This window comes from Podarcis bocagei (genome assembly GCF_964188305.1).
Source record: "Podarcis bocagei genome assembly, chromosome: 6".
Classification (NCBI taxonomy): Eukaryota; Metazoa; Chordata; class Lepidosauria; order Squamata; family Lacertidae; genus Podarcis; species Podarcis bocagei.
Genome location: NC_138130.1, coordinates 66,406,241 through 66,550,419, shown reverse-complemented (window position 1 = coordinate 66,550,419; position 144,179 = coordinate 66,406,241). Strand labels below are relative to the sequence as shown.

The 144,179-nt window shown below is 42.5% G+C and overlaps 2 protein-coding genes across 3 annotated transcripts; both read left to right on the top strand.

The window, feature by feature from the left end:
- The first annotated feature begins 29,195 nt into the window (after positions 1-29,195).
- Positions 29,196-106,365, top strand: PTGFRN (prostaglandin F2 receptor inhibitor). 2 transcript variants are annotated; one of them, XM_081199625.1, is made up of 9 exons: positions 29,196-29,512; positions 55,504-55,881; positions 56,494-56,913; positions 58,226-58,609; positions 62,802-63,227; positions 84,526-84,945; positions 96,255-96,362; positions 102,246-102,551; positions 103,320-106,365. In XM_081199625.1, the coding sequence occupies exons 1-9, from the start codon at positions 29,458-29,460 to the stop codon at positions 103,484-103,486; spliced, it is 2,664 nt and encodes an 887-aa protein (XP_081055751.1). In that variant the 5' UTR covers positions 29,196-29,457; the 3' UTR covers positions 103,487-106,365. The 2 variants fall into 2 exon arrangements, with proteins under 2 accessions (XP_081055751.1, XP_081055752.1); XM_081199626.1 differs by lacking the exon at positions 84,526-84,945.
- Positions 106,366-124,924: 18,559 nt separating this feature from the next.
- On the top strand, positions 124,925-143,110 carry CD101 (CD101 molecule). The gene is made up of 9 exons (XM_081199621.1): positions 124,925-125,090; positions 126,584-126,961; positions 127,742-128,158; positions 130,360-130,749; positions 133,270-133,650; positions 134,461-134,877; positions 137,705-138,118; positions 140,090-140,485; positions 141,787-143,110. The coding sequence occupies exons 1-9, from the start codon at positions 125,030-125,032 to the stop codon at positions 142,062-142,064; spliced, it is 3,132 nt and encodes a 1,043-aa protein (XP_081055747.1). The 5' UTR covers positions 124,925-125,029; the 3' UTR covers positions 142,065-143,110.
- The last annotated feature ends 1,069 nt before the right edge of the window (positions 143,111-144,179 follow it).

The window sequence follows — 144,179 nt, the reverse complement described above, 5'->3', positions numbered from 1 at the left end:
TGTCGAAGGGCTAGGTGTGGCCATCACCTATGCCTTCAATTTTTGGGTATTCCGTTAAAGGAATCTGGCGGTCATGTACTCTGTCCGATGCCTGCTTGGTGGGAGGCCATGTCATGACCCTCAGTGACATCAGGGGAGAGCCTATAGTTGGATTAGCATCAACAGGCTCCACCTACTGGTGAATAAACCCCCTTGTTTTAGACATCCAATGCCTAAGCCAATACCTTTTGACTGCTGTAATCAATAAAGTTGTGGCCTTTTCTTGCCCATTAACCTTATATCACGTGTCCTTGCGTATTCATTTCACATTGCGGGGGTCGGGTCCTCGAACCACAACAGAAATCCTTGCACTAATGAAGCTCCTTTGTTAGCAGCTCTGAGATTTGCATAGACTGTTTCCTTCAGAATCTGTGCAAACGTCACCAGGCCCCGGTGGATTCGGTTCATTCCACTGCTTGATGCATTCTCTTTGTAGACACGGGAGCAAAATCTATGTCGAGTGGCTCAGCTTTCTTTGCAACAGCTGCCATCTCTTCCTTTCTGAGTGGAATAGAAGGGTGTGCCTCTGGCCCTCACTTTTGAAATGTCTCTGCACCATCTGCCTTATCTCACAGGGGCATAGGAGGGGAAAATGCAGTCAAGGAGCTGCAAGAATATAAGAGGGGCCTTGTTATGTCTAATCTCAAGTCCACGTAGTCCAGCACCTGTTTCCCACAGTGGCCAACCAGATGTTCCTGGAAAGCTGACAAGCTCCTGCAAGTGGTATTCAGTGCCATAGTGCCCTATCACTTCCTTATGTAAAGATCAGCCTCATTGTCTGTTGTTTTCTTTTATACAGATGGAGGAAAGGGCAATTTAAGTCCAGATCACAAACAAGGACAAAGAGCAATGATTGCATCACTATACTGCTTGTTTCCTGCCAGTGGCAGCTTCACAGGCAGAAATTCAACAGGTGCAGCCTTTGCTCTTACCACATATCCCTGCTAGGGAGAAGCATCACCTGATGAATTTGTGCCTGTTGTGCATCCAGAAGCACTGAGCTTCTGGCACAGACAGCTCTAGTTGCTCTTGTCACCGTCCATTCGTGATGACGAATGTGGACAGGAACAGGCAGGGAAAGGGTCCTGGAAAGCCTGTTCTGTTAGCTGTAAATTTGCCCCCTGCTACTGTCTTTCTGTGATGATTCAAGTACCCCATTGCACTGGTATATTAGCTAACAACTGTGCTAAATTTTAAAACGTGGGAAACATTACTTGCTTGTACTTTAATAAGATTAACATTGCTGCAATTTTGGAACAGGATTTCTTTTTAAGGTAGATGTCCATGTGAATTGGATGAAATAGACCTTGTGTGTTATGTGTTGACATGTCTGCTATATTAAGCTTTGAAAGAAATGGCTTGATCTGCTAGTTAAATATTTAAATAGGTGGTCTGCAAAAGGTGGGGGGGGGGAAACTCCTCTGGTTATTAAGCCATGATTCATCCTTTGTAATAGACTGTGCTGGGATGTTTTATACGTTCAGCAAAAAATAGAGGACCCCATAGATGTAGTTGGCTTTTTATTTCTTTAACCTAACATTATACTGTGCAGGAATTCTTTAAAATTTTCTTTTAAAGTTCATTTTAATGCCTTTTTAATTTTGGCAAAAAACCAACAAAAACATGTATCAAGAGTTCCATTAAAAATGGTGTTCCACAAAACAAATGCACCAAAATTTATCATTGTGTTTAATGCTAATATAACATTGTGAGAGACATAACAACAATAACAAATAAACAAAAAGAGCAATAGACAAATTGGCAACTCATTTCCATCATTGATCAATATGGAAAGGAAGACGATGGAGACTGTGGCCCTAACATATGATCCTCACTAGCAAAGTTTAATTGACAGGTGAATTGTGTTGTGATACTGCATGTAAAGGAAACAACTGCACAGCAAAACTGACTATTGCCTCCTCTGGCTATTTCTAGTCAGGCAAATATCTGGTACACACCCAAGAGAACTTGTGGGGTGAGGAGTGGCTGAGTGGGAATGAGACGCCAGTCACCCAAATCCACCTTGCATAGCAAAAGTAATTCCACTAATTTACTGTTCTGGAATGCAAAGATCACAATGGGGAATGGGGAATAGGGAGACTTCCAGCTCCTGCTTGAGATATACAAGCAACAACTGCCTCATGTCTCCAGTGCTGAAATGCTGCCCTGGATTCTACAGTTGTAGAATTGACTTAACTAGATGCACTACAATGGATTTTGCTGCTTCTTGAATTGCCATGTGCAAGAAGCTTCTTTGGGGAGGCCCAAGGAGCAGAACACTAGCAGGTGCAAATGCATCTTCCTCCATTTAGCTGATAAGAACTCCGGCACTGATGCATGTGTATATACCCAAGGGTCTATTCTCCCTTCTTCGCCTGAGAGATTTATGCAAGCATCTTCCATTAACGCTAATGGGCATTGCTTATGTAAAGCTCCTGGGCACTGAGATGAGCTGTCTTGACTGAGGTTTTTGAGAGAAGCCCCTTAGGATAACTGGAGAGAGAGATTGCAAAAGCACAGTGTCTGGTTGGGAAAACAGCAGCATTTTGGAGACAAATTTGACTTGCAGAATGAAAGCAAAGAGTGCTGTAGCCTTTACACAAAGACACAGAGAGGAAGTAAACAACAACAACAACTCAAAGCTGATAGGTTCATTTTATATTATTGCTGAGTCCCATCCAGTAAGATTGCACCATCAGCCAGACCAAGAGGGAGGGATATATTTAACTGAGTTTCATGTACCTAGGTGTGATTTTTTCTTTTTCTTACCCTGAGCCAGAATCTGTTTTTAGTGTCAGGGCTCAGCCCTGGGACATGTGAGGCAATCCTGAAAGGTTTCCCTTGAGCACATGCAGAGGGCTTTCCTCTCAGTAATCAGTAAAAAGAAGAATGAGCTTCCACATATCTGGGTTAAGGTGTAAAGATGGCAAAGGCTTTCAGGCAGCCGTGAGAGCCAGCACCTAGAAGTAATGCACTATTCACTAGTGAAAGTGTGTCAAATGAAACCTAGATATGCAGATTTGCAAGGTGTCAGGGCTGGAGTCAGACGCAGGTCAATGAGCGAGTAGTGGTGTTTGACTGAGAAGATAACTTTTTATTCAAATAAATGGCATATGACTCAGCAACACTTCCCAGTAAGTCTTGCCCCTACAGAGCAGTTGTCAGGACTTCACCTTCTACCCCCTCTAAGGATCCTCCTCTGCCAGAAGTTTCCCAAGCAGTCTCAAACTCTACTCATTACTCTGCATGTCCCTGGAGACAAGGGGTGGGGGAAGAGGAGCTTGCCACAGGAGGAGAGGCAGGCTCCCTGCATTCTTCTACAGCCTCTTGCCCCTCCTGCTCTGCTTCAGCCACTGAGTCTGAACTGCTTCCAGTCACAGGCTCCCCCTCTTCACCAAATCCTGTTGCCCCCCTCAGCATCCAACACCTCCTCCCACTCTTCTCCCCCTGACCTCTCCTCTGTGTCCCTCCACCAATCCCTTAGCTCTGAGCCGTCCTCCTCTGGTGTTTCCCTTGGGGGTTCCCCAGCTGGTGCCTCCCATCCAGCCAGTCCCTGTCCATGCTCTAACGAACTGATTCAACGAATCCATGGAGGTCAAGGCTATCAAAGGCTTTGCCTCCACAATCGGAGGCTGCATGCTAGTTGAATACAAGTTGCTGGGAACTGCAGGAAGGGAGAGTGGTGTTGTCATTGGATCCTGATTCTGGTCATCTGGTTGGGCACTGGGAGGACAGAATCCTGGACCAGTTGAGGCACTGATGTGATCCAGCAGGCTCTTCTTGTGTACATGTTATGGCATACATTGGCGTTTCTGAATTTGCTTGTGCATAGAAGCCTGAACAGAGTGGCATTCTAACTTGTAGGAATGGATGTGTGGAGAGGAAGCTGGTTGTTTATGCTGGCACCTCTCTCCTTCCCCCATGTCCACATATTTGATGTTTCCTCAGCGCATGAGCCTGTGTGTGTAGACTTTGCAAGTATGATCAGTGTCCTCCATTTTGCAGGAAATGGTACTATCAGAGCCTATACACATTCTGCCTCTCAAATGAAGAAGAAGAAGTAGTTATAGCTCAAACTTTCAAGGTATCTTACAAACAGAAAACTCTTCCATGCATCAAGTTTTTGGATATTAGTCAGTCTTAGAGTCCACTAAGGTTGTGCATTCCCCCCCCCTCAATCTTGCCAAAAATGGAAGAAGTTAAAGGCAACTGTTGTTGTTCTTCATTCTAATCAATGGAGAAGTCATCTAAACTTTTGGAAAATGAACCAAAGCAAAGTTTTGATTCAAATGTTCACCAAAGTGTAAAATCAGTCCAAAACACCAAAATGAGAAGACCCACTATCCAAAACAACAAAGCAGGTTCCAAACCACAGCCTTCCCTGAAGAAGTACCGTATTTTTCGCCCTATAGGACACACTTTTTCCCCTCCAAAAATGAAGGGGAAATGTGTGTGCGTCCTATGCGGCGAATGCAGGCTTTCGCTGAAGCCTGGAGAGCGAGAGGCGTCAGTGCGCACCGACCCCTCTCGCTCTCCAGGCTTCAGGAAGCTATCCGCAAGACTTGTGTGCCCGGTGGGAGTTCCCACGGGCTCGCAAGGCTTGCGGGCAGCGGCCTGTTCTGGGGGCTGGGGTCGGGGGAAGCTTGGGCTTTCCCCACCCCAGCCCCGCGGCTGGGGGGGGGAAATATTTTTTTTTTATTCATTCCCCCCCCCCAAAAATGAGGTGCGTCCTATGGGCCAGTGTGCCCTATAGGGCGAAAAATACGGGACATGTATAGGCCACTTGCAAATGGCTCCTCAAGCAGTTTGTGTATGAATTGGGGGTGGCAGGGGCACATAAAGCTGTAATATGAGTCCTATGCTTAGGAATGGAATTTTATTATATAATTGTTTGACAAGGCAAAATGTACAACCATCTCTGTGCTGCTCTCCTTAATGATCCAGACCAGACCAAAGTTTTCTTCTTTGTTGGGAATCTCTTGAGTGTGTGACTCAATGGAAAATTTGACTGTCCTGGACACAGTTAGTTTAAGCACGCTGCAAGCATTCGATAAATCCTGATGGCTTCACATACAGTATAAACCAATTGATGTGCATGGTTATTAGTCATGGAGTTGAATAGTCAAGTATGTGTTGTAAGTGAGGGTATGGATATGGATATGTGTGTGTGTTGAAATCTCTATAGACCTAAACAAGCAATGAGTAACAAGAATGCTTAGATGCTTATCTTAGTATTTGAACAACACTTAATTAATGTCCTCTTACAAATTCTCCATGATGATTGCTAGCTCTCTTAATCTCAGCACCCACCAAAAGAGTATGTTTTCACCCTGAAGTGCCCCAGACATGTTTTAAAGCAGGCACGTCCAACAGGTAGATCGTGATCTACTGGTAGATCACTGGACACCTGTGGTAGATCACCAGCAGATCAGTAGCTCCCCCCAAAGAAGCCCAACTACTTTGGCTCCCCTAAAAAAAAGTTCAACCTGAACCCCCCAAAACAGGGTTCCCTTCCCAAAAAAGCTCAACAGCTTTCACCTGATCCCGCAGATCACTGTCAGTCTTTAACTGTGAGTAGATCGCAGTCTCTTGGGAGTTGGCTACCCCTGTTTTAAAGGATGTTCATCTAGCACAGAATTCGGATGTCTAAGGACAGTGTGGGATGAAATGCCTCGCCTCTTTTTAAAAATAAAAAAGAGAGTATATATAAAAATTTAATGGGCCCTGTTTTTCATTCTTCTGAGTAAAAGAGGACAGTTTTAATCTGCTGCCTGCAATGCCATGATTTGGAATCATTGTACCTCTAGTGAGAGTTTCTCATGTTTAGAAGGAACCCTAAGAAGTGTCTTGTCCTTCATGGACATGTTTCTCTCCATGCTCACTTTCCTTTTAATCTAGGAAGGAGGGCAAGCCATTTTCTGGGAGTTCCCTGCATCAGTTATCTGTCTGTCCCCAATAAACTTAAAACTGTGCCTTGCTGTAGTCTGAGCACATGATATGTTTTCCACTGAAGTGAACTCATTTTTAAGACTCTGAGAGGTCAGGTAGGTGTGAGTGAGTGTTTGAGTCCCTCCCTTCTTGCTCACTGTATTTTATGTCAGTGTCCTTTCCCTCTGAGTTGAATTTACTATTTCTCAAGAGTTGATGATGTGTGGATCTGAGGATGTTTCTTTCATCAATGTACCATCAATTGCATTGTGCTTTTCAGAGTAGAAGAGAGCAAGCCCTTGCCCTGAGAAGTTCGCGATCTAAAATTTCACACAGTTAAAAATGGTGGCGAAAGGAAGCAGGGGTCAACACATGTTGCAGTAGTCAACATGTGCTTAGGCTTGATTATAAGTCCGGCGGCAGGAGAGCCCAGATGCGGTACTTGTGGCCCTCCAGATATTATGGGACTCCCATATCCCATTAGTCCCAGCCTGCGTGGTCAATGGTCAAGAATTGGAATCCAACAAATCGTGTATATTGGGAGAAATTTGCACTAAAATGCAATGATGACAAACTGATGTGGAAATGTGAATTGAATTTAAGTGAAATAAGAAACAGAGGGAACCAAAACAGACAAATTGGCTCATCCCTATACACAGTATACACTATGAGGGACGTCCAAGCATTGCATCTCTATGCAATAGGTTTCTGGTTTCTGTGCTCTTTAGCTGAGCTTATTGAGAGCCGAGTGGGAAGCAGAATCCATTTTTCTCCTTGGCCATGCACCGTGTTTTCCAACTGACAGGGGCTCCTTTTTTCTTTTTAAAATCTTAACCTGTCCAGACACACTAATGAGGCATCTGTAGGATATGACATAGAGGGAGAAAAGCTAAGGGAGATGGAAGACAAAACGACATCACTTTGCAAGCATCAGAACTGGTAAAAAATTCATCTTAAAGATGTTTCTGTGCCAAAGAAATTTCACCAAACCACTTCTCTGAATCATGAAACAGATGGGTAATGTTTTCAAAAGTGTAAGCGGAATTCAAACTTTTGTTGGGCAATATCTAATCTAGAAGTACAAATATAAGGATGGATGATGTAGATGCTGCTGCTTTTAGAGGTACGTGTCTCATCTCACAGACTCCTCTCCCTGTTTTGCTCTGCACTGCACTGTGAAAGGGGCACACATCAGGGATCCCTGCCTCTTAAGAAGCTTCCCAGATGTGCTGCTATATTTCTGTTTTGGGTTTTTTGTTGTTTTATATTTAATTGTACTATAGGTTTGTTTTATATTGCATTGCATTGCATTGCATTGTATTATACTGCAGTTTCTCAGTTTTGTTGTTTGCCATATAGACAATATTGCATTTGTTGTATTGTAAACTACTTGGAGACTGTCTTAGTACCAACTAGTGTGTGTGCGTACAACATAATAGTTATAATGATGTCGAATGAGACCATGTTTCCAAGTTAGTGGCCTTTCTCAGAATGGTGCTGGGGTACTTCTCTGTTTTGCAACACTGGAAGTCCAGGAGCTCAAGAAAATGCACGGCTGAGCCTATCATTTTTGCAAAATTGACCAAAAAAAAATCCTGCTTGCATAGCAAACAGGAGCCACAGTTGGACCAGATAGTCTGCCCAATTCGAAGTCTGGTCTTGTTGGGGCAGAGACCTCCCACATAAAATCAACTATCACCAGCACAGAAAATCTTCAGATCTCACAACATTCCTTGGAATATGTGCACCTCCCTAGGGCTGCCATCTGTCCAGGATTTCCCAGACATATTTGGGATTTGGCCATTGGGGAAAAAAGGTCAGCAACTTTTGTGTCTGGATTTTCGTTTTTTGAAATATGGCACCCCTACACCTCCCAATCCTTCCATCACAACTGGATATTTCAAATGTTGGGTTTGCCTCTTCCATAAATATTTTCACTTCAACAAAAGTTCAGTTCCGAAGTTTATTCTTCTAACTAAAGGCCATGACAAACTTGTGGCAGTATTATTAATAAAATAATGCAGAACATACGTTCATAATATAAGCCAACATCCTTGATGTAAGAGAGAGAAGCTACCATAGACATCAGCAAACTCAAATCCTGCTTGATTTCAGATTAAACCCCCAAACTTTGACAAAATTGTGAAAGAGCAACTCCCAAATCTGTGTTGGATCAGAAACCGGTCATAGTGCTGGCCAATTTGAGTGCCATGGTCTCATGGCAGAAAATATTTCTTGAATTAATACTTGCAGAGAAATGAAAAGCTTTTGAGTGTACAAAAGGGGGAGCTGGGGCACTATTCATTTTGCCCATGAGTGTGCAGTGGATGGAAGAGAGTTAGAAATCATCCCTATTCTTTTTCACTTCATCTCCAGGAAGTATCCATAACCCATCATAGTTTCCTCTGTAGCATTGAAAGGAAACATATGGCAAAATAAAGAGGCTTAAGCTTCTGTAGGAGAGGAACATGCACCATGGGTGGGCTACATATCTATTGATCACGGGAACTACAATAACCAAACAAACAAACAAACAAACAAACAAACAAACAGGGCTAAGGAATGGCGGAGTTCAATATCACATAAGGCAGCATGGGCTGCTTTCACAACAGGCAGACTTCCTTTTTGGGGCATTATTTTCTGTTATGGTAGAATCATTCTCTACTTGTTATGAAATAATGTTAGCAGAGTCACAGAAACACACTGCTGGTTTATTTTCAGGGGCACACTAGGTAAAATCAACTTATATAGACTAGACCATGTGCTTCTGGATGTTTTGCTTTTTTAAAAAAAAGTTATTTGAGCACACTGTAACACAGGCTTCCTCAACCTCGGCCCTCCAGATGTTTTTGGCCTACAACTCCCATGATCCCTAGCTAGCAGGACCAGTGGTCAGGGATGATGGGAACTGTAGTCTCAAAACATCTGGGGGGCCGAGGTTGAGGGAAGCCTGCTGTAATATCTTGAAGGAAATCAGAGGAACACATTCAACCTGCTCAGGAGCTTGTAGAGGACTTGAGGCTTGTCTTTCTGGGTGTATGAATGTGGGAATGTCAAGCCACATGGCCTAGCTTGTGACAGGGCAGGGGCACAGAATCGGAATATGACATGGAGCAATCTGCATATGGGCCTGAGACTTGGGCATGAAAAGAAGAGAAGACAATGTGGAGACCTCACATGTGCCTTCAAATATCTGTAGATGATGGAGCAGACTTGTCCTCTCTTGCCACAGAGAGCAGGACTAGAACCAGTGGGTGGAAACGACAGGGAAGCAGATTTTGCTGGAACATTAGGAGAAGCTTCCTGACAGTAAGGGTTATTTGACACTGGAATAGATTTGCCTTGGGAGTGGGTGGGCTTTTCTTTGCTGGAGGTGTTGAATCAGAGGCTGGATGGCCGCCTGCCAGGGATGGTGTAGTTGCATCTTGATTTGCAGGTTTTTGCATTGAGCAGAGGGCTGGACTGGATGACCTCCTGAGATCTCTTTCAACTCTGCAACTCTGTCTTTTTCTTATTTATCAGTTCATGCAATTACAAGACCTTTATTTCCTAAGTTTTCGGAGCTATTCCCCTTAACTGCCAATCCAGCTGTTTTGAGAGAATGATTGCCATGGAAACGGAGATAATCTCTATTTCGTTACTTACACATTTATATGTGTAATTGCAGATGCGTCCTCCTCTTTGTTTTCAGCTTTGCAGCATCCAGTGGATCATTTCATGAACATGCCTTAGAGCAAATCTTCCAATGGAAAGCTGCCTCATGAAGCAGAATGCGTTTCAGCCTTCTCCCTATGAAATGAAAGAGGAGACCCCTCTACTTCCAGAGAGGGAGCTGCAATAACCTTGTAGCAACTTGGCTATAAGAGCTTTCCAATAAAGGAAGGGACAGTATCCTCTACAGCGGAGAAAGACCTGCCAATATCCTGAGGGTTTATATTACTCCATCTCAGATGCAAATGCCTCTCTATGAATTCCTGATCTTCCTTTCTGGCTCTGTAAAAGACCATTTTGCCAAAAATTCTCTCTAGGATGATGACATATTTAACCCCTTCAAACATTTTATTGAATGAGAGCACCATTCCTTGTCCACAGAATAGCCATATACTGTTTACGACAGAATGACATTTCCAAACCCATCTGATAGAAGTAAAAAAACCAAACCCAATCCTAGTTGTGGACAGCTCTAAGGTAGACCAGTGCAAAATATTCCATGGTCTCAGAAGAAATAATGGGCAATTAATCATTGTTATTTCCTTGCCGCCACCCCCCCCCCAACATCTGAGGAAACTCTGCTAGGATTCCTCACTTCATTACATTAGTTCACATGTAGTACTAATCTATGCTTTAGTGTTACATGCATGCGCTAGAATGTAGTTAGAAAAGTTTCACATCTGTAACGTGCACATTAATGAGAGTAATTTTTCTTCACATCTGTTGAATCTCCTTTTTCAGTAGTTTTGCTTTGCAGATATACTGTGTTTACATGCATTTGTTTCAATAAAATTTAATGCATTATCAAACATGTAGAATAGCACATGCCCCATAGTGTACCATTAGACCTTTTTTCCCTTCTAAATTTAAGTTAGGAAAATGATCACACTGCATGTCACTTACCACAGCTTTTCCACAGCTATTGTTACCTTCCCATTTCACTTTCATGTCATAAAAATTCCCATTCATGTCTTCACCACGAGTCCAATCTTACTTTACAGATTCCTCTCCCTAGGTAAGCTAGATACTTCCTTTCCTAGAGGGCCCTTTTGTTAATGAGACATCCCATATGCCCCATTATGACACAATTTAAATCAGGGGTTCCCAAGCTGTGGTGTGCGCACTTCATTCAGGAACTCTGTGGCTGGAGAGAAGAAGGAGAACATCCATTGCATTAAACATTCATACTGATTTTTAACTGTGTTTTTATTGCTTCATTTATTCCTTACATTGTATTTTATTGTATTACAATTTGAATTCCATGGAATTCAAATTGTGATAAAATACAATATATAAGAAATAAAAAAGCAATAAGAACACAATTAAAAAGTACACAACATCTAGCACAGAGCATTGCAGTTGCTACAAGCAGAAAAACCACTCAGTGCAATTTTCAGCAATTTTCAAGTGGTTCATCTGACATGACCTGAAGCAGCTTGGGCAGGGAATGCTTGGTCTGTAGGGAGGGCAGGGAGGTCGGTACCTCAATAGGAATCCTGCATTGCCCCTATTGCCCAGCTTCCAGAACATACATTCAGAAGGTTGGGTTTCCCTAATAGGACACCTGGTGAAAACTAGGACCTCTTTAAAAATCACTGCAAAACTAGGCTGTGGTGTGTAAGAGAAGCAGTGAACAAGCAGTGGCAAGAACAGGCCCAGCTATTGTGTCCAACCACGTCTCTGTTGCACATGCCAGGTCAATTCCTTCACCCATGATTATGTCATTGATGATACTGGTCTTCTTGGTCACTGAGCCGGCATTGCACAGCACCACTCTAAGGTCATATGGTCCATCTAGGAGAAGGAAAGCTCAGATCCTGCAGGATATCTTCAGGAGAAGAAAAGGCTAAGGAGTAAAGGTAAAGGTAAAGGGACCCCTGACCGTTAAGTCCAGTCGTGGACGACTCTGGGGTTGTGGCGCTCATCTCACTTTAGTGGCCGAGGGAGCTAGTGTTTGTCCGCAGACAGCTTCCAGGTCATGTGGCCAGCATGACTAAGCTGCTTCTGGCAAACCAGAGCAGAGCACGGAAACACCGTTTACCTTCCCGCCAGAGTGGTACCTATTTATCTACTTGCACTTTGACATGCTTTTGAACTGCTAGGTTGGCAGGAGCAGGGAGCTCACCCCGTTGTGGGGATTCGAACCGCTGACCTTCTGACCGGCAAGCCCTAGGCTCTGTGGTTTAGATCACAGCACCACCCGAGTGGAGTAAAGCCTCCACAAATATGGAGTGGAGTCCCTAAGATGGTAGGATGGCACCTTGTATGCCTCCTCCTAACAACTCCTGCAGCCAAGCTGGTGCCAAATGTATTGCTTTCCTTTCTTTTGGACCACATCATAGAGGTGAAGATGGGGATCTTGTCATCTGCGCAGCCCAGCACTTCTATACACACTGCCCAGGGGAGGCAAATGGATGGATTTGAGACAAATGAATGACAACCTGTATATAGCTAGTATCTAAACCAACTTAAAACCTTTTAATAAGCCAAAGAACGGTTCACACACCTCTGCATTTACTAATTTCTAAGTCTGTCAAAATATGGGCTTGTTTATTAACATTCAATTAATTCTTACCTTTCTTGAAATCAAGGACTTTAAAGATAACCTATATACAACACATGCCTTTCTGAAAACCATTAAAACAACATCAAGGCACACTTAGACACTGCCTCTTCCTGTTTTGCTTCTGCTGTTTTTCTTTTTTAGCTAGCACTTCTATATATATGTGGCCCCCAGGTGTGCTTGTATATGTGAATGTATGTGTGCAGGGGAGAGCAAGACACACACACACACACACACACACACAGAGAGAGAGAGAGAGAGAGAGAGAGAGAGAGAGAGAGAGAGAGCCCTTTTGTTGCAGTCACCATTTCACCCCTACAGCTGGGGGAGAAAAAAACGATCTTCTGAACTCTTTGAAACTGAGACTGGTCAACAAGCGCACTTTAAGATCTGCCAGCTGGCTTACTTGAGGGTCATTACCTGTTGTTAATGTGATAATTGCCAAGAATTAATGATTTACAAAGGCACCTGGTAGAATCAGATAGGCTCGCAGAATTCCCCAGCTGAAAGCAAATTTGGGCCTATGTATCAGTGGTGGTTTAAGTGAAAAATTGCCACACGAATGGTCTTCCTGCGAATTCATCAGGACAAACAGCAAAAGGTCCTGGAAAGATGCACCAAGCACAGAGATACTCAAAGGTTACAGGCCAACCAGTTGATCAGCAAGGCACCCTGCGGTGGCTTGTTATTACACGCCCATTGGCAATGTATACATGGAGACAATCTGACCCATTTTCCTGCCAGGCGGATAACTATCTAACTTGTCATCCCAAAAAGAGGGAGGGGGAATGACAATGCAGGACAAACTTCTTGGTTGAGATTCTGTCACTGTACTTAAGGGAACCGTCGGGGAGGGGGGGTGCAATAAGCTGTATTAGGGTGCCCCTCTTTTCGGATAATTGCGTATCAATGTCACAATCACCCCATAAAATTGCATGGTGAGACAGCTTGGAGCTGGTCCCTCAGTGCGGGAAACAAGTGACAGCTTGACACTCTCCCTGATTGGATCATACGGTGGTTCTATGGGGAACTCCTGCTGACACACTTTTCATATTACGTGGTAACTTCTCCTGCTTCTTCCCACAGTGCAAGCAGGTCCTTGAGTTGTTTCATATTTATAAATATAAATACATTTCAGCAGAGGTTGGCAGGCACCCTTCCTGCTAACTTTCAGTTGGCTTTTGATTATATGTTATCCTGACAGGCCTCTTCAAGTTGTTCCCATCTTTTTCAAGATGAGGCACTCATTTTTATGATCACTTTGTATTGTTCTTACGTAGCTTATGTTTTATGGTTTTGGCATATAGAGCTCTACACTGTCTTGTCTTGATGTTTTCTGTGAGTGGGTGGTAGATACATAATTTTTTAAAAATAAATTATTAAGTGTGTGTGTTTATACGTTAAGGGGAAATTGAGCAGTCAGTGTGTAGAACGATCAATCATTGCACACATTCCGCAGGCCTCATGGAGAATGTGCACATCATTTATCCATGAAGAGAGAAGTGTGCACATTTCCTGTCAATACCAAACAGGCCATGGAGAAGGTGCATTTCCCCTTGTGCTGCTCAGCTGACTGGGGAACAGCTAAGAGTTCTGAAAAGGAAGCAGGACTGCAGAAAGAAGTTTCCACCCTTTCTCCTGCTGATAAGTGGCAAGGTATGTTGTGGCCCCTGGAATATCACACTGTGGGGCAGAAGCAGCCCAGCTCTCTCTCTGTGTGTAAAGATTGCACAAATCTGAACTAGAGATGCCGAGGGAGGAAGGCATGTTTTTTGGAGACGGAATAATGGCCTGAAAATGTGACTATTACCAGAAGGATGTACAAAATACAGGTAAGAAATGGGCATTTCCCAAGACGTGATAAGAGATTCTGTACAATGGCTGGGGAACATATAAAATTCAAATGAGATATGCAAATATCCCAAGGTCTGTTGGAGATTATGCACAATGACCTGAGAATGTACATAATTCTCTCAATATATGCATGTTCTTGAAGGCTTGTTGGGAAAATGTGCAAACTTCCCCTTCATGGACAGATTATGTGCACATTATCCAGGAGGCCTGGGGAATGTGCACAATGGCTGGTTGTTATGTTCATTAACCACTGGACTTAAATTCAATAATATAATATAATATAATATAACATAATATAGCACCCAGTTCCTTCACCTTCATTGTGAAATTCAGGACCATTGCAATTACTAGCTCTTCTTACATGTCCTGAAATTTAAAAATTATGCTTCGTATGGATTAAAGTAAAGGGACCCCTAACCATTAGATCCAGTCGTGGATGACTCTGGGGTTGCAGCGCTCATCTCACATTATTGGCCGAGGGAGCTGGCATAAAAGCTTCCGGATCATATGGCCAGCATGACTAAGCTGCTTCTGGCAAACCAGAGTAGCGTGGTTAAAAGGCATTCCATTTGTTCCTTGAGCCTGATAAAGGTGCTTCTTTGGTCAGCTCAGACTGTGGTGGTATCTATTAATTCTTGTTTAATTCAAGTTAGCCCAATATTCTTGCACAAAGGCAAAGCTGCTTGTTGTGAAATAATACCCTGTCTGAGCAGGATAGCTCTTTTTATTAAACAACTGCTATTAGCACGCATGTGTGTGTGTGTGTGTGTGTGTGTGTGTGTATACACACAGAAATTTTGTGGGAGAGCACAGAAAAAATCCAGTTAGTGGCTAGTGCACATATTCCAGTTCTAGACTGCATTTCAGAAACTTGGCACCATGATATTCTAATCCTTAATAGCTCTTTAGTTCCTTATTCATTGTCCTGAATTTGTGAGGGTTTTTCTTCCCTCCTTGTGCATTTATATAACAGATTTATAGCCTACTTTTAGAATCATAGAATCATAGAATCATAGAGTTGGAAGAGACCACAAGGGCCATCGAGTCCAACCCCCTGCCAAGCAGGAAACACCATCAGAGCACTCCTGACATATGGTTGTCAAGCCTCTGCTTAAAGACCTCCAAAGTAGGAGACTCCACCACACTCCTTGGCAGCAAATTCCACTGTCGAACAGCTCTTACTGTCAGGAAGTTCTTCCTAATGTTTAGGTGGAATCTTCTTTCTTGTAGTTTGGCTCCATTGCTCCGTGTCCGCTTCTCTGAAGCAGCAGAAAGCAACCTTTCTCCCTCCTCTATGTGACATCCTTTTATATATTTGAACATGGCTATCATATCACCCCTTAACCTCCTCTTCTCCAGGCTAAACATGCCCAGCTCCCTTAGCCGTTCCTCATAAGGCATCGTTTCCAGGCCTTTGACCATTTTGGTTGCCCTCCTCTGGACACGTTCCAGTTTGTCAGTGTCCTTCTTGAATTGTGGTGCCCAGAACTGGACACAGTACTCCAGGTGAGGTCTGACCAGAGCAGAATACAGTGGCACTATTACTTCCCTTGATCTAGATGCTATACTCCTATTGATGAGGCCCAGAATTGCATTGGCTTTTTTAGCTGCCGCGTCACACTGTTGGCTCATGTCAAGTTTGTGGTCAACCAAGACTCCTAGATCCTTTTCACATGTACTGCTCTCAAGCCAGGTGTCACCCATCTTGTATTTGTGCCTCTCATTTTTTTTTGCCCAAGTGCAATACTTTACATTTCTCCCTGTTAAAATTCATCTTGTTTGTTTTGGCCCAGTTTTCTAATCTGTCAAGGTCGTTTTGAAGTGTGATCCTGTCCTCTGGGGTGTTAGCCACCCCTCCCAGTTTGGTGTCATCTGCAAATTTGATCAGGATGCCCTTGAGTCCATCATCCAAGTCGTTGATAAAGATGTTGAATAAGACCGGGCCCAAGACAGAACCCTGTGGCACCCCACTAGTCACTCTTCTCCAGGATGAAGAGGAACCATTGATGAGCACCCTTTGGGTTCGGTCAGTCAGCCAGTTACAAATCCACTGAGTGGTAGCATAGTCAAGACCGCATTTTACCAGCTTCTTTACAAGAATATCATGGGGCACCTTGTCAAATGCCTTACTGAAATCAAGGTAGGCTATATCCACTGAGTTCCCTTCATCTACCAGGCTTGTAATTCTGTCAAAAAACGAGATCAGGTTAGTCTGACATGACTTATTTTTCAGAAATCCATGCTGACTATTGGTGATCACAGCATTCCTTTCTAGGTGTTCACAGACTGTTTTCTTAATGATCTGCTCCAGAATCTTCCCTGGTATTGATGTCAGACTGACTGGGCGGTAATTATTTGGGTCCTCTCTTTCCCCCTTTTTGAAAATAGGGACAACATTTTAAAGAGAGAGTCTTTACAGTGTGGCTTGTGACATACACGACAAAATGCACCCTACATTACCAAATGCAGTTATGTGTATATACACACATACGTATACATCCTCACTGTGGGCATAAATCTGGTTTAGTAAATTACAGCTGTGAATGATAGGAGCTTCAGTCTCTGGCTAAACAATGTAACTGGCAATTTTCAATGGATATTTTCCTATAAATGTATTTTTATTCCATGATCTGGATACCTCTGGGAAAGTGTCTCAGTAATATACCACACATCATTTACTGGAGTCCATCTAATTGCATTTTTCTTTCACGTTAACTGGCCAAGCAAATTCTCGGCAAGAAAAACCACAGGAATCCCTCACTCTTTTCATCAAATGCCAAGATAGCCTTATCTTGGACAGTTCAGTAGAGATATGTTTGAATGCTCCATGTCTATAATGATGACAAGCTTAGCTATGATGATGGCAAGCTGTTAGTTCCTTGCATGGTCTCTACTGTGCCTCTTTCTGTCCAACTGGCCTCTTACCTAAACGAATCACTAAATTCTTCACAGAACTGGCAGTATAAAAACAATGAACAAATTCGGAGATGGGTTATAGCTCAGCAGTAGAGGCTCTGCTTTGCATGCAAAAGTCCTAGGTCTAATCTCCAGCATCTCTGGACATGGTTGGGAAAGACCCCTGGAGAAATATTGTCGGTAAATGGAGACACAATACTGAGCTAGGGGAACCAAGGCAGCTTCCTACGTTTCCCATTTAAAAAGGCATTGCAGTATAGCAGTACATTTCTGTATCAGGTATTGCTTGGCTAAATCACAACTGGGGAATGCAAAAATGGAATTAGAGTTGCCATATGTATGGTTGCATGCCACCTCAGTCTCCAAGCGGTATGAAATTCCATAGGTCCTAGCCACTTAACCAGGGAAATCAAACGCTGCCCTCAAGTGTTGCTCTCTCTCTCTCCAGATTGCTGCTTTGCTTCTAGCTCACATCACTGCAAACTCTACTCTAAACTCCGCTTTATCTGTTGAGGGAGGAGCCCCACCTGACACAGACGTATGCTCTCACACAGAGCATCTTCATAATCTTTGTTCTCCATAACGACCTGTCACCCAGGCGATCGGCTCAAAATTTGGAAGTAGCCTGGCTTATATTTCAATGCTTGCTGGATCCAGGGGTTAGAAGGATCTTTCATACAGCCTATTTCCACCCAAAAAAACCCACCTCATAACACTAGCTTTCTAGGAAGTAATTCACAATGAACTCAACATTGGTTGTTCCAGGTAGGCATATTTAGGATCAGCCTCAGAACTGAAGCAGTCTGAGAAAGAGAGAAATATACAGGTGCAAGATCTGGACTTGCATACATGAGTGTGGGTGCTAGATGAGTGTTGACAAGGCACACCGCAGTTGTCCAGCTCCCTAGATCAAGAGCTCTCTCTACACTTTTGTAGCTTCCTTACCAGGAATGATTGTATGGACAGCTCCAGCATGAAGAAAGTGGGTAGCTGTCGGACCCTAGCAAGACCCTGCTGAGTGGACTCTTCTTTGTTTGATGGTTGCCACAGAGACTTCCCAGAGCAAGAGGCCATTAGGGAGCCTAGTGCAGGGAATGACTGACCTGATATCACCCCACCCCAAACATTGGACAAAACAACCAGAGTTGATAAGAATGATAAACCCACTGGAGGTGGCATTCTGGAAGAATAATGTGGAACTCACTGCCCAAGATTGTTTCAATGCATATCATGATTCTCAGGAGGAAGGAGGACATTTGAGCAGGATTGAGTCCCAGAGAAATCTTTCCGTACAGACAGCTAAACAGGATGGGCCGCCGCTGGAGAGTGGGAACTTGCAAATTGTTTTACTTGGCAGCTCACCTGGCCTTTCTCTCTGAGGGGAGCTTCACACATTAATATGACAAATCTGTAAGTCACCTCAGTTTAAAATGTTTTGTTTTTGAAAGATATATGAAACTACATACACTTTTATAAACTTGTTTGAGATCTCACAGGCTGTGGACCAATGCCTGGCATTGGTCTTTCAAATGCAAATCTTTCGTCTCTGGCACGTTTGTGGAAATCCTCTCCTTGGGGATGTCCAAGGCATTTTGTTGTCTGAGGTGAAGGGCAAGATTTTTCCCTACCCCACCACCAATTTCATGTGCAGAAGCTGGCAGGATTGGTTGTGGAATTGTCCTTCAGCAGTGGAAGCGGGACAGAGTCATTGACCACAGCTGAGGGTGGTAGGCTAGGTTAGGGGCACAGAGCAAGTCACATGGCACCCACAGCTCTGTCTTCTGACACCTTGGCATTACTTCCCACCCTGCAGTGTCTGTTGCCTGAGGCAACTTTCTCACTCTGCTTAATGGCAGGGCTGGCCCTGCTTCTCCCAGATACTCTGATGATATCTGCAATATAAATGTGAACCTCATTTCTTTTTTCTCCTTATAGGAGCTTATCCCGTTTTGGGGAATGAAGGCCACAGGCATGAAAAATCAATTCCTTCCAGCTTTCCAACTCATGCTGGGGTGGCTGTCTACAGGAGGGCTTAGATTTTGCAAAGCTGGGGTCATTAACCTGGGAAAATGTCTGAGCAAACATCAGTTATAAAATGCAAAACAGCAGCAGGAGTCTAGAAGTAAATCTGATCTATACTTTAAAGCCATTTCAAGCGGAAAAGCGGAAAAGTTGGCCCAGTCAGTGTGGCAGATCTATATTGGTTTTAGCATCTGTCTTGCTTTCAGGGACGACAAAAAAATACCCATGACTTTTTAGTGTGAGAATGTAACTACTTGGACATAAATTAAAGGAGTGACAACCTAGCTGAAAGTATCTGCTTTGCTAGAGACAGTGCGCATAGAGTGTTCAGTGTTTATGTCCTCTTTTATTTTCTACAGCGAGGCTGAATCTTTAAATAAATATTTCGTTATTCCAAGTTCAACATCCATCCTCTTAAGAGGCCGTCTTTTCTCTTGATTTATGCTTCAAAGGAGCTTTAGGCTGGCTTTGCAAAGTCAGTGGGCTGTTCACAGATTCTAATAAACTTTGCCCACTCCTTTCCCCCAGGTCCCCAGGGCTGCCGGAGTATAAAGGAGAAGTTTTGTGATGGCAGCATAATAATCATCCAGACTTACCCTCTGTGCTGCGCTGGGCACTTTGCAACTTAGGAGCGCAGTTCTTGTGATGCATGGCGGCAGCTTCTTAATAATAACAATTCCCTACATGGAAATCAATCTGCACGTAAGAAATTATGGCAATGTGGTTATTGTTATTATTATTATTATTAAAAATTTCTTTTCTGCTCATCCTCTGGGAGGAATTGCAAACAACAAAATAGCAAAAAATAAAAATAAAAAAGAACATTTTTTAAAAAAACAAAAACCAGTCACGCACACCTACAGCCAATAACTTCAAGGTTGCCAGGGGCAGTATCATTCAACCATCAGATACCTGTGTGAACAGGAATGTTTTTAAATTCCTCTTGAATGTTAATAATGAGGGAGGCAGACACACTTCACCATAGAGGGCTTCTTCTGTAGATTTAGTGCATGAGATATTCAGTATTGGGGAAGCTTTTTATGTAGCTGGGCCCCAAGTCATTTAGAACTTTGTATACTAATACTAGCACCTTGGGACGCAGGTGGTGCTGTGGGTTAAACCACAGAGCCTAGGACTTGCTGATCAGAAGGTCGGCGGTTCGAATCCCTGTGACGGGGTAAGCTCCCGTTGCTCGGTCCCTGCTTCTGCCAACCTAGCAGTTCAAAAGCACATCAAGTGCAAGTAGGTTAATAGGTACCGCTCCAGTGGGGAGGTAAACGGCGTTTCTGTGTGCTGCTCTGGTTCGCTAGAAGCGGCTTAGTCATGCTGGCCACATGACCTGGAAGCTGTACACCGGCTCCCTCGGCCAACAAAGCAAGATGAGCACCACAACACCAAAGTTGGTCACGACTGGACCTAATGGTCAGGGGTCCCTTTACCTTTACTAGCACCTTGAATCGGGCCCAGTACTTGGCTGGCAGTCAGTGTAGCATTTTTAGGAATGGCAACAGATGCTTGCTTTGGGCTGCCCCATTCACCAACCTAGCAGCCATGTTATGCACTAAGTGCAGTTTCTAGGCAGTCTTCAAGGGCAGTGCCACGATCCAGTAGTCCAGGCAAGTATGCAGGGCTGCCTTTGAGAATAGGCTAGAAACATAGGGGATCCAAAACTGAGCATTAAGACTGCAGACTGGATGACTGAATAATTTCATTCCTTTGCTTAACCTACTGCACCGGTCTCCAATCCATTTATGATTTCAAGTCAAGATTTTAACTGTTAAATTTCTAAACAACTTGGGACCAGGATTCTTGAAGTACAGTGGTACCTCGGGTTAAGTACTTAATTCGTTCCGGAGGTCCATTCTTAACCTGAAACTGTTCTTAACCTGAAGCACTTTAGCTAATGGGGCCTCCTGCTGCTGCCGCACCACCGGAGCACGATTTCTGTTCTCATCCTGAAGCAAAGTTCTTAACCTGAAGCACTATTTCTGGGTTAGTGGCGTCTGTAACCTGAAGCGTATGTAACCTGAAGCATATGTAACCCGAGGTACCACTGTACCGTATTCAGATGCCTTGATTTGGGTGCCCCACCAAGTGAAGGGAGATGGCTGGCTTTTTGGGAAAAGGCCTTTTAACCAGTGACACCCTGTTTATGAAATGTCCTCCCCAGAGCAGCTTATCTGCTGTGTTCCTTATCACCATTCCCACACCAAGAAAGCCCTTTTATTCTCTCAGCCTTTGTTTAAGCCGTGATTTACCATTTTCAGCCAGTATTTATGTGCTGCCTCGTTTTTCAGTTATCTGGTTTTATTTTTCTTTCTGCTGCACATTTTTAGGTTGCAATTTTATGCCATTCTTGCTTTAACTGCATTTTAGCATTTTCTGTTTGTGATGTGCCCGAAGAGCAGTGTTATTGGGTGGCCTTATATAAATAAATATACTAAGGAAGTAAATATATAAAAATATATGAAGTGTGATAAAAGTGTTCTTCCTTTTGCAAGCACACAAGCTGGGAAGATGTTGCATGTACTCGATTAATTTCCATGGAGGTAATAGTAACACATGAAATTGTCTGGCTGTGATTTAAATATGGCTCATTCCTCCTTAGGTAGTTCAGCCAGATGGACACGTTCAGGAACCCTGCTATAATAATTGCACATAAATGCTAATAGGTTCTGAACTGACAGTGAATGACAAGGAAAGGGATCTTAGGATCAAGGTGAATGCTATGTTAGGGTTCATTAGGAGCAGGACTGAAAATAAAACTCTCAATTTCACAATGCTCTTATATAAATATATGATGCGCACACAATTCGAAGATCGTTTGAAGTTCTGGTTGTGGCCAAAATAAACACCGTAGAGCTGAATAACATCCAGAAGAAGGCAACCAAAACGATGGTGGGGCTGGAACAACTAACTCTCTTATAATATCTGGAGCTTTTTAATTTAGAACAATATGAAAAACAAGGCCATGACAGAGGTTTTTAAAAGTATGCACAGTGGTGGAGTATTGAATGTGATATGCCTCTGGACACAAGTTCATTCATTCATTTATTATTATATACAGCTATTCATAAAGAATATCAAAGTGGTTTACAAGGACAGTACATAAAGCCATACAATTAAATCCATATAAAAAGTTAAAAACAGGCATCAGCTATTGTGGAAACATACATTCTAAATTGCCTGCATAGTCCTGATGGAATAGAAAAGTTTCCAGCAGGAGCTTAAAAATTGAAACAGAAGGCGCCCACTGAATCTTTGTTGGCAAGGGTGTTCCACAATATTGGGCTGATGACATGAAAGGATCTATTTCTTGTTGCTACCAGGCAAGCCTTGCCAGCTTGGAGAATGACCAGTGATGCTCCTGCAGAAGATCTCAGGGACTGACTTGGGATATAAGGTTCAAGCTGTCCTTAAGGTACCCTGGACCTAAGTAGTTCAGGGCTTCGCAAATAAATACAAAGACCTTGAACCTTGCTCAGTAGAGGATGGGCAGCCAGTGGCATCTGCTTTAACAATTGTGTCACATGTTCTTGCCAGATGCCCCCATCAGCAGTCTGGCCCACTGCATTTTGCACCAGATGGAGCTTCCGAAGCAGGCCTAAGCGCAGCTGTGGGGAACGTGAGTGGGGCGAGGGCTATTGTGCTCATTTCCTGCTTGCAGGGTTCTGATAGGCATCTGTTCTGTAAAAGCAGAATGCTGGACTAGATAGGTCTTTGGTCTGATTCATCCGTGCTCCTTCACTACCTGGATACATGTCATAGATCTAAAGGGACAGGGCATCACATTTGGGTCACCTTAGAGTGATGGGAGGCCACCGCAGATAGGAGTTCAGCTTGGCTGCTGTTCCAAAGTGGCACTGCTGCCCACTACTGAAAAGCATCCAGAGGAAGGTGAATGATGAAGCCGCCAGGCTGGACCAGTATTGAGCCACTCCAAGCCCCTGGAGCCCTCAGTCAGTGCCCAACCTGGCTGAGAGCTGGGGCCAGGCCTGCATCCAAAGAAAACTTAGGGGTGTGGGTTAAATGTTTCTCTGGGAAGTGCTTTGTGGATCCTCTTTATATCTAAATTTCAGGGTCATAAACTGTGAGTGCACACACATATCCTTTCAGCTAATTCTTTATTCTGGACACTCTCCTGAGTTATGCCTGAAGTAACTCATTATCCCGGTGCAGAAAACGGGAGATTTCTTTGGGCCAGCAATTAACAGAGGTGCTCGTGGAAATGTAACTAAATAAATCTGCTGCAGCAGCAACAAAACAATAAAACAGTATCTAACTATCATACATGAAAGTCAAATTGGATACACCCCATTGAAACAAACCATTGATCACACATTTACTGTGAACCTCATAAATAAATATAGTGGGTTTTTTTTAATGGGAAAAGGTATTTGACTGCTTTATGGTTTTTTTTAGGAAGTCTTTGACTTAAATCTGACACCTCAGATGAAAGCTTAAATTGCTACAAAATGGAAATTGTGGGGAAAATGGCCTAAATCAATCGGTGTATCAGTCCATCAAAAATAAGGCAAGAATAAGCAACATGCAAATGGAGGACTTGAAGCATGCAAAAAGGAGCAAAACTGCAAAAGAAAACCCGTCTCTTCAATAGCTATATCTGCATGATCTGTGAAACAGCCTCTGATTTCAGCATCTTTCAAATAAAGTGAGAGAGAAAGAACACAATAGGCTTGATTTTTCACTGTTTAGTATCTGGAAAAGTAATTGACTTTTGTGTAAACTGAGTGCAGTGCCATTGTGTTGTAGCTATAAAGTACCTCTGTTTTACAGCTACATATCTATGAACTCTGAATATATCTAATAGTAGTTTAAATTACCTTCTGGAGCACCTTTTTCTGATGATGAAAAGTTCCGTGTGTTTTATGGATTTGAGGCTTATTTGTGGAAAGCGACAAATAATTTCTGCTGCTACTACAGAATCATAGAATTGTAGAGTTGGAAGGGACCCCAAGGGTAATCTAGTCCAACCCTCTGCAATGCAGGAATCTCAACTAAAGCATGCATGACAGATGGCCATCCAACTTAAAAACCTCCAATGACTGTTGAACAGCTCTTATTGTCAGACAGCTCTTCCTGAGGTTTAGTCGGAATCTCCTTTCTTGTAACTTGAAGCTATTGGATCAAGTCCTACCCTCCAGAGCAGGAGAAAACAAGTTTGCTCCATCTTCCATGTGACAACCCTTAAGATATTTGAAGGTGTCTATCGTATCTCCTCTCACTCTCCTCTTTTCCAGGTGAAACATACCTAGCTCCTTCAAGTATTCTTCATAAGGCTTGATTTTCTGACTTTTGATCATATTGGGTGGCTACAAATCCACCTAACAGTTACCTTGTCCAACCTGCATTTTACCAGCTTCCTCACAAGAATATCATGGGGGACTTTCTCAAAAGCCTTATGAAATCAAGATACACTATGCTCACAGCATTCCCCTGATCCACCAAGCTTGTAACTCTCTCTATATATATATAAAAGAGAGAGGTTTGTCTGGCATGACTTGTTTTTGAGAAATACATGTTGGGTCTTAGTAATCATAGTATCCTTTTCCAAGTGTTCACAGACATACCGAATTATCTGTTCTAGGACGTTTCTTGCTATCAGTGCCAAGCTCATCAGTTGGCAGTTACCCAAGTCCTCCCCCCCCTTTATTACTACTACTAGTAATAATAAAAAGATGTTGGTAGTGGTGGCTGGTCAGGAACTGATACAGCAATAGAGCAAAAGTTTTGTTTTCTGTGAAATTGGTGTTCTGCTGCAGGTAGAGAAGAATAGCTGTTCTGCGGAAGGAGTATGTGCTAGCCAGTTTGCAGAGAAGGGCACAGAGTTTTGATGAAAGAAACAGCATTTGCTTGGGCAGGAGTGGGAGGGCTGAGCAAGAACTACTACCATCCAGAAGAGTAGTGTGACAAAACTCTAACATTACTCAGGGATGATCAGGCAAAATATAGACTGCTGTTGAAGTTATGGCTAATTAACAAAGGGAGGTACATCCCTCTTGCTTAGGATTCAGCAGCCAGTGACACAGCATTGCTTGCTGTGCAATGAGAGCCAACCTTTGCGATGGAGGGAGCTGCTGAGCTGAGCACTAATGTGTAGAGAGCAGGAATAACTAATATGCCCTCCAGATGCTTTTGGACTCCAACTCCCATCAATCCCAACCGGCATGGCCAATGGTCATGGCTGATGGGAGTTGTTGTCCAGCAATATCTGTAGGGCTCCTCGTTGGCCACCCACCCTAGCATGGAAAGAAAGTTGAGACTGAGAATAAAGAGAGAGTTTCTGGTATGCTCACCAACTTTGTATTTTCAGGACAGCTGGGATTCCTTTTGAATTAAAATTAAAATTTAATATTGGACTGTCTTGACTTGACGCCCCCCCCCTCCAAATGACACTTCTGGGATTGGTGTGTGAGAGATAGTGATTTCCAATGTCCTAGGTTGTAATTGTAGTTCCATGAAGTCACATTGGAAGCGAATTCAAAGATTCCACCGCAGGCAGAACATCCAAGTGAAACCAGGAAAACAATTTAAATAGGAGCAACACAATTTCTCAAAGGGGATTGGCACATTCCTATATGGATGTAAATTCCATATGCTTTCCCGCCATATATCAAGATACCAGTACATTTAAGACATACCTTGGTTCTTGAACGTAATCCGTTCCAGAAGTCCGTTCGACTTCCGAAACGTTCGAAAACCAAAACACGGCTTCCATTTGGTGCAGGCGCCCTGGAAACAACAGCCAGCAGCCGCATCGGACATTCGGCTTCTGGAAAAGATTAAAAAAACGGTACAGTTACTTCTGGGTTTTCGGCTGAAATGTTTGAGTACCAAGGCGTTTGAGAACCAAGGTTTCACTGTATTAGAATTACATACCCAAACTCTCGCCCATGAAGTAGCCACATAAAGCAGCAGTCCTCACCAACCTGGTATTGTCCATAAGTTTTGGAAAATAGCTCGCATCAGCCAGCCCATTTGTTTTCCTAAACTGCCCGCAATTTTCAGGATCCCATCCCTGGATACCTTTTTAAAAATTGGACTTACATTGGCCACTTTTCTATTCTCAGGTATGGAGGCTAGTCTTAGGGACAAGGTTTTTTTTTATTGTTAGAAAACCAGCAGTTTTACATTTGAATTCTTTAAGAACTTTCAGGTGGATGCCATCTGCACCTGGTGATTTGTCTGTTTCTATTTTGTCACTGCGATCTAGAACTGCACCTCTTTTCACCAGTTTGTCTCAGTTCCTCAGACTTCGTTCCCGTGAAAGTTGTGTCAGGTTCAGGGAACTGTAATTTAAAAAGTTTTAGAACATCCTGCCCCCACAATAAATTCTTACCCTCAAAATAACCAGGTAGAGAAGCCTTCAATGGCCATGCTGGCTGGAGCTGTAGTTCAAAACATCTGGAGGGACCAGGATGGCAAAAATGAAATTAAGTTAGAAATGGCCCATCAATGCTTGCTACACACAGAGAGCTCTCACCTCCTTAATTATATGCATTGAGATCCATCTTCTGAATGTATGTGCCTCCATTTTTATCTTCCAAAGGCTAGCTCAGCTCACATGTAGGCAGTAGCATGCAGGCTTTGCCATATAAATGCCCTGGAAAACAGAAATATATTGAAATTGAATTCTTTTTTTGGGCTGTGGTTTGTATTTTTACAGCAGTTCAGGGAAACAAGGAAGCAGTAACAATTATTTTCCAGATGACCCCAGGTGGTGTTAAACCAGCATACCTTTCCTTCATCAAACCTGTGGATTAAAAATGAAACTCAAACAGCAAACAACCACCCACAGTAATTAAATCAACAGCATCAGTTGCCTGATCTGAAAAGCAAATAGCCTCGCCTAGAATTCAAGAATGTTTGAGGCTGTAGGCCAAAACCTACAACTCTCATTTATTGTGTGGTAAGAGGAGATCAATATCTAAACAGCTGAAGAGCATTGCATAAGGCAGTTATTATACCAATATATTTTATAACAAAGGAAAGCACAGTATCACACAATAGAGGACATACTCTTAACATATATTGGCTCTGGGTCTGTTTTCACAAATTCCTCATGAGGGTTCTTCATAGCCCACCTTCTCATTCAAATAGAAAGAGCAATGACTCTAGCTTTTAGATGTAAAAAGTACCTTATTGTGAATTATCATTCCCAGTGGTTGTTAATGTTTATGATACTGGAGGTGTTTTGGAAGGCCTGTGAAGATGTGGTGGTAATAGAATTGACTTTCCTTAAATGGAGTGACATTTTGTCCATTACATTGATAACGCTTGTAGATTAACACTCCGGTTTCATTTTTTAAAAAGACATAGAGAATGTCATGGAAGGCTTAGAGGCCACACTAGTAAAGAAACTAGACAATAACTTTATTGTCTCTGTCCAAACAAAGAACAGCATTGGGATCCTCCTGATTCCACCTTGGGTTAAGTACCTAATTCGTTCCGGAGGTCCGTTCTTAACCTGAAACTGTTCTTAACCTGAAGCACCACTTTAGCTAATGGGGCCTCCTGCTGCCGGAGCACGATTTCTGTTCTCATCCTGAAGCAAAGTTCTTAACCCGAGGTACCATTTCTGGGTTAGCGGAGTCTGTAACCTGAAGTGTATGTAACCCGAGGTACCACTGTATCAAAGTCTAGTGCCACCTACTGACTTCATTGTATAATTACACTATCCACACTTAACCAGCAACGAATGGTTGACATTGAATTCCAATGTAGGGATTAAACAGAAATGGGGACAAGACAGAACTTCTCAGCATTCCTGGTGGCTGGTGACCATGGGACAGAATTGCAGTAACCCAGCACCACCTAATAAGACGACCAGTCCCATCTTTCCAGATCATAACCCAGGAAGCCAGCCCAGAAGGATACTATAATAGATAACATAAAGCACCACTGAAATATTGCGAGGCATGTTTGTGATTTGAGGAAAGGATTTCCTTTAAAAATCGAAGATGTTTCTTGCATCCCGGGAGGCCACTTTGGTGCTACTAACGCAGCGGTTTGACTTCACCCCGGGGGCGCACTCCATTGTCTCTCGGGACTGAAGGATGCCAACACCTATGTGATCAAGCCCGCCCCCCCTTTTCCCTGATAGGTGTGTGTCTTGCTGTGAAGAAATCAGTTTTATTGTTTTCTGTCTTTCATCGCCAGGGGAAGGGATTTAAAGCCGTTAGAGCAAAAGGTGCGGAGGACGTTTCGCCGTTCTTGCTGCGACTGGGAAGCAGGTGGCGCCGAGAACCCACCCTTTCTCAAGTGGGAAGCGCTTCCCGTGGAGTCTGCCTCTCTGACCAGTAATCCCCAGCGTGTCCCATAATCCCATATTGCCCAAACACGTCCCCTGAAGCGGAGAAGCGGGAGGGGGGCACTCGTGCGCCCATCTCACTTCCTCGCCCCCTACATTTCAACTGAATTTACTTTGCAAACGAGCGTGCGTTAAGGCTGCAAACCTAACCCACGTTTCCTGGGAGCAAAACCCAGTCAGTCTGACTCCGGAGTCAACATGCTTTAGGATTGCGCTGCGAGCCATAAAGCCCTCCGCGCGACGCTGACAGGCGAGACAGGACCCTTCGCCTCTCTCACTTCCAACGTGTGGGACTATTTCGGGCTACTCGATTTTGAGCCTCTTTGCGCGCTTTATCCGCCTGAGCGGCGAACTTCCTTCCTTGCTTCCTCCCCGCCTTTTTTCTTCTTCCCGCCTGGTTTGAAGGGCTTCGCTTTCTAGTTGCCGGCACTTTGTTCCCCCTTTCGGGATCCCAGCGCCGAGACGGAGAGTGGAAGGGGCGGGATTTGGCGGCGAGCGCCGCGCACCGGCCGAGAGCGCGCGCCGGGTGCGGGGCGTGCCGAGCGAGGTGCGGAGCTTGCTTGCTTGTTAAATGCAATGGAACTAGTGGATGGCTTCCCTCGGCCGGGCTGAGGCGGCGCGGGGAATCCCTCGGCAGCGCCGTCGGAGGACAAGCCGCTGCTGCCGGCTGGCGGGGAGCGCAGCCGCTTCACCTCCTCCTCCTCCCCTTTAAGGGGGTGGGGGCCGGGCCGGCCTTCCCTCGGCACCTGTGGGAGGGGGAGCGGGGCGGGGGCAGGGAAAGTTTGTCCCTGTGGTTGGCTGCGCGGCCGGGCTGAGGAGGGGGACGGCGGCGACGGCGGAGACTGAGGCGGGCGGCTCCCTCGCTCCTGCCGGCTCCCAGGGCAAGCCAGCCAGCCAGCCAGCGGGGAAGAGGCGGGCGAGGGCTGCTCGCTGCTCTGTCTCGCGCTCGGGTTATTATTGCTTTGTGGCCCCAACCCCTGTTGGAGGCTCCGCTTTAGCTGAGGGGCTGCTGGCTCGCTGACCGACTTGGGGGGCTCCGGCTGGCTGGCTCTCGGCGCGCTTCTTGCCCGCCCCCAATTCTGGACGCAGAGGCATGGGGCACCGAGGGGAGGACGCGCCCCTGCTGCTGCTTCTCCTGTCGCTATTTGGTGAGTCCTTGGAACCTGGGTAGAGAGCGGGGTGGGTGGGAAAAAGAGGGGTGGGATGTGCGAGTGGGGGTGGGGGCGAGAGCAAGGGAGGGAGACACTAGACGACGTGAGGGCGATGTTAGCGCGACTCGGGTGGTGGGAATCCTGACCCGACCTAGCTCTGTTGCGGGATATGAGCAGTGCCTTGGGTTGTTTTTTTGGTCTTTGTCTTTTTTAAAATCAAATCATCAAGTGTTGAACTGTAGGGTTGTCTGCTCGAGAGCCATGTTGTGACCCTTTGTAGCCTGGAAAAATATACCCGCGCAAGTTGTTAGTGGAGGAAGGCACTCTGCCCATGCTTGCAGGTCTCTCACCCCCCACCCCCCTGTGCAGGATCCAGCTCTCCAGTGAAGTGACCCGGCACACTTTTAGAGTCCCAAGTGATTTATCTGACTGGAGGAGGCAGCCCTACTCCGTGACCAAAAATGAGACCCCCTCCTCCCCGGTGCCATATTCCTCTTATGTCCTCAAAAAACATTAATGCAGCTTTAATCTCCACTTTATAAGCGGGTGTTAAAAGACTGGAAACAGATCCACTCTTGTATTCTTCTTCATATCTCTGTCATAGCAGAGGTAACTAAACTCTGTGTCTAATTCCTTCCTTAATGTAGCGGGAGGTCTAGTTTTTTGTCTAGTCTTCTCATGAATAGAGAATGGTCACCTTTGGGGGGATAGGATGGCTGGCTTTAGCGGCTGCCCTTTAAGGTGTGAGTTCATTAAATCATTGTGAACTTCTCTGTCTAAAGCTTTGGTACTTTTAATGATTTGGGGGAAAGGCGTCTTCTTACATTGTTCATATACGGCGCTTAGATTAAACCTTTCACAGTTTCCTTCAGTATATTTTATTCACTTCTTTCATTTTGGAAGTTGCCATGCCAGTGCGTCCAGCAGTTGATTTCACTTCCTAGTTCTTTCTATGACACCTAGTTTAATGGAAACATGCTTCTGCTGAAATTTGCCCACATAGCTTTGCAGCATTAAAGAACTAGCATTAAAGAGTTTTGCATGCATTGGGTGCGTGTGAGAGAGAGTGTGTGTGTGTGTGCTCTGGTGTTCAGAGGTGTTCTGGTGTTCAGAAGTGCTCTGGCGCTAATTTTAGTGTTGTTAATTTGAGTTCTGAATATACCATACTAATTAATGCATGGCACATCTATAATTGCTAAAAGTTTGTAGACTCTCTGGAACAGCTGCCCTGGTGTGTTTTCCGGTGCTAGACTAGGAGTGTTCCATACTTGGCTTTTGGGCTCTAGTGTTTGGAGCACTTCAGAACAACACATTTTAAAATAAGAACCATGTGTGAGAGAGTGGAAAAACCTAGAAAATATAGAATGTAGAGGGATTTTTAAATGAGACTGCTAGTGCATCACAGCTTAAAGAAAAGATATTTCAGAGCTTCTGTAATTAACCTATAAGATATTGGTTATACAACGCAGTAAAGTTTTATAGAAAAGCTTTAGCGTTTAACATGTCAAGATTTACAATAATTTTATTGGCTTAAGCAGAGGGTAATGGGAATGCAGGCCTTGGGGTGCATAATGGAAGAACCATTTTTCTTAAGGATTATTCGTTATCTAAAATCATTTCTTCAGTACTTAGATCTTCATCAAATCTGAAGTTCTTGGAATTTTCATATGCAAAATATTGGATTTATTATAATCTGGACACACCATGTTTCATGTCTCCATCCTCCTCCTCTAAGATCAAATGAATGGTTTAAATAATTCCTTAACTTAAAATATTTAGTGGACCTGGTGTTCATGTCTGTTTAGTTCAAAGAAGACAGATCTGCCCTTCATGGCCTAGGGCTGTGTACATGTAGTAGTTTTGTGGCAGACCCAAGTTTGTCCAAATAAACTTGTTGACCCAAGTTTGTCCAAATAAAATAAAAAGTAATGGTGTTGGACCCAATGGTTTGTTGCCTTTTTAGAGAAAAGGGGACACGTGGATGCATATCTGAGTGCTAAACTTACTTCCTTGCAGTTTATTTCCCCCTCCCCATTTCACTCCCCCAGCTGGCCTCCAATAGTGGAAGTGAGAGGGGCTATGTGAGACTCACAAGGCGGAGGTGGTAGAGGGAAGAGACTACAGACAGGTAAATTGCAGTTATAGGAAGGTTCATTTTTCCTTAATCTGTGTGTCCCTCTTGATCTAATGATAAGACTAGTCCTGATGTGAACAGACCTGGGTGTCATCACATATAGTGTGATAATAAAAATGCTAGTTCCAACATTCAGTTGTGCATGTGGTACTGCCCAGTAGAGACGTAGGTGGCGCTGTGGTCTAAACCACTGATCCTCTTGGGCTTGCTGATCAGAAGGTCAGCGGTTCAAATCCACGCGACGGAGTGAGCTCCCAGCTTCTGCCAACCTAGCAGTTTGAAAGCACACCAGTGCAAGTAGATAAATAGGTATCACTGTGGCAGGAAGGTAAACAGCATTTCCGTGCACTATTGTTTCCATCACAGTGTTCCTTTTGCGCCAGAAGCAGTTTAGCCATGCTGGCCACATAACCCGGAAAGCTGTCTGTGGACAAATGCCTTCTCCCTCGGCCTGAAATTGAGATAAGCGCCGCAACCCCATGGTCACCTTTGACTGGACTTAACTGTCCAGGGGTCCTCTGCTCTTTTTTTTTTACCTTTTCACTGCCCACAATGCTGATGGAAGATCACTTGTTTTAAAGTGCCCTTGTATTAACGTTGGCTACAGAGAGAAGGCTGTAGACAAATATTTTTAAAATTATTTCTCTCATTTTTGCATGATTGTACAGTGGTAATGAGAGGCAAGTTTGTTGGGAGTTTGATTCTGTCTCCCTCATATAAGTGAATAGGGTACAGGCAACCTGCCATTTATGCGCGTTCAATTATGTGCACGACCATGCATGCATGCATTGCACCGAACCTGGAAGTGTTGCAAAAAGTCACCAAAATGTCACAAAAAGGGGGTAGGGCAGGGGTGTAACAGGGTGTTTGTAGGTTTTTCTTGCGGTGTTTCAAAAATACACAATTTCACTGATGCGTGCAGTGCCTCAGAACACGTGTAAATGGGAGGTTGCCTGTATCAGAAAATGTCAAGCATATTTAGTTAGGCCTTGTGTCTATGAAGGTTGAAGTTTAGGGAAATAATTTGCTGATATATTTGGAGAGGTTTGGTATGGCATGTATAGGGGACATGACCAAAGGTCTTTCCTGCTATCAGGGTAATTACCTACTGTAGTTATATATTTACCAAACCAAGTAAGTGTACAAGGAAACGCGTTGCTATTTCTGCCTTGAACAGAGCGTGTCTTCTAACTATGGTTTCATAGGGAAACAGCTGAGGTACATGTCTTGGGAAGGTGGCTGAACCTGCTGATGGCATGTGGCATTGCATTCTGAGCATGAGCGCTTCAGTCTTTAGTTTACCTTTTAACAGCATGAGAACTGCAAGAAAAAAATTAAATACCCACAAGTAGGTCTGTTTTGCCAAACCACGTGGAAAGCCACCTTGCAAGTTCTTATGCAAGTTGTGTGTATTTGATCTGTAACCTGAGCAAATGTCAGCCTTTCCAGTCCTAATTAAGATAACTGTTCCATTTAATTAAAAAACTGCATCTTTCTTTTGGTGGGAAAGGGCTTGAGGGAAAGCAGGTGACTCATGTTGTACCACAGCAAGAACATTCCCAATCAACATTCAAAATCCCCAGGTAATCAATATTTGTCTTCCATGCCTCAGAAGTTCTTGCATTGCTTTTTCTGTCTAATCTCCAGTTCCTGGCTAGCATTAGGGATCTTTCAGAGAGCTTCATTTCATGTCCATTGTTTGCAATGGCTTGCATTTCCAGCTGTTTGATTTCTTTGATGCTACAACAGTTAGTAATTTGAATCAAGGTTTAATTCAAAACCCTGCAGTTAAAGGCTTCCAGTAATTAGTTGCTTGTCTGCTTGTAATCATGAACCTCATGAAACAGTGTTCTTTGCAATGCAATTATAGTAAAAAGTCAAAGCAAGAGAGAGTGTAAAGGGCTTTGCCCATTAGATATGCTATTTCACTGATCAATACTAGAAATGAGTATGCACAGGAAAGATATGGGGAAGTCCTGATGCTTGAAAGGATTAAAGGGTGAAATTAATATGTGCTGAGTTACCTGTTCTTTTCCAACTGCCAGCAACCTGATATTACATTTTCCTCATTCCTCTGTGGTAAAGAATAAAAACAATTCTGCTCTGTCATCCAGCACTTTTAAGAGTAGGGTTTGCCCAACTTGGTATGAAAAGAGAGAGTTCCAGTGTGGCTTTGCTTCACTGAGATCAACCACTTTTTGCATGCTCTTGCTCTTCTCCTCTGTTCCTAAATTTCAGAAGAATTTAAGGCTCTGCAAAGTGATTGCATCCAGGTGGATGGTGCAGATATTTTTCACACTAATTATTTCCCATTATTGACCATTGCTGTTGTTGGCCTCCATCTGTCTCAAGAGGGAATGGAATATGCCTCCAGGGGCAGAGTCAAACCACTGTGTTAGCACACCGATGTGATCTCCCTGGGGTGCAAGCCTAGGCAGGGTGTATGGAGGTCCTGGGCTACCCAGACAACAATACCCCCTTTCTTGGCCACTCTGATGTGTGGAGAGCAGAGCAACATGTTTGGCACCAGCTTGGCTGCAGGGGTTGCCAGAAGGAGATGTACAAGGTGCTGTCCAACTACCTTAGGGACTCAGCTCGGGATTTGTGTAGCCTTTTCTTCTCCTGAAATATCTCGCAAGCCAGCAGAGGTTTAGGATAAGAGTTTTCCTTCTCCTGGATAGGCTGTCTTCCCAGGTTGATGAACCCCATCAGCCCCTCACTTCCCTCTATAGCACATGCAGAAACCGCCCTCTTGGCCATTGCACCCATTATTGCTCTTGTCTGCTCAGTCTGCTGGAGCTTGTCTTCACATGCAGGAGAAGTTTCTAACTCGCAGAGGGTTTGAAACCTATCAGCTGCCCATCAGTTAGCCAGCTGAAACCATTTCCTGGGGTGTGGCCACTGTTGCATGCTGACAGCTTCTAGGAGCCCCATCTGAGAGCTGAGCACAGTGTGGGGACCCAAAGTGAACAGACTACTTCAGAAGGAGCATGACATGTCCCCCACCAGAAGTACTACCCCTCCCCTAACTTCCCAAACACAGGTGAAATCCATACTTCAGATAAATTGATGTAGTCCCTTCTTGCTGCTTGTAACAACTATCTGAGCAGAATACACACGGGATTTCTGTTTTGATATTTAATATATATATATATTGAGGCTGCAAATTATAGAATTTATTTATGCACATGAAGCAGATAAAATAGTCCTATCTCATTTGAGCAACAAATACACTTTTGACTGTACAGTTCACAAGATGAGCTTGAATACTAAGAACGTAGAGAGAATTGTTGGTGGCTGACTGCTGTCTATGGTGCCACTTTTGGATACTGTTTACTATTCTGAAGCATTCAAGAAAAGAATGCCTACAAATTTGTAGAGTGATTAAAGTGTTTTAGACTCCTTTTTCTGGACTTTGTAGATGGTTGGACATGATGGAGGTTTACAAAATTGTGTTGGCAAGATGATGGATAGTGTTCTTCCTCTATTCTGTAATCTTGGGGTTGCCAGTTGAAGTTGAATTGAAACACTTGCCAAAAGTACTTCTACGAGTATTTAACAAAATACATTTTCTCCCATGAGATGCAGCAATGGCTACTAGTTTACATGGCTTTAGAAAATTAAACACATTTATGAAGGATTGGCCTCTTAATGGCTGTTAGCCTTGAGAGAGCCATTACTCTGAGAGGGTGTGTGCTTCTTTGAGTATTAGATGCTGGTGCAAGCAAGAGAAGACAATTATCTCCATTCCCTGTCTGTGAGTTTCTGGAGATATATAGCTCACCAGTATTGGAGGTACCGGTAGTGGAATTTTGGTCTCGAAGGAATTTTGGTCTCATCTAGTAAGACAGCTTCTTATGGAAAAGCATTCATTCATTCATTCATAAAATGTATACTGTTTGATTGTAAAAATCAACCACCACCACATCAAAGTGGTTTGCAAAAAGTACTTGGAACTCCCACAGAGGGAGTATATAATTTTCTGTATTTTCTATATCCTTGTTGATATCATCGTTTGTCTTAAACACTATCTTTGCTGAGCCCTTGTGGGTTCAGTTGATTATTGATTTAAATTAAATAAAATGCCAGTGTGACTCCATGCTAATATCTCCAAGGACACAGTGCCCTTAATAGTTTCATATTGCTATAGTGAAAGCAGCTGAGGCAGTTTGTTAAATAAGAAGTTGGGAAAATGCTAATGAATGAGAAATGATGGATATAGATGTGGAGAGCATCTCTCTTCTAAAACTATGTATTGGAACAAAGACTCATGCAAAACATAGACAAGTCTAAAGCTAATAAAATATTACTGTATTTAATTTCCCAAAATTCATGAAATATGAAAACCAAAGATATTAAACAACTTTTATGCACATCTGGCAAGTGAAGAACTGATCAAAAATGTGTTGCAGATATAGGATGCAAAGTGCTAATAATCAAGGAAAGCAGATACAGGGTATGTGTGTGAGAGGGGAAGATACTTGATGGAGAATGTACTAGGTTTAATTATAATCAATGGATTTACTTACACTATTGGTTCACCCAATACTAAGTTGAAACTGAATTTTGTCTTTGACCTTCTCACAGTGCCTATGCTGAAAACATCTGAAAATCTAAAGAGGATCACATTTCTCTGATAATACTTGGCTTGCTGCATGAAATTCAGCACCCTTGTGTCTGGGGGGAGAAATGCCACTGTGTATTGCCATCAATGTTGTGATCTGGGACTTGAACTAGTCTGACCATGTACTCTCACTTTTACTCTTCTTGATGCATGTTTTAATATTCATTGTGGACTTGTGGTGCAAAAGGAAATTAACCTGTGCGTTGTCCACCTGATCTGTGTATCGGGTTTCTTTTCTTGTGCTTGTTGCTCATTTGCACAATCTGCAACATTAACTGGCCCTGTACTGTTTCAGTAAAGTGGGAGGTTTTAATAATGTGTTTCTCCATGTAAGAATATTTGTAATTTGGAGAAAAAATGAAGAACACTATATAGGAAGGCAAGAGTAAAACTGCTCATGTTTCTGGGATGTCATAAGGTGGAGGCCACCAAATCTTAGGTGGGCTTTTTGGCACAAGTTATTGCATGAATATAGCTGTTCTTATGTTTTGACAGCAGATAAAGGGTAGATTTCCCAATACAAATGAACTTCAGGTTCTGTGAATCATTGAAGCTCAGGTTTGATTTACAGTTTACTGCAATGTTAGACACTTTTATAAAATGAAAATGGTATTGCGAGTGAGTCTAAAGAGATTGCATAGTTCTTTAGAGCTGAGAATGAGGAAATAATTGAGAGCTGCTTGTTTGAACAGGGAATTCTATCTTGGAGGTGTGAATCCGCGCTGAAATGCAGTAAATGGCCAGGATGGGCTGACGGTTCTAATTTTGGGGTTTGCACAGTCAGCTTTGTAGTAGGACTCTGTGATCACAACACAGTGCTGAGTTTCCACGAACAGAAAATTAATATTTTGTGGTGGTTTATCACATTTTAAAAATAAATGTACTGTAAAGGTAGATTTCTCTGAGGCAAAGTAAATGGGCTGCAATGTAGGGTAGAGTTTGAAAGATGACAAGCCAGGTTATTCAGCCACTATTGACACACTTGACAGGCATGTGACTCTAAACATGTCTGACTACTACTTAGTTGGTGCTCAAGGAATAAGTTCTTGTTGAAGCTGAGTATTTGTGGGGATGCTCAAATGGTGTGGTAGGAGAAACTCATCCTATTGCAATCTTGGTCCTGCTCTACCAGGTGGCAATTTGCCAGATACTGGTTATGATACAACACAAACCAAAACAAAGGAGTTAAACGTGTAACTGGGATTGTTATTACTGGGTAGAGGAGTGCCCTTGCAAGGTGCTTGGGGAGCAATGGATGCAAGTCAGCTTTACATGGGAGGTGGGGGGAAGATGCCACCAGAGGCTTTGGCATTAGTGATTTAGCCTTCATGAACAGGAGGAACAATGCCTCTGCTATCTTTCCTGAAACAGTTCTGGGGTAATATGTCTGTGTGCAATAGGATTCTGCTGCTGCCTCTGTCTTCTAAGCCTCCTTTAGGAGACAGGTTCAAGAGAAGGAGTAACTGATGGATATACGAATGTCTAAAATGCCACTTAACCCCTTTTACTTCCTGAAGGATTTGGGGGGAGCAAGTAGCATGGTCAGGTTTGGGGAAATAGGCTAGCCTCCTCACTTCTTTTCTCTTTGAGACAATGGGAGGTGAACAGTGTGAGGAAGAAGAAGCAGATAAATGGTAGAGAAGTATTATTTGCATGCCTGTCAAACTTGAGTTTTTGACTAGATCTTAATACTGAAGTATGCTCATAACTGGGAATGATAATTCTGTGCCATGGAAGGATTTATTGCTATGTGGCATTCTTTCCATCCTCCTTCACCTGCCCCTCTTCTGTTATTCTCTGCTTAGGCCACCTTTAGAAACTTTTGCTGCTGCAGTGAAGTCCAGTAGTGTATGTTCTTTGAGAGCGGTGCTTCAAAGGACCATCTCAATTAAACGCCCTTTTTATATATGTCAGCAGTCCCAACTTCTGACCCTTTATGTAAGCATAAACGTAGTGTGAGAGTTGACAGATCCAGGTGGAACAATTCCTGTTATCTCGGTAGGTGGAATTGCTGTTAACTGCGTATCCATAAGGACCCAGATGAACACTCTTCACATGAATACCTGCTGCGGATGGTTGAGACTGCTTGCGTAGAACAAAACTGTCATATGAACTGGTCCCAAAGGAGTGAACATTCTGTCTGAATTGCCATCATATGAGGCACTCACTTGCATATTTAAAATTGGTCTTTGTACTCTATTTATAACAGAAGTGCAAAACCTTTTGTTGTCACTGTCAAGGACTGCAATATGTCAGGGTGTGCATGCCAGACATGGGTGTGGCAAAAGCCAGTAGTGGTCAAGCCAATCTCTTCTCTTCTCTTTTATCTGCCCCCTTTCTGGACTGTATCATTCCTACTCTTATATCTGGGGACGCGGGTGGCGCTGTGGGTTAAACCACAGAGCCTAGGACTTGCTGATCAGAAGGTGAGCTCCCGTTGCTTGGTCCCTGCTCCTGCCAACCCAGCAGTTCCAAAGCACGCCAAAAAGTGCAAGTAGATAAATAGGTACTGCTCTGGCAGGAAGGTAAACGGCGTTTCTGTGCGCTGCTCTGGTTTGCCAGAAGCGGCTTAGTCATGCTGGCCACATGACCCAGAAGCTGTCTGCAGACAAATGCTGGCTCCCTCGGCCTATAGAGCAAGATGAGCACCACAACCCCAGAGTTGGTCACGACTGGACCTAATGGTCAGGTGTCCCTTTACCTTTACCTTACTCTTGCTAGAGTCCAGGGAGAGTGAGGGAGGTGGCCCTGCTTGCTGTAACTAATGTTCTGGGTAGAGAATGCAAAGCAGAAGAGGGTCTATGTGGTGAAGAGGAAGACAAGAACCCCAAAATGGTGCAAAACACAGAATTAACCACAAAACTATACCTGCAAGCTTACAGTCTAAATGGAAACACGAAAAAGGGGGTAGGGAAAGCTAATGGAGAAAGAAAAGAACTGTTTTTTTAAAACATTTAAACTATTAAGAGGGTCAACAAGTAGATGGTGCTGAGTTTCTGGAGTCTTATTTTGAATTTACAACCTCTGTTTCAAAATCTGAATTGCATTCAAATTTCAAGACTTGAATCTGTATAGAGTACCTAAAACAATTTTTCCTCAAATGCAACTTGAAAGGCGATATTACGTTTTGTATCCATGTAACAGTTAGAGGAAAGCTGGTATTCCAGTAATCTGACTTAATGGTAGATTGCAGCAAGTGTTGACAAATGTTGTGTGCTCTCACTTCAGTTTTGCTCATGATAGCTTGCTTTGTAAACTTCTGTAATGGCAGGGACGGGACGGGGCAAGTGCAGGCATATCTCACTTGGATACAGCAAAGTATTATGCACAGTGGCTGGCATAAGGCCCATTAAGCTCAGTGAGGTGTGAGCTGGCAGAGCAGCTTCTGATAGCACTCCAAGGGCAAAATGGGGAGAGAGCATCAGTGGGATACTGCTGTTGTGTGTGTGTCAAGGACACTGCACTTTTGGTACATGGTTCTAAAGCAGTTCAGCCAAGAAACACCTTGGTTATCGAATGGCAAACCCAGAAGTAAGTGTTCCAGTTTGTGAACGTTTTTCAGAAGCTGAACTTCTGACACTGCTTCCACTTGAGTGCAGGAAGTTCTTGCAGCCAATCGGAAGCTGTGCCTTGGTTTTTGAACGGTTTTAGGAGTTGAACAGACTCCCGGAATGGATTAAGTTCAAGAACCAAGGTACCACTGTATTATGGAAGAAGGGGTGTTTACAAAGATCCCTTCTTTACCTTACTCATTGTCTCCCCCATATTTCCTCCAACACCATTAGAATATTCAAAGAGCTAAGAGGGGCAGGATTACTACACACCTTTTTACCCCAAGACAAGCCCAGGTGGCAGATGTAGTACTATTCCCCAGATAACGTCAGTTGCTAACTAAGTAAATAACACTATTTTCTCCTCCACCACTTGAGTGGGAGGGAATAGGAAGGGGAAAGGAAGAAAATGGGTAGCTCTCAGATCAGCTATTTTTTTTTCTTTCCTGGGCAGTGGAAGACATCAGGAAAGGCAGGAAAGGTTGCACCTTGGTAATAACCAAGTGCACAGATGGGTGTGTGTACCTTCTTGCTACCCCAGGTCCTGGAAAGGCAACCTTCCTCTCTCTGTGTATTATGTCAATACATTTATTCAGCTAACCAACATCACAAAATGGGGCACAAGCTTTTGCATTCTCCAGAACTCTGCATAAGGCCAGATGGTTAATGGTCCAAGGGGAAGAGAAAAATTGGCTGGTGTCCAAGCTATCCGAGTCTTGTAAACGTCTTAAAGCGGAGTGTGGGAGGAGGTAGCAGACATTCAAATGAGGCTCTTTAGGTGCTGTGCAGGTTTCACCAAGGGCTTCTGGGAGGGACACATAATGGCAGATTCCCCATCTCTACTATTAACCATCCTGCATTGCGATGGTTAATTTTGCTCGGCATACCAGCAGTAACAACTATGGCTTGAGTCAAAACAGCTACTTCAGCTCTGGCAAGGAGTTTGGGCTAGTTTAATGGGATTTTTGACTTGAAACAGCTGACCTCAATTCTAACTGCAAGCTGCTTTTGAACCTCCTCTCAGTTTTAGAAGCAATTTGCCATGCATCATCAGGTGGTTGCAGAGGTTGTGGTTAGGCCATGACTCCAAAGAACCATGCGGGTGATCGGAGGGAATTACAGAACGCTAACTCTAGTGTTGCGTTATATGGGATCTTTTGTTTCATTTGGCTGATGGTGCAGTTTTGCTTCAGAAAACGGTTATGTGAATTAAATATATGGTTGAGTAAATAAAGGGTGGCTTACTGCAGGCATACAGCTCCTCTGTGTCTATATATAGTACTCTTAGAAAGGACTCTCATTTTTTAAGCTTCAGAAAGAAAGAAGTCTGTCATGGCTTTCAGTTGGAGCTCATGATAAACAATTGCATTTCCTGACTATGATTTGACTTGTAGTTTGACTTGCAGTTTGAACTCTGTCTGCCATTATTAACTAGAGCGCTTCCCTAGATAGTCTTGGCAGAACTGTGAAACAAGTGGCTTTTATCAGTTCGTTCTGAGTTTTAAAAGGGGGAGTGGGTTCCAGGGAATTGCAACTGACAGAAGCAGCAAAGGTGTGATGCTAATTTTAAATTGTGTGCTGGCTTCCCATAACACACATTTTCTAATGCAATTGGGTTCGAGTGATTAGGAACACTTAGATGACTCCTGGTCTGTGTCATATTTTCTTCCTTCAGTTGAAGTGTAAGCAGTGTTGAGTGTGGGGATCTTGAGTAGAGAAGAGGTGAGGCAGAGGAGGTGAACACCCTATCCATTGTTGGTCTGCTCCAAATCGATCTCTTCCATACAGCTTTAACTCCATGGAATTCAAAATCACCTTTGAAACGTGGGGTTAAAACTATGTGTGGCATTATGGGGGTGGACTTGGAGCAGATAAAAGGAAAGGGTTAAGAATCTCCATTGCCACTCAAAATCCCAATCTTCAAGGTTGCCTTTCTTTTTTATAACGTTTGCCCTTAATGTTTACCTTAATGGGCTAAAGCCCATTGGTCCCAGAGAAAACAGGATGCTCAATTCACCCCTTCCCCAATTTGCTTTTCTTTAAGAAAAGCACAGAAAGAAAAACAAGTTCCAGGGCTTTGCTGTGCATATTTGCTCATAAAATGTTTCCCCAAATCATTTGGAAAACAGTGATTTTGCATTTTTGATTGGAAATTGTGTTACTGTTGGAGTGGGGGTTGGCAATGAATCATTGGTACTAAGGTAGCTTCTGTTGGCATGATCCTGTATAAATTCAGTGTCTTTATTTCTCACACGGATGAAGTTTGCATTCAAAATGTTGCAGCTTATTCCAACAAAGGATGGCCCTTCCTTACGACAACACAGCAGATCTCCCTGCAAGCTGCATAATGAGAATGATACACACCTGGCAACTCTATATGGAAGCACAGGCTATATGGGGTGTAGTACAGAGGCTTTTGTTTGCAGGGTCAGGCCTACAGCTGCTTTCTTGCTCTTAGCTTAGAAGCACTGCTGTTTAGCTCAAGATGACTAGGTGTGTTCACACTGTATAACTGCCAAATGGAGGGGGGGGGAGGAATTATGCACCCCCTGTGTAAATAAATCTGCTGATTTCTATTAGCATTTTAATGTTCTTGTTTTGCTCTTCTGCTTTATTCTTTGTTCATTTTGTTCACTTTTGGTGCAGTTTAACGAGCACTGTAGCACCTCCTGGAAGAGATGGGAAAATGAATTAAGCCTGCAGTTTAGTGCTAATCTCTTGATTTGAGTTCTGTTGTTCCACCTAGACATGTAAATGCACTAAGATTTTCTTAGTGGAAAGTAGCATGGTGGGCTCAACTTGAGAGATGAGCTGTAAATGGACCCGGCTGTTGAGAAGTGCAGGCCATCTGTTCTCTGTGAAATAAAACTTGCGTAAAGTTTCAGAGATCAGGCACTTGAGGACTGAGTCAGAAGAAAGTAGTCCCTGTTCACAAAGTGTTTGAAATATTGCTTTGCTTGTATTGTGATAATGGTCTTATTTATTAGTTTTGGGGACATTTATTAGCATAAATGGAAGAGTAGCGATTTTCTGAGAACTATAATTTAGGGTTGGCATGTGTTACTATAGTTTGCTTAGTAGAGTCTCTTAAGTAAAAGAAGTTTAATTTGATCTCATCCCTCTGTTCCATTTTGTCGAAGACTTATTTGAATAGACTGCTTTATTTAAATGGATTGTAACACAATCTTACAAATGTCTACTCAGAGGTAGGCCTCGCTGAGTTGAATGGGGCTTATTCACAGGTGAATATAATGAATGGATCTCCTAGCATGTTTACACGTGTATGCCTGAACTCATCTTTTACGTGCGTGTTCACGGAAGCACTGTATTACTTTGGGGGATAATAATGTATTTATACCCTGCCCATCTGGCTGGGTTTCCCAGCCACTCTGGGCATCTCCCAAGAGAATATTAAAAACACGATAAAACATCAAACATTAAAAACTTCCCTATACAGGGTTGTCTTCAGATGTCTTCTAAAAGTCAGATAGTTGTTTATTTCCTTGACATCTGATGGGAAGGTGTTCCACAGAGTGGTGCAACTAGAGAGAAGGCCCTCTGCCTGGATGTTACTTGGAGGTGATTATGTACAGCATACAGTAATAGAAAAGGACTCAATTACTTTTAAAATACTAACGTTGTTTTGCTGGCTTGGTGGGAATTAGCAAATGCCAACAAATGCCAATACAAACATATATAGAATATATATTTACCCAAAATGGTGGACAGTTAATAAAATGGCTTTGTGGCTTGAAGTGTCAGTTCAGGGGGGGGGGGGGAATAGCAAGATGGTCCATTGCTACAAATTGCACAGGCAACCCAAACCCATTTGGCCTTGCCCATAAGCTTGAATGGTTTCTATCACAGAGACTGAGAGAGGTGGGGATATTGTCTTATATGAAATGAGGTAAGCACTAGAGAGCCAAGCAAATTGCAGCGGAAGATACCTAAGTGCGCTAGGAAGAAAAATCTTGAATACAAATGACTGCAGTTTGGGCTGGCATGAGGTTTCAGAGACGGCAAGATTAGGGCAATGAGAAAGAGATAGAAAGGAGATACTAATAATTGCTTGTCCTGATGAAGGGAAGCTGGTACCTTGTCATCCTCATCAGACGATGTCATCACACTCATCACTGCAAACAGATTTGTTGTAGTCTGCATGTGACATTATGTCTAGATAACTATCCCAGAAATTCTGACTATAGCCTGTTGTGAGTAGCTTATAAATTCTAGCTTAAATATTTGATAGGTCTTGTGGCAAGGATGACCTTTTAAATTCTTTATTCATAAGAATTAAAAATCCTTTCTGGGTGCTTTCACAACTTGAGCATAATGCAAAGCTAAACCTGATTAGTTTTGTAATATTGGGAAATTCCACAAGATCAGTATCTTACTGGGAAGATCACTACCACCCGAACTCAGTACTTATGTGTATTCCATCTTTCTTAAACATATTTATCCAGTTTTTGTTGTAGAATGCATTCAGGCCTGTTTGAGTGCTGATTCTGCCCCCCCCCCCCAAGTTGGAGTTAATTATCATTGATGTGACCATGTTTTAAGGTTTATTTGTTATCTGCCTTGAGTTCCCTTTGACAAAAAATTTATAGCACATAAATTTTAAAAATGAATAATGCTATCAATAGATGTAGCTTCAGAGCTTAAAATATAGGCCCTTAGACCCTGAAACAAGGTCTTTAAATTTGTGCAAGCACAAGTTCAAGACTCTGCATAAGAGAATGAAGGAAGGTTCTTGCCATAAATCAGCCTTGGAGATTAGAAAACCCATGGACAGCTCTGACTGACATCATCCCTGACCATTGACCATGCAGGCTGGGGCTGGTGGGAGCTGGAATCCAGTAATGTTAAGAGAGTCCTGTGATGACTGCCCCTGAACTAGAATATTGCTACCTTTAACAAGGAGATATATCAAATGCAGAATAAATGCTTGCAGAATTAGCAGCAAATATCCAGCAAGCAAAAAGATGGGGAGATGGTTGGGTGAAGAGACCTGTTGCTGGCTTACAGATGTGATTGAAGAACACAAGGCACAAACTTCATAAGGCGTATACTTTGTGCTGGTCACCTGGGCACAGTAGTTGGAAGAAGCACTGAATTCTGACTTCATGGTATTTCTTTTGCTTTTATGACAGCTCTTATTGAACACTCTCTTTCCATGACATCTAAGGAAACTAGGGAGGCAAACTGCTTCTTCTTCTACTCAGTGGATTGTTTTCCCCAGAGTAACTTTTTGCTGGCTTTTTATGAAGTGCCTTGCAATAAGCCAATTCGGGGAGTCTGTTTCAGGTCCTTCAGCACCAAGTGGCACTTTTAAAGCACATTTATCTCTAGACGTTGAGAGCAAGCTTGCTGTCCTTGGCAAGGAAGAATCATACACGTGGCATGATTAGAGAAGGGCTCGTCTCTTACTATTTTGCATGTTCGGTTTTGCAAACCAAAGAAGGAGCTAAACATAGTTAACAATAGTTATTAGGAAAGCACACTTTTCTAGAAGGGAACTAGGGAGGCAAACTACTACTGATTCTACACAGTGGATTCCCCCCCACCCAAGTAACTTTTTGCTGGCCCTGCAATGAGCCAATTTGCTATTAGGTCACAGGGAGTCTGTTTCAGGTCCTTCATCACCAAGTGGCACTTTTAAAGCACATTTATCTCTAGATGTTGAGAGCAAGCTTGTTACCCTTGGCAAGGAAGAATCATACACGTGGCATGATTAGAGAAGAGCTCTTCTTTCTCTTACTAGTTTTGCATGATCAGTTTTGGAAACCAAAGGAGGAGCTAAACATAGTTACAAGTTATTGGAAGAGCACACTAATTCTAGATATTCTGGTAAATGTTCATGCATATTAGCCAGTGATATAGCATCTGCAGTCCCATCAACTCACCATAGTATATTTTAGGGGTATGTAGGGGGGCATGGGGACGCGGGTGGCGCTGTGGTCTAAACCACAGAGCCTAGGGCTTGCCGATCAGAAGGCCTGCGGTTCGAATCCCTACGACGGGATGAGCTCCCGTTGCTCGGTCCCTGCTCCTGCCAACCTAGCAGTTTGAAAGCACATCAAAGTGCAAGTAGATAAATAGATACCGCTCCAGCGGGAAGGTAAACAGCATTTCCGTGCGCTGCTCTGGTTTGCCAGAAGCGGCTTAGTCATGCTGGCCACATGACCCGGAAGCTGTACACCGGCTCCCTCGGCCAGTAAAGTGAGATGAGCGCCGCAACCCCAGAGTTGGCCACGATTAGACCTAATGGTCAGGGGTCCCTTTACATTTACTAGGGGGATATGAGGGGAAAGTCACATTTGTGCAAGTGGGATGCCACAATCAAACATCACCCATTATGTATTCAAGCCATGCAACAGTCTAGTAAAGTCCCCTGGTAATTATCTCCATATTGCAAGGATGGATGCTGAGAAAAGCACACTCTTCGCAAGGGCTTTGAACATGTTTGAATAACCAAAACTTATCTTGGTGGTGGAACATGATTAGGGATGGGTAGAGTGGGGAATCTGTTTTTTCTTAATTGAAGTTGTACTTGGATTAGCAGAATCTAGCACTATTAGCATCTGATCACATTTCTGAGGCTTTGCTTAAGATGCAATATGCTTTATTTCAGCCTGATGGAGATAATAGGTTTTAAGCAATTATACCCAGGCTAATTCCTTTGATAAGCACTTTGCGTTATCCATTAAAAGAAAAGTCAGTCGACAAGGGACGAGCAATGCATGCGTATCTCAGATGGCTTCTCTTGTTCACCTTTCCCAAATACCATGGGATAGTAATTTTTTAGATCCTCTGGGACATAAAATCCTGCTTGAAGACTGCAGCAAACTATATTGTATGCAAGTGACGTTTGGAGCATGGCATTTAACCACTTCTAGGCTAATTATAGCTTAGCCATAAAGATTCCAGTTTGGGCTCTTCTAATGGAGCTTGTACTGCTTTTGCTGCACAGCGCCTAGTAAGATGGCAGATTTCTGTGCTGGACAAGGAAATCTGAACGCCATTGCAAGGAAAGAGTATGACCTTTTTTAAGGATAGACACTGTGCCACATGCTGTAATGGTCTGCCAAAAAGAAGGGATTAAAAATCTAAAGGTCAAAGTGGGAGGAATCTGTGGGGTTAGGGCAAGGCATACTTCCTTAAAGTAGGTTTATGCAATTGTATTTCAAATGGCTAGTAGAATTTTGACTCTCTGAAATTCTGTTCTGACTTCCAACCATTCTATATGCTTTTGTCCGACTGCAAGCACAGTATATAGTAAAGGTTGTTATTGGATAGATTCTCTTCATAAATGGTACCGTAGGGATAACCCCACTATATTCAGCAGTTTTATAACTCTAAATAGTAGTGTTCATAAGCTTTTTCTTCTTCTTTCGTTTGTGGGGAAGGTTGGTGGGAAATAATTGCTGAGGTCAGTTCTTAACAAGTTTAGAAACAGGATTGCAATGCCACAGAAGAGCTGATGAATTACATTTGAGTTTATCACATCGCTTTGCATGTGCTTTTGACACACCGGGGTCCACTGTTTCCTCTGTGTGCACAAGTTAGCACTATGCATACAAGTGCACATCTAAATTGTGTGTTTTTGGATATTCGTGGCAGTGCAATTTTTGATCGCAACTTACTGAAGAAGGAGCCACCTGCTCTGGTGTTATTAAGAAACGCGTTGTGACAGATAACAAAACAAGTAGTCTAAATAATCATCTAGGAATGATGCACAGAAGTATAGAGAAAACCGTGCATTGTGACATATCAGAAGGACATGGAAAGCAAATCTCTGGGGAGTATCTAAATGAAGTGCTGGGAATGGTTAGTGGGGTGAAGTTGAAAATTACTGAGAAAAGTAATTTAAGACTGCTATCCTATACTTAAGTGGGAGTAGGGTCAAATGAAACTTGCATTTGAATAAACATATATAGGATCCTACTGAGGGTATTTTTCATTTGGCCCCCAAAGAAGCCAGTTGTAGCCATAGTGCCTTTCATATAGAATCATAGAAACTCAGAGTTGGAAAGGATCCAAGGGTTATCTAGTCCAACCTTCAATGCAGGAATCTCAGCTAAAGCACCCATGGCAGATGGCCACACAAGCTCTGTTTAAAAACCTCCAAGGAAGGAGAGTCTACCACCTCTTGTGGAAGTCTGTTCCACTGCCAAACAGCTCTTCCTGTCAGAAAGTTTTTTCCGAATTTATTTTCACCATGATGGAAGAGCATAAGAGATTGGCTTTTATCATATTTGCAAATGACCTAAAGGATAGATAGCATAGCTAAAAAATTATGAGCACAAGAAAGCAATGTACTCTAGATAATTGGTACAGAGGAGGCTATTACGAAAACATGCTATAACAAAATGAAATGGAGGGTTGTAATTTAAATACAAAATGCATCGTGTTCAGATTCTTGGTTAGTAGCCATCGTTGTATCTTGGAAGCAGTGGGTGGCCAGGTGAGTGCATGCATTTTAAGGTGTATACAGATGTATATAACTTTAGCAGTGAGCCTGCTTTGGAACGATACTTGATGCATCTTGCTCATATATGCACCCTTCCCCCTCCACCCCCACATTGCAGACTGTTCTTGTTTTCAGAAGGAGCAGGATTTGCAAAGCACTGATTAGCCAACCCTTGGCATCAGTCATGGAGATGCCTCAAAGCAGTTTTTAATAAGAGTTAGGCTGAGTATTTGGCCTAGACTCTTTCAGAAAGTGTGTGTGTGTGTGTGTCTGTCTGAATGCCACTGCTGAATACTGGCATTATTGGGAGGTAGTTAGCCCATGGGGGCAACCATCATTTCCCCCCAACAATGCCCCTTTGATATAGCATTGTTCCTAATCAGACATTCTTGAGGGTAGAATGCTGTTGATTGCATTTCTGCCACTGCCTCTGCTTTTCATAAAAGGAGGGTGAACTTGAGGAGCTCCTGCACATCACCTTGTATCATTATAGTCAGCCTCGCCCCCCCCATACAGAATTTGCCTCCCATCTCACACAAGCGGCAGAAAACATCTCTCCCCTTTATAGGCCCTGGGTTTAAAAAAAGGTTAAAAGGGGGCTTAAAAAAACCCCAAAGCCCTGCTGAACGAACGCTTGAGCAGATGAACCTACAATGCATTTGGGGGGGGGGGGAACCACAAAAGAGGATAGTCCACTTGGCTCGGTGACGGGGGAGGTAGATAGGATAGTTTTTAATCTGAAGGCAGTGTGTGTGTGATTTTGAGGGAATACAATTGAGGGGAACAGAGCTCACTCAGCAACAGAAAAAGGAACACCCCGTAACCTGTATGGAGATTTTTATGCAAACCTTAGAATGTGCTGCTGCTTTAACATATCCAGAGTTGGGAAGGATAAAAATCACTAATGCAGGGGAAGGCAGTATGTGTGGCCCTCAGGCTTATTAAGTGGGTCATGGCAGGGGGGGGAAGAATCACTTTGTGTTTTATTTTTCATGTTATAGTATAATATGCTTTTAAAACATACTGGATGCTTATTTATAAAATTGTGTTTGTGCCAGTGTATGTACCACTATCACTTTAATTGAACCCTTATTCTGAAGAAGTAGCTTTTATAATTAATTTGTGTGCTTTACGTATTGGGGCATTGGTATTCAGGTTCAACAAATTTTGCAATAATGGTTCACATTTTCTTCTAGGGGTGTTTTTTTTTAAACGGGGGGGGGCATAGGTGACAGGAGGGAAAAGGAGGGGAAGATGTTGTCTTTGACTTAGTCAGACTCTGCAACATAGTATATTGGCTGTGTAATATACCTGAAGTTGTTTTGTTAGTACTGTGGATAAATCTGAGTTAAATCAGACAGAACCCTGAAGGTTTGAATCATTTATAGACAGCAGCTAATTCCTTTTCTTATGCCAGATTCAATTTTCTTAAAACCCTTCAGAAAATTCTTATAAGCAGTGTTCTTTTCCTCCTCTGTTCCTTTTGAAGGCAGAATAACCTTTTGCTTCCCCCTCCTCACCAAGTGCTTCAAGATTCAGTGCTTTAGTTGACATAGAAGAGAGCCTTACTGACCTTTGCAAGGATGGTAGGTTGAACAGAACCCGCTAATCCTTGTATAAATATGCAGGCCTTGTTAGAAATAATTCCTTTGATGTCTCCATTTTGGAATGTTGCTGTTTTTGGGGATGAGCAACTACAATCTGCAGCCCAAAGAAAAATGCAACTTCCTGTTTGTTAGAAATGTGAGCATCTTCTGTGAGAAGCACGGAACACTATGTTTTTCTGCAATAACTTGATTTTTTAAAAAAAACTATTGCCAACCCCAGAATATTTGGATTGTGCCTGGTTATCTGGTGGTGGTAGGGTGTATGTGTGAATCTTTCTCCTTAGCCTCAACATTGAACATCTCTGCACTAAATGTTGATTTGGTGGAAGCTGTCGGCAAGCAGCTAGATTCTTTACTAGTGAGAACACACTTGACTGAACAGGTTTTATGAGGACAGTGTCAGCTAAAGGATGGCTGATAGGTAAAATGTGGACTTTCCTGTCAGCTTCCCTATACAGTAGTTTTAATGCTATAGTTTAATGCTATAATTGTTTGAGATGCTTATGTGGCTCAAATTGGAGACTAAAATTATTGATGTGTGGTACTCGGCAAATCCTCCAAAAGCCTGTATCTCCCCTGCCTTATTTGTACCCCTTCTACTTTTTTCAAAGTTAAAATGTTCCCCTTTTAGCAGTTTGCATCATTAGATTTCTATTTAAGCACATGCAAAGTACTTGGGATTATTACATCACCAAGGTTAAAAATGTTATGGCATATGAACTGTGAAGTTATCTCTGGTTCCCACAGCATTAACCCTGCTGCATTATGCAGATGTACAGTAGAAATAAATGTCCTTGCAAAATGTATTTCTGTGTCTGGCTAGATATGCCCTGAGGAAAGTGCATTACAAGAAATGCTGTGGTGAAGGTGATGTAATAATCTGTTTTATTGGTTGGCTGGGCTGTTACAGAAAACTCTCATGGGTTGCGTGCCTGCTTTTAATATTGGCTAATGTTCCTGATGGCCTGCAGAATGGGATCCTGATCATATGTGACTTGAATCGTAGTTGTCAGAGGTAACACTGGAATAATCAGTTCAGTGAAACAGAGGCCATTATCGACAGGAATGGATTGTGTAGCATATGCTTCATAGAATGGAGAGAAATAATTATTGTCACTGTCAAATAATTATTGGCAGCAAGGGGCCATAGCTCACTGCTAAAAACATATGCTTTAATAATAACACGAGATGAACTCTGCTGGACCAGACAAAAGTCCTATCTAGTTCAGCAGTATGTTCCCACATTGGCCAACCAGATGCTTAAGGGAAACCCACAAGCAGCACATGAATACAATAGACCCCTACTACTCATTTCTCATAGCAGCTGGCTTTGCCTCTGATACTGGAGATGATATACAGCCATCATAACTACAGCCCATTGATAGTCTTGTTGCCCATGAATCTGTCTCCTCCCCTTTTAAAGCCATCCATGTTGATCACCATTGCTACATCTTGTGGAAGCAAATCCCATAATTCTAACTGTGTACTCTGTGGAGTATTTGTTTGGTCTGTCCTGAATCTCCCACCATTCAGTTTCACTGGATGGCACCACACCATTCGTAATTTTATATAGAGACCCTTTCTATGTAGAAGCTCCCAAGTTCAGTCTCTTGCATTTCAAACTATAAGGATAAAAGGGTAAAAAAAAGAACCTTGGTTCAGGGCCAGGGTTCAGCAGTCTGATGTGAGTTGGGCACTGGGAACCAGCATTCATGGGAAGGAAACAGGAGTCTGGGCTGAAGAGCAAACCAGGCCCAAAGGGAACAATGAAAATATATAGAAACATGCCAGAGCTTAGGAAGACCTTGGTGACTGAGCAGGGCTTAACTCATGGATAGGGAACCTGTTGTTCTCAGGTGTTCTTAGACTCCATGACCAATGGCCAGGGATGTGGTCCATAGACATCTGGAGGGCCATCCCATCTCTGGCCTAAGAAGTTCTCTTAGAGCGGGCATCCCCAACCTTCAGCCCTCCAGATGTTTTGGACTAGAATTCCCATCACCCCTGACCACTGGTCTTGTTAGCTAGGGATCATGGGAGTTGTAGGCCAAAACATCTGGAGGGCCGCAGGTTGGGGATGCCTGTCTTAGAGTCAGGGCCAGCCAAATACATTTCCCTACCTGAGGTAAATAAGGAAATGGCAGACTCCTGGGAATTGTAGGTTGTTTTTTTTAAGAATACAGGAAGTGGGACTGAACAGCGTGGGGGTGACTTCCTGTGGGGACCTCTCTCTCCTCCATTCTTTCATCTCTCCCTGCCCAACCTGGCCCATCTTGGGGATAAGGGGAAAGGAGTGAGGGGGAGGGAAGCCGGGCAGTAGCAGTGGTGGCAGCTCCTAAGGTCTGGCCCAAAATGGCCTGCTGCAGTTGTCTGAGAGGGAGGGGTGGGTAGGACAAGGCGAGAGAAAGAGAGGGTGCTGGAAAGGCCTGCTGGTCGGTGACAAGGCTACAAATGGCTAGAGTTGTTGACAGCTGCCGCTTGGCATGGCAGCATGTTGGGGGCAAACGAAAGATCACTGTCTGCTGCTGAGCTTGCTGTGAGACTGAGCTGGCAGGGCGGGGATAGGTAACTGCATAGTCAGATCTACTGTTGGAAGTACCAGGGAGTGGGCCAGAACCACGGCTGCTCAATGGAAGTGCTGAGGAGTCAGGAGCCGGTTTACGCTGCTGCCTCTCAGCTAACTGCCACCAATAAAACAGCCAAAGGAGCCACACGCTCAAAGAAAGCACAGACACGGAAACCACACACTCAGGGAGAAGGGGGGGGGGGGGGCAAAAGGGAAAGAAAAGGAAACAGGAGACAGGGAATAAAGGACTCATGTGCTCACCACAATATTGTGAAGTAATCAGGGAGAGTAAAGTTAATTCGGTCCAATCCAGGTGGTGACAGTATTGCTATCTTGTCCATTCATGTGCTGCCATGGGCCTTCCCAGACCCACCCTGCCTTCCTTGAAGGCTGCTGAAACGCTTCCTCCTCGGCTGCCAGCTTCCTGGGTGAAGAAAGCTGATGTAATACTGGCTTCCACACCTTTATCCTACGGCTTTCCCCAGCCCTAATTGTCTAGGGAAAGTGTGTCTATGTTTAAGGCTGTTGTGGTATTGAGAATTGCTGTTGAGCTGTTGCAGCATTTTGGGGTGCTACTGTGACAGTCCTGCAAGAACCCAAGCACGCACATGACAGTGTGGGATTAGACATCCTTAAAGTGATTTTGTTTGGAGGCTGAAATTGAAGCATCTCTGCAGCTGAAATGGTTATTCCTTTTATGGAAAGTCTTGAGCTGCAAATAAAAGCAGTGCTTGCTTAGCATTCTTAGGAAATGAGCGATCCTACCAAAGCCCATTTGTAGCTCTTGGAGATTTTTGGGCTTCAAAACAAGCCCACTGCAAGGCAGAAGAGGTTTTGGCTTTCCACATGGCTGACTGAAACACTTAGGACTTGTGAGGAGCAGCTAACGTATTTAATGAGGCTCAGTGTTCTTCTATGTAGGGTGAATTGATTCAGACCAAAGTGATTTAAATCAGCAAGATATAAGGCTAATTATCATTGATTTTAAATTGAATTTCCTGTTGATTCTCCTTCATATATTTCCTAAACTGGACTTTAGAACTGGTCACTACACAGTGTTAATTTACAACTAGAGAATTATTTACACTGTTTCATTCTTAGAACAGCACCTTAGCATTTTTCACACTGTACACATCTTGTATGTGAAAGATCATGACATGGCTGACATTATTAGGTCCAGCAATAGTGTTGCCTGAGTAGATATGTGGACATATCTGTGCTTGCTCCAGGGTCTGATCCCTATATTTGTGTCTATTGTAGCTGGTAAGCAGCTGTTTTAGGGTGGGGTGGGGGCTGTCTCTAAGAAAATGCTTCCCTACCACCAAAGGCCTGGGTGAAGAAGATATAATTACCCAGGATAAGCTGTTGATCATTGATACATTGGGGTGATTTAGATGGACAACAATGGCTCAGTCACTTTCTCTTCTAGGGCTGTCCTGTAATACAGTGGTACCTCTAGCTACGAACTTAATTTGTTCTGGAGGTCTGTTCTTACCCTGAAACTGTTCTTAACTAGAGGCATGCTTTCGCTAATGGGGCCTCTTGCTGCTTCTGCGCCGCCAGACACGATTTCCGTTCTCATCCTGGGGCAAAGTTCTCAACTCGAGGTAACTCTTCCAGGTTAGCGGAGTTTGTAACCTGAAGCATTTGTAACCCGAGGCGTTTGTAACTTGCGGTACCACTGTAGGTTGTTCCTGAGTTATCAGTCAGGTCTTCTTGTCCTGATGTAAATCCCTAACTTGTGAGTCTTTGTCAATCAGAAACAGATGCAGTTCTGCCATGGGGCATGGCTACAGACAATGGATTATGTAGGATATGCTTAGTGCCCTGTATGTCGTCTTGCTCCCTGTCTCTCCAGCAGCAGCTCTAGATGCTTGACACCAGTGAACACTGAGATGGGGAATAAGGGTTGCATTTCTTTTCCATTTGAAATATTTGAACCCCCAAAATGTGGGTATCATTCTTACAATGAAAGCTCAAGGGCTGTAGGGGGCAGAGATCTCTCCCACTCCATGCTGTTGTCTTTCATATATATTTACATGATCATGCATCAAAAACACAAGCATTGTGAAATCATTCAAATTGCAACACTGCTGAAGTTCGATAGATGATACTTTTGTGTCTATAGGATTCCAGGATGTTTTGTTTACTATGAATAAAAGAGAAGCAGGAGAAAACCTTTGATTGCTATTTATAGAAGAAAAGCACAAGGCATACTTCGTAATTTGATTCAAAGTTGCAGTTTTGAACTTCCTCTTCTGTTACCATTAAATAATCACTTAAGTCCATAACTTATCACAGCAATGAAAATGTTAATAGCATTAACTGATGAGAGATGTCTAAAACATGAAAATGCTGCAAAGGAAACAAACCCTTGGTGGCATGCCTCTTTAACCAAAATGATTAAAACCTTCAGAATATCCAGACACCAGAATATCACCAGAATTGGTGACTCTCTTTTCTGTCATGGCCAGGCAGCTCATTTCAAATTACTTCTGTTTCTGAAACAAGACACACCATTTCATCTGCAAACTAGATGAGGTGGTAATTGGACTCTTTTAAATTCTTGACTCAGTTTTGTTAACTCTTCTAAAGTGGGGCTGTACATAGTGCAGATGAAAGGGAGGATCAAGGAAATCATGTTTGTGGAAAGAACAAGAATTCTTAAATTGTGGCTGACAGTATTCACAATCCCAGATGGCATCCAATGACAAGTCGAATATGGATGTAGTGAAGAGGAGCAATGTCCCAAAGGCCACCCATTGCATTTCACAACTAAGCAAGGATTTGATCTTGCCTTCTGCCATTTCAACCCGCTGCGCACACTCCTAATTCACTGACAAACATCTTCATCTAAAACATTCCAATATACCATCAATTAAACGGCAAACCATAGTGTCCTTTTTACTTTCCTGCCTCCCCAAGGCTCCCTTTATGTATGTGTGTGTGTGTGTGTGTGTTTGTGTGTGTGTGTTACTCTCTCTCTCTCTCTCTTGCAATTTTAACTTACAATCCTTTGTCTCCCCCCCCCCCCAGCTTCCTGCCACGGGCGTATTGTGAAGGTGCCTGCAGGTCCTCTAGTGCGAGTTGAGAGCACAGAGGTGGTGATTCCATGCAACGTTAGTCAATATGAAGGACCCAGCGAGCAGAACTTTGACTGGGAGTTCTCTAGAATCTCTGCTCCGGACTCTAGATTTGTACAAGTAGTGAGTACTTGGGACCCTTGGTTCACGTCTCAGGAGTATAAAGATCGGGTTGACGGTAAAGAGATCACATTGAGGCGAAACAGCAACAACTCTGTGGAACTCGTGATTGGAAACATCCGCCCCACTGACCAAGGGATGTACCGATGCACAACGCCCAGCACAGATTCTGTCGTTCAGGGAAATTACAATGCTGTAGTCGAAGTCAAAGGTACTTCTAAAGGGTGAGGGGTATTTACAATTGGTATTGGGTCTTAGTGTAATTTTGCAAGCGATACGTGAAATGGCTGGAGTAGATGCAATGTAGCCAAATACACTTTTGTATAACCTGAAGGTAGACAGTGCCCCATGTCCCATTGGTGCCATAGAACTGTCCTGTGTTTGCTTAACTGAAGCAGTGGGTTGGTGACTATCTCAACAGGATCGCTTTAATTTATAAAACAAAGCAAATTGCTCAGAATAGCTCCTGTTATATTCCAGTCTCCCCCACCCTTCTTCGCTGACATTTGTTTCTAAACAAAGCATATTGGAAGGGGAAGTTTCTCTGCTAATAGATTTACTTGAAGAGGTAATTGTGGGTGGAGGTCTTTCTGAAGCTGAATAATTGATTGAGTTAAGGGAGAAAGTGTGGTGTATGAAAACACTTTTTTGCTCATGTTTTCCAATGTGAGTGATTTGTTTTGGCTCAGCGTACTCATTATGCTGCATAATTAGTCATCTCTTTCATGACAATCTACCACAGCTTGACTCTGTTTCATCGTTGCTTTATGTAAAGCCATTTATTATAACCCACACGCTTGATAACTTTCTTTTCTCCGAATAGTGATTGCGGATGGCTTAACTGTTGGTAGGTCAACAGCCCGCTCCACATCTACTTGGAACTTATCGGAAGGAGATGCGTTTCAGTTGCGCTGCTCAGCGTCCACCAATTCTTCAGAACACACACATCTGCATGTGTCTTGGGAATTCAGAAACGGGTTTGCCTGGCAAGAAATTCTCTCCTTGACGCATGAGGGCAAGTTCCAGCCTGGTTCAGAGTATAACGAGCGCTATATCAGTGGAGATGTGCGTTTAGATGCCATGGCCAATGACATTTACCGCTTGTCTGTGTCCCAAGCTCTTCCAACAGATGAAGGTGCCTATAGGTGTCGAGTGAGTGAATGGGTTAAAGGTGCAGATGCTTCATGGCAGAAGATCCAAGAGAAGGCTGTGGATATAGCAAATGTTGTGGTGCAGCCAACAGGTGAGCATGCGGTATTCATGAAATGATGTTGCTTGTATCAGCATCTATGTTGTAACACCATTGTGGCTGTGGGACAGAATGTGCAGGCCACCAACATTTGGTGTAAAGCCATAGTGGCTGCTCCCTTAAGTATCTCAGCACAGTATATAATATAGTAACAGTGTGTACTTTCCTCAGTACATGTGTTAGATACGTTGTGAAGGCACTGCAAATAAGAACTTAGATATTTGTATTTTCTTTGAATACCTACTGCATAGTTGTGTTTGGAATCTATTTAAAACCTAGGCTTCATAACAGAGGACTCTTTTCTTTTTCAGTAGTTTGTATAGGATATTTGTGTAAAAGGTCTTGTTACCTGGCTTTAGGGATTGCCTAGGGCTAAAGGAGAATTTAAATCTACAGTTGTTTTAAGTTCGCAACTTTCCCCCCAATAGCTTAGCTACTAGACAGTAGTCTTTAAATGACTGTTCCCCTTCCTTTGTTTAAATATACCTGTGTGCAATGCATGTGCTTTGATGGATCATGCCAGGCTGCAAAATGTGTACAATGGTAATTCTGGAGAAGGAAGAATAAGCAAGTTGGCCTCTTGGCAGCAAAATGAAATTATATGTTTTTGCAAGTATGCTCATACTGGACTTGCAATCCTTTAATCACCACACAGAGAATTTGAAAATGCCACAACAATCATTCAGATGTGGTTCAGTTCTTCATAGTAGTTAGCTTGTAAAATCTGATTTGTATTCCTTTGGGAGTGTGTCTTGGCTTTAGGTGTATTCATTATGAGAAACAACATCTCTGTGATGGTGAGAGACCCCCTTGATCTTCCCTGTGCTTGAAGTTATAATGCTTGTTATGTTGGAGTAGGTAGGCATGTGAGGTGTTTTTTTTCCCCTGGGAGGATTAATTGTACGTAGCAAAATGTAGAGCCATTTGGAACACCTTCTGTTGGAACGATGTCATAGCTAGACGTAAATTGTGTGAAGCTGGATTGACAGTGAATTTGATTAGAAAAATTTGTTGTGTCCTTGCAATATCCATGCACAAGGCAAAGCTAGCTGGTTTTTTATTCTAAGAAAACTGAAATTGCACAATGATTTGCTTCAAAACATAGAATTAAATAAGTAGTGAAACTTGGGGGGAAAAGTTCACTGCCTGTTTTTCTATAGTTCAACAATAATATATGTGAGCTTTGCCTGTAAATATGTAGGCCACTAATTAAAAAAGCAGGCAGTAGAAGCCAGCAGTTAGGCTACCTGCTGTATTAAAGAGTTGAAAATAACACTTTTTTGTCTTGCTTCCCTCCTGCCAAAAGCTTTAGGTGTGTTTATCACCAGAAGCAATGTATCTGTGACAGAGGGGGACTCCCTTGACCTTACCTGCAACTTCACAACAGACAGAAGTGGTATTTTCCAAGCAGAGGTCAGGTGGTACTTCAGTGAATCACCTGATAGCACCATGGCAGAAGCTCAGGTTTTGCTAAGTGCAGACCGTGATTCTGTTGTTAGTGATTCTACCCTCATCAGCCTCAGCCATGTGGATCGGAGTTCCTACCACCTATTGGTACGTGATGTGAGCACTGAAGATTCCGGTTACTACTACTGCCAAGCAACTCTCTGGGTGCCACAGCACAATGGTAGCTGGCACAAGGTAGCAGAGAGGACATCTGTGCCTGTCACTGTGGAGGTGTTGGCATTAGGTGAGTAGCTGGGTGGTGATGCTATAAAGTTGATGGATAATTTTTCTTGTGTAATGATAGGGAACCTGTGGCCCTCTAGAGGTGGTGTGCTTTGAACTTGCGTCAGTCCCTGCCAGTATGACCCAGTGGCAAAGTGATAATGGCAGTTGTAGTCCCAACAACCTCTGGAGGTCCACAAGTTTTCTATCCTGGGTTTATACCACAATATGGAAGTGAACAGAAAGTGGCATTCAATAGGAGTGATCCCTCCTGCCCTGGACTCCGTGTTGGAAGAAAATTATGTAGTTCTTAAAAATGCTAAACCCTTTAAGGCTTTCCAGTTCATGCTCATTGGTGGTGTGTCCAACATGGCCTCTTAACTATACCAGCCATCCTGAGCTTTTTTCATGACTAGTCATGGCTGCCTTTTTGTGTCTAATGTGTCAGTCCTGAGAAAACATTTTAAAATGAAACTTTTGTTCTGATCAAATGTGGCTCTTTGACTTGACTTAAAAGAACACAAAGATGGAATAGTCTTAATATTTAAAGTGATCCCTGTCTTGGAAGAGAGAGGGGACATTCAAAAGCTTTCAACAAGCCCAAAGGTGGTGTTGGTGGGATATATAAGCTGGAGATCCCCACAGGACCTGCCGTGACATAAAACAGACTTATGCAGTGCTGGTTGTTGTTAAGTTTCGGTCTTCTTTAGCAGCCTGTCTGAAAATACATGGGCTGCCATCCTCTGTAGCAATGTAATTTTTCCCATTAGTCACCCAAAGAGAAAATTCAAAATTGTTCAGTTTTTTTTAGCTGGGAATGATCCACACTGTTTAAGTTCTTCTTTAAAAACAAAACAAAATAAAATGTGTTCGCTCCAAAGACAAGAGACAGGAAGGGAAACAACTGATAAATAAAAAATATAGTCAAATGCACACTTGTTCTGAAGGCCACACCTGTAGTTTCTATCAGGAAGACTGTAGTCTGGCAAAGCTGCATAGTAGAATCTGGTCTCAGGTGGTCCAGCGACTCATCTAGACACCTTCTTGTGCTTTGATTTGTTGTTCTTGAGTGTGGCTTGGACGACTGGACTAATCCCACAGTCACTACTATAATGGTTCTTTCAGACCCATTGTCAGATCTGCCAGATTTCCTTGGGGAAATCCTAAGAATAATATAGATCACTTTCTGCTATTTAATGGACATTATATCATATGGAAAGATTAGGAGGTGAACCAGAAGTTTGTCTAGACAAAAACATTGTTTTTCACTTTTCCTTACCCCAATATTCTGCTTTGACTTTATGGAGAACTGTGTTTTCAGTAACTCTGTTTTCCTGGCTGAACTCTTAAGCTACTGAGATCTGCTTTTTATGCAGATGTTCTAGGAAATGAGCATCCAGGCAGGAGAGATATGGAAAACTGAAACCCTAGCACAAATTTCTAAAGAACCATGTTGTTCTGTAGAGTTTGCCTTGACGTGTCAGCATCTCTTAGAGGATAATTAAAAAAATCAAGTTTCTGGCTTTTGACTTTGCAATTAGGAGCCAGATGATTCTTGACAGCCTTTCAAGCAGTGGGAGCAAGCATTTCTACTTATACTCTGCTGAAATTCAAGCATTGTGCATATACATTTCTGAATGTTATCATAGCACAATCGGAGATCTGGTTGATAGTAACCCAGTCCTGACAGCCACAGCATCTCTTGTACTTCAGAGAGCTAAGACAGCTGAAAATCCACTTCTGCAGTATTTGTACAATCCAATTTTAAACATGTTTATCTGCAAGTAAATCTCTTTGGCTGCGTTACCGTTTAATAGCAAGCCCGGGAGTATAAGCTGATAAGAGATAATAGTGTAAGCCTGGCTAGTGATGTTGGTTTGTTTAGGCAATGCAAACCACAGCCTTGGATTTGGCTGAAACTAAGCCAGCTGCCTTTTTATTATTTGTTTCTCTGCTCTCAAGGACTAGAATAGTGAAACAGCCCTTGTGCACTACCTAGCATGGTTTATGAAACTTCAGTTAGTATTTAGCGCTATGTGAAAATACAGCCATTGAGTTCAATAGGCTAATAGGTTACAGTGGTACCTTGGGTTAAGTACTTAATTCGTTCTGGAGGTCCGTTCTTAACCTGAAACTGTTCTTAACCTGAAGCACCACTTTAGCCTCCTGCTGCCGCTGCGCCGCTGGAGCACGATTTCTGTTCTTATCCTGAAGCAAAGTTCTTAACCTGAAGCACTATTTCTGGGTTGGCTGAGTCTGTAACCTGAAGCGTATGTAACTTGAGGTACCACTGTAGTTTAGAATTATAGCCTTAGAGGAATGAGAATAAGCTGTGCAAGTTTTTAAAGGAAAGGAAATCTCAAGATGGCCTAATGATTTCCATCCTGCTTGCTGTAGGCCTAATTATGAGAGTGAGCTTGTCTCTCATTCTTCTCATCCATCAGACATCCCATCGAATGCAACTAAACAGAGAGGTGCCACTGATTCTGTACACTCAGTGTATTCTGTTACCAATATTATCTGGAAAGCATCCATAGCTTTAAAAGCTGCCTTGAATAGGGTGCCTCTTTTCTGTTGGTCAGTGGGAATTTCTTTGCCTTTGCATCCCAAATTAGTAATTATTTTGATCCCAGTTAAGGGGGAGGAGCAAAATGTTTTTCAAATGATCTTACATTGCCTGCGGGTGGGAAAAGCAGGAGAGGAATTCTCATCTGTAGTACATAAACTGCATCCAAAATTCAACAGCAGCCCCCTCCTACTTGATTGAAGTTTGAGAGCTTGGCAGGGTATTAAGTCGTTGAACTGTCAGCAAGGCTGTTCTTTGACAGCTGACAAGAGTGCAGGAATGAGGCTTATCCAGCAAGCCTTTTATTCCTTCCTGCTAAATCCTCTGTCTGAGAGTCAGTGTGAAGAGACTAGCTGGAGCACTCCTGTCAAAGCCAAAACTTGCCCCAGCCATCCTATTCCCTATAGGTCTTCCAAATGCTGGATATGATTAGCTGACATCCCATTTACCTTCAACTTTCTTCTATTTCCTAATGAGGACATAAAAATGTTGTTGGTGCTTCTGTTTGGAAGCAAGCTGCTCCAGTGAATTATGTGGGCTGGTTCAGATTATCATAGACCATTATGCTGAGCCAAGAACAAGCCTTTTGGCCGCACATGAGCAGCTCTTTTGCTCCTCCCTTCCCGCTAACAAACCAGGGAGACGTTGATTAACTATTTCTTCCTGTATCAGCCAAACCAGGGAATTAATTGTTGTGGAACAAGTAAAGGTATCAATCCAACTTCAAACTAAGTTTTCATATCCTGGCTTGTTCAGAAACTGTTAACCATAGTTTCCTTGTTTGGACAAAACAGTAAACTGTAGCAAAGTGGGGAGCAAGGGCACTGTGTGTGCATCCATAAGGCTCATTCAGATCTTGACTTATTAAGGTGAGGTGTGATTGGCCAACCCAACCCTTTTTGTGGCTCATTAACTACCTTTCCCTCCACGACCTTTATAAATATTGGTAGTGCATTGTATTCCTTCTTTTCTGGGATCCTAAATATGGTTGCTAAGAGCAGAGAGTAGGCCCTTCAGAGTTCTTTCAGGCTTGTGAGTATGAAACTGTCAGAAGTTGTATTTAAAAAAACCAGTAAAGTTAACTTGAAGGGTATATTCAGTTTCTAGCACTGGCATTCAACACCAGGAACAAGTAAATGTGGGATGCTCTCCAATATTGGCTTGCTCTAGTGCCAGCTTTCCTCTGCCAAGGTCGCTGAAGTGGGCAATAAAATGAATGGTAAAGCAGTGTACAGAAACCTGACACGCTCTTGGCATACCCTTCCAAAATGGGGAGCATGTTCATTAAAATGAAACATTTCCCTGAGAGGCAGACTTTGCAATTGCAATGCAGTGTTCTGTAACCAGAATGTTGTATTATGAAATTCCTACAGTATAGTGTGACTTACTAAATGTTGGCTTTAGAATCTGCCTTTTGTTTGACTTGGGGCTGCATGCCATGAAGATACTCCATTTCTGGGAATTACATGGTCCACTGTCACCAGCTAAGTAGTAAATGCCCCATCCTATGCCATGACTTGCAAGATGCCAAAAGAATGTTGCCGTTCTGAAATGATAAATGTGAAAATGTAGCCTGTATTATGAATTGGTCTTTATTTCATACTTTTGTTTCCTTGTCTGTCTCCCTGCTTTTCAAAATGCTCTGCAGAGCCAACTTACCATGTGTTTCTGAATGCGACTAAAACACCTAAGTATGCAGAAGATCCCACAGAATTGGAATGTAGGATCACAGAGGCGCAGAACACTGAAACAAATGTGCGTTTCACTGTCTCATGGTACTACCGATTACCTATGCGCAGTGATGAAGTAGTGAAAGATGAACTTCTTGCCACCATGGATGCAGACTGGACGCTGGTAGTTGGGGACAGAAGCAAACAACGGGCCCAGAATGGGGAAATTATTTTCTCTAAACCAACTGTGGACACCTTCCGCTTACGAATCCAGTGGACCTCTGAAGCAGACAGAGGAGATTATTATTGTGTAATTTCTTCATGGAGCAGGCAACGAAATAACAGCTGGATAAAGATCAAGGATGTGGCTTCTGTGCCTGTAAGCATTTTATGGTCTACACAAGGTAGGAATCTTGTACAGCCTGACTTTAAAAACTTGTGATGCAAATTGTTGGTGACTCAGTGGCTTGCCTTTAGAGACTCCGAGATGGAAAATTTCTAAAGGGTTTTGATAGATGTATATACATCTGCCATTGCCATCTTTGGATGGGAAAGTGGATGAAAGTGGCTAATGATGAGATCAAAGAGCACAGTACCATTTAGGAATGTTCAGCACAATACACAATAATTCCAGGCTAAGGTTGCTAAGAGCCCTGTGCTAGAAATATTTTAGGACAGCGTACACAGGGCTGGATTTAACTAATGTGTTTCACTTGGAGGAGTCTACATAAGGACTTCCACTAATGCATTGGGGCTTCCCCACTTTCCTGTCCCCCAGCTCCATCTCTCCCCCCCAATTGACTTGGAGGCATCAGGAGAACACCCAAAACAATGTGTGGAGGGAGAAGAGGGGAAATCATTCCATCCAGCAAGCACTCTGGCAATGCTGAATTCCTTCCACAGGGTGTTATTCAACTAAAAGTTCCTCAGAGTGGTCCCACTGAAATGAATGAACATGGCTAGGTTAGGTCAATTAATTTCAGCAAGTCTGCTTTTAGTAAAGCGTAATTGAATATCACCCACACCATCACAAACTCTTGTCCAAACTCCTTCTGGCAATGTACCAGGAAGCAGCTTGAAATGTATGTGAAGGTGGAGTCCTGAGGAAATAGCAGCCGCAGGGAATTGGTGCAAGGAGTTGTGCAAGAGATTGAAGGTATATTTGGAATTCTTAGAGTTCATCAGATGCAGACTACACAGTCAGGATATTTTTTCACACCTAGGCGACAAGAGAAAAATTTGGAAAATGATATTACGTTTGTTTTGTTTAGAACGATTTACAGACCATTTAATCACAACTCTCTACTCTTAAGTAGATGTGGGAGGTGGGGACATGGAAGATGGAGCACAATGCTGGTTGTCACGGTGGCCTTGGATATCCAGCCCCCTCGGCATCATGATTAGAATGAAGGAAATCAAGTAATTGACTTGGATCATTATCAGATTCCTGTTCTTTTAATACAGTAAACTAACAGCTGTTTTTGGTTAGAGCTTTTATCTGATGGAAAGTTGTGTCTAGACAGCAGCCAACAGTCCTGATTGGGCACTCCTGCACATAACTTAACTTGAGTGTGGGAAACATGCTTTAAAAAGGCAAACTGCCCTTTTCCTTGGAACACCTTGTGTTCATTGCCTGTAGAAAGCACAAGCAGAAACTTGCATTAGTTCCCGAAAGCCCTGTGATCTGGCCCTGTGATATTCAAGAACAGACCAAAGTAGCCTCTAAGTCTGGGCTGTAAAGGGTGGAAGAAACAGAAACAGCATTTCCAAATCCACATGCTTCAGAGCTGTCAACAGTCACCTTCATGAAGATTTTTCAGAATGTAATTATTTGTCGGCGGCAGCTACAATACTGTGTCATACTCTGCACTAAGGGCTGACTTGAAAGTTCATGTGATCAATGGCTTCAATTCTTGTTGAATGCCCGGGACAAGTTGCTACTTCTGAACCAGAGTTTTTCTGTCTCCATTTTTACATGCGGGGATCTGCCACAAGGTGTTTGTAAGAGTTGCTGTGTTCTTTTTCTGTCAACTTGCTTTGAGTATGTGTTTACTGAACCGGTCGAGAAGCAGTTTTGCCATGAGGCTAGATAGTGTACAGTATGCTGCACCAGGTATCCAATTAAAGCACTGAATCTGGGCTTGAAGTGTTCGATTGAAACAATTCATGCTATTATTCCTTCTTGAGTGATGGTCTCAGCAATACAAAGGCAAGGCTTCGGTGGTACTTTGGACAGTTCTGTGTGTGGCCCAGGCTGGAGGCTGTATTCATCCCCAGACTAGGTCTCAGAGCTGCAATTTATCAGAGTTGCTAGCTCTGTCTTTTGTGGGAGCAGTTCATTTAAACTCTGCTTGCTTTATTATTCACTGACTCTGGCAGAGCAGGCAAGGCTGTGGTTCTTCTAAGGCTTCTGAGCTGAAGTTCTCAGAGGAAGGCGGTGCAGCATCCAGCAGCTGGAGAGGTACTGACACAATGGGCTTCTTTTTCCCCAAGTGTAAATTTGAGGCTGACCATCTTCCACCCTAAGTTCCTGGTCTCATCCACCCTGGAGAAGGATGTCATGATCCCAGGGTCATGGCAGACAGGCTCATTGTCAAAGCCCTGCATTACAAGAAAGGCAAAAATAAATAAATAAATAAATAAATAAATAAATAAATAAATAAATCCCCCGTGTTTTCTATTAACAGTGCAAAAAAAGCACATTTTTTGTACAATTTCCCTTATTCTGCAAATTTCATTAGTTTACATAATTTTATTTTGGTTTCTTTTAATGATGTGGTGCAAAGAGGTATGCAGAGCACTGAAGCCCCACTGCCAACCAGGAGGTTTTTTTTTTACGGCATTTACAAGCCACTCTATAATAAACATTCTTGGCATTTACAGAATTAAAATATAATAAATAAAAACTTAAGCTTTGTGCTTAAATTAGTCATGCAATGAGTACTATAAAAGTATGGGAGGAGGTAAAAATCAAGACTTTAAAACAAAAGCTAAAAGAGCAAAGAATGAAACCGAAAATCTAAAACAGATTTAAAAGGCTGCAGCAACCTTAAAAGGCCTGGGGGAAAACTTAATCTGGCACCAGAAAATCTGAACTAGTTTCTGCTGTGCCGTTCATTGGTTGAGGCATGCTTTTCAAGATAGGTATCTTCCTTCTTCCTCTTGCTTGGTAACGAAAAGTTAACTAACTGATAAAGAAGGGACCAAGTCAGCAGGGAAATCCTGGCTTTGTGTCTAAGAGTGTCACATAGTGAATGGACAGCTTGCAGCTCAGTGCAAAAGGTTCAGTGCAAAAGGAATAAATTAGTGGATCAGGAGGAAAGATCTGTAGCTCACTTAATTTATGGGCATGCAGTGATTATTTTAGTAACTAGATGCTTATTGAAACATCCAAGCTTGGAGCTAAAGTTTCTGGCGCTAACACCACACTGGCAAACTTTTTGAGAGCAAGTGTGCACTTCAGCTGTGGGACGGGACTAGGAGAATGTTCCTTGGCCATGGGCTTCTATCTAATACAGTAATATCTTTCAAAGGATGAAGAACTAACTACACGTATGCATTGCACAACTCGCTATCGTCAGGCAGGAATGCTTAAATTAGCAGCCCAGACTTCCATCGCAAACACTAAAACTCATTCTCTTGGGATATCCTTCTGGGTCATAGAATTAAGTTTTGTTGTGTTTTAAAAGCAGCTTATTGGCTGCCTGATGACCGCCAAGCTGCTCTGCAATTTTTTGCTCCATTGGGCCAAGCAGGTATTGCCTATGGGCAAGCACTTGAGTGGCAAACAACACATTCACCCTGTGCTCTCCACGTACTTGCTGCTGCTCACCAGAGAGCTAGGTGAGCAGTGCTGGTCCACTGCAGCATCAGCTGCATACATGGAGCTATTAGCCCTTTGTGGCTAAAAAGGAGAGGAGAGTCATGCCTACAGCTGTCATGTTTAGCACTGGGCCATCACTGTTGCTGCCGTCAGGGGTAGAATTGGGGCAGAAGTCCTGGGCCCCTCTGGACAGGGGGTTCCCCTAGATGCAGCAGGACTGGCTTGCCACATTTCAAAGCAAGAATTAAAGAAGGGTCCCTGTAAGATTGTCTGGAATAATGTCCATTACCATCTAAAGAACCCCACCTCCACTTTTCATACCATTAGGTCTAGAGTCCAAAATTTATCTAATGGATTATAGTCTTGCAGATGCATTTGTGGTCTGTTCTCCAACCTTAAACTAATGTTTGTTTGTTGATTTGTTTTTTTTAAAATTATTATTATTTAAGCAATTTATATACTGCAAAGCTATAATTGTCTCCAAATGGTTTACAAGGCGGGGATGGTTGTGTGGCTGCTGCAGTACAGGAGGAAGGGGATCAGAAGGGAGGCAGCAGCAACAGTGCAGGCAAGCAGAGCAAGACTGAGAGATCAGTGCCTTTTATATGTGTCCAAATTCGAAAGCGTTGCGTGAAAAATAAGACCTTTGAAAAACAAAACGCCTTTTCTCATACATTTGATGCAGTGCAGTCTTTATCATATATATTGCTGTTCCAAGAGAGCTTGACCTTTTTAAAAATTCTGACCTTTTCTAGATTATGACTTGGGCGGCAAATTGCCAACAATATCTGTGATCTAGTCCTTCTGCTTGTGATCTATTCCTCCTTCCTCTTTTATTATAATGAGTGACCTGTTCCCATTTGCTTAGTGGCATTATCTATTTCCAGCATTTGTACCCTGCCTTCCTATAATAATCAAGATAGCTTACATTGGTCAATAGAAATACACAACAACCCATACGCATCAATAAATTAATATTAAAGTAACAAAAAGCATCACAGTATCAGATAGGATCTTGCTTTAAAGCAGCATCCAGAAAAACATTGTGAAACAGGGCAGTTTCTGCTGCCTGCTGGAAGCTGATCAGCTGTTTCTCAGGCGTTAGGCACCACAGCAGAGAAGGCCCTGTCTTTTATAGGCCCCTGCTATGTTCCTGTTGGCAGAAGAGCATGGAGCAGGGCCTCTGGCTTATCAAGGGTGCATTTGAGAGGCGACTTTGACCTAATATACCTGCAGTGGCTCAGATAATAGTTTTCCTTCCTTAGTACAATTTATTCTTAGCATATTTGGGACCCAGAATCCTGCGGGAAAATAAGAGATGGCTTCAGCAAAGGCAAAAGCCTCTCTATGTCTTCAGTTCATTGAGGGGAGCTAAGTGTATACCACATCCATACGAAATACCCAAATCTGATTTTAAAAACAGAACTCTGCAATTCCTATGTTTTGTAAAGTAAAATTTAAAAAGTAGTTTTGGTAGACTGCAAACCATGGTTTCAGGGCAATCTTAGTTAACTCAAGCCCTGATCTGACTAACATCTAAAGCAAAATATAGAACAGGCAGTGTGGGATTGGGGGGGGGGGAGCATGTGGGCTTGCTGTGCGGTATTGCACATGGTTTTCAGATGTGACCTGAAGTTAGTTTGTGTGAAACAAGTCTGCAGATTGGTTTATATACATGCACCAAATGTATGGATTCCTCTGGTGGCTGATAAAAATGTGACATTTTAAAATTTGTGTGACATACTTGGGCTAAGAATGTTTTTCTCCTCCTGGACTGAAATGGAAGCTTTTCTTTGTAAAGTACAGTATCCAAATTGCTTGTCACTCATACGAGGCTTTTTAGCTGCTGTGTCTCTTGAGAGAAATGTAGCATAAACAGTATAATAGCTGCTCAGACTTTAAAATGTAGCCTTGTTTGTGAAAGACAGGTTTATCCCATTTTTGTTAGACTGTGGAAATCTGTTTATACTCTTTTGGATGTGCTTTGAGTGATCTGAAATGTGGTGGCTGCATGTGTGGCATTCTCTCCCCCTGCTTTTTTATTTATTTTAAAGTAAACACAGTTTTCCTTGATATTTTAGCAAGTTCCATTTCTTGCCAGATGTGCAAAACAGTATTTTGACAGTTCATCTTTGTTTCTGATGTTGGTTTCTCCCCCCTCCCCCCTTGCTTTTCAAATCCCTTTTCTTCTTACCAAGTGATGAGTTTGGGTCTCATGTGCTTAACTTAATTTTGAGTTGCTCTGTGTAAACCAAATAACATTAAAACTAAACTATGTTAACTGAATTACATAGGTCTGTGCATATGTTTTTACTAGACTTTGCAGCTCCTTAAAGCACTTGACCTGAGGGTTGTTGATTATGATCTGCAGTGGAATGGCTCTCTGCAGGGACTGAACATTGGTGGTCCTAGCCTCAGGCAGATGATTTGGTCATAAAACCAGTCCGAATATGTGGCTTAGCTCCATATTTGTGATAGTCCTGACCTCCTGTTGACCCAGGTAGGTCATGTAGTATTTGAGGTCCTGTGTTCACAACTTCCTCACCATTGTCTGCCACCATCTCTGTAACACTATCTCTTGATTTAGCCTTCAGCATTGCATTCTAGAGTTTGTGGCAATCTGAACTTTGTTAAGATTACATGCCAGGAAATGATGGAAGTACCTCAGGCCCACTGCTGTTCATAGGCTGGAGGTTCTCTGTGTTGGATTTAAGTCTCTGTGGATTACACACAGCTCTTGTTTGTAGGATATCTATTTTTATTACTTATTTTAAATTTTGTTTTACGAGAAGCATTGAGACCTAGGAACGTTTTGCCTATTGTTTTTAACCACGAGTTGTGACTATAGGCAAAACTTTCCCAGGCAATGTGAATTGGCCCAATGGCTTGAAGAAGCAAAAATACTTGAACTAGAGATCTGTAGAGTTCACTCGGAACATTCCAGTTTTTGGAAATATTAAGGAAGCTATAGGACTCCCTTCACTATGTCTGCAAACCTGAATATCTGGGGAGGAAGATTGGGCAGTGGCATTACAGTGGTACCTTGAGTTAAGAATTTAATTCATTCTGGAGGTCCGTTCTTAACCTGAAACTGTTCTTAACCTGAATCACCACTTTAGCTAATGGGGCCTCCTGCTGCTGCCATGCCGCCGCCACACGATTTCTGTTCTCATCTTGAAGCAAAGTTCTTAACCTGAGGTACTAGTTCTGGGTTAGCGGAGTCTGTAACCTGAAGCGTCTGTAACCTGAAGCGTCTGTAACCCAAGGTACCACTGTAGTGACCTTAAGAAAAGGTCAATGTGCTACACTGGCCAGTCCTAAAATGCGAAAGATGGGCAGAATAAACAGGTAGGAGGCTAAGGGGAAAGGGAATATTCAGTCTGAAATACTCCATAACTATTCCACTAGACTCTTATTTTTAACAATATCCACTGACCTTCTCTCTCTCCCCCCACCTTACATTGTACCTGATGTCTGTTGTACTCCTGGATCCTTTAACATACTATTTTCTAAACTTGACTATTTTAATGGCGTTCTCTCAATATGTCATGCTGATACAACAATAATTATAGGTAACTTAATCTGAGTCTGTAATATCCCCTGCGCTTTCAAGGGATGCTTGTGGGGGATATTGAAGATACTGAGACAATGTACCTAGTGTTAAAAAAGACTTAACAGCCAGCTAGTTAAAATGCAAATCTTGACCAGACATTTTCCTTTTAATCTGAAGATTTGCATCTAGAATAGAAAACTAAATCTGGCATTTATCTGATTGTATGCTGCCAGAGCAGAATTATAACAAATCCATCCCTTTTCAAACATGCTTTCAGTAGTTGTAGGATGTTAAAACATTGCTTGAGAATAATTGCCTGCTGGTGAGGGTCCCTTACATGTTTTCCAATAAATAAATAGCGTGCTGGGTAAGCTTACATATTGCCAAAAAGAGGGCACAGATTTGCATAAATTTGCATGTGTTTATATAATATGCAAACTTAGTAATAGTGGGTGGAATTTGACGTCACACTGTTACAAATGTTTCATCAGCACAATCATATCAGCTCCCCTCTCCTTTCGCTACTGTTCTCCCAACCCACCCACCGCAAACCAATTTAGGGAGGCACAGGGGAGGGGAGCAGAGTCCTATTGTGAAGCCTTCTGCTGACAGGGTTTGTAAGGTGAATCTGACCCAATGACTGTAGTAGAAATAGAAGTGCAATACATCTCTCACTGTCAAGGGCAAGGCTGGCCCAGTTGACCTGTGTGCCTATTCAATCTGCCATCCAGGAGCTAACTGCTGATGGGCAGCCTCTGCTCTTCCTCCTTATAGTCCTTTCATTTGAAACTGGACTTGGACTGATCAGCCCTTCAACCAGAGGATGACTTCAAAGTAAAGCAAAGCAGGACATAATAGCTATCCTAAGTGAGCATCATATTTGGGACTGACCTATGGTACTTAAAAAACAACAATACCACACACACACACACACACACACACACACACACACACACAGTGTAAGTATGTATGTGGCCATGCCACAAAACTAGTAAGGCTCTCTCAGCCTTTAAAATTTTTCCTCTTTTCATTTCGCCACTATGCACTTGATAAGAGTGTAGGCACTTGGTGTTTTTGAAGGTTAACTCTACTGTATCTAGAGCACTGTGGGTTGCATTAAATGCAAAATACTGTACTCCACTGACAAGTCTAAGATAGATACTTAGTCCTTTTAAGATCGATCACAAACGGAAACTGAGAGCTAAGTGGCAAATCAAGGAGTACTTCTTAAGAACAGGCCTGCCTTTCTGAGACAAGAATCAGTAGCTTTTTACTGAGAAGCTTCTCCTATCTCTTATTCATATTTAATATCTCTTGATCATCAAAGGCAAGTTTTTAGAGGCAGAGGAGGAGGAATAGAAATTACGGCTGGGTTCGGAAGGAGTTCAATATACCAGTCAAGCCACTATAAACTACTTCCCTTGTTGCTAATCTGATTTTCTTTTTGAAGCTGAAATTTTATCCTGTAAAGGAGTAGGGAAACTGGTTTGATTTTCAGCTTAGAGCAGATAAAGGAAGATAGCAAATTATAGAGATCGGTGCCTGAAACTAAAATTTACAATACCATAAACTATTAAATTAAAGAAGCATTAAATTGGTTAAACATCAGTGAGCAAAATCAACATACATCCCCTGCCCACTTCACTTTTAAAATCGCATAGTCATAAATGGACAGTATAAACCAACACTGACACAGGATTCAAGCTTTATGAAAACAAATGTTTACCAAAGTCAATCAGTTTCTGTAAGTCCCCTTCTACTTCATCAGTTCATTTAAAACAGCAGTGAAGAAGCTGCAGACCACACACATAATTTGGTCCTCAAGACATCCCAGTTTGTCTCACTAGGTTATTTGACCAAGCCATGTCCATCTGCCCTAGGCCTGACATCATATATGACACATGGAATCTTCAGGGAGCTCCGTGGATCTCTAATTTAAACTTCTTCCTGCCATTGGCCCAATTTACACATCACATTAAAAATAAACTATTCATATATGATGCCAGGTGCGGGTCAGATAAAGATGTATCTGAGCCTAAAGGGGCTTTGGCGGGGTTACTGATCAGCTGAGTGACAGCATCTTCAAAGCCATGTGCAATTCCCTGTACACAGTGCTTTGTAAGTATGGATAGTCAACTGATTGTTTTGGTAAAGTGGCTCACCTGATAATCGTTGTGATGTCAGGTGACTGACAATGCTACCCACCTGTCAGAACTTGACCCACAGGAGTTCAGGGGAATAAGTATGTGGCTTATCAGCCAAATTCAATTCCCAGCTTAAAATTAGATGCATAGAGGTAGCCATAAGAACTCATCATTCCTTGGGTATAGCTTTGCTGAAGAAAACCTAATGCCAGTTCAGTTCGGCTAAACACTGATAATCTGATCTATGCAAGAGATGCTAATTCAAAATTAATTCAGTAACACAATCTTAGATCTTGTGTATCAAATCTAAATTCCCTAGACAGCAACTCCCCCCCCCCCCCGCGCGCAAAAAAGAACATATTTTTGGGAGCGAACAAGGTCTAAAGGGTCAGCAGAATTGGCTTTCTCAAGATCTATCTTTAAGATGTCCTAAGTATCATAACTGAGCCATACACTCAGTACTGTACAAAGCTGGGCTGAACTACTTTGGGACAGTCTCTTCCCTGGTACTCAAAAGTCTCCTGGTACCTCAAGCTTGGTGCTACCGCCTACCAATTTAGGCTGGTTGGAAACCGTATACAACTGACCCTAATATTTGTGGAGTAATTACGAACACTTTAAAGGGAACACCATATAACTAGGGGAGTTTCTAATATGGGCCAGGCATGGCACTGAATTGTGAAATCAACATCCTTGAAACCTGCTTCTGGCAAAAAAATAAATAAAAATAAAATAAATCATTACAGAGAAAATCAAACAAAATAAATGTATTTATTGCTCCCTTCTGTTACTGGGAAAGAAGGCATTGGTTCTTAGTTGTTTAAAAATTCTGTCCAAAATCCTAGATTTTTAAAAAAGGGGAAATTGTTTCTGGCATGTCTTGTCTTTCAGGGAACAAGGGAGATACCAGGAGATGTAGGAGGAGTGTTTCTTGGTTTCCGTATAGACTGTCTTGAGTATACTCGAGGTGGGATGGGGGGTGAGGGAGAGGAGAGGGAATTAACTGAACAAACTTGCATCTTATTATAGCAAAAACAATTTACCTAGAAGAAGGGAGGAAATGTGAATAGGGAGTTGGATTGTTGCCCTGTGATTACAGGAAGGCAGGCATTTGTCTGGGCAGTCGAGGGCAGAAGGCCAGGCTACCTCTCTCATTATTAAAGTACTTAACATTAGCCCACGGGAAAACAGAAGGGCAGGATTTGGAAAGGTGTCAAATTCAAATTTACCCAGGGGATAAGTGAGCAAATGGATGTGTTTAAAACTAGGTTGTTGGGCTTTCCAAGTTGGAGGCTTTGGTACAGACTTGTAACAATGCATCTTGGGTTCCCTACCCTCTCACACACAACGCAGATCTTTCGTACACTGAGAGTTTGAGACCCTTTGGCTACCCTCCCCTGGTTTAATCAGCCAGTCGAAGCCATTCCCAAGGTGTGGCCACTGTCACATGCTGACAGTTCCCATGAGCCACAGGTGAGAGATGATTTCAGAGTGGAGACCAAAGATGGACAGACTACCCCAGAAGGAGCACAGTGTGTCCCTCACCAGAGGAACTACCCCTCCCCTAACACCCCATACACCCTGTGACTGCAGATAAGCTTAAGACAAAATGCTATATACAGCAATAGCCCTTTTGTAAATCACTATCTCTGGCCTTGGATCCACTTACCGTGTGCCTTACTCTCCAGTCTGCAGAGAAGCATCTGGAAGACAAATGTGTGAACATGGGGGTTTCCTTTTAATCTGTTTTCGCTTGCAGGTGCCAGTATACTTGCTCTCCCAAACACCATTTAGTATCCCTGGGGTATTTAAGTACATTTTGAAAGTTACTTGGGTGGAAACCTTGTAATGAGAACCCTGTTTTCTGTCCCACGATTATTTACTTTCTCCTATATAATAATAATAATAATAATTTATTATTTGTACCCCGCCCATCTGGCTGGGTTTCCCCAGCCACTCCTAGAGAGTCTGGATACAGAGAACGCTGCTGCCTCATGAATTCTGCAAAAGATGCCCATTTTTTTCCCTCTCCGGGAGAGGAAAGCAGTGGTATATTAGGGGCATCTGTTAAACTATTTGAAAAGAAGTATACAGCCTCAGTGTTCTTGCAGTCATTGGTTTTGAGCACTAGATTAAGACAAGGAAAATGAGAGAGAGGTGGTGATAATGTAACTTGTTCTGTCTCCTTGTCTTCAGTCTGAAATTAAATGATCCCTTGCCTTTGTATTTCTGAAATGCAGTACAGAAAAGGACTATGAAAAGATGCTAACAGTGCACTCGTTTTGGAGATCATGGAAGCAATTTATATGAAAAGAAAGCAATTATGCTACAGAGGCTGCTACCCTTAAACTTTGTACTATGCAGCAGTTCTAGTGAAATAAGTGGGGATTTCTGGGGTGGGGGGAGGGCCTTGAAGCTTTATCCAAAACCCAGAGAACTGCAATCTGATACTTGCAATTAGTTCCACCTCCTGAGTCAATATTCAGTGGCCTAAGTGCACCAGCAAAAATGTGCTGCAGTTATTCTACACAATAGCTTAGTTGAGGTGATAAAACATGGAAACACAAACAATTTATTTTCAGTGTACATTATTATTCAGGAATGTGGGCATTAAGGGGGGAAAAACACCAAGTCAATCTTAGACATTTACTTCCTAGTCTCAGGATCATATTTGCAGCACTTAACACCAGCTTCAACTTGATAACATAGGCATGAAATGTGAAATACCACACTTGAAATGCTTTTTATACAGACAGAATTGGTCTTGAAGTACTGTTCTACTTTTCTGTATAGCAATTGCATAATAGTAAGTTGACGAAGTGTTTGCCTAGTTATTCCTTGTTAAAATATTTATGTCCCACCTCTGCCAAGATGGCTAATAACAATCACCTAATAAAAACCATGGTAAAATGTAAAAGAATCTTAAGGGGGTTAAAACAGCCCATCAGCAACTGCATTAAAATAAAATACTATTAAAAGCCAGTGAGAGAATAAAGCATATTTTGTCTGTTTTCTGAGCACCATCCATGAGGGTGTTTGGTTAATATATAAGGGGAGGGAAATCCCAAGGAGAAGATGACACAGCTGAAAAGGTGATCTCCCCTTTGCCGCCACCATACCTCAATGTTCAAAGGGCATTCGGTTCCACCCCCTGGTGACGTTGCGTGTGTGACATCAGGACATTGTGTTGGGCCCCCTCAATCATCTTGAGAAGTTGGTGCCTCTGATGAGGAGCCTGCCCCCTTCCCCTTCGTGCAAATTCACAACAATACCAACTGTTGCCCCTTGCATTTGGTCTGGTAACAAACAGGCAGCCAGTGTGGATCTCTGAACAGAGTTGTAATATTGTGACAGGGTCTCACTCCTGTCAACAATTGCTCTGCATAATTCTGCACTGACTGCAGATTACAGACCAAGGACAGACCCACATAGATTGTATTGTACAGTATTGATGCTTAGCATAGTCTTCGTTCTTAGGTGTGATGGTAAGCTGCTTCCTGCGACCCAGGTGCTCTAGGAACCAAAGGCCGTGTTGGATTCCGAAATGCCACAAAATGAAGTTCAGAGTAGAGGAGAGGAATCTTCTTTAACCTTGCTTTAAGGTTGGAGACATCCTGTGCTGCAGCCTCTAAGTAGTGAAACTCTCTACCCACAGAGGTGCACCTGACAGCTTCCCTATATAGCTTTCAGCAAATGCTGGAGACAAACCTGCCTTTGACACTTTAGGGGCATATTTTTTAGGACCCACTCTGTTTTTGTGTTCGTAAGCTGTTTTAAATGGTTTTTCATGCTGTATTTAAAATTGTAACCTGCCCTGGGATCTTAGAGTGAAGGGTGGGTAAAAAAAATGAAATGATTTTGATGGTGGTAAAGCATGCAGAATATTGCAAGATGTGGCAGCGAGTTTACTGCTGTTCATCTCAATGAAGCCTAGAGGAAGGAGGCTCTGGAGTGGTCATATTCTTTCCTAATATGTTTTGTTGTGCATAGATTTGAGATGTAAAATCAAGGCAACGTCATTTACAACCTTCACAATCAACTTGCCTACTGTTGCTTCCTTGCAGAATTTAATTATAATGGTAATGATTTTCAGGAACTACTCTTAATAGTTTTCTCATTATTATACATCATTGTAAATCCACACTATTAGCGCTAAGTACAATCAAATACTCTTCATTTAACTACTAGCACATCTTAACGTTGGTTTATGGAATGTTTCAGCTTTTTGCCTTGCTTGTGCGTAATTGGAAATATAAAATCAACACTGAGCAAGTAAAAGCTGTGTAAACAGCTTGGAGCTTCTGGAGAGTTTAATAGCTTGAACTGCCTCCAGTTTTTTTTTAAAGTCTGTTTTTATTATAAAATGAAAATAGTCAAGGGCAGTTCATAGGGAAAGCACATTAGGGGAATGTATTCTTACTTAAGTGATTAGTCAAAATATTGTCACAAAGAAATGTACTTGTTGGAGAGTTTGTTGCTGCACATTGCAGTTGATTTGTAGTTCTTAAGAAATTAGTAGAAGAGAATTTGGGAAGGCACAGGCACAGGAACCAGAGAGAGAGGAGACCTCTGAAGGCAGCAAGAACAGCATGTTTGGGCCCAATCATATGAGTCATATGAGACATCTTTGGAGAGAATTGACTCTGTCTTCAAAGGACAGCTAAGACCATTAATGTTTGAGCTGTCCGTTGCAGAGATTGGATGTTACACCTTAAGAAGAATCTTGCAAATTTAGGCATTTATTGCAGTACTTACATTGCCTTTGAGGCTGCCTCCTGAAGTCAGTGGTAAACTCTTGCTGAAACGAATAAAGGCATAATCATTTACTGCCTCTCTGGCAGGCATCTGGCCAGAACGTTGCTTATCCAGTGTGTGATGCATTTTGTGCCTGGAATTAGGGTGAATATTTTGAGGCATTTGTTTGAGCAGTGTACTGCACAGTCACAAGTCCTCTGGTGCAGCAAATATTACATGGTGTTCATTGGACTGACTTGCATACATAACTGTTCTGAAATGCCTGTGTTAAAACTGTGTATGAGACCCTCTCTTGTAATAAGAAATGTAACTGTTCTATTTAATGCAAATAATGCAGTAGTAATTGAGCTTGTAACTGATGACCAACATTACTACTACTAAGCATTTAAGGCAATCTATGTAATAGCCACTGGATAATCCTCTTGTAAATGAAGATGATACTTTTAACTAAAAGAACATTCTGCATGCATGCTTATAATACTATACTATGCATACTATAATATGTTTGGCTTAAAATTTCCTGTTTGTAACCAGCATTTGTTGTCATTCATGTGGCCAATGAACTGTTCTTAGGAAGTTTATAAAACTACTCAGTGATTTGTGGCAACAAGGTGTCATTAGAAAGCCCAAAGGCAGTATTTCAACAAATGTAGACATGGAATAGTGCCAGTAAGGGAAGGGTCTGGACAGAATGAGGAATGGACTCCCCCCCCCCTTTTCTTTGCAGCTTTCCTTATAGATCTCCACTGAGCCTCAAAGATGACTCTCCAAGGGATCAAGTGCAAATCCCCTCAGTTGAGAATTCACAAGCTGAAAGAGTTTGTGGCAGTGATGCTGATCATTCTCAGACATTTATTAGTATTAGACATTTATTGGCTAGATGCAGCATTTAAGGGAATACCAATGGCCAATGATTGCCTGCTTTCATTCCCAAGTGCTGTGAAGACAGTTCATTGGCTCCGATTAGCATGCAGATACTTACCTATAAGGCCTTAGGAGGGGAATCAGTTGACTGCTCTCTCTGTTTTGTTAATAAATGATCAGCAAAGCTGTCATCCTGTCCCATCCCCCACGCCCCCCAAATAGCTTCTTTAGTCAGGCTGTGAACCACTGATGTAGAAGTGTTGTGCCTGTCTTTACCTTCTTGCAAATGGCTACAGTCCATGATATCAGTGACGCAGGGGTCAAACTTGCCCTCGCTTGTGACACTACTGGCAAAAGTGTCTGGGTAAGGGACCTGGTTTTTATCTCTCTGTATCCCTGAGTACAGTAGCTTAATTGTCTTCTACAAAAGTGATTGGCATCTTATTAATATATTAAACATGGAAGTTGAGGAGAAAATGTGAAAGAGTAGGCTGACAACTTTAAATTACGATGCCACGTGGGATTGCCAGCAGTACATGTGAAAAAGATCTAGGGTTCTTGGTGGACCACAGGCTTAACTGGAGGCAAAAAAGGGTGATACAGCAGAAAAAAAAAAAAAAAAAAAGCTAATGCTATTATCTTGATCTGGAGACTATACTTCTAGAAGTAATAGTACTGCTCTATTCTAGCTTGGTCAGGCCACATTTGGAGTTTTGACAAATTAGGATGTGTGCAGAGGAGGGCGACCAAGATGATAAAGGGTCTGGAAACCAAGCCTTATGAGGAATGGTTGAGGGAGTTGGGTTGTTTATCCTGGAAAAGAGGAGACTGAGAGCAAATGTGATAGTCATCTTTAAATATCTAAAGGGCTTCCACATGGAAGATGGAGCAAGCTAGTTTTCTCCTGCTCTGGAGGATAGGACCCAAACCAATGGATTCCAAACATTAGGAAGAACTTTCTGACAGTAAGAGCTGTTCAACAGTGGAACAGACTTCCTCCGGAGTTGGTGGACTCCTTCATTGGAGGTTTTTAAGCAGAGATTGGATGGCTATATATCAGGGATGCTTTATTTGTGATTCCTGTGTTGCATGGGTTGGTCTACATGACCCTCACGGTCCCTTCCAAGTCTACAATTCCAGGATTCTATTATTTATTCATTCCATACCCAAAACACACCACTGTTCTTTCTTTGTGCCCTTTTCTAGTTTTCTGCCCCTTTTCAGCAGTTCCAGGTTTCATAGCTTGAGGACAACGACGCCACTCAGCAGGGCAGCATAGAGACTTTAAAAGCATGTTCTACATTGCCACATTCCTTGCCCAAGTAAACCACCCCTTTTCCAGGCATAACACTATGTATCTGTGCTAATTATTGTTGGGACGGGAGACACTCTTGCATGCTTTCTTGGGGGTAGGAAGTTGAGAGCTTTCCATTCAAGAAAATGATCTTCACCTTTGAGGAATTGAGTCTGCAGCATCAAACTATTTTTAATGTGAGCAATTGAGCAGTTTGGTGCTTAGCAGTTTGCGCACTGAGCTTCCCCCACCTTTTGCTGTTTCCTTTAGATAGCATTGTACTGTGATCTCCTTTGTACAGGGCTGATTGTCATACCCAGTTTTCTCATCTTCTAGCCAGTGTTTACTCATTGTGAAAACTGCTGCTTGAAGGCAAAAGCACTGCAAAATGTAATCACAAACAAGTACCTTGCGGATCTCTTGGGGAAGGACAAAAGTATTATTGTATGTAGTTTTAATTTTGTGAAGTGTGTTGCGAGCTTGGTATATCTTATTTCCCTGTTGCCTTGTAAAAGATTCACCTTGTGTTTAATATTCAGCCAGCTTTTTTATTGGAAGAAAATGGATTGTTGTTCAAACAGTCTAAATGCCAAGCTAGTTCAAATCTATAAATAAAAGCCCTGCTTTCATGGTACGTGACCTGCCTCTTTCATACCGAAAAGCTAAAATGTATGTGATGTACCTGTAGAAACATGTAGAGGCCAAATGAGGGAGCAGGTTGAGGGAAAACCAGTGTTTGGCACCACCAAATTGCATTTCCTACTGTAATTCCAAGCCCTTTTCAGATAGCAGCAACAGGCTATACTTTTTTTTTTAGATTGATCGACTAGTCACAAAAATATGACTAAAATGCTGTATTTCATGAATTGTCAGCTTCCGCCTGCTAAAATAGGATGGTGATGGAAGCAGTAAATTTGATATTCTTATGAAGGGCCCTGCGAGCTGTAGTCCTGATGATTTGTTGTGAACTGATCACAAAGCCTAGATGTAATGTTTGTTGCTGCTTTTACATATGGCCAGTTTTGGCAAAGTGCCTTTACCTGAACTAAGCTGCCCTACTTTGTAACAAAACTTTTGCAGGATCAGGCAAAAAGAAATCCCTCCAATGTAGGTATGAATCCATCTTATAAATCTGGATACTGACTTCATTCTTCATAATATATTAAGCTTTTTTTTATCATGCCCAGATTGGTAGATGAGAAGTTTGTAACAATACTTTCGAACATGTTTGCATTTAATACCTTTTTATCGCAGCTCTCCGTGATAACTACCAGTACTGGTAAACTTCTTCTCAGGTTGTATGGTAGGAAATGAGCAGTAAGCTATACGGTTTTTACAGTTCGTCTTATTTACATTTGTGCACCTTCAGAATGTGGCTCAGTTCTGCATGATATTAACTTCTGTTTAGTGAAAAATGTTTATTTTGGCACTGTATTCCATGTCACTGCAGGATGTGTCTTAGTAGTATAGAAACAGTATTATTGATTCAAATTGTTTTGTTTATTTAAACTTTCAGGTTGCCATGAGAAGTTTTAATACTTTCATTAACACACAAAACAAACGAGCATTAATACCTACAAATATAAATAAAGTCCTTTCAAGTTTGGTAATAAGTAGCATAAAGCAAAAGCAAGATGATTCATTAGAACAACGTAAACAGCATAAACAGCCATACATCATCACCAACTTTATCATTGATAAATGTTGATCTTTGATTATTTACATGGGCCTAAATATAATAATTTATATTATGCTATATTATATTTATAATTTCTGCATTAATGGTCTAACCCGAATCCTACAGTATCAATCAAGTAGAGCTGGAACTTCTTTCTTTTTTCAATACATGGCAATTGATATTTTAGCTGCTGTTGACAGATTTATTGGTTTTTTTGGCATTCATTGCAGCCTTAAAAATGGTTTAGAGGCTAAACCATCTTATTTGGAATATTGTATATTGTGATTGATTATAAAACAGCACTAACTGTCAAAAACTTTTAATTTTATTTCGTCTCCAAAATATGTGGCATATAATCTGCATGAGGTTTTCCCAGCAGTTATCCTCAGAGAGATTTATAAATCAGGTTCAGTTTATATGATGTCAGATGCCATTGATGCATGGTTTTATATTTTCTTCCCCTTAAGGTTGGCTGTAATTAATGTTTTACCTATTTTTTTTCTCCTAGCCCTCCTCAGATTTCTCCTTAAATATTCAAATGAAGGTCTGCTAATAATTTCTTGTGGTAGTTCATGGAACTTTTACTTTGCATTCACTAAAAATCTTACATATTTTTCTATTTAATAGTGTTTCCCCCCTCAGATTCATAGAGCAATTCCTTCACTGCTGTTGGAATTCTTACATTCTCTATGTGTGTTTGTGTGTAACTATTTTTAATGCAGCAATAGCAAGTTCTGTAAGAAAAAAAATTATACATCTTTGGGACAAAATGAGACATCACATTACTTATGTGCTCAAGGATACTAACCTGTTTTTCAAATATCTATATCTTCAAAATAATAATAATGCTCAAGCCTCCCAAACAGATGTCCCTTAATATTTCTCTCTGTCTGTTCGTTATACATATGATGTAAATGTCAACAATCTTGTATTCATATGGCCTATGAGACTGCATTGCCACCACCATCTCAGACTGCGCACATGTTATATCCCAATTCTGCCTTAAGAAGTCCAGTAGTCTTAAAAGAGGGACGTGGGTGGTGCTGTAGTCTAAACCACTGAGCCTCTTGGGCCTGCCAATTGGAAGGTCAGCGGTTTGAATTGGTGTGATGAGTTGAGCTCCTGTTGCTCTGTCCCAGCTTCTGCCAACCTAGCAGTTCAAAAGCACACCAGTGCAAGTAGATAAATAGGTACTGCTGTGGCGGGAAGGTAAACGGTGTTTCCGTGCACTCTGGAACTTGTCACAATCCTCCATGCACCAGTAGCTGGCCACATGACCCAGAAAGCTGTCTGTGGACAAATGTCGGCTCCCTCAGCCTGAAAGCAAGATGACCCATAGTCGCCTTTGACTGGACTTAACCATCCGGGGTACTTTACCTTTACCTTTTTACCTTAGTCTTAAAAATGGAGGTGAGGCAGTATGCAGATGGTGAATAGGTGTCTTTCCAGAACTTGACACTATGCTGAATTGTTGCAAGTAGGTAACTTCTGAGATAAAGTACTTCTGAGATAATGGAACATAACCTGCCTAATCGTGGAAGCATATCTGATATTCTTGCAAACAAGTCAAAGATCAAATAGAAGACTTTGGTTATTTTTAAAAAATAATAATAGCAGAATGATAAAAGTTTACAGATTTTTTGAAGTATTGTCAATTCTTGTGAGATTAATCCGAAAACCAAATGAATGCTGTATCCTGAATAAAGCTTGTTTCACTCAAATGTCGCCTAAATCATCTGCAACAGGAGGTGCTGTGGGTGCATCAGGTGATCTTGGAGGAAGCTGATTTTCTAGATCCATTACAGTCAGTGTTTAGGCCAGCTTTGGCACAGAAACTGCTTCAGTTACCCTGTATAATTACACCTGTCAGGAGAGAAATGTGTCCCTGTTAACTCTCCTTGACCTCTCAGCGCTTTTAGATACCGTCAGCCATAGTATGTTCCTGGATTGGCTGTCCGAGTTAGTGAGTAGGTAGCACTGCTTTGCAGTGGTTCTGGTCCTACATGGATGGTTGATTCCAGATGATAATGCTTAGAGAGTGTTCTTCGACCCTATGGAGGCTTCAGTGTGGGGTTCCTCAGGCTTCCATTTTTATTTCCCCATGCTGTTTAACATGTTGTTTAACATGCTGGGTGGAGTCATCTGGAGCTTTGGACTGTTAGCATATTGCTGTCAGCAATATGCTGGTGACACACAGCTCTACTTGCAGATAATGCCGTGGATGTGCTGGACTGATGTCTTGCCTTGGTAATAGACTGGATGAAAGCCAATAAACCGAAACTCAATCCAATAAGACCGAGGCACTGTTAGTGGGCAGTTCCCTAGACCGGATGGATGGGAGATGGCTTTCTTTTGATGGGGGGTATATTCTCTCTGAGAGAGCAGGTACGCAGCTTGGAGGTACTTCAGCATCCATTGCTGTTGCTTGAGGCTCAGGTGGCCTCAGTGGCATGGAGTGCCTTCCATCAGCTTTGGGTGGTGGCCCAGCTGTGCCCTTATCTGGACCAGTATAGCTTGACTTCTGTCGCGTATGCACTCTAGGTTATATTCCTGCAACACAATATATTTGGGGCTGCTTCTGAAGATGGTTAGTAAATTTCAGTGGGTGCAGAATTCAGTGGACAGGTTACTCACTGGGGCAAGATGGTTTGAGCATATTACATTGATCCTGGCCTGACTGCACTGGTTGCCAATTAGTTTCCAGGCCCAATTCAAAGTGCTGGCTTTGACCTGTAAAATCTTAAATGACAGAGGTATGCAATATGTCAAGGACCACCTCTCCCCATATGAACTGACCATCATTTGAGGCCCTTCTTCGTGTGCTGCCAGGGGAACAGGCCTTTTCTGTGATGTCTCCCCATTTGTGGAATGCTCTCCCCAGGGAGGCTCATCTGGCATCTTCATTACATATCTTTAGGCAATAGACAAAAACTTTATTCTTCTCCCAGACTTTTGTTTAATTACCCAATGTATGGTTTTTGAACTGTGGTGGGGGATATTGTTTTTGTTTGCTACTATGTTATTTATTTTTGTGGTTTTTTTAAAAATATTGTAAACTACTCTGATCTTTGGATGAAGGGTGGTGTAGATAATTAATAAATAGAATAAATAAACAAAATTTGGTAAAGCTATTTTTTCAGACTCTTAAGTTTACCCGTGCCCATTTAGGCAACCACTGTGTAGTGTTAAATTGAAACTCTAACTTCTTATTAAGGCTCAATTAGGACTTCACGCAAGCATGAAGATTAAATTCTCAGTATATAATTATTCTGCATGCCTACCTTTCTGCTTCTGTTCCTCATGTATTGTCACAACATTCTGCTAAGTAGCCACTAAGGGCTGTGCCACTTGGGCTGTGGTCTTGTGCATACAGTACTTGAACACAGTGGGAATTATGCTATTAGGTTTGCATATTGTCCTCAGATTCTTTGTGTGTTTGCCTCTAACAGACTATGATGCCCACTCCTCAGTTTTTTTTAACATGAAATGCACTGCTGAATGTTAGATTGCAGCATTAATCCCTTGCTTGCTGTATATGTTTGTCCATCCTTTGCTTGTAGCTTATGTCTGTGCCTCCTTTGCTCTTCTCAGATTATATGCTGACCGTAGAGGCTGTGAAACTGAAGCCATTCTTCATGGCAGGGCACACCTTTGAAATGACATGCAAGGTGTCTTCCCAGAACATCAAGACTCCCCGTTACTCAGTCCTCATTACAGCCGAGAAGCACCTGAATGATCGGTCAACTCCTAATGGGACCACTCGCATAATTTCTCTCAATCAAGATTCAGTGGTCAGACGGGAAGATTGGACAGACCAGGAACGGGTGGATGGTGTGGTCTTGGAAAAGGTTCAGGAGAACGAGTTCCGCTACAGGATGTACCAGACACAGATTTCTGATGCTGGGCTGTATCGCTGTGTGGTGACTGCATGGTCACCAGGGGGTGGAGGCATGTGGCGAGAGGCAGTCAATGGTTTATCCAACCCGATCCAGATAGACTTCCAGACCTCAGGTCAGTGCAAAGCTCAAAATGTTAATCAGTGAGAGAACATGACAATAGTGCCTGTCCCAGAGATTCATTCAGAAAAGCTGTGGTCCGTGGATCAGAATGTCCCCTTTATATTTCTGTGTTAAATGCATTTAAGAAATTCATGAAGTTCTGTTCCACAAAGAAATCCTACAGTCATGGTATTGTCAAATAATATTTCTGTAGTCTTTATAGCTGGTTGAAATCCAGGAAATTGGGATGGAAATGCCATTCTTAGGAACACATCTATTACTTCTCTCCATGTTTGCCCGTTGCCCGTTGAGCCTTTAAAGATGGTCACTTGAAGTCTTAAATTTCTCTGAAGTCAGATGTGCTTGAATGGAGAATCCTCTTTGGGTTAGTCATAGTAGATATCAGACAGCCTTCTCTAGCTTGGTACCCTTCAGGAGGGAACATAAGTAGCTGCGCATTCAACTATTTTATAAGGTCATTCAGAAGCAAGTAGCCATGGACTTCCAGTACTTGCCATTATACTTCTTCTGGCATCCCTGCTTCTTAACTTGGTTTGTCCCAAACTCTGGAATTGATCATTCATTTATCACCTTTGAACACCAATGTAAGTGGAAATTGTTCTAAAGTTATGGCATCTGACTGCTTCCATAACTACTGGAGCAATAAACAAATCATAAAGTTACAGTATTCCCTCCCTGCAAAGAAAGGCTTAACAAAGTTTGTCTGTAACAGAAAAAATAACACCTAAGAGCGAGAATTGTAGGTGAATATAGAAATAAATTTGGGGAAAACTGATTGCCCAGTACAGTATTGACAAGGAAATAATTACCTCCCGCAAAAGCAAATTCAAGCAGGTTTGAATTTTTTATAGAATAAATCTTGTAATTTTGCGTTAATTTGTGTTTACTTGCAGAGTATTGTGATATTAAGTAATATTTTTGGAGCAGAGTTCTGTTGATTACTGATTATTTGTCAAATGATTAAATAAATAACAAAAACGGGAAGAAAATAAATCTGCTTTGGGGCCCACTGCCTACTGGTTGGCACATGTACACCAACATAGTGCCCTCTGTCCAGCTGAGAGAGTCAGAGCATTGCTAGTCAGGACACATGCCTTTTCTTTGTAGTGCTACACTTGCCAGCTAGAGAGTCAGTGTTGTGTGAAAAGGGGATAATATTGACAATTTTTTCTGGGGAGGAAAACAACCATTATGCAGTGTTGAGATCAAGCTGTGTGTGTGAAGAGATTTGTTCATCATACCTTCAATGAACTGTTTCTGCTGGGTGGTTTATGTTTCATAAGGTACTGGGAAAGGAGAAAAGGCTACAGCTTCCCAAGCAATAGCAAAATGTCAAACATACCTATAACTTCCTTGCAGCAGACTTCTAGAAAGTAGCCTGCAGATCTGGGACTGTTAGGTACCAGTAGTGGTGCATCCTCCCAGCACCAGTGGAGAGGTGCCACTGCTGCCACCACCCCAAGAATCACCAACAATTGTCGGTAGCTGTGGCTTAAATCAGGATTGCAGAAATGAATGTTGTGCTGCAGCTTATTCCTTCCTTTGCTACTGTGGCTGGTGTGCTAGCTCCTTTCCGAAATGTGAAAGCACACGGTGGGGTGGCACTCAACAGTGCACCAGAGTTTGCTGCAGTAGACACCAAAAGTGTGAGCAAGAAGTATGAGCCAAAGGAGCCATACCCAACGGTAGCTCTTCAGTGTTTGAAGATGCTCAGTCATTTCCCTTCATGCTACACACAGCTCCAATAGTATGACAGTGTTTGGTGGGTGAAAACAAAACATGTGAAGTGGCTCTAACATGTTGCCCATGTTTTATTTTAAAACAAGACCTTCAGTCTGAACCATGCCCAACTCAGGCAATACCCTGTGTAACCTTAGAAGCTAATAAAGGGTATAGGGACTACGGTTAAAGGAAATCTCAAAGATTTCCACATAAAAGCTTTTAGTGGTTGTTGCAATAGATGTCTGTGTTCTTATTGATTTTTTGCATGAAGCTGGGAGGACTTATTTGGATTGAAAGACTTTTCAACCACTGGTTTGGCTTACTGTCAGAGCTGTTTGGAGCATCACTTTTGTCTGAATGGTTTCATGTTTCAAGAAAAGCTCTTCAGGATGTGAATGTGCAATTTAGCTGAACTGTAGGAGGTCTCTCTGTCTCTTTTCCCCTGTGTAAATTGGTGTCTGCACTCCAACCGAAGTTATTTATTTATTTTTACCCTGACACGCAGATGTGCTTTAGAAAGGTTTCCATGAACTCTCATAGAAGAATGTGTATCAGATTCTTTCCAGTGGAGAAGCAATGTTAGTTGCAGAAAAACCAAGGGAGTCTTGAGGATCTTAAAAGCCAAACAAATTTATTATGATATTGGTTGCATCTGATGAAGTGGATTTTAGTCCCTGAAAGGTTATGCCCTAGTCCATTTGTTAGTCTTCTAGTTGCCACAAAGCTTCCTTGTTTATCCCGGGGGTAGTAGAATTGCCAGCTTGAGACGGAAAGTTTCCTTACGACTCTCACTCACTGATCATTGTTTTGCTGTGGTGCAATGAATGCACATCTTTTTAAAACACTTGTCTGAAGCAAGGACATCTTCTAACCTGGAGCTCATAAATCAGGACACACAAGAGCTCTAATCTATATTCTCGTTCATTCGGTATCAATAGAAGGTTGTTCCCAACTGTGCAACAAAAACCTCTGTTCAATTTACTGTATTAAGACTCTTAAAACAGGAACTATCACTAATTTGTTCAAGGCTATTTCACAGTCTAAGAGTTCTCATTGCTAGCAAATGATCCTTTATTTTCACCAGCCGAAAATTTTCCATTTTCTATTCACCCAATTGACGTAATCTTTTAGGTACTCTTGACTTTCCTTTTCTACCTCATACTTACAATCCTGACTCACGCAACTTGGTAAGTCAAACCATACCTTAACGGGACTGTGTGGCGTTGTGGCTGCTTTGTTCTTCCCTAGTCGTTTTTATTCTCTCACCACTCTAAACCAAGGTTTGGATTAGTGTGTTCTCCAAACACATGGGCTCATGGTTCAGCTCTTTCCTCACTAATCATGAGCTGTAGTCATAACCCTATTCTACTTCCCATTCAGCTAATTATATATACACCCCACCTCAAATTGTGTTAAAGGCAAGAGGCACCAAAATCTGTTCAAGGCTTGGCATGATGCAGGCACCCCAATTTGTCTGCAAGATCTTGGAAACCACAGGTAAGCAGGTCTGAGCTTGGAGGAAGGTCAGAATACAAATTTAACTGTTAATAGTATATCTGATCCTTCTTTAACATTTGGTGCTGCAATTCCTGGAGCTCGTAATGATGTGAGCCAGTGTGGTGGTTTTGGGCACATTTGTACTTTTCTTTTCCCTTTCAGCATATCCTTCTGCTAAGCAGAACGAGGAATTACTTTCAGGTTGGTAGCAAGATCTCTCATTTATTATAATGGATCCATTGTTGTTTCTGGAACATCATGTTGGTCTTAGGACATTCCAGGGCATTCTTGGGCTCTTGTCAACAAGGCTGCCAATTATCTAAGGGGTAGGGTTGGTTTGGTTTTTTTTTTTGCTTTTGAGAGGCTCCCATCTCCTGAAGCACATGTCCTAACCGTTCAGCTGCTCGGCACTACTTTTCTGGGCTTTAGATGTATGAGAGCTGTATGGTTGCAAACTGCAAAAGGAAACCTTTTGCAAGCATGGCTGCATAACCTGGCCAGTGAACTCTTGAGTTCCCTGAAGGCAAGAGATAGCACAAGGCAACACTTCAGCACCAGAGGCTTAACGAAAATACGTGAGGGCAAAACCTCAGACGCATCTTGTCTAACTTGCTTTATATCTTTTAATAAAAGAGGTTGGCTTTTCAGTAACAAAGTAGTATGTGCTCTTTCAGGGCTCTAGGTAGTGTGATATCACATTTATTATGTCCCCTAGCAAGAGAAGAACAACATGTTCAATACTAGGGTTGCGAGAACTGCACACATAGGTCCTATCCTGAAATGTTGTACAGGACCTGGATGCCCAGTTTCCGCGCTTGGTGGTGTTTTTCCATACGCTAGCTGTTAACTATTCTTAGCTTACTCCTGCTTAATATCCCGGGCAGTGAGCATCCCAGCCTCCTTGTGCTTTGCTTATGGAGCCCTGCACAGCTTCTTAAATTGTTCCTAGACCCTTCTGCAAATTTGTGCTTCATCCCAACCAGGACCCATGTGTTCAGCAGTCTCTATACTTGCCTGCCTACAGCCCAGCACTAATATTCAGCATGTGGCCAATTAGAACTGTGTGTGAGCACACTGTCGGTGTTTACCCTTGGGGCACGTACCTGGGACTTGCTTGTACAGCATGCAAAATGAGACCATCAAAGTATTTATTTAAACATGTATATCCCACCTTCCAGTTCCACTACAGAATTCTCGAGGCAGCTCTGGCTAAATGAGCCAGTCATGAATTTGAGGCCGCCTTTTCCCTTATAGTCGGTATGATTCACAGCAATCTGTGGGGCTTGCAGTGGAAGGGGAGAGGCTGTTTATGCCCTTCCTTGCGCCCACTGTATTGTAAGAAAGGGCAGCTGCGTCCCTCACTGTTCAGTAATGCTGACTCCACAAGCACTGTTAACCCTTACAATTCCCAGGTAGGATGAATCATGGTAGGCCAAAGCAGTTTCTTCCAGAGAGACAGTATACTGTACTTCTCAGCCAAATCCCTCTCAATTTATCAGGAACAAGAAGGCTGGCACACCCCAAAAAACACACACACCCAAAACACCAAATAAACCCCACCCCATTTATTAATTCTTATTTTCACAACAATTCCTTTTGGAACTGTGTTTGTTAAAGCGCCCTCCCCTCTTTCACCTTTTCTGTGAGAGAAGACTATAATAATCAGCACTTTTCACTTCATCATAGTAAGGCAGCTAAGGGGAAACTTGATGTAGATTTAGAAAAGTTTGTGGAGAAGGGGGGTGGAGGTTTGCAAAATTATGAATGGCACAGGGAAAGTAGTTAGAGAGAAGTATTGTTATTCTTCTCCTACTCCCTAAAACTTGGGTTCATCCAAAGAAGCTGACTGGCTTGAAGGCAGCTAAAATTAAGGACAACTTCACAAAGTGCTTAGTGAACTCAAGGAGTTTGCTGCTGTAAGTTGTGATGGCCGCTAGCTTATATGGCTTTAGAAGGGAACTGGATAATCTCATGAAGGAGAATACTGCGAGTGGCTGCTATGTAACTCTGTGCTCAAAGCAGTGGACTTCTTGAGTCCTAGTTCCTGTGAAGAAGGAGGGGCTCTTGCCTTATCTCCTGCTAGCTGACTTTGCACTGGCATCTGGCTGACCACTGGCAGGACATTGGATTAATGGAACTTTTTGGTCTGATCCAGCAGGGCTATTTTTATGTTCACACAACACAATCCTACTTAGCCTTTTCCTTCTTTTTGAGGCGAAGCAAAAAGAGAGACTGTCCGCCTCCCTCCCCTGCACAGGCCCAGGATAGTGCTTTAATAATTCTGGTACGGCTTCTTGTCAATTGGTGGCTGGAAATACAAGCCGCAGCTAAAACACACAACGTTTTGTTTTTGTAATATCTTCTGCTGTGTGGTTAGTGCTAGTTGAAGAATGTACACAGAAAAAACAGTTATGACTAGAATTATGTGAGAGAAGGGCCTATTAAATGACAAGATGATAGCAGCTTCACAATAATATTGCAAGGTCTGAGGCCAGGGTAGATGTGAGTAATATTTTGGAATAGGAAGGGCTTGTGGATGACATCAGTTTTTCCTATATCTCATACTATGGGCATGCTGTTATATGCTCTGTGTTCAATGTAGCATTGAAAGTCGCATTCTTATGAACCTAGGATGGCCAGACAGCAACTGCGTGCTGCTACTGTCTGTTGGATCGAGTTTTGTGTGTCTCTTTCTGTCCCAGGGGAGGATATATTTTAAATATAATTTGCTGCTTTGGCACTGTATTTCTGTGAAGGTCACAGTTGTTTCACTGGGATCCTTAATGCATATTTAGTTGTGTTAGGATGGGATCAACACAGCAATTATGTGTATATTCCTTCTTCCCAACCCACCCCCATTTTTAGGGTGGATTAATGTAAATCTAGGAAATTTTAAAAGGGAGGGGGAATCCAATTTAAATCAGGTTTCTCACTGACACGTCATACTTCACCTCAGTAGGGGTGTGGGTGGCGCTGTGGCCACTGAGCCTCTTGGGCTTGCCGATTGGAAGGTCGGCAGTTCGAATCCATGCAATGTGGTTAGCTCCTGATGCTCATCCCAACTTCTGCCAACCTAGCAGTTTGAAAGCATAATCAGTGCAAGTAGATAAATAGGTACCACTGTGGCAGGAAGGTAAACGGCGTTTCTGGCACTCGTCACGGTGTTCTGTTGTGCCAGAAGCAGTTTAGTCATGCTGGCCACATGACCTGGAAAACTGTCTGTGGACAAATGCCCTTGGCCTGAAAAGCGAGATGAGCGCTGTAACCCCATAGTCATCTTTGACTGAACTTAACCGTCTAAGGGTCCTTTACCTTTTCTTACCTTTTTATCCTACCTCAAATAATGGTGCATGACAGACTAGATAGTCTAACAATTGTTTCAGCAGAACTCTGCCCCTCACCTTTGGGGCAAATCATATTTCCTAAACCCAGTGCAAGAGCTGAGAACGTCTCCATAGGAATCTTTTTAGAGTTGTCAACAGTTCTGATTGAAAAATTGTTCCCATTTTCATATTACTACACTGTTCATTTTTTTTAAAAAAAACCCTCCTTTGTAAATTCAGTGCCATTTAAAAGTAAAACACACTTATCATTGAATCATAATACTTAATAAAATGACAAGCAACACAGAATTAAAGTGCATTTATCAAATGTGTGTCTGCAAACATACATACATCCTGATTATGAACACTTTTTGATAATAAGTAGAAGCACAGAGAAGCCTTTTAATGCTATACCTGGGTAATACCTACACTAGAACAAGTTAAAATGTCACAAAATATTTTTATTAGTATTTATTGAATTTGCATACCATCCTTCATCTGAAGATCCCAAAGTGGTTCACAACAGAACACACACACACACACACACACACACACACACACACACACACAGTTCTAATAAGAATATAGTTCTCTATAATACTTCATCACAGCAGTTTGTTTTCATCCTAATAAAATAATGCAGCTTCCCCAGTGATGATAACATGAGTGAAAACTAAAAGATCTTCTTTGGAGGTTACTAATTATCAATATTATCTCCTGTTTTACATGATGGTGTATTCCTTAAGGTAAAATCTGCACAATATCTTAAGTCTTGCATAGGGATTATGGCTCATGGGCCTGTTGATTTGTATGATGCCCAATTGTTAGGGTTCTCTTTTGGCAACTTGGATGAGGAGCAGAGGTCAGCAACTAACGGCTGTTAAACCAATTGGGTTGTATGGTAGTTCTTGGGTTATGGTTGCCAGTGTGATCATGGAAAGCTCTGCTGCTATCACTAACGTGCTGCTGGAACTGGGAACAACCTGAGACCAGGAACTGGCATTCCAGGGTTGCCAGACAGAAATATGCCAACTCTGAAAATGGCAACTCTGTCCTTTCTGTAGCAAGCCAGCAGGGTTCTGGATATGGCAGTGGCTCTTCTACGAATCTCCCCTACTAAGTGAGGTGGGATTGCTCTAGCCATGTTCCTTCTGCTTTTTGCAGTCTTCACAAAATTGTGCCTGCTCATGCATAGACCATTCTAAGTGACACTGAATATATGGAATGCCTTCCATCATTTTTTAACGATTGGCAGTAATTTCTAGGGAAGAGCTGTCATCAGGGACATAAATTTGGTTTTCCTCTTATAGGCTGATAAGGCACTAGAAAACGCAGTAATTCCCTCTTAACTTGATACAGGATTAATTTAATGCAACTATTTTTGTCTGAAGTGGAAAGCATGTAGAACAGATTTTTTTTTATGGCACTCTTCTTATGTAGGAATTGCTTTATCGGTACAAAAATTCAGCAGCGAGGAAGAAAATGTGCCCATCTTATATTTATATTTGTGAATCATTGGAATGGTCTTGATTATGTGGGTTCACTACATCCTCTGTGTTATTGTAGTACTCATATGTAAATATTTATTTATTTAAAAAATATTTTTGCTATTGTTGGGCATCCTTCTTATCTAAGTAATTAGGGCAAGAGATAAATTCAATCTCATGCTGTACGATACAAAAAATGTAATTTAGAAGAGAAATTTGGTACCATGTTAATTTTGAAGTAATCATTGAGGTAGTAACTGCTTCTAACAGTTGAATTTGGTCACAGTAAAATGTGTCTTTGAGAGTGGTTATATATCAGGTTTTCCTTTTTAAAAAAGTTATCTTAATAAAAATAAATTCTCTTTGCAATACAGAGGTTTGACTTCTATGGCTGATTCAGCATAGACCAAGAAAAAAATAACATGGTTTGCAAGCTGCTAACATCCTTAACAGAAACTTGCTTTGCTGTTGAATGTGTCCCTTGAGAATACTGGCCTAGCCTGACTGTAAGAGAAACAGCAAATATTGGAGTACTGGTTCACTTTGAAAGAGCAGAAATCTCGACAAAGACTAAGGCCATGTTGCAGGAACATATATCTTTTCTCCATCTTTCTTTTTTAGCCAGCCAGGAGCAACCCAGGAGGCTGTGATCTTCAACACCATGGGAGCGGGATATTTCTTAATCTTTTTGTTGATCTTCATAAGATTCTGCTGGAGCCTTTTTGGCCAAAGATTGGAGTAAAAATGCTTTAAATAAACAGAGATATTAACTTTTTTTTTTTTGCTCAGCATCTCTCTTCTCCCTCTCTCATAACTGCTTTCTGCTCGTGGAAGTTAAGGGTAGGCTTTAATAGGTATAAGGTCCAAGATGGAGAATAAGAAGGCAGCTTAGGTGTGGATGCTGGGTGGCATCCCTCCATGGACATTCCTCCTGAGCTCCCCTAGTAAGTCCCATATTCTGGGCAATGGTCTTTGGTTGTAGCTGCCTGGGCTGGCATGCTGTTTCATCAGGTCAGCTTCCCGCGGCACATTACAAACAGTGCCATTGGGCAAGTAAGCAGAGTGGCCGGCAGACGAGGCCATGCATTTTAGTAAACATCAGACTTGTATGTGCTGTCGGAACTGTGGGATGGAAAGCCAGCTGGCTTGGCCCCAGCCGGAGCATCTCCCTTCTCAGCCTTGCTGCTGTGGAGATCCATCAGTTGTCATCCTCCGACGTGCGTCTGCGACTCAAGCTCCTGTGCATTCAAGAGCACACATTACTCAGCAGAGTAAACACACAACAGATCAGGCTCGAGGTGTGGGTACTATACTAAACTACGCATTTATTACACATAAATCAGGACCCAAAAAAAAAACATGGCCTCTCTCCTTGACGTTCTTTTCGGAGAGAGAGAAAACAAAAGCAATACAGAACGGATGTTCCGCTCACAGGACTCCAGCAATCTGTGCCAGAATGTAAACAGACATGTGACATGTAACAATCCCTCATATCTGCAGCAAGAGTGGAATGGAATTCCCAACATGTGAATCGTTCTACCCACATGATGCACACTGGCACCACCAGTTTCAGTGGGGAGAGAGCAGGTGCTGCAGAGCAGGGAGTGAGCTGGAGCAAGGTATTTCGAGCGCAGAACTGTGTGTGTGTCTTTCACAGCCTGGCCCCTGCAGTGGAGTATGCTGTCCTATTGCCAGTCCTGTATGTATAAAGAGGAAGGGTGTTCTTGCCCTTTGTTTTAGGCAGCAAAATTGGGGTGGACTTAACACATGTAAAACTTTCTGTGGCTTGAGTACAGGCAACCTGAAAGATAATGAATCTGCCTGGGTACTAAGGTCTTCGGATGAGCGTGAGCACATTCGCTTGGTCCCATCAACACCCAAAGCATGGTTGGTGGTAACACAAGAGAGAGCCTGTTCTTTGGCTGCTCCCATATTCTGGCATTCCCTCTGAAGAGAGGTTAGATTGGCTTCCTCTTTGTTAACCTTCCACCGGCAGGCTAAGAGCTTCATATTCAGACAAGCCTTTGAAGATTAAAGTGCAGGCGATGCTGCACTGGAATGCTGTCAGGAAGAACTGTATTTTAATGGCTGGTTTAAAATATGTTCCACTGCATTTTAATTACTGTTTTTAACTAGTTTGCTTTTGTTACTTTGTATTTTATAATGTTAATCCCAATTTGGGAGAAAGGCAGAATATAAATACATCAAATAATCATCATAATGTAGAAAAAATTATGTCCCTGGTACCATCAAAATATGCACGGAATATCATTGGATTTATAGTGCTTTTTAAAATCCTAGTTTTAGTGGTTCCAAGCTCGAAAGCAAGTATAGTGGTACCTCAGGTTAAGAGCTTAATTCGGGTTAAGAACTTAATTCGTTCTGGAGGTCTGTTCTTAACCTGAAACTGTTCTTAACCTGAAGCACCACTTTAGCTAATGGGGCCTCCTGCTGCTGCTGCGCCGCCGCCGCACCATTTCTGTTCTCATCCTGAAGCAAAGTTCTTAACCCGAGGTACTATTTATGGGTTAGCAGAGTCTGTAACCTGAAGCGTATGTAGCCTGAGGTACCACTGTACAGCTAACAGGTAGCCTTAAGAGCTCTCCTTGTGCTCTCATAAATGTCAGCACTGACAACAGAATGTGTGAAGTGCTGTTGAATTTTCATAGAATCATAGAATTGGAAGGGACTGTGAGGGTCATCTAGTCCAACCCCCTGTAATGCAGGGAGCCAGTGTGGTGTAGTGGTTAAGAGCGGTAGTCACGTAATCTGGGTAACCGGGTTCGCGTCTCCGCTCCTCCACATGCAGCTGCTGGGTGACCTTGGGCCAGTCACACTTCTTTGAAGTCTCTCAGCCCCACTCACCTCACAGAGTGTTTGTTGTGGGGGAGGAAGGGAAAGGAGATTGTTAGCCGCTTTGAGACTCCTGAAGGGGAGTGAAAGGCGGGATATCAAATCCAAACTCCTCCTCCTCTTCTTCTTCTTCTTCTTCTTCTTCTTCTTCCACCCAAAGTGGGGCTCAAACCCACGACCCTGAGATTAAGTCTGATACTCTACCGACTGGTGCAAAAGCTAATTCTGATGGTGTTGAGCACATAAAATGTTCTCAGGGCCTGAACACTTCTTGTTTTGCTTCAGTTTCCCTAAGTACATTTTAGAGGCATGAACCTTTGGCCAGATGCAGCTTATGAATATGTTTATACTAGGTAAGGTTTTCTGTTTGTGTGTAATATATGAGGTCATACATGAGAAATATGTGTTTTTCTTCATAGGTCCTGTTTTCAATGTCTCTGTGGAATCGCATAAAACAACGGTTTATCGAGGAGAGCTGGTGAAATTAGATTGCATCATCTCCATTGCAGGGACAGTAATCAGTCCAGGTATGATTTGAACCTCTTGAATGATAATGGCTTTTCCTTTTTCCCTTTTTATTTTTGAACATGCTCACAATTTAGGATGTGTTATGCTTGCAAGTAGAAGTTGGAATTAAATGATCCATTTCCTCAATACCATGGAAAATCTTGAAGACTCTCTTAATTTACATAACTTGCTAGCTTCACCCTTTATCAAACTTCTTATAATCTGAGTTGGATTATAATTATCAGGTGCTTCTGTAAGCTGCAGCTGTGCTTGGGCGAGTCCCACTTTCTTAGTCATACCAGGGAGTTCTGGGTCTGAATTTTCCATGAAAGCATAGATGGAGTTGATGCAGCCCTAGAACTCGTGGAAGTGAGGAAAGAGATCCACACCTGCCACAATCCTACACTTCATTATCCACTGTTAACTCAAACCCTTTCTGTATGCTATGAGATGCCAGCTGTTTGCCCAGCTGTCAAGACAGAATAAAAACTGTGGACAGAAGTTTTATCGTGCACAACTGGAGATGGTTCCCAGAGGACAGATTATTTTTGGAGCTATCTTTCAGGCCAATTTGTAGTGCCTGCCCATCTAATTTTGAACATGGTTGCTTATTAATTAATAGTTTAGCAATGAACTAAGACTTTCTTTCATTACCTGAGTACTGTGTCTCAGTTGAGAATGGAACCCTGTGATGAATTGCAGGTCTTCAATAACTAATCTCAGCAAAACAGTACATCTGAAAGTGTCCACATAGTAAGGAATCCTAGTCCTTCGTGAGATAATATAAAATTTTACTTTTGTACTCAAAATCCTGCTGTGGTGTTTTTTGTTTTTTTCTCCTGTGGAAGACTTGCATGTTTAATCATCACTGTATACCTCTTGAAAACACACTACACCCAGCACATTTCAGAATATGCTTATTTGACTGAGCAGCCTGGTCGTTGTGGGTGTTCAGCACACAAATCTGGGCTTAGCTATTTTCAGTTAAGCTTTGCAGCTCACCTATACAAATGTAATTCTGATGGGTGTTTATACTTTTTATGCAGTATGTTGAGGACACATCTAGGGCAAACAATTCATTTTTCCTTAATCCTTAGTATTTGTGTTGATGTGTTCAAAGTGCTTACAGGAAGTATTTCAAAAACCTTGCTGAGCTGAGAAGCCAAATGCCCTTTTGTCTGTCAGCCTGCTCCTTTCCTAAAAACTTTTTTTTAAAAAAATAAATCAATTTGTTCAGTAACTATAAGTGTTGGACCTTTAATTTGTTAACACAATACCATAAGTTACTTAATGTCCAGTGAATGGTACTGCCAAAAGTACTCCATTTAACTACTGGTCCAGACAATAAAAGGCAAAAACCTACAATCTGACAGGCAACTTTATACCCTTATTGCTAATCACTCTCACAATAAGGAAGGGTGAATTGGACTATTTCTGGTCCATATCACTTTTGCATGTGTTCACCCATAAGCCCAGTACATCCTTCTTCCTCGTTAATAATGAAGAATTGTGTTTGTATACATATTTCTAAATGCCTTCTCTCAAAACATACTTTGAAATTTTTATGACCTGAGAACTACAGATCCAGTCAGTTTGTATCAGAATTCACAAACGTCAAATTCTTCAAGTATTCCTACCAAACGTGTCTACTGTTATAAGTCTTTTTCAGCCTTCTGGTTTAAGGTTCCCGGAAGGAACCAGGAGTACAGCTGCCATGTTTACAGCTGTTTCTATCCAGGCCAGAGGAAAGTGGTTCCTTTCCTTGTCCTTGTGTCTCTCATGTCCCATCCCCACACTCCCTCGGGATTGGTTCTGTCACTAGTCTGTGTGATCACCAACCCCATTCAGTTACACCGGAGTATAGAGAGTTAACAGGTACGGATAGTTTGGCTGTGCTGCATGGAGCCTCACCTGTATTTTCCACCATTCAGCAGTACATACTTGCTGCTGTTACTTCACAACAAAAGTTGGATTACTAGAGCCATTACAGATATTTCATTAGCACTTGATTTCTGATAAACAGAATCATTCTTATTTTCATTTTTGCTGTAGTAGACTTAAAGTCCTTGGTAGAGAAGATACACCCTGAAAGCAGGAGTGAGTCACCTGTGGCTGTTGTGATGTTGTTGGACTCCAGCTCTCCTCACCCTCAGCTGGCATAGCCCATGATCGGGGGGCGGGGGATGGAAGTTGTACTCAAACAACAGCTGGAGGGCCACAGGTTTTTAGGTTAGCTTTTCCATAGGTCCGTGTGCAGAGTTCATATTTTATGGACAAGCATTTGAATAGAAGACTTTAATATGCTGCAACTACAACTTGTAAACACTACTGTGGGAATTACAAAATCAAGGAAAAGTCTCTTTGTCCTTGCTTTCTTTTGTTAAATACAAATGGTCTCAACACTGAGATTTGGCAAGGCTTAAGGAGCTCTATTCTGTCAAGCCAATGTACACAGTGCCAAGCAGATAGGCTGGGGATGGGACTCAGAATCTTGAAGGCTGGTTGACCAAGGGAATTGACTAAAGGTCAGAGAGTTTAGATTTGCATGCCAAATCAAAACGTGCATATAACTGTGTGCTTTACATGCTGATCCACTTCAAAGTTCCTTCCAGGAAGGAAGTGTCCTACCACTGTAATTTGCCCCATGTGCACAGTTTTAAGGCTTAATTTGTCACAGTTCCAAATGCTATCTTTCTCTATCCCCAAAAATGCCACAAGAGCTTCTCCAACGTGTGACAAATATTATTCACATCTTAGAATAGTAACTGCCTACAGCCATCTCTCTTTAAAGTCCATTAGTATAAAAATTAAATCCGACCAGGACTTCTGTTAGATTCCACTGCATCTTGCTTCTGACTGATATTTTTATTCCTGCTTCTGCCACTGTTTCTGCTTTTATTGCTGCTTCTGCAATCCCCAGTATCGTCCCAACTCACAAAATATTCACCAGATTTACTGAAATATTGTCCACATGTATTATAAAGTTAGAAAGGTTAATGTCAGGGCCGTGAGAGATGAAAGCAAAATGAAATTGTGGAAAAGATAGGTAGTAGCTTAAGACATGCTCCTCTTCCTAGGAGTTAAGTCTCTTGGCGTGTTCTAGTGTAATTGGATCAAGTTAGTCAGAAATGTGAAGTCCAGGAATGAGATGGATAGATATGTGGGTAATGAATGGCTTTAGGGATTGAAAGTAAGGTATCTGGGACATTCGCATCCCTCTGGTCAGAGATTCTGATAACCCATCTGGATGAAGATAGATTGTTCCCATCTGTTGGACATCTTAATGTTGGGTCTTGGGCAGTTTCTCGGATTGGCTGTCCACATGACAAACTACAAATATGCAAGGTTTTTTTAATTGGCTTCCCTTCAGCTACAGCGGATGAATGGACTGCACAGATGATGCAGGTTATCCAATAGAAATGATCCTATTAGGGTGCACAGCTTGTGAATAATGCTTGTTTCTGGTACCTTTTTATCTGCAACAGAAGGCAGGATAACATAATTTCCACAAGGGCAATCAATAAACAGCTTATGACAAATGGCAGTACCTAATAACAGCAAAAAATATCTTAATGCGGCAAAAACCAAGCTAGAGACTTCTAGAGTTCTCTAGGCTGCATTTTGTATTTCACATGGGCAGGGTAACTTTCATGAGTTACAAGATATAGACTGGGAGCCTCCTTCTGGCTCCCAGTCTATGTCTTAATGCCTCTGTAATCTTTATGCTTTTGATGAAGCTTTGATTTGCATTCCCTACTGTTCCCTGTAGACAAAGGCATAGTTTTGCAGTCAAATAAACCCAGGATGTGCATAATTGCACCCCTCCTCCAATGAAACTTTTGTTGATTTTGGTTTTGTAATTTTGGGAACATTTTCATTACACTCTTCTAGAGCCTTGTACAACTTCCATGTTCCATGATATTATTGTAACTGGATGCTGATAGATGATTTTCAACTTCTCTTCTTAGATTGTGGTGTGAGTGTAATTTTAAGATGATTTATTTTATTGCTAGCCACCTTGAGTATTGCACAGAGGAACGTGGGATATAAATTTAACAAAGATATAAAAATGTGCACGTACTTAAGCCTCGTGTGTAAAGCATCTTTCACAAGTCTAGTAAAAATGGATAAGCATCATGCTTCTTTTCAGATGAGGCAACTGCCTTCTGTTATCATGAACGTAATCAGTTGACATCCACTTCATGCAAAGATTGTCATAATGAACTTTGGCTTTGAGGGTACAGTCCAAGCAATATTGTAGCAGGCATAGTTACGGTAAATCTATTCTTTGTAGTATGTGATGGTTCTTACACTTGCTTTCCAGCTCTCCGAAGACTAGGACTAGAAGACAGTTGCAACGATTAAACTGCATCCTCAGCTACCAGTCTAATGAGGTTAAAAGTGCAGATCTGCTAATGGATTTAGTATAATCTTGCACATTGGAGGGAAGAATGCAGGATATACTGATGGACTCTGACTACCTGTCATCCAGTGTTAGAGGTGGAAGTCAGTGCAAAGACACTTGAGAGAGATTAGTCTGTTAGTGAAATTGGAGGCCTTTGTTCCTAATGGCACACCACGCAAAGTAGATAGGTAGGTAGGTGATCTGAATTGGGGCAATGCATACAGGGAACAAACCTTGCAATATCACAGAAACTTGTTTCTACTGTCTGTAAGGCAACCTGCTTATACTCGCATTACCTCAGTTTTAGGGGAATACTGCTGTCTGATATCGTTTCATAACCCATGATTTGATGTCTTGTTTTGAAGATTGCAATAGCTTGCCCTTCCACCTTAAACAGGTTGGATATTTCTATGAGCATTACTATACTTTCCTAAAGCCATGCTACATTTTCCTCTTCTCTTCCCAGGTCCTCATAAAGAACAGTTCAAGCATATCTTAAAACTACAGTAAATGATGCAAGAATGAACACATACTGGCCTGTAATAAGCAAAACCAGAAATCTCAGATAGGAGCATACACAGCAATCTATCTTGTCATCACATATGAATTGGGGATTATGCTTTAAAACAGCCCTTTTATAACGGGAATATCAGGTTCAGTTTTTGAACTATGCAGTTTACCCAGATGGTGGGTAAAAAGAACTTTGCAGTAATTCAAGCTAGAGAACAGAGACTAGAAAAAGAGGACTGTGGTGATGCCATCAAAACCAGTTTTAGATCATATCTGTGTGATATTGCAGTGAATATAGTGGAGTTAAATGCAGTGTAGCTGGAGATTAACAAAGGTTGGAGTTCTTGCTTCCCCATCAGTCTGAAGCAGAATATCAATCTGAAGCAGAATAACTGTGTAGTATTGCCCCAAATGTAGTGCTGCAAATGGAACTTCTTTTGCTAATAATCACATTAGCCCAGGGGTAGGCAACCTAAGGTCCGGGGGCTGGATGCGGCCCAATCGCCTTCTCAATCCAGCCCGTGGACGGTCTGGGAATCAGCGTGTTTTTACATGAGTAGAATGTGTCCTTTTATTTAAAATGCATCTCTAGGTTATTTGTGGGGCCTGCCTGGTGTTTTTACATGAGTAGAATGTGTGCTTTTATTTAAAATGCATCTCTGGGTTATTTGGGGGCATAGGAATTCGTTCTCCCTCCCAAAAACAAATAGTCCGGCCCCCCACATGGTCTGAGGCACGGTGGACCTGCCCACAGCTGGAAAAGGTTGCTGACCCCTGCATTAGCCCTTCCTTTTGCTCCTGACAAGCTTAGAGTTGAGGCTATTGCTCGGAAGGACCCACAAATTGGACACCATTCATTGTTGGATGCAATTAAGGCTTTTCAGTTTAGCAAACTTGACTCTGGGAAGGGCAAGAGGAAACTCTGTACCTACCTGGGACTGTTGTGTTTAGTGATACCTACCCTTTACATTGGTGTTTCCCAATTCAGATGACATGTCCTTCGATGTCTCTTGGTTTGCCATGCACTCGATCGCAATGGACAGAGACCCTGTTTTCCTCGCTTCATTAGATCGGAAAGGGATAGTCACCCAGGCCAAAAGAAATGGAAGCAGTGATGTCAGCTTGGAAAGAATCAGCCCCATGGAATTCCGTCTTAGGATTCATGGCTGTGAAGACCAGGACTTTGGCAACCACTACTGCTTGGTAACCCCCTGGGTACGGTCAACTGCGGGGATCTGGCAACAGGAGATGGAGGTCAAATCCAAGCCAATCCTTGTAACTGTGAAAATGGATGGTAAGAGTGCCTCCAATTTGTTTATATATAGCATTATCAGTTGTCATTGAGAAGTAATCAACATACTTTGTCTTTCAGCATAGTGGCAAACAACATAATGCTTTCTACCACTATTGGTTTTTATGACTGCCCATGAGGGTTTTCCCGTTCTTGCATCACTAAGTGATGATCCAGGGAAAATCAGACAAAACTGCTAGAACGCACTAATATGATAGCTTGCAATTCGATTTCTTGTAGTAGTAGTTGCTCTGTTTTCTATTTGTTTTATTTACCTAGTTTGTATAATTAGTCTGCAGAAATCTGCTGTTTTTCTGTTGAATGTGAGTTGCTTGAAGCAACATACATTTTACTCTACAGGCAGATGCTCATTCCAAGCCACCATGTTATGCTGGCTTACAGTGTTGTTTCGATTACTGGCCTTCATGGTAATTGGTTGCCTTTTAAATATAGATTAAACTGGACATTTGCTGGTGGAAAGTCTCAGTGTTTGATTCTTTTTCTTAAAATTTAGAATGGAAGGTGGGATGTTTAGGTAATCATAGATAACAGTAGCTGACAAATATTTCTTTCAGTACTCTTAACATTTTTAATCTTTATAAATTGACCTGGGACTGCAATGACATCCTTATGAATCTATGTTACTTTCTCTGTCCAGGTCAGGTGCAAGTAACAAATGGCAAAGGAATACGTTTTCTAACTTGCAAGAAACATTTACTCTCTCTGGATTGTGCATAACATTTCTTCTTCTTCTTTCTCCCTCACCCTCAGTGCTGAATGCTTTCAAATTCCCACTGTTGATTGGCATTGGCCTGTCCACAATCATTGGACTCTTATCTTGTCTGATTGGCTACTGCAGTTCCCGTTGGTGCTGCAAGAAGGAAGTTCAAGAAACCCGACGAGAGAGACGCCGACTTATGTCTATGGAAATGGACTGAGCTTCAAAGTTGAGGTGGATGCACACGATTTTGGGAGGGAGGGGATTTTGGAAGGCCTGAGGCTACTCAGACTTGAGTGTGTCAAGCCAAAATGCCCTGACAACAATTGTCTGACCTTCTCTCCTGGACATAGAACTTCTCCTTTTACCAGTGTTTCACATTTAGAGCACAAGTAGTGTTTGTCAGCATTGAGCTCTTCTTCAAGTGGCACTTTTTGAGGGATAGTTATTTTCCCCCCACAGGCAAACTGTTCCACAGTGTGCTTCCTGCAGACCTTTAGCTAAGACTCACTATCAAGGCTTGTGTTTAAAACGTTTCCCCTTGTTGTTTAATAGGAAGATGGAATTGGAAGAGCTCAGAGGTAATAAATGTCTTCCTTTATAACTAGCTGATCCCTAGAGAAGAGAGAACAGGTTCCCTTACTCCGGACAGAATCTGGCGAGGAAATCCTCTTGTCTGCTGTTGGTGGGATTGGAATTCATCCAAAACTAAAACTTGGATTGTAGTTTCTGAAGTCTTTTTTTTTTTTTTAAAATAGTGCTGGTTTAGCAGCCCTGCAAAGGAAGTAGGCAGCAATACAAACCTTTTCTTACAGTGCCCTGCCTCCCACTGTGCTTCATATTGTGCCCACTATTATCATACTGATAAGAGGGGCTTGAGCTTCTGTGCCCTACATATTCCTAAGAGCCTCAACATGAAGTGCCACCACTTTTCCCACTTCTGCTCACTGTGCTGGTGAATTTTTTTTCATAACGAACATGTCACCTCTAGAAACTGGATGGAGACTGCTAGATGTTCTTAGGTGGATCACAGGTCTACCTAACTCAAGGACCAGAAGGTCTAAAATTGAGGCAGAATCCTCCTTGTACAAACATTCCTGACTGGGGGCAAGTAGAAAAAAGTCACAGAGAGCAGTGTGCCATGACAGATTAAGGTGCACCATGACAAAGACCCCTGCAGATCAGTGAACAAGAGTCTAGATCTGCAGCTTGTTATTGGGGAACTTACACAATTGGTTTTGCAGCCACCAAGTAGACTTTGGCATTGATCAGTGTCTGCAGTTGTAACTCAGGGTAGGGGTAAAGAGGGAGGGAGAAATACAGTGGATATACATGGGGGATAGTGCTCCCTTTCTGGATTCCCTTGTGCATGCTGCATAATGCAGCATATCCTTTGCTGACACACTAGGATAAATGATCATGATAGGGATCTCTGGTGCTAAAGTAGAGGGACCTAGATCTTGTCTTCCACATACCTTTATCCCTTATCCAAGGAGCTGCCCCTGTGACTTAAGGCATCTAAATCTTCCAGCACAGCCAGCATATCTAAGCAATAAGAATTCAGAACAGAGGCATTTTCCAGAAAACTTTAGGCATTAAACATGTGTGACTTGAGTCAAGCCTAAGACGTTCATGCAAAGAGCAAATGGTCATTCTACTCTATTGTGCTTGGAGGTGAAGTTGACCTGCAGAGTAAACTGGTCAATACAAGTTGAATGGAGATTGTGCACATACACAAGGAGGCATGCAGGATGTTACGTGTGTGAACATCAACTTAGCACATTCATATGAAGACACAGATGGTGTTCACAAATCACCAGTTTCAGCTTGCATTGACTCCAGTGTAAGATTGTGCATATTGCTAGGTTTGCAAGCTTTAATTCTGGGGTGTCCAAACTCAGATTCCTGAAAGGTTCCTTGAGAGCTGCAGGAACCCACTGGAAATCTGCAAACTTTAAAGTTGTATGGCGTCAACATGGCTAGAGTCCTCCAGAAGGCTTAGTAAATATGAGAGTTCTGGTTGGCTGACCATGGTAATCTGCCCCTTTGGGGCCTTCTCTGTGGCAAACCGTTTTTGCACTTGACATTTAGAACATTGCCCCAGGTGGCTTATATTTAATCCGACATCCCACCCATCTAGACAAATCCTATGTCTTAACCTTTCATATTGCAAGTTAACATTTTAGTTGCATTCTCCACGTTGTAAGACTTATTTCTTTCTTTTTTAAAGTGGAGCAGAAGCAGTTGTCTAAAGCACAAATTATCCTTCCATGCACATTGTGTCTTGAGTCTTTCTGTTCTCACATTTTGAGGGATAAACAAAAACATTTAAATGCAATAATTATGAAATGGCTTAGCCCAGGAAAGTTTAATTTTCTTTGAACACTTATTGCACACTTTGCCTCTCCATGGAAAGAAACTCAGGGTTATTTTGGTTCAGGGATTCCCTGCCTTTCATAGCAAGGTTCTCTCAAGTTGTTGTCCACGCTACTTAGACCAGAGGGTGGGGAGCTATTTTTCTTCTAAACAAATCTGGCTGATAGATTCAACTGCTCCTTTTGGTTTGGGATTATGCTTTCTCCCTTGTACTTAAGTATACCTTGAAGTAGTACCACTCCAGAGTCTCCTTCCAATTGTGCCAATTTTATATTGTTCCTCTTTTTAAAAAGTAGCTCTTCTGTCTCTCCAGAAAATATTTGTTGCTTCTGTTTTGTGTTAACTCTCTCTGGTATCTCTGTGGAGAAGAAGTTGCATGGGATTCAGTTAGGTGTTCAACAGTATTTGTCAGAGTTGCAGTCATGGAATCAACAGTCAAACATTCTAAGGGCTCCTGTCAATCCTGATTTGTCTCTTTCCATGCTTCTAGCTCACAGTTGGGAATTCAGGACATTTGGAACACGAATTGGGTAACATTTCAAAAGCATCTTTCTTAAAGGACAGGAAATCTTTTTGGTTGATTTTGAAGAAAGGTTTTAGGCACAGCTCTGGAAGCTTTTAAAGAAATGTGTTCAGCATGGCTTTGGAAGATATGAGTTGAACAGTTAAACGATGCTGTGTAATGTGTTTTTTACATTGAAAATAAATTGTCTTTTTATAAAATCGTGTTCTGTGGTCATTGTGTTAAATTACATGTTTCTCTCCCTTTATATGTGGTGCTCAGTGTACTATATGGTTTCCACTGCATGGAGTGGTGTATTATCCCATTTTAGTCAAAGGAAAATGAAATAATGTTGTTGCTTGTCTATGCTGTCAAAAGCAGCCCTGATCTTCATTCTTGACCAGTCCCCTTTTTTGGAATGTCAATATCGCTGCATCCTGCTCTAAAATGATGCACTGAATATCTCAAAATCACCATTAGTTGATGCTTTACGGTCCGCTCTATATTGACTTGAGATGCCCCTGTAATGTTTTTCTCTGAAAGGGTTTTTTTGTTTTGTTTACAATCTCTTGCTTTACATAATTATCACATTACCACAATTGTACCATTATCATTATTGAATTTGCCAACAATAACAAATTGTCCCAGAAGTTTGTTAATATGTGTCAGGGCTGCCTCAGGTCCCAGCTCACAAAGGACCAACGCCAGTTTCTCTTTATATACAGAAGTCTTTATTGAAGTTCCTTTTCGGTTTGACAGCCGCGGCGCGCAGCCCTACGTCTCAAACCCTAGACCGTCGAAGCTCCGTCTGAGTCCGTTCCTCCCAGACACCAGTTCAAGACCCTTGCCTTGCTCCACCTCTTCCTTCGCTCTCTCTTACGCTGGGTCCTCCTGCCCGCTGGGGTTTCGCCCTTCCTAGATTCTTCTGACGCTGATTCCCCTGATTGCTCCCCCTCCCTCCGGCGGGCTTTAGGACCTGGTTCCGAATCCGGGCTTTCTGCTGTCCCGCGCGCCTGTACGTTTGAACTTGGCGTGCGCGCCCAGCCCCCAACCTTCCTTCTGACCGTTACACTGCTCCTGTCGCTGCTTTCCTCCTCTTCGGGGAAGTTGGCTGGCTCTGACCTCCCCTCCATCCCCCCTCTCTCCGATGGAGGCGTGGTCAGCCCTGACTCATCTCCTCTCCCTGCTGGAGGAGACGCTGCCCCTGTCACACAGGAACCTTCCCCCCCGCTACGCTCTGGTGGGGAAGCTGGTCCTGATCTCCAGCTGCTGCTTTGGGAGTCCCCGCTGGCTTCTTGCTTCTGGTGCGTCCCCCCTGGGACCCCCCTTATCTTTACCACCGGCGCCCCCTTCTGGGAATCCTCTGATTCGCTGGAGAGGCTCATGGAATCCCTTGGATCACTGTCATTCTCCCCCCCCCCCCGCTGTCCTCAGATTCTTCCCATTCGCTCTCCATCTCCTGTCTCCCCTGTGCCTCTGTCCCTGAGCCCCTGACAATATGCTTGTTCTTTTACTATACACATTCAAATTCTACTGAGTCCGAAGTTGAATAGTTAGGATAGTTAGGTTGATTTGCTAGGTTCATTGATTTTTTTGGTACAGTGGTACCTCGGGTTAAGTACTTATTTCGTTCTGGAGGTCCATTCTTAACCTGAAACTGTTCTTAACCTGAAGCACCACTTTAGCTACTGGGGCCTCCCGCTGCTGCCATGCCGCCAGAGCACGATTTCTGTTCTCATCCTGAAGCAAAGTTCTTAACCCGTGGTAATATTTCTGGGTTAGCGGAGTCTGTAACCTGAAGCGTATGTAACCTGAAGCGTATGTAACCCGAGGTACCACTGTACAGTGGTGCCTCGCAAGACGAAAAGAATCCGTTCTGTGATTCTCTTCGTCTAGCGGTTTTTTCGTCTTGCGAAGCAAGCCCATTGATGGATTAGCGGATTAGCGCTATTAGTGGCTTTTAGCGGCTTTTAGCGGCTTAGCGGCTTATCGGATCAGCTAATAAGCGGCTTAGCGGCTTAGAAAAAGGGGGGGGGAGGAAAAAAACCCGCAGGAACTTGCAAGACATTTTCGTCTTGCGAAGCAAGCCCATAGGAGATTCGTTTTGCGAAGCACCTCCAAAACAGAAAATTGTTTCGTCTAGCGAGTTTTCCGTCTTGCGAGGCATTCATCTTGCGGGGCACCACTGTAGTAGTTTTGTTCAGGGAATGGTACTCAGTATATTTTGAGTCTGGGGCAGTGAGCTTCAGCAGGATCTTTCTGCCATTAGTAGACTGCAGTTTTGGAACGGATCAGATGAACTTTATGGGAGGGTTGTTTCCAGCTACTCCACACCTTGCCTTTGCAAGCGGCTACAGGAAATGGACACTGAGCAATATAATGGGAGAGGTGTTTCTGGGACTAAGATGAAACTGCAACTCTCCTTTGCTAATGGATGCTGCTTGTTGCTTAAGTAATGTGGGGTTTTTTTTGTATGTTACTATATTCACTGTTGTTTTGCTACATTATTATGAAATTGTTTAAAATGTCTTCCTGCTTTCTTTGTCGTAAGCTGTTTGGAATATGATTTTTATCTTTTTTTTGCAGAAAAGTGGCATACAAATAAAACGAATGAGTGATGTGTTGAATGAGCTGGCAACGGGCGAAATTGAGTTAGATCTGTGCCTGTGTGGCAATGAAGCTTATTAGCTAAGCCACAGTTAAGTGGGCACATGTTTTGGGACTCTGGTCATGACCTGTTTCCTTTCTTATCCAGAACTGCTTGCAATTTTCTCCTCAAGATGAAGACAAGCGAAGGCATCTCTATATATCTTGACAGTTCAAGCTGCGTATCAAAATCTGCCAAGAGGCCTTGCAGAAATACTCCTCTCAAGCCCTAATTTCCGTACCACTTACTTGCTTTTGTTCTTCTTTGCTTCACTTTGCTTCTTTCTCTGACAGATGAATTAAGTGGAATGGCTGGATGCAGAGGATGGCAGAGCTGCTGTTTTATTGATGATTATGTAGAAGAGGAAACTTGGGCACATAAAGCTCTTCTCATCCCTGAGCGGCAAAGCCCTGCTGACAAAATTGCCTCTCTTACACTGGGATGGTCTGGATCTGGGAGGGTTTTTGTGGAATCCCTCGTCATAGGCAAACCCAGGCATAGGCAAACTCCAGCCCTCCAGATGTTTGGGACTACAATTCCCATCATCCCTGACCATTGGTCCTGTTAGCTAAAGATGATCGGAATTGTGGTCCCAAACATCTGGAGGGCTGGAGTTTGCCTATGCCTGGTCAACGCACTTCCTGTAGAGATGTAGACTTGCTTCAGCAATTTTCTTCCTTAGGGGCAGTGGACCTACTGGAATGGTCTTCCCCCAGAGGCCTAAGGAATGTGAAGCCTTCCTGTCTGCTTTTGGAGAGCTTGCATTTGTCATGGGCTGTAGCTCTTACTGAAGTCCTAATTGCTGTGGGGCAGGAATGGGGAATACCCCCCCCCAACCATAGGGCACCTTGACTTCTGGGCAACCCTCCAGTGGTCAAATGCCAGTGCTGGTGGCAGGGAGGAGAAGCAAAAGTGGCTGGAGGAGCTAATGTGCACTTTACATTTGAACACCCTTCTCTGTCCTCCATCTGGCATGCAAGGATGAGTTCCAGCTGGGCAAAAGCATTCAAGGAGGGTGTGAAGCAGGAGCAGTGAAGTGTGTGGCCTAGAAGGAGGAGTGGTCTTTGGAGAGTCCTGAGGGCAACTTAAGAGGCTTGGAGGCCTGCGCTTCCTCCCCTCTGTTCTAGGGGACTGAAGACCACTTTTGAATGGGCACAATTGGGCGCTGTCCTGTCGAGCCCCCTCACCTCCCTGGTTTACTAGAAAGCGAGGGGAAATGAAAGGTAGGGAAGATGTGGAGAACGTAAGTGGTAGGCAGCAAGTTGCGAATCTGATCACACAACTCATAGCTCCATGGCTGTGAAGAAGCAATACTTTTCCACCACCGCTGTATCTGGAGAGTGCTCTGCTGTGGAGTTTTTACAAGTGGCTTGAGGGTCCGCTCCAACTTGGTCCTCAGAGGCATACTGTGAGATGAGTTGATTTGAGGCCAATTTAGGGTCAATTAATGTTAAGACACTAGTCAGGTGAGCATTGACAGTCCTTCCTTTGAAGCTAACGTAATCTGTTAAAAAATACCTTTTCACTGTATCTCCTTCATAGACTAGCAGGTTTCACCACCCACCCAAAAAAAGATTCACATGTGCCATTATCTTAAGGGATGGGCAGACGTTTTGGCAAGGGATGATTAGCTGCATTTGATGAGCACCTCAAACTAGTTATTTCCACACAAAGGAAAAGGTGGTTGTTACTTTGAGATTCATATTTCCTAGGATTCACACTTGAGCAGGCAGCTTTAGAAAAGCAAGGATTGTGTTCAAGGTTTATAGCGGGTGCGTAACAATAGATTAAGAAGGGGGAAGGGCTTGCCACAAAGAAGTCCTCAACCTGTGTGGTGCTTGGTTCTTGTGCTGAAACTGAATTGACAGCCCACATCCTCCGTTTAATCACATTGATGATGCTACAGTGCTCTGAACTACTGTACAAAAGTGTCTTTAAAAATGTAGTATCAACGCTGACAACTGGGAAACACTGGCCTGTGAGCGCACCAGTTGGAGAACAGCCTTTACCAAAGATATCATGGACTTTGAAGACACTCAAACTCAGGATGCAAGGGAGAAATGTGCTAAGAGGAAGGCACGCTTGGCAAATCCACACCGTGATCAACTCCCGCCTGGAAACCAATGTCCCCACTATGGAAGGACGTGTGGATCCAGAATTGGCCTCCGCAGTCACTTACAGATTCATTATTAAAACCGTGTTTATGGAAGACAATCTTATGGAAGACACAGCTACGAGTGATGGCCAAAGAATTTGTGGGAATTGTAAGCACAATCCTATAGCCCTGCCTGGGAGAATTCATGGCTAGGGAGGGAACTCTTCCATGTTCCAGAGTCTTTGAAATTAGTTTTGGCACCAATGAAATGATGTATATGCCTAATTGTAAAATTGTGTGGCCACAAAGACTGCAATCAAGAAATCTTTGATGGTGAATAGCATAATCCAAGGAGCTAAGCCATTCAAAATTTGGAATGACTTTTGAGTCCCAATAGTGGAATCCAGATTCTGTCACAGGCCCATAAAAATCCCTCTATTTGACAAATAACCTCTGAGGGACTCTGTCCTTGACTCACGGTATCCGCTAGATCCTACAGATGGGCATAGAAGTGCTTCTTTCATCTGCTTCTCCATAGGAACACTGGGCTGAGTTAGGTGTTTGCTATTTGAGGCTGACCCTCATGTCTCCTCACTGCCACTATACGTTATTAGACACTTTCAGCATGGTGTTGATTGAAGCTGCTTGTCTACTGAATATAAAGCATTGAGGGGAAACCTTGAAAACATGACCAAGTCTAATTCTATGTCAAATGTTTGCAAGGAAGGAGAGAACAAATGAAGTTTTGTTCTAATAAACGTTCGACTCTTTAAGGCACTTGTAGCTTTTGAGAGGGTCTGAATCGTTCTTCCTGAACGAAGCTTAGCCTTCGTGTGAAGTGAATGAGATTCACTGAACTACGATGCGCAATCTGCCCCGTAGCTGTTACGTCTCTTTGTTCCAGAGTTGTTTTAAATCTCTGTGTTTAGATACAGGTCAGTTTATGCAGCGGAAAGCTTCGGGTTTCTCTTTTCTTTTTACTGTTGGTTGATCCATCTACTTCCCTTTCAGAAAGCACAAACGTGAATGAATATAAAAAAGCTCAGACCTGATCAGAGGCATTTTTAGAAAGGGAGGAAAAAAGAACTCCAGGCTTCCAGACAAAGCTGTTCAAAATCTAATGGACCTTGAGAAATAGAGTCAGACGCCTGTGGGTAGCCCTTCTAAGCAAGTTAAATATTCAGAGCAGCAGCAGGAAGAGAATCCAGTTTATATTGTGGGGGGGGGGCCTCTATTAACAATCTGAAACAAAAGAATCACTTAATGCTGATGGGAATGAAGAGAAGCTGCTGAAATCAGGCTAGCAATAGGACTGCTTTGTATATGCATATTCCTCACTTGATTGCCTGTATCCATTAAAACAGGTGATGTTCACTCTCTTAAGATCATGTGAACAAGCCATTGCCAGTGCTTTTTTTCTGGGGGGACGCAAGGGTACGCATACCCCCTAAACATTTCGTGAATCTTTGCACTTTTGTCCATTTACTGTATTTATTTCCCCCGATTTGAACTATAAAATGGTGATTTTCTTGAGTCAAAATGAGAATACCTCTAAACATTTTTTTAAAGAAAAAAAAGCACTGGTAATTGCTATATATGCAGCAATCTTTTCCCTCCAACAGACTCTGCTCTGAAGGCAGCCCTGTTTAGGCAAGTTTTTAATGACTGGTGTTTTAATGTATTTTTATATCTTTTGTTGGAAGCTGCCCAGAGTGGCTGCGGAAACCCAGCCAGATAGGTAGGGTATTAATAATAATAATAATAATAATAATAATAATAATTATTATTATTATTATTATTATTATTATTATTATTATTATTATTATTATTATTTTATTCCAAGTGCTGACTGAAGATAAATATGTTGGATTGCAAAATGACTCCAGCCTAACAACAAAAGTTATTTTATTGGTCCCCACAATGTTAACGTGAATTCCTCATTGGGCTCCTCCAAAATCTAGAAATCACTGTCTTCCTGAAATTCTGCTGCTTTGGGGCTGCTGTCGCTGTCTGAAATTTGCCTTATCAAGTTGTTGTTCTCTGCTGGGATTTTTTAGATGAATAATAATTGGTGGCTGTGCATACTTTTAAATCCTGCCTTTTTAAGAGTCATTTAATTTCCCCCTTCTAAATCTTCTGCTTCTAGAAATGCTGTAATGGAATCCAAGCTTCTGTCAATCTAATTAGTTTTGAAATGCAAGTATCTCCAGAACTTAGAGACCTAAATAAGCAGCTTAATATTAAAATCCAGCTTCTTTCCCTAGCACTTAATACTTTTTATAGCAAAACTGGAATTATTGTTAAACAGGACTCTTATTCCCCCTGCCTCCATGACAAATAGAGCAAAATGACCATAATAGTATGTCATGAGGTTAGAAGGAAGGTGGCCAGTTACCTGTGACACCCCTTCAGCTCTGACCATCTGGAAGCTGAACTTTTTAAAGATTATGATTCTTAATAAGATGCTAATGCAGCTGCAAATCCCAATACAGACGAGATTTAAACATGTTATGCAATACTTTCTAATACCATGCTAACGCCTAGTTAGGCAAGTCCAGCAGTGGATAAAAGTGAGGCAGTAATCTTTTTTATTTTTATTTTTGGCAAATGCTACCATAAAACGAGCAGTCCTTTTCTAATGAAGTTTTTAACATCAACAACAGCTGATATTGTGCATCCCTCTTTGACACTCTTTGTTTTTTAAGTGGCCAGGAGATGCTCTGTTTTCCTTTTAAAACAACACAGCTTTGTCATCTACAGTTGTGATATATTCGACAAGAAAGAAAATGTGTTCTAATGACTCTGAAATCTAGCAAGACCCAGAGAAGCATGGTTTTTTAGACCTTTATGTATACAGTGATACCTCAGGATGCAAACGGGATCCGTTCCGGAGCCCTGTTCGCACCCTGAATGGAATGTAAGGCGCGATGGAGCACCTGCGCATAAATGGGTCACGTTTTGCCGCTTCCGTGCATGCGCTTGACGTCATTTTGAGTGTCTGTGCATGCGTGAGCGGCGAAACCTGGAAGTAACGTGCTCTGTTACTTCTGGGTTGCCGCAGTGCGCAACCCGAAAGCGCTCAACCTGAAGCACATTCAACCCAAGGTATGAGTGTACTTGCTAAATATCAGGCAGTTGCAGGCATGGAGTAGACAGGGTGTCACTGAAGGGGCCCTTTCTTTTATCACGGGTGTATTCTGCAAAGTGTTCTTTGCACAGTATTAGTGCACTAGGGCTGGATATATTCTGCTTCAGCTTGCTGGACAAGGTAAAGCGTAACGAAAACGGGACAAAAATAAACCAGAGCACTTGTGGTGTTAAGAAAAAACCCTAATGGACTTCAGCAGGAAGTGACATGACAGGCAGTTACTGGAAATGAAGCAATGTAACCACCACAAAACCTTTTGCAGGCACAATCATTACTGAAAGCAGGATCGTGTGTGACTGCCCCAAATAGCATCATGCTCGCAAGTAATCATGAATGTGCAATAAAAAGGATGTCTGGAGAGGTTCCGAGTTGGGAGAGGGTCTTTCGCTAAAGGCATATGAGAGCTGGTGCATGTTTGGCTTGAAAGTAAAAGGCAGATTAAGATAAGTTCTTAACTGGAAACAAAATTATTTGAGGGGGAGGAGGAAGTGTCCATGACATCAGAGATATTTCCTTTTGCAGAGACTTGAGAGAGTTACCTTTCATGTAACAAGTGGTAGTACTGATTTTATGTTGTTTATTTATTAAGTTCGTATGCTGCTCTTCATCCAAAGATCATAAGGTGGCTCGCAACAAAAAATCAAAACTGAGAACATAAAATACATTTTTAAAAAACCCTTCCACAAACAGGGAGCCACCACAGAAAAGGCCCTTTCTTATGTTGCCACCACCTGGACCTCTTGTGGATGAGGAACATGAAGATTGAGAGCCTGGCCTGCCGCATTACCAAGTCTGCCATGCCACTTTCCTTGATGACAGCAAGACCTTCTGGGAAGCTATCAGCTTTCAAATTTCCTCTCTGCAGTCATCAAAGGCACTGGACAAGAAAGAGGAACATGTTTCCCCCTCTTCAGAAAGACAAGAGTTGGTCCTTGTAGTTTGTAATGGCACTTAAACCTGAAACTGTCAATTCCCTTAGTATCCAAGTGCCTCGCATAGTTTATGCATCCATCCTTATAATGTATTTATCCTCACCTATCATGGTTATCTCTTACTAGCAACAAGACCCATTCAAGGATGACAGGAATATCAATTTCCAGAGTGGTAGTTGTGTTCATATGTTACAGCAAAAACAGAGTCTTGTGGCATTTATGCCAAAATAAATTGTTGTGGGTCACAGGCTGCTTCATCAGACACAAAGTGTGTAATCCTGAGTTAGGTATACGTATACACATGGTTAGAAGTAGGAGAGATTGTTAAATAGTGAGGTCAGGAGAAAGGAGAAAGGAGAAATTATGAATGGTTTCTATTAATACCATAATTATCAAACAGTTTTTGTTAACTTTGGCATCCTGGCATTGGTAAGCAAATTAACGCTTGTAGTATGATTATTATTTTTAAGGAACTTTTGATCCCTATTCAAGCCACAGGTGATAGAATGGAATCCCTTGTTGAATTGCTGTTTCATGTTGCTGCTGCCCTGTTGGAAGTTGCTTTGTTCAAGAATTCACTCATTCATTCATTTTATTTGTATGCCATTTTTCCATACAAAAAGTCATGTTCAAAGCGACTTACAACAAAGGAAACAGGAATAATTTTCAAACTCTATGAGAACAACTTCATCATAACATAGCAAAACAATAGCAAATATAACAACATACAAAAAAACCACATTTCAATACTATAAATATAACAAGATTACTTAAACAACACGCAACGTTCAATAGCAAAAATAACAAGGGAGCTTCACAGTTTCACCATTGTCCTAGAAACACCCCTCCCATAAAGAATGACCACTTTATAGTTCTAGAACAGGGATGGAGAACCAATTTGGCTCCACCAGCCAGATCTTTACCTGGCCCTATCTCCACATGCCAATGTAGGCAGGTGGCTGGGTCAACCCACCTGTCAGTTATGACATCAGATGATTGGCGAGTGGTTTGTCCCACCCACCTGTCCAAATCTCTTTATCAGCAGCTCTCAAGCACTTGGGGCTTTGCCGGCTCTTTGGGAAGTGCCAAGCATAGGGCCGGCAAAGCACTTGGCATAGCTGTTCCCGCTTGATAGCCACATGGCTGTCAGACACTTAGGAACCACAGCTGGATCACTGCAATACAGCAAACAGGTGCTGGGCCTGTTTTCCCTTTCAAATGCACGATTGGGAGTGTACTTTAAGGCTCCCAATTGTGAGCTCGCAGCTGTGTCTCTGCCTGCCCTGCACCTGATGCCACATATGGGCATGATTTTGGAGGAATGGCCTTGCAGGCCAAATTTGAACCCTTGGCAGGCCATGTTGGGCCCACAGACTGGAGCTATCTAGGATTTCAGGCAGGGGTCTCTTCCAATCCTACCCAGAGATGTCTGAGACTGAACTTGGGACCTTGTGCATGCAAAGTGGATGCGCCATCTCTGAGCTTCAGTCCTTCACCAAAGAAAGACTGAATTGACAACTTCTGTATGAGGAATTGGGGGGCCATTGTCCTTTACTTATGGCAGCAAAATTTCTTGGGATTGTTCAGCAATAAAGTATTGTTGACACCGAGAGAGTTTTTTGTACTTTTATTTCTGCTGAAGTACTTTTATTTTCACTTCCATTCACAGAAGGAAGGTCAGCAAATAGGAGCTCCAAAGGTACGTTCTACAGCATCATTGATTGCTTTGTTTAATAAATGTCCCAAACTGATTTATAGCTTCGGTTGTTAATGCAAGATGAACACAGGCTTCCTCAGCTTAGCTGAGCCGAGCCTATGGTCAGACCCATGTTAGAGAGGTAAATTTTTTAAAAAGGCCTTGAAGGGTTTTTCTGAGTGCTTGGAATAGATTATATATCAACACAGACGGTAGCTCTTTGACAAACAGTGCCTAAGCCATTTTCATGCTATGGAAAGAAACAACACGTGAGTAAGCAGCAGTGTTTCAAGGCTGGGACTAGACAGATCCCACCTCCACATCTCATGGCAGCGGCATAAACATGGAGTAAGTGAAATGCAGGAGCATACTGCGGAAACTTGTAAGTGAGAAGCAAACCTACAATTACCGTACAGTCATACCACTTGTTACATTTGCTTCAGGTTAAATCTTTTCAGGTTGCATCCCATGATGACCCGGAAGTACCGGAAAGGGTTACTTCCGGGTTTCGTCGCTTGCGCATGCGCAGTTGCTCAAAATGACATCACGCGCATGCACAGAAGTGGTGAATCGCGACCCATGCACGCACACACGTGGGTTGCGTTCTGCTCATGTTGCGAACGGGGCTCCGGAACAGATCCTGTTCGCAACCAGAGGTACCACTGTATTTAAAACACTATGCAATGTTGTTGTTGCTTTTAAAAAATCAACCAATAATAAGACTAAACGGTCAGCAATAAAGTCAAGAGCATTTTAGCTTAGTGTTGAAATGCCATCAAGGAGGAAGTCGATTGGATCTTCCCTAATGAAGGAGTTCCATAGCATAGAAGCTGCTGTATCTTTTCCCTGTTCCCACCTCTAGGGCCAGACAGACGCAGCCTACACATGAGGTGAGGTGAAGTCACCACTTCCAGCAGCAGGATCCACAGGGGGCAGCAGATCCAGCACCCGTGACAGCAGCCACAGCTTCTCTTCCAGTTGCCGCCACTTACGACTGCCCCCAAGGCAGGCAGAGAGAGAGACCAGCGAGCAAAGTCTTGCAAATGCCTCCCTTTTGCTAAAAACCCATCCCAGGGAAAGGGAGACATTCCTGTCCAGCATTGCTTCCTGGTTTTGCAATCCCCAAATGCAATTAGCATTTATCAATTTCATTCCTTTGCGGGTTTAAACAATGCTGCTTACATACAGGGAAGTGTGACTGCAACCTTCATTTTCATTTACTGCCTTGCATTGGTCTTCTGCTTCCTTCTGTCCGGCTCATGAGTCCCCTTCGCTTGTAAACAAACCTCCTGCATTTCGGTGGAGTTGCTTTCAAGTGCAACATGTGTTTCTCACCCAGATGTGCAGTGTTCACAGCTCCATGTGCCAGTTGCTGGTGCTGGCTGTCCCCCCACCCCCAAAGAAAACCATAGTTTTGGGTGTTTTGCACAGGGAGGGGAAAGCCATCTCTGTACAGGCTGCCACTGCTGTCTTAAGCACAGAAAACTAAGGTTGGGAGGGTGACTGTGGTCAGCATCACCTCCTTTCCCCTTCCTGAAGTTTATATTGAATGAGAGAAGCACCCTATACAACAGCAATGCAGTTTATGCTGTGGCCTTTGCTATAAGAAATTGGCATGAATCTTCCGTGTGTGTATTCTGGGGCACAATTTTCTAATTCACCTCAGGTGCCAAAATCCCTCAGGCTGGCCCTAAGGGCAGACCAGACGCAGAGGCTTTCCAAATGCTGTAAGGCAGGAGCAGTGCTTTTTTTCTCGGGGATGCAGGGGGACGCATACCCCTGAACATTTTGTGAATCTAAGTTTGACCTCATTGAGAGGCAGTATTTCAATATGAGTAGGAAAATGAGAGTACCCCTAAACATTTTTTAATAGAAAAAAGCACTGGGCAGACCATATGGGAAGGGCCCTGGGACCAATGGATGAGGAGGTTCAAAGATACTAATTGGACCACGATAACCATTAAGTCAGATGCTCAGAAGGCATGTTAAAGGCCTATAACTGCATGCGCTGAGCCATGTGCGTGAGTCTTTGCCACACAATTGGCTCGCTCCCTCCCTCATGGCAAAAAAGCCATTTCCTGAAGTGGGCCATCTAACACACACACACACACACACCCCTAAGCCTTGAAAAGGTGGGGTGGGAAATATAAAAGGGCAGAACATCACAGTCTTTCTTAAATCTAACTCCAGTGAGAACCGATCCATTAAGGTGCATGAAGCAGCTCCCCACAAACCTCAGCTGCCCGCACCTGTCTGCCTGCTCACCACCAAGCACTGCCTGTCAAATTCCTCCTCTTCAGTCTCAGTGTTGCCTTTGTAAAACTTGGCAGGGAGGAAGATGGAGACAGACAAGAATTAGTTGAAATAAAAAATTCCTTCCAGTAGCACCTTAAAGACCAACTAAGTTAGTTCTTGGTATGAGCTTTCGTGTGCATGCACACTTCTTCAGATACCAAGAATCCTGGAGATATCTGAAGAAGTGTGCATGCACACGAAAGCTCATACCAAGAACTAACTTAGTTGGTCTTTAAGGTGCTACTGGAAGGAATTTTTTATTTTGACTATGACAGACCAACATGGCTACCTATCTGTAACTGGAAGAATTAGTTGGTTCTGCTTGTCATTGGCTCTGGCGCCCCCTACTGTTGAGCTCCCAGCTTTCTGCCCTACTGGTCTCATAGGCCACCATTGCCTAACTCTGAACAAATGTGGGATTGATTTTAAAGGACTAACTGCGGGTGACCCATGTAAAGAGCCCCCAAATGAGGTTGTAAATGTTCTGAGATAATTTTAAACTGATGCACTGCTCAGGAAATCTGGGAGCAGGATCCTGCTCCTCGGGTGCAAGCCGCTTTTAGAGAACCCACCAGGACATTACTGAGCAATCTTTTCATACAGTCATACAGAATTTTCACACCGATGAGCCAGTTATTTTTACTGGAAGTTTGTAGGGAACAACGCTTTATATAATCAGTCATGCATTAAGAAGACTGTACCAGACTTCGAAGTGTTCCTTTTTCACAACTGTAACGCTAATGAATGGGAGCTGCCCTCGAGAAACGCACAGTTAGCTATTGTACCCCTAGAGGGCGCTAAAGTAATGCTTGAAATCTATCGCTAGTCATGCTGCGGGGAGAAACTTGGGAAACAAGAGCTCAAATAATCAATATTGGCACACATCAAATAATAGCCTTGGGAGCCTATGTAATTTTGTGCAGTACTCTTTCTAGGACTGCTTAATTTCTATTCTATACGTCTTATTTGTTCTCTTATTTCCTGCTAGTGTACCCAGATGCAAACACACACACACACACACACACACACCAGGGCTCCTGTTCGCTTTAATAGTGTTTTGGAAGGAGAATCCAGCAGCTTTTTCTTACTCCTCCAAGACAAGCACCTTCCAGGATTCCTTTATGTAACCAAGAGGTACAGGTGCCAAGTCCTTTTCCTCATCTGGTCTCCCAATTTCTCCTGTCCTGTTAACGGGGATACTGATGTAAATATGCAATATAGGGTTTTGTAAAGAATAAGATTCTCTTCTGTTCAGTTGCTTGGTCTTGCAAGCGCTGCTGAATATTTGCATGCATCTGCTTATGGGCTGGCTACTTTAGGAAATCTGAAGTGTGTATATAATGTGCAGTAATTTTAGCAGGAAAAAACCTCATAAGGATCAAGGAGTAATATAAGAATTAGGGGGAGGAAAGATTTGTGTCATGGTCAAAGAGATTTTTTAGAAAGTCTATCACTGCACTTAACCTTAACCCTAACTCTGTCCCATTCCTGCTTGAAATTTATTATTAATCTGGAGGACTTAAAACTGAATTCAGCACAAAGGTAGAAAGTATTTTTTTAATCCCACAGTAGATAAAGAGGCTGCTGGATCAGGACAATGGTCTATCTAATTCCAGCAAACTGTTCTCACAGTGGTCAGTGGTCAGAGCAGTCCCAGAAAAGAGCACAGAAAATAAAGTGATGGCAGAAATTTGGAATGCCTGACAATGAAGCTTTTAAAATGACTGTAAACATCGTGAAACTCATAATAGCATTGCAGGAAACCAGGGGATGTAAATAATATGATGCTGGATTTCTACAATCATCAGCAAAGTAAACCATCATTTGTGGATGTCCCTAAAGCACCAAACAAATTTATGATTCTGTCATGCAAGATTATTAGTTCTAGGTCCCCCCACCCACAGAAAATGCAGAATTCCATTCTGCATTCCTAGTTAAAGATCCAAAGCTCAGCCATCTGTTAATATTGTCTGACAGACAGTGGGTCAAAAATCCATCACTAGGGCTTGGAAGTGTTTACTGTTAAAGATGTTTTAGCTGTGGGGCAGAGTTACATCCTAATTTGCTTCTGCTTTTGTCGTGGAGTAGCTAAGGAGTGTCAGAGTGCAGCCAGGATATAAAATTGGGGTGGATGGTGGGTTTGCTACTACCTGCTATCGTAGACCCCATTTTTATGCATAAGCAGTGCTTTTTTCTGTGGGGACACAGGGGTACCCATACCCCTAAACAGTTTGTGAATCTTTGTACTTTTGTCCACTTACTGTATTTATTTTCCCCGATTTGAACTATAAAATGGTGATTTTCTTGAGTCAAAATGAGAGTACCCCTAAACATTTTTTAAGATAAAAAGCACTACGAATAAGGAAGTTGGCAAATCACCCAAGAGATATATACCACAGGCTAGCTAGAGCAGGTAAGAGTTTATTAGGTTAATGGGCCTCCTTGTGAATACACATGCATATTTATGGTGAAGAAGAAGATAATAATCAAATATATCTTTCAAAAAAAAAAAGCTTTGCTGTGAAACCTAAACAGGTCCCTATTTCTGAGAGAGTTGTTTGCACATGCATTGTACTGGACAGGACAGGATAGGATAACTTGCAGCCCACAGTCCCATCAACCCTCACCAGCATAGCCAATGGCTATTGGGAATTGAAGTCCAGCCACAACTGGAGGGTCACAGGTTCCTCATGCTTGGTGTACAATATTGTGGGTTTTCTCCTTCAAATGCAAAGATCTTGACATTTGATGGGAGGGCATTCCAACAGGCAGGGTGCCATTGGCAAGTAGGCCTTCTGCCTGGTTCCCTGTAGCTTCACTTCTTGCAGTGAGGAAATCACCAGAAGGCCCTCGGAGCTGGACCTCAGTGTCTGGGCTGAGCAATGGAAGTGGAGATGCTCCTTCAGGCATACAGGGCCAAGGCCGTCTGAGGAGAAGACCAAGCATGTTACTCTGAGCCTCATGGAGGAAGGGTGGGATAGAAATGTCACAGATCAACAAACATGCGAACAGCAGTCTCTTCCACCCAATCTGCATTTCAGATTTCAAGTAAACTACAATTTTTTAAAAGTAGCTAGTATCTGTCTTATTTCTTTAAGTGAATCATTTTTTCTTTCTTTTTGACTTGAAGTGAAATCCAGAGAACGTGGATTGGTTTACAATCTGTATTCCAGTTTCAAGTTACTTAAATTACACAGATGCAAGAGAGTTATTTAAATAAGTACTGATTTCAAGTCGTAGTTTTGCAACCCTGTGTGGAATTATCCAGACAAAGGAAACCAGCCTTTCATGGGGCGATCACCTTACTCTAACAAAATGCTCCTTTCATAAATTTAAACAAAAGCTAGTGCACTTTAATCAGTGGGTGGGTTAGGCTAGGGAGGGAAGTGTAATAGTCCCCAAATCCAAACACTCTGTCCTGTGTCATTCATTGCTTTCAGTATGAGCTAATAAATGTGACCAGGAGAAGTAATTAAGAGGGACAGGAAACTGAGAAAGAGAGGCGGAGACTGAAGTATTCTGTATTTGCCTATTAAACTAATGAGAATGTAGTGTTAGACTCCCAGGGAATCCATAATTGCCATTCCAACCCTGCAACGACAGCTTAAAAATTCAGTTGTTGCTATATCCATCACAACCTACCATCCTTTCCTACAAATCTCTTGTGAACATGGGGAGTTGGAACTCAATGTTGCCTGTGGGGCTAGCTTTCTTCATATATATGGGTTAGTACAAACTAGTGCCGGGGAGCTTTCTGGTTCTACACTGCAGTGCTCCTGTTCCTTCAGCAAAGGAATCCCAAAAGCTTATCAAGTGAGAAACCAGTTGAGGAGTTTATAAGGCACAGCCATAAAAGTTAATTGAATCAAAATCCTATTTCTGGAGCACAGACTCTAATGAGGTAATAGATACTGCAGGGCAGGCTCTCAATCCTTCCATTAAGACTCCTTGTGTTAAAGGAATCTATAGGGGGGAAAGAAGGGTTGTTTTCTATACAAGAGGCAGAGAAAGAAAATGGGCAGCTTCCTAAAAATCTCTCATTGGGCCCTAGAAGCCAGTCTGTGCCAAGACCAAAACCAGATGGTTGTGGTATGTCATGAAAGTGGCTCTGCATTCAACCAGTGTGTAAACACCAAGGTGGTCTGTATGCATTTTTGTGTTGAAATGAGAGCAGTCTTCAAATGCGAAGTACATAGGGCTGCACTGGGGAAAATTAGATTCATTTATATAATTATCATTGCAAGAAGTATGCCTCTCCCACCTGGAGTCCTTTTAGAATTATTTGCAACTGCTAAGGTGGTGTCCAGATTAGCTGTGGTGTGGTAGCATGTCTAGACTCAAAAATAAATTGGTCACAGTCCTTGAACTTCCTTGTCATAGGAACAGGAATGTTGGAAGTTTTTATTTATTATTGTTATTATTGTACTAATATTGTTGCTGTTTTATTTTCTAGGTGTTAATGCTGCTGTTCTTATTACAATGAATTTGTGATTTTTAAAATATTGTATGGCTGTTTTATTTATACTTTTGCTAGGCAGACCCAGCCTCCAAATAAGAGGAGGGGCAGGATAACGAATATCCTGAAAAGGGGGGAATATGTTTAGGGGAGGTGTACGCCTTGAAGTTACACACTAGTCACCCAAGCATGCCCCATAGCTATAAAATGCTTAGGTTGGGGACTGGAAGCCCTCAAGTACTGGATAACATAATAGAGAAAGTTGTGTATGTGGAGAGGTACCCTTTCCCTTTTTTCTTGAGACTCCCCACTCCCCCCACAAGCTCCAAACAGTCCTGTAAGACTCCTTGTCTGTTCTGGAGGAGTTGACTTGGGAAGGCAGGACCATAGAGAGCTCCTAGTGAGCAACTTGCTCCAAGAAAAGTTGGAAATGAATTGATGCCTTTCAAACCTCTGCATCTAGTCCACCTCTGCCAGATGCCACCCACTTTCGGAGAATTGAAATCTCTTAAAATGCCACCCCACTGGACTGAAGGCAAGTATGTCTCCTGTGTTCCATGGCTTCCTGTCTGGTGTGTTCCCTGGACCATTCAACTGGTGAGACACATTGTCCAAGTTGTTGCTGGACAATGAGGTCACGACACTCCCAGGATAGCTGGAGCCTGGGACAGGAACACTTTTCCTGGGGACTGAGAATGCACTGAATCTTTCAATGGTGAGTCTCACTGGTACCCCAATAATCAGATGCCAGAGACATACAATAGGCAATGGACATCACATTCACCCCCAACTTGGAAGCTTCCAGAGGCATTTAGCTAACCACTGATACAAGCAAAACTTTGGATGAATTTCTATTTTCATATGAATTTGAAAATGCAAGCAATAACAAGGAAGAAGGTCACCAATTACAAAAAGAGCAAATTAAATTCACTGGTCCATAGGCCTTAGTATGTAAGTACTGTATGCAGTTTTAAGAATCGGTGCCCGTTTTGCTTGTTTTCTCCTCCTCTCCCCATCCCTTTTCTCCTTTGTGCCATATCTTTTTCACAATCTGAAAGTCTTTTTTTTAATTGACCTGTGACTCATTCTGAGAGGTTTTCATCATCATCATTATTGAAGAGCACAGTAAAACCACAATCAATCAATAAATATGGGGGGGGGGGGAGTTACAGTAAAATAGCCTGAATAAACACTCCCTAACAGTTGAGAGAGTTTGGTTGTCTAATGATGCAATCCTATACTCACTCACCTGTAAGCAGGTCCTGTTGAACTCAGTAGGTTTTATTTCTGAGTAGACTAGAATTCTGAGTAGAATAGATCACACATTTTCTTTAAAAATAACTTCTACCATCCCCAGACAGGATGCCTAGTGGTCAGGAATGGTGAGAGTTGTTGTCCCTGCAAGGTAACCAGTTCTTCCTCCCTGCTCTAAGTTAACGTATGCGGCTTCTTCTCTGCGTTTCTGAGAAACATTGCGTCTTCAGTCTGTCTTCTGTGAAAAGACAGGAAGCCACAACAGCATTGTGACAGACAACTTCCCCACCATTACTGAGGCAAGGTTAGTTGCCGGAGCTCAACTAGAGAAGAGAATTCTAATCCCCGAAGAGGAAGAAAGTATGTTCTTTCTACTAATAAGACCTATCCGGTGCTTGGCAGCTGTGCTCCTCCTGCTGTCTGGTGAGTTTCATGTAATGTGTTTAGCCTTCATGGGAATATAACAGAGACAGGGAAAGGATGCATTGGACTCCAAGCCTCATCCTCCATGCACATTGATCATGCTGGCTAGGGCTGTTGGGAGTTGGAGTCCAACAATATCTGGAATGCCACAAGCTCCCTACCATTGGAATACAAGAAATGCCTTGCTGTATTACAACTATGTTGACCTCCTGCGGTGTTCTGGTTGGCTATTGAAGTTTTGGATGCTCACAAGTAGGACATGAATGCGATGTTCCTTCATGGAACAGAAGAAGGACCTGGTGGATCAAGCCAGTGGCTCATCTAGTCTAGCATTGTGTTTTCACAGTGGCCAACCAGATGCCTGTATTTGTTGCCATGATGGCTATGCCTGCAGATGCCTGCAGGAAACCCATAAGCAGGACCTGAGCACCAGAGCACTGTTCCCCTCCTGGGGTTTCCAAAAACTGGTGTTCAGAATAATTACTGTCTCCAACCGTAGGGGCAGAGCATAGCCATCATGGGAACAAATAGCCTTGTCATCCTTGAATTTGGACAATCCTCTTTTCAAGCCACCCAAGTTGGTGGCCATCACTGCCTCCTGGGGGAGCAAGCTCTATAGTTTAACAATATATTGCATGAAGTATTTTCTTTTATCTGTCCTGAATCTTCCAAAGTTCAGCTTCAGTGGATGTCCACAAGTTCTAGTATTATGAAAGAGGGGGAAAAAACTTTCTCTACAATTGTACCTCGGGTTAAAGACGCTTCGGGTTACAGACGCTTCAGGTTACAGACTCCACTAACCCAGAAATAGTACCTCAGGTTAAGAACTTCGCTTCAGGATGAGAACAGAAATTGTGCTCCAGTGGCGCGGCGGCAGCAGAAGGCCCCATTAGCTAAAGTGGTACCTCAGGTTAAGAACAGTTTTAGGTTAAGAGCGGACCTCCAGAACGAATTAAGTTCTTAACCCAAGGTACCATTGTATTCACTTTCTCCATTTTATGTATCAAAAACTTTAACAACCCTGATCTAAAGTTATCAGCTCTCATAATAATTATATACAGACAAAAGTAGCAATTTTTAAGTACCGGTAAGTTACAGCTAATTTTAGATTTAGAAAAAAAATATTTTAGTAATCCTACAGCTGGTTGCTTGTAGCTAACATCAAATGTTATAGATTCAGTTTGCTTGGTTGGGCAATAAAGTTTGAAACCTGAGTATAGATGCATGTGTATATAGAATATATATGTAGAGCACCTCTTTAAAAAGAAAAAGGGAGAAATGAAGAAATAAAAACACTGCATTATTTTTAATTTAACTTTTGCTCAAGCCTGTAGTATTTGTGTATTCTGATGTAAGGCTACTGAACATCAGAGTTTTGCCATTTTGCATTTCACCCATTACTTTTGTCTTATTGCATTTTGTTCAGAATGACAGCTTTACTTGATTATATTTTGATAAACAAACTCTGCTGCCATGTTATGGTTTGCATACAGATCTCTGTGCAGGAGAAAGGATGGTATCCATTCAGAAAGGACTTCTATATCGAGCAAGAGGCTACCACATCACCATCTGGTGTAATGTCAGTGGTTACCAGGGACCAATGGAGCAGAATTTCGAATGGTCCATTCATCGGCCATCGGACCCAAATAGAAAGCTGCAAATTATCAGCACGGATGATGCCTCCTTTCCTTATGCTGTCTACTCTCAGCGCGTTGGAAGTAGGGAGATCTACATAGAAAGGATCCGAGGAGATTCTGTTCTGCTACACATCACAGAGCTCAAAGACATGGATACCGGCGAGTATGAGTGTTACACACCCAGCACAGATGCTGGTTACCTTGGGAATTATGGTGCCAAAACGAACCTTTTCGGTATGATATGACTATTTACTGACCACTTAGCAGTTACCTTCAACAGTCTTTGGCCCACAAAACTGATTGTGCAGCCCACCAGACAGTTCTTATGGCTTGTCAGGTGTTTAACTGCACGGCTGGATTTTGCCATTCCACGGAGGCAGCAAAAACAGAGGCTGTTCAAAAGGGCTGCCATACATGGCTGCTTGGCTTGGCTCCAATTGGAGATTGAAAGTTTGTTCAGGCTTGTGTTAGACAGTAAATGTGGATGTTTTTGAATTCAGCTGGAGAATGAGCTCCACTCTGCAACAGCTGCTAAGTAAGAGGCACTGGAATGGAGATGCGAGACAGCTCATGTGCTTTGCTGAACTGTTCTGCCCATGACCTCTGAGGCTCCATTAGTTTGCTTGGAAGGTGTGGCCAAGAGTTAGGGAATCTTTATTTATAAAATCCTGTTCTTCCTTCAAGGAGCCGGGGTGGCATACATGAACCCCTAATGACTCACAACAATCTTGTGTCGAGGCAGTTTAGTCTTGAGAGTGACTTAATCCCAGATCATCTAGTACCCTTCATGCTTGGGTGGGGCTCTCCCTGCTCCAAGTCCACCACTGGTAAGGTATAAACATTCCTTAGAACCACTGATTAGTTCCTCCTAAAAAATAATCACTTCAGGGGGCTCAGTGGATTGCTGGTCAGTCCCTTCTAGTCCAACCTCTTCTAAAAGAAGTGTGTGGCTCTGTATTCATCTGTGAACATCCTTCCATCTGTGTTTTCTTGTATTTCTTCATTTCATTTTAGTAATTCCAGACCTGCTTGCTGCCACCATGAGGCCACAGGCTCTCGCTAGAGATCAAGGGGATTCATTAGAACTCATTTGCGAAGTGTCAACAGCTACAGTCCAACACACCCACCTCTCGGTTGGCTGGTACCTTCTTCCAGAAGGAGGCAGTGGACAAGCCCAGAGGATCCTTTCCCTGTCCAGAGATTTTGTCTTACTACCAGGATCCTCTTACAATCAGAGGTTTTCCTCAGGAGATATCAGGCTAGACAAAATTGGGAGCAGAGAATATAAGCTCTCCATTGTCAGCGTACAACCCTCAGACCAGGGGGAAGTGCACTGTGAGGCAGTGGAGTGGATTCAAGATCCCGATGAAACCTGGAAAGATATTGCCCGGAAACAGACAGACAAAACATCACTGACCATCAGAAGCCTGGGTAAGAGTTGTATTTTCTACCCGTCATATATCCTGCCATTCCTGAAAGAGGCAATGAGCTACTTGATAGCCCATGGGAGAGTAACTGTCTATATTTCTCCAGCAACTGCACACAATTAACTTGATTCGCTATTTTACTCCAAGCCTTCTACAAAGCTCTGACAGGCTTCACATCACAAAAACAAATATTTGATTCCATACAACAAGAGGGGAAAGAAATTCAAAAATGCAAGAGAGGCCATTTTCCATTATTGAAAATGTAAGCAAGATTAGAACAGTACTCCTTCACCATTTTGTAAAAGTTGCTTAGGAATCTTTATCGCTTGGAATGCAAACTTTGTAACTAATTCAGTTATGTGAGATGGTGTTATCTGTGAGAAGGAAGGCTGTATATTTTACTCTAAAGACCTTCCTGGGAAGGGCACAATAAAATAAAATTTAATTTGCAGCTGATGATCTCCTTGGAGCCAGCTGGAGCATCAAAAAGTAGCATTATGTATAAACAACTCTGGCTTTTTCATTTACCAGTTTGTCAGTGCTTCTTTATATAATCAGCCATTCTGGATTGCTGTTGTTGTTTTTTAAAGTTAACATTTTGCTGCTCTAAGCTACTGTAATAAAGCTATGGAAGAATGAAAGAGAAAAGCACTCCATCTATGCAAAGAGAAAAGAGACTGTCTGGTCTGTCAGATCCAGGTGTGGCTCGTCCTATTAACATCCTGGAGTGTGGGGAGGAATCAAGAACCATACATCATGCAGACATAAACCATGAGACTGGCTAAATAATACATGGTGCTTAACGCAAATACTACTGATGATGATGATAAAGTGGTAGTTTAGGTTTATTTTTTTTTCACTCAGTTGCTACAGCTGTGCTGCTGTTGAAATGTGATTCTCCTACACTAGGGAATTGAAAGCTAGCTGGCTGATTCTGTTCTGCTTCTTTTCGCTTTTGGTTGTGGCTAGTTCTTCTTTGCAGTGGCGTAGCGTGGGGGGTGCAGGGGGGGCCGGCCGCACCGGGCGCAACATCTGGGGGTTAGGGTTAGGGGGCGCAAATCCACGGGTTAGGGGGCGCAAATCCATGGGTTAGGGGGCGCAAATTACTTGCCTTGCCCCGGGTGCTGACAACCCACGCTACGCCACTGCTTCTTTGTCTCAGCACCAACAGCTTCTGTGGATCACGAAAATCATGTAGCGTTTCGAGCAAGAGGGTGGCAGGAGACCCAGCTCGCTTCCTAGTCCAGTCACTGCCAAGGCAGATTGTGGTCTCTTCTGCAGCACGGCTGTGTATTGTAGGGATCGGGGAGGGAAGTATTGATGTAACAGGGAGCAGGACAAGGTTCGTGTGCTGGAATAGAGGCCTGCTCACCCCTTGTGCTAATCAGAGGATTAAACACCAAATTCTGCACCTTGGTACATACCTAGCACCAGTGCATTAGGCAAATGGATTCTATAATTGCCTCTTTCCACGTAACATTTATTGAAATTCTATATCCTCCTCCCCTCCGCCAGCTCCCCATTTGTCGAATTACAATCTGTTGAGCTCTGCTGTGGGATTAGTGCTGCAAGAACATGGAGAAAGGGATGGGATGCCTTCCCACATCCTCATTCACCCCAGGGGAGCTGCAACCTAAATTGAAGAGCACACAGCACACACCCTGTCTCAACAAGAGCGATACTTTTTTAACCCACTTCCAGGCTGAAACACGTTATGCCACATTGTTGGCATAAGATATTCAGCAAATATTTGTGAATGGCAAACGTTTGTTCGGGATTTCTGCTCTGAATTATTTATGTGCCTGCATTCAATGCCTTGGATAATTTATGCGCAGTAAGCAATTAGACCAGCGGCTCAAGCTATGATTAGCTGCAGTGCCTTGGCCTTTGGATGCATGGAGCGAGAGCTCTGAAACTGCACTGATATTAGGGAATGCACAGCACAGGGGCACAGGAGATGTAAGAAGCTTCCTTGCACTGAGTCAAGTCACTGGTCAGTATTGTCTATGCCAACCTTTGCCAACCCCGTAAAGACATTCAGATCCTTTATAAATTTAGACTTAATCTAATTGCTGGAGGAAGATACCCATGAAAATATGTCACACATCAAGTATGGTATACTCCTGCTTATTGCACTAAAGATACCACCTGAAAGGCAAAATTGAATCTGGACTTAACTACCTCTGCTGCTTTATATTTTCACAGATCAAAATTTTGATGTTGACATCTCTGTTGCTAAGAGGTCTCTCCTGGAAGGGGAAGCCTTGCAGATCAACTGCTCTGTGAAAGCCCAGAATATGCAAAACAGATGGTTCCAGGTGGTTTGGCGCCATCACGGTATGGTGATGGCTAGTCTCAATCATTATGGCACCTTGTCTTTTCGAAATGACAATGAGGAAAGGTATACTGTGGGAAATCTCCTAGTGAAGAAGCAGAGCAATGATAAGTACATCCTCAGAATCAACAAGGCGGAACTGAAGGACAAAGGCACCTATAGCTGTTTCGTTTCTGAAGTTGGGCAGACTCCCACTGGCTCCTTTGCTATCGCACAACAAAAGTCTTCATCAGCCATTGATATAGATGTGAAGCCTAGAGGTCAGTCATGCCAAACACTTTCCCTCCAAACAAAATATGGGAATAGCCCCTGGGCTGGGGTTCACTGATGCCCTTTGCTAGCAGACTCTAAACCAAAACTCACAGGTATATTAGACCATTCTGTAGCATAGGGCAGTCCAGTGCTTCTCTTCTAAAAATAAGGCTCCAGTAACCTTGAGTATCCCCAGAAAAAAAGCACTGAGGCAATCCAACATTAAAAGAAGTCATTCAGAACTGACCAGAGACTCCAAATTTTGCAATCAAATATCAGTCTCCAAAATCCTATGGGAGAGGTGAATTGTGCAACTATAACAATTTAAGGCTTAAGATGGTGAACACTGAGTGTGTCCTTTTCTATATACCATCTTTCCATTGTGGGCTACAGATAGAAAATAGGAAGTGGTTTGAGAGCAGTATCTCTTCCTCTGTGGTGTAAGCCATTTCCTGACATTACCTTTAGACAAACACATTTGACAGCTTTTGAAACACTACAAATTCCTGCTTATCAGGGATAGTTGGATGTGCAAGTGCACTAGTATCCCACTTTCAAAAATGATTTCATATTTTTTGGGGGGGGGGGGCGGGAACTGCTGCCTGTATCCAGCCTTAGTTTGCAAAGTGGGAATAGACTGGTGACATCATCACCACTCCAGACTCTCTCTCAAGTTTTTCTTTATTAGTTAAGGATTCCATTCTAATGCTTTCACTATTTCCCCATTTTTCTCCCTATGTACCTCTTTGTTCCATGATTTCCTGTCCTATTTCTGTGGGCCTTTTTACAAAGCTATGCAGCTTCAAGTGTGCTCCTTGGGGGGAAAAATCTGGCAAACTGCTGTTGAAAATTTGCATGAGGCAACTATACAGGAATGTCTGTGGTCCAGGAATAGATGAAAGTTTCATTCAGGATAAAACTCCCATTCCCTTCAATCTGATGAACACCCCTGCCTTCAAGTTATATTTATGTAGTATACCATAGCATATTTCAGTGTTCAGGGGCATATACGCTTCTGTTCCTTTTTTAAGTTTTGTGATGGAGGAATTGGGAAAGAGTAACAAACATGAGCATACTAGTTTTCTAACCCTTCTGGTCTGATCATGAAGTCTTTCTTCCCATCACTGAAAACTCTACATCTCCATAGCTCTACAATTCAGTGATAAAGAACATTTTTTGAATTGTGAAGTTCCTTCTTTGACGAGTAGCATTTGCATTTGACAAATGAAAATGGATACCAAGGGTTGTCTAGATTCCTCTTCTTCTTGTCTCATTAAATTCTGCCTACTGTTCCTAAAATACTATTATTTGATTGATTATTTAATTTTGCTATTCCACATGTCTCCAACAATATCAGGGTAGCATACATGATTCTATTTCCTCCGCCTTTCTATTCACAACAGGCCTGTAAAGTAAGCTAGGTGGAGAGTGACTCAAGGTCACCCAGTGGGAATTTGAACTCTAATCTCTCCACCAATCCAACCACTCCATCAGCTTCAGCTGTGCCCCTACCTGGGTAGGGATAGTCTAGCTATTGTTGTCTATGCACTTTTAACCCCTAAGTTAGATTAGTGCATTGCATTATACATAGGGCTGCCTCTGAAGCCGGTACGGAAACTTCAGCTGGGGCAGAATTTGGTGGTCAGGTTGCTCACTGGGCACAGGAATGTCCAGTTGATGATTCCTCAGGATCATTGGCAGTCTGAATATGTGCTGGAGGGTTCAGCTTCTCTTGGGTCCTCATTGAAAGGAATCTCAGGTTTGAGGTTTAGACACAGCTGAATTATGGCCATGTTGGATGAGGAGCTCGAGATGTTTGGGATCCATTTTAAGTCATTTGTTTCAGACCTCCTTCACAAAATGAGGAGAAGACCAGTTCTGCAACACTTTGTTATGGTTATATTACTGCCAAATAGCAAGGGCATAAATTGTAGGAGACAGTAGAGTTCTCAGCCATGGTGATTGGTAAAACCAAGGAATTTGGTGATCTCGGTGTTATGGAAAACAAGTCAGGAACCAAAAAGCCACCTAGTGAGAGAGGGCGAGTCACTTAGTCTCTTCATGCCTTGCATTTGGTCCTATGGAGAAATGTGTGAGAAGATCTTAACACATGGTGGTGTATAAGAACATAGTATGAGTCGTCTGGATCACACCAGTGGCCCATCTAGTCCAGCATCCTGTTCTCACAGTGACCTATGAGAGGCCTTAAAGCAGGACCTGAGAACAACAGCACACTCTCCACTAGTGATTCCCAGCAACTGGCATTTAGAAGAAAACTGTCTCCATCAGTGGCGATAAAGATATGGATGATCTCTATACAGAAAAGAGGACATGTATCAGACGGGAAATGTAGAGGACATGTGTCAATGAAACTTTCCCATTAACCAGTTAGAATGCTCAGTAGAAAACTAAGATGATCTTCTATGAAACAGATAGTGTCAAAATGCAAACCTATTCTGTGTCTTCTTCCCTCTTTCCCTTTGATTCAGATTTATCCATCTATATAACCCGTTGTGTTTTGTTCACAGAAAGCCACTTGCAACTGTTTGTGTGGGTCAATAAGAAACAAATAATGGAAGGAGAAACTTTGGTTTTCAGCTGTAATGTGAGTATAGCTGCAAATTCGCTGTCTGTGAACTGGTGGCATATCCAGAGGGACAGAGATCCTCCACAGCTCATAGCCAGCCTGGAACAAAATGGCAGACTAAAGATAGGTGCTTCTTACTTGGAGCGCAGTGCTCATGGTGAGCTCAGGTTAGAGAAGAGGGACCCTTCCACGTTTACCTTGACCATCTACAACACTTTAACCACAAAGGATACAGGGCTGTATCGCTGTGAAGTGACAGAGTGGTTCGGGAGCAGGAGCTGGAAACACACACAGGAAATCTCAACAAGAGTTGAACCACTGGGTAAGTTCATCCTATAGCCTTTCCCTTTCACATAGCTATCCTGTCTAATTATCCAAGCTAAATGTTATACGCAACATGACAACTCTTTAAGCATACATATATGTCTTTGGGAAGAGACCGTAGCTCATTGGTAAAGCTTGCCTTGAATTCAGACAGTCCCCGGTTCAATCAGAGCATCTGTTTCAAAGGATCATGTAGCAGGTGGTATCACAGGCCTCTGCCCAAGACCCCAAAGAACCACTCCCATTCAGAGTGGACAGGACTGGATTAGATGAACTGACCCAGCCCTAGTACAAGACAAGGGCGGTATATGAACCCAATGGTCTGACTTCCTAATGCTGTGCTGCAGAGATATAAAGTACTGGAACATCATTCCTCCTTCTGTGAACAGTCTATAACTGAGCTGGGTTATTTCTTGCTAAGCCCAAGGCAATGCTTTTGTGATTTTGACTCAGTTGACTTGGAAGCAATCCAGGTCAGCAAACATCTATTCAACAGAATGGGCGTGATATGATAGAGAATATAATATTTTATGACATCTGTCCTTACCTCAGCAGTGAGACTTTCTAGACAAGTAGTGAGTAGTGATCACTCACTGTAGCACAAGATGTTAGGGAAAATATTGTCTCTCTTTAAGTAACTGAGACTCTGATAGCAACTACTGTATGTTGGCTACTACAGGTGTAATGTTCAAAATAGTCAGGTGAGCAAGACTTTCCTACAAATAGAAATTTGATGACATTTGGGAGAGAGATTGACAAGGTATCTCTGGTGTTGATGTAATGTCCTCAATTTTCTCTGGCTTAACAGGGCAGAATTTGAAAGCTATACTGAGTAGCAGAGTTCCAAATGTAAAACTGCAGGAAGACCTTCTACTGTTCTGCAAGGTGGCTGGTAATGATGACATCACCAACAATGTGCCAGTCTCCATCACCTGGCTATTCCAGCCTCACTTGAAGCTGAGTGGCTGTCAGCAAGTGGTCAAAGCCACCGCAAGAGGCACCATCGAATGGGGATTGGCGTTTATGCAATTTGAGAAGAAAACCAAGATTACAAAATCCTCTTCTTTATCCCAGCTCCTTATCCACAGTGTCACATGGCAAGAGAGAGGGATGTATAAGTGTGAAGTTGAAATCTGGAGAAACTCACAGGATGCCAGAAACTTGTCTGCAATAGCAGCTTCTGTGCTATCCTCTAATCCTGTGGAGATCAAGGTCACCCAACCAGGTAGGTGTTTAGAAACCATTGTCAGCCTAACCTTTTCCTTTTGCAACAGTACAGTATTAGCCACTGTCTTCTAGGAAGCGTCTCTCATAAGTCTTGGTGGATGACTCAGATCACCGTTCAATATGTTGAATGCAATAGATTTTATTTTGCCCCATAGTGTTGACTGTCTTTTCCCAAACATATCCAAGACTCTGCCCTACTTTATGACATTTGTATTAAATTTTTCTATTTTATTTAAATTTTCAACCAGCTTTATGAATGGATAATTCCTAAAACCCCTTCAACGATGTATAAGGGAACACTGATGAAACAAATACCCTTGGTTGTATCAAGAGCTCAGAGTAGACCCATTGAAACTAATGAACCGCAGTTAGCTACATTCATTTTTATTTATTTGTTCATTTTCACTCTGAGTAGCACAAGTAATGGAAACAAGCCACTATACCCATCTCAGTGATTCGGTTACTTCTGTTCTTAAATTTGCTAAATGTGTTTATTGTTTTTAAATGTTTTTATAGATTACTTTGAGTTGTTTTTAAATGCTTTGAACATGTTCTGATTTTATTTTTAATTGTCACCTATCAGTGATGGTTCTGCCGCCACGGGCTCCTTTAGAAAGAAGGACAGAATATACATTTAATAAAATAAACAAAAATAAAATAAAGCCCCTTTTGTGAAAGCAACCCCCCCCCCCCCCGTTTCTTCTGTTTGCCAACAACAGGCAATAAGTTAAGATGCTAGAGGAAGCTGATAACTTCTTACCATACGTCTGACCAGTGCTGTGGAAAGGGGAGACGTTTTGAAATGACTCATCCTGGGGGTTTTGCACCCACAGTGGGGAGACAATAGTTTTTGCAGAAATGCACCCGTTGACAGCCTGCGCATATAATGGGAAGCAGCTGCTGGGTTCTTTTGCATACTTCACTTGCCACCGCAGAGAGAAGAGACTGCACTGTCAGCAGCCGGGTTCAAAGCAAGAGAAGGAACTTGGAGATTGTGCTCAGTTAATTAAATTGAAGTGGGTTCTGATTTCTCCTTTCAAGTCATCTCTCTTTAGCAAGGCCACTGTGGGTGACAAGAAACTTAAAAGAAAGAGCTTGGCTATCCTTAGCAAGATCTGCTTTGGGGGGGAAACTGTAGCAGGTTTTTCTAATCGGCATCTTCGGATGAAAATCAAGTACAGAGCTCTGAGATCTAATGAGAATATTGGAAGCAGGAAAGGATGCCCTTATTACAGCCTTTTCCAAGAGTCCTTTCTCTGTGCTCTTGGAAGCGATTCAGACGCTATCCGTGATACTTCCTTGAGAGAAGCCAACAACCCGTGCAGTCCTTTCCACAATCCCTTGTGGGTTTTCCTTTTGCTATAGTCTACAACTTCTTCATTGCTGATGAGGCACAATGTGAAAACCATTAAGATGCTATTTCCACTTGCTGGAAAGGTTAACAAGCCAAATCATAGAATTGTAGAGTTGGGCTCCAAGGGTCATCTAGTCCAACCCCCTGCAATGCCAGAATCACAACTAAAGCATCCATGACAGATGGCCATTCAATCTCTGCTTAAAAACAGCCAAGGAAGAAGAGTTCACAACCTCCTGAGGGAGACCATATCGATCAGCTCTTACTGTCAAAAAGTTCTTCCTAATATTTAATCGGGTTCTCATTTTTTGTTGTTTGAATCCATTGGTTCAGGTCCTACTCTCTGGAGCAGCAGAAAGCTTGTTCCATGAATTATTGTATTTTAATCTTTTGTTGGAAGCCGCCCAGAGTGGAAACCCAGCCAGATGGGCGGGGTATAAATAATAAATCATCATCTTCCGTGTGGAAGCCCTTGAGATATTTGAAGATGGCTCTCATTTCACCTCTCACTCTCCTCTTTTCCAGGCTAAACATACCCAACTCCCTCCCTCAAGCACTTCTCATAAGGCTTGGAAGCACCCAACATACCTTCTCTGATCATTTCACTTAGGCAGCTGTAAATCCTTTTGCAGGAATGTGATGGGCAAGATTAGGATTAAAATGAAAGGCAGGGCACGTAAGGAAGGAGGAGTAAGGAGATGGACAGGCAGCTGCTCTGAATGAGAGAAGATCGTAAAATGGATAATAATGAAGATGGTGCTCAGTTATTTTCCAGATCTCTCTGAACATCTTCCTTTCCATCCAGTCAGAACTCTCCCATTTATGTCACAGATAGTTTTAAAATCTCAACAGAGCAAAAACTAAAGTGGAGGCAGAGTTACATTCAGCAGGAATTTGCAACAATTTATGATATGCATATAATTCCTTTTATGATTTGACTTTTTGGGTGAGCCTAGCCCACATTATATAATCATTGCTAAAGGTTTAAGGATGGGGGGCATTACTTTCTTTCTAGTACCTCTGAATAAAGTGCTGATTTCTAAAGCTTTCTGTGGAGCAGATATGCGTGTTAAAAGAGGTTCTAAAATGTAAAGAGAAGTGCAGCAAATTAAAATGTGCTGGAATCCTGAAACCCAGATGGGAACTCACTCTTCTTCTTTTTTTAAGGATATGAATGAATCATGGTCTTCATAAGAGCTTGAACAAAATTGTTTGGCTTGTGTTCCACAAAATTTATATTTGATTAGATTGTTTTTTGTAATATATTCAGTTAATTTAAATACTATTTCATATTTCAATATACATTTTAAATGGTTTAGAACAAAAAAAATCAGCATAAAAGTACGATATAATTCTACATTCAAAAGTAAGCAAAATTGCTATTATTACTTATTATATTGTTATTATTCCATATTTTAATAATGGTGTCAATATTAGCTAGTAACTACTATTTCTTTGCCTTTTATTATAGAAAGCAATCTAAGACTCAACATGGATGTAAAGTCTTTGGAAATCACTAGCAATGAAGATGTAAGAATTGATTGCAGAATCAGGTCATGGACCAATGAGAATTCTCAGTTAGGAGTTGCCTGGTATTTTCTCCCATTTTCTCCCACGAATTCAGTTCCACTGCTGATTATAAGAACAAATTACACTAACATATTGGAATATGGGGAGGCGTTCAGTTCTCTGCATCAGAAATCCAGGTTTCATAACAAGAGGGTCTCCAACCACCTGTACCAGCTGCTTATTCTGTCAGGGGGTTATGATGCCCATGGCGAATATTACTGCATAGTAGATGAATGGATCTGGTTAACAGATGGGGGCTGGTACAAACTTGGAACGATGGAATCTGGAAAAACCACGCTAAATTTCAAGTTTTCAGGTAACCGACTTTATTTATTCATGGATCTTTTAGATGAGAGTAGCCAACATGGTGCATTTGGGATGTTTTGGCACTGAAATGACAAGAGATTCTGCCATTCTCTCTCCCCGCCCTCAGGGTGGTTCAGCTGAGCTGGGCACCATTGCAGAAATGGGAGGACTGGCACAAAACATTGGGCTGCCTGAGAAGAGTAGACCACTCATCACTGTGCTTGTCTCTGCCTACTCCTGGCTTAGCTCTTTGGTGGCATGCTGGGGACCTCAGTGCCACTCTCTGAGGGGGGCACAGGGAATAAGGTCACAATGGAGAGTGTCTGCCCATGAAACCAGCAGGTGCATTTTAAACTGGCTTTAAACATTTACTTTAACCCAGGCTTCCTCAGCCTCGGCCCTCCAGATGTTTTTGGCCTATAACTCCCATGATCACTAGCTAGCAAGACCAGTGGTCAGGAATGATGGGAATTGTAGTCTCCAAACATCTGGAGGGCCGAGGTTGAGGAAGCCTGCTTCAACCATTTAATCAACTCTGCTGGTCTCTGTACTGGTATCCCAAGCTACAAAGCCATTTTTCTTGCTTTTGAGTCTTATATTGGCACATTACTGCCTTTAAAACTTGATTCTTTTATAAATTAACATCACCATCACAAGAGTCATGTGGATATTGCCGGCTCTCTGGAGCAGAGACAGTAACATTGGTTCAGTATTGGTCTGTTTCAAATCCCACAAATAAGCAGGGCATTACTATCGCCAATGCAGTTGTGTTTGTGTGTACACAATTGCCTCCAGTAAAGATCCCCAAAGTCAATACTCTTAAATCCCCCAATTTAGTGCATTCACCTTTGTTCTACCTTTTGCATTAACATTACATGCCCCAGGCATTGTTGTTGTTAGATACAGACAAACAGCATGCTGAGATGCCTGCTTGCAAGTAGGTCTCCACCTGCTTTTTGAAATGATAAATCTCCCAGGTATATGGCCTAATAATTTGTTGTTATAAACAGCCACTCCAATATTTGAGCAGACTTATTCACGAGTACATCCAAATCTTTGTCTAGACATTGTAGGGGAGTTATGAACCCTTTAAGAAGGTGATGACTTACCCCTCAATATCTCTGGCTCCAGCAAGACACGCAGGGCCTCTTCCAGACTGGTGTTTGATTGTGTGTGTATTCTGCAGCATCTTTGTGATGTAATACCAGTGCATTGGCAGTGGATTCATTCTGCCTTGGTTTGTTCTGCAAACCATTGCTACCACATTATTGCTGTCTGGAGAGGTTATAGCACAACAAAAGCAGGATAAAAGCAAACCAGAACATTTGTAATATATTAAAAATAAATTGTGGGATTTCAGCAGGAAGCTACAGGATCTCCACTGACTGGAAGTGAAGCTCCAAAACCTTTGCAGGTGCAAACAGTATTGATAGTGGAATTGCATTACACCATCCATAACCATCTCAGCAATTGGGCAGACTGAGGTTGCTGAGGTTCTTGAGGCGCCAGCCCCACGGGCATCCTGCCTGCCCTGCCAGCTGGGCAGAAGTGGCGTTGGTATCGGCCAAAATCATGTGATGAGAACTTGTGGAGTGTAGGATTTGGACAAGATCTCACTCATAATTGGCGCTGATGCTGATGCTGCTTCTCCACCAGCGACTGAGCTGGTAGCATAGGCAGAGAAGCAGCACTGGTGGCAGCAGGTCTGGCGGCAGTGGTAGGGTAGGGCAGCACTTCTTGTTTTGCCTTGCTGCTCCTAAGACTGCCCCAAGAGCATCATGTGTGCAAATCATCATGAGTGCACACACAAAAAGCTGTCTGGAGGGGCCCACAAAGTGTAGCTTGGACCAGCTATTTCTAGTATGTCCCGGGACAATTCCTAGGATTGGGGAATGCATAGTGCCAATCAGAGTGATTAGAGGTGTGACGTAATATGCCAAATAACATTTTCTTTTTCTTTCTTATTTTGGTTCTCCCCCAGAAAATAACCCGCTCGTTGAAAGAACGAACTACAGCATCACTGTCACCGAAAATGAGGACGTGACCTTGAACTGTACCCTGCAGAGGCCATTCCAGCCCACCTCCCACTTCTCCATCAGTTGGTTCAGAGTGTCAGAACAGTCCAATACGGAAACCCTGGTGCATATGAAAGGCAATGGCATCATTGACTACGGTAATGGCACAATGGCAAGGAGGCTGCACCCCCACTGCCCTTCTGTGGGTGATTTTCTTCTGATCCTGCAGAATGTGGAGAAGGATGATGCTGGGCTGTTCTACTGCCGGGTGGAAGAGTTCAAGGCTGTTGACTGCAGTGCTGAAGGAGCAAAACATGAATGGGGTGAATCGGGATTCAGCAGGCTAGTTGTACTCCCTTCAGGTAATGCTGAGCTGACTCCTGGGTGCATGTCAGTGCTGAACTCTCCAGCCTTATACCTGGTTTAAAGGCGATCCTTACCCTCTTTAGACAGTTCAGATTGGGGAAAGTAAACACATAAGAGGAAGCATTTGGGCACACTAGCTCCACCTCCTTCACATTTATTCCATTCACTTTCCATCTTGTGGAATCAAAAAGGGGTCACCAAACACTGCGGACCAAGAAGGAACAGGAGGGCTTAATTATGGAGTTGGGATGTGGCAAGGCAATAGGAGGAAGAGTAGTAGTAATGGGTTCTTCTGTAAGAACATTAGAAGAACCTGCTGGATGAAGCCAATGGTCCATCTAGTCCAGCATCCTTTTCTCACAGTGACCAATCAGATGTCTAAGGGAAGCCAGACAGCAGAATCTGAGCACAGCAGTACTCTCTTCTTTTAAGCCAAATTTCAGTGGCAGGTTAGAGATCCTATGGGTGTCAGGAAAGGCCTCTGCAGGGACTTTAGTAACTGCTGGTGCCCCTTGGTGACCCCTTTTGATGGATCAACATAGTAGGTAGACAAGCCTTACACATTTGGAGCACAGAAAGGAGACAGAAGGTTTTTTTTGCTACTATTGTTGTAATAAAGTGAGACCAAAAGACCAAGCAATCAATAAGTGGAAGATCCAATGAGTGTTGGAGCGATCAACTTCCCCCTATCACACACTGAGAATGAATAGATGTAGAAAAATGAACAGTGTAAATAAATACCAAAAGAGAGGCAATACCTTTCTGTAGCCGCTTCCAGTCTCTGCTGAGTCCTCTTATAACCATGGTGTCAAATTGGCTAATAAATTCCAGTTCATGATTTTTAGTGCAGTATGGTAACTTTAAGTTCTGCCCATTAATGTCTTAGGAGACTGAAATGCTATCCTAGTGGTTTGTGTCTCCGTTTATGCGATCTCACACAGATTTTTACCTGGCCTATGAAAATGGGAGAAACACATTGCTTGCAGTTAAAGGCAAATTCTAAAACAGTGCTAAAATGGCTGTGCAGACACATTCCAAGAATGGAAAGGTGACAATCCATACTGTGTATTATGTACATGATCTAAATATAACTACTCAGTCACAGACATTTCACTTTTGCATATCTGTTAGAATGGGTGATAATGAAGATTCTGAAAATATTTTTTTTTTAGATGTATTCAACATATATTAAAATGCATGGTTTTTAAAAGATGTATTCAACCTTTTTGCAGCCTGCATAGATGCATGAAATTCAAGAATGAACAGCTATGTTTTCACCCTGTTTCCCTCCCTGCAGTGTCAACCAGTTCCACCCAGATCTGTTCTTCTCCGCCGCTGTTCCGTTTCCTTGTATTCTACCCTCTGGTCCTGTTTGCTATCCTGGTGGCTGCCTTCCTCGTCTGGCACTTCAAAAAGAAATGTGCTCAGAAGAACAAACTGAATCAATGGGAAGAGAAGACATCTGTTGAAGCTGCTGAGATGGTGGCACCATCCCATTCCAAGCTCAGTTCCGAAAGCCACAATGACATAGCGGAGGAAGAAACCAATCGTCTCAAGGGTAACGAAGAGGATTGACCATTTGTTGAAGAGTGAACAGAGGCATTTTGTGCTGCATTGAATTCTGATGACTTTGGGGGAGACTTCTCTTTAGCACTCAATCAGGGCAAATGGCAATTTGGGTTCTCCCGAGACAGACAGATGTCAACAACTGATGTTGGAGGCTATCACCATTCTCATTGTTGGTTTGACTTACAGCTCCCTCCCCTCTTTTCTTCTTCTTCTTCTTTCTATACTTTTTGACTCTGCAGATCTTCACAAACAGGTACAGTATTTAGCAGCAGGAAGTTTTATTCGACAATCTAGAACTTGCCTCTAGATAGTGCGAAGTGAACTCTGTTCCTTCTCAGACAGCGCATGGGAATGAATTCCTGGCTCAGTGCTTCTTTTAAATGAAATTGTTACTTGTGGGGCACGAACTCAACACGGTACTTTTTTAACCATGCAGAGAGGCACTTTTAACCTTTCATAAAAAGACATAATAAAGCAATAATGCCATGGATGTATTTCAGCATTAAATTTAAAGATGGTTAGCACTTAAATTCCCGCTGCCTTTCTCCCATTCTAATTCTATTCTCTGCTGACCCTGCACAGTTTTATGAAGCTCAGATTTAAGGTGATTCACTGTGGGTTTTTAAACAAGACTCAAGACAGCAGAGACACACAAATATCCCCTCTTAATCTCTTTCATGGACACACTGAGACATATTCCAGAAGAACTGAACATTTAGAATACACACTTTATCAGCATTTTGTAGCGGTTAGAGAGTTGGACTAGGACCTGGGACACCATGACTCAGATTCCCACTTGGTCATGATGAAGCTCACTGGGAGACCCGGGCCAGTTGACTGCTTCTCAGCCTAACCTCCCTCACAGGGTTGTTGTGGAAATTACATGAGGGAGGGGGAGAACAATGTATACCACTTTGAGCTCCTTGGAGAAAAAGGTGGGATAAAAATGCATTTTAATTTTTTAAAATGCCAGCTATATAGAAGGTAACACAATCTTGAGACTAGTCCCAAGGGTGATCAATGAATCAATTCCATGCAAAAAAAATTTGCAAAGCAGCTGTTACCTGGTGGCCCTAAGAATCTAATGCCCCAGGTTTCCAGCCCCTTCTCCTTGTTTTTCTTTTCTTTTTAAACTTAATATTTATTTCTTCTTTGCTTACAGGACTGCTGAGCATTTTCAAGGCACAGTGTTGCTGAGACCCCAAGCACCCATTATCTTAATTTGATCAGAGACCTAAGTTCCCTTCTCTCTATAAATTACCACGTTCAAATTGTATGCAAGTCTGTGTCATAGGCCTGCATCCTTTTAAACACCTAGTGGCATCCCCAAGAGCAGGTAACTCCAGAAGAATTATAGATCAAGTCGCAATGCGCATTACATGGTCAAGGAATTAAGTACCTAGAAAACACATGTGCGCACATGCATATATAAAGGTACTTGCAATGCAGATTTCGATGAGAGCTGAGGCTTTTTAGCCTAGTGGCATCAAGCTTTTGGATCAGTGATCCTACTGAAATCAGGCATGCACCTACAAATGCTGATATTTCATCTCCTGCTGAAATCATTTGTTTCACCAAGTGTTTTTAGAGAATTAATTTGATTTGTGTTGGTCATTTGTTCTGTGTTTTATGATTCAGTAATTATATGGTGTTTTAATCATTTTTATTGTACATTGTTATGGAAAAGAAAAACTGAAAGTGTGTGTGTGAGAGAGAAAGAGAGAGAGAGAGAGAGAGAGAGAGAGAGAGAGAGAGAGAGAGAGAGAGAGAGATGCCCGCCATGCTCCTTCCAGTTTATTGTATCTTGGAGGAGAACATCAGTGGCAGGCAGGAACCCTGACCAGGAGTACTATTGTCAGGAGGTCCTCCAAGATTTTGCACTATCCAGGGTCTCCAGCTGTTTTTGGACTACGATTCCCATCATCTCTTACCACTAGTCCTGTTAGCTAGGGATGGTGGGAGCAGTGGCGTAGCGTGGGGGGTGCAGGGGGGGCCGGCCGCACCGGGCGCAACATCTGGGGGTTAGGGTTAGGGGGCGCAAATCCATGGGTTAAGGGGTGCAAATTAGTTGCCTTGCCCCGGGTGCTGACAGCCCATGCTACGCCACTGGGTGGGAGTTGT

Bases quoted from the DNA above. Each gene is read 5' to 3' on its own strand.
- PTGFRN (XM_081199625.1), top strand. From the start codon at position 29,458: ATGGGGCACCGAGGGGAGGACGCGCCCCTGCTGCTGCTTCTCCTGTCG. The intron at 29,513-55,503 runs GTGAGTCCTTGG...CCCCCCCCCCAG, and splicing joins GCTTCTCCTGTCGCTATTTG to CTTCCTGCCACGGGCGTATT. The intron at 58,610-62,801 runs GTGAGTAGCTGG...AATGCTCTGCAG, and splicing joins TGTGGAGGTGTTGGCATTAG to AGCCAACTTACCATGTGTTT.
- CD101 (XM_081199621.1), top strand. From the start codon at position 125,030: ATGTTCTTTCTACTAATAAGACCTATCCGGTGCTTGGCAGCTGTGCTC. The intron at 125,091-126,583 runs GTGAGTTTCATG...GTTTGCATACAG, and splicing joins TGTGCTCCTCCTGCTGTCTG to ATCTCTGTGCAGGAGAAAGG. The intron at 138,119-140,089 runs GTAACCGACTTT...GTTCTCCCCCAG, and splicing joins GCTAAATTTCAAGTTTTCAG to AAAATAACCCGCTCGTTGAA.